We start from the raw sequence: 103,694 nt of genomic DNA on the forward strand, positions 1-103,694 counted from the left end.
ATGAAAGTAAAAAAACCATTAAAGAGACATTCAACTGAGCGGTGAAAGAAAGCCGTTCTTGTGCAAATTTTATTGTCCTGTTATGTCTTTGCTCTCTACGCCGACTACACGGGTAGGGGTTTATCCCGACATGTGAAATCAAATGAAAGTGACATCAAATAAACTGGTTTTTGATAAGTAAAGATTACTTGTTATAATAGTCCGCTTTGGGTTACCAAAACAAACTTGAAATAAATTTTATTCATGCTTCTTCGCCGCCATGTCTGCGAATTGAATTCATAGGCCAATATAGTTTTTAATACGGAAGTTGCTGGATACATTTGCGATGATAAAAAGAGAAACATCCCGTTGAATACAATTTGTCTGTCGGGTCCAGAGATCGGGTATTTAAGAAAACAGAAATGTGATTATTTTATTATTATCATTTCTTTGTTATTTCTACCTCAATTTGTTGAGCAGGAATATTAAAAATGTAATTGTGAGTTTATACAATCTATCTTTCATTCCGGTGCAGTCTGGAGAGAACGGAAAATTGAAAGCAATTTGCTTTATGGTTTCTCGTTTGCAAAATGTCAAAAAGACAGAGAAAGCCTTTGCTCCCTGACATAGAAAATTAAAATGCTTACAAAGTGGACACTCTCATATCGCAACTGGGAAAACACAAAAACGCGCGAGATTGTAATTGTTGATCTTCTTTTAAGCCAACCAAGCCAACCAATCTCTCTCGTCGCTAACGCTTTGGTCCCTCGCCATATATATCAACTCTCGTTCGATCAGTGTTCAGTTTTATCAATCGGCATCATTGTTTTTGCGAGGAGGTAACAGAACATTTTTGCCGCAAAATAAAAATCAAACAAACAAATATACGGAATAAAAAAACAATAAAAGGGACTGTAAAAAAGAAAGCAGTACGTTAGGAGAGCTCATAAGGCTGTGAACTTAACTTTTATCTTGCTTTTTCAAAGTCCCGCCATATCTCTGATTATGCGGATTAACGCCACAAAAAGTCGTCAGTTGTTAGGTTATCATGATCAGTAAACGTCTGAAGACTAGTTTACTGTGATACGTGCTTAGACATACACCATCATTTTGCAAAGGATATCATCCAGATTAAAAACAATAACGAACGACTGCATGCATGAACAAAACTTTTAATGGACAACGGGAGAAACCAACTTGATCCACGACTAACAGAGGCTAATCGAGGGGAATTAAATACCTTGTAATATAAAAATATTTCAGCAGAGAGTCTATGAAAGGGGAAAAAAATAACTCAATTGAGTGGAATAGTGAAAAAGGGACGTACAACAATTGTTCAACCCACAACAACAAGGACAATAACAACACCAGCAATTATAACAACAAAAAACTATGACAGCAAAAACATTATCTTTCAGTTACCACCAGGTTTGCAGGCATAAATTGTGACTCTCGTGTCTGGCTGTAAATAGACGGGTACCAAGTTGAAAAAAGATGAATGACAGAAACAGGAACATTCTACGCCGCCATTGGTTCACGATTAGGAGGGACCTGGAGCCAATGAAGCTCCTACCTTATTTGGTCAACGCGTTGGACGTCACGAATGAACAGGAAGTAAAAGTGAAAGCTACGAGAGAGAACAGGATTGACAAACTGTTAGAGATCCTACCCAGGAGAGAGCCTGCAACCTTTGATGACTTTCGTGAAGGCATTGCAGGAAGTCCAGCCATTTTTGTCTGCTCCATTGGATTAAGAATCAGGTATATAATGAAACGATCGTTTTTGCATTGCAGTAAAATCCCTTTTTCCAGAAAATTGCTTTTCAGAGCTTTACTGTATTTTCCAGCTATCTTTTTGTTCAAGTAATTCAAATTGATATCAAAACGGACTTGGTTTCAATGCATCGCTTCCAACGTTTTGCCAAGGCCCCTTTCATGCAAAACAAAGAGTTGATTGATTGAGTGATTGATTTATAATCTCGTTGCTGATGCTTTTCAAGTGCAGATTGAGGCTGAGATAATTTTGATGTGGTGCTGCGTTTTCCCTGTGAACGCAATCAAATGTTGCAAGGGTATCAAAATCAAGGCTAACCTGGCCAAATTTTATGAATGTTACGAGCTGGAGTCATTTTCCGACAAAATTACACCCTTTCAGTCTCAGCCGTGTGTTATTAAATTTACCTAAACACCACGTTCGAGCGTTTAAATCCCATTTGCTGATGACTGTCCCAAAAACAATCACTGATTTTTATTGGTCATTTGCTGACCTGAACAGATAGTGCAACGAACGAATTTCTCTAGCATTGTCGTTGTTCATTTAAAAGTTATGTGACAAAATTATCCAGTATAGAAAACAAAAGATATGACAGGCCTGCACGGACTCCCCTCGTGAATTACGGTTTAGTATAGATGCTTTTCCGTAAGCATTATTTTGTTTGTCCTCCGCCATGTGTTCTTCAGTGTCCGTTGGAGGACAGTAACAAGGTGTTTTGGGGGCTGTGTAATCGACATCCTCGTCACCAGATGTACTTAGCAGTAAATCGATGTCTCTTCACTCGGAATTGAGTAAAGAAACGCAAAATCCGTTCTGGATTCGAATACCCGGATTGTGATTTTCGGATTTTGACTAAGAAACGCCCTCTTAGTTCTCAAACTTGCATCTACCTGTGACTTTGTTTGGCCACGCCATAATATTTAACAGTAGCCCTATTTTGTGAACATTTCTCCCTTGCAATACAGTGTAATCCAACGTGGATGTAGGCAATTTCGGGTAGAAACTGCCAAATTGCCAGCAACTTCCTCAAACACATGGTCGATTATATTGTGAATCAAATGAGAAAATTTAACCATCAAATTAAATCTATTCTACAAGTGCACTGGATCCGAGGTAATAATTATTTCACTGCTAATTCAGTACGCCTTCACTATGAATCACTATATTACTATAAATAAACTGGCTAATCTTGGGATTCTATCTAAACGAAGCAACTGTAGAAAAAAGGAAGGAAAATTAATGATGCTGTGATACGACGAGTGAAACGCATGTTTAAAATGAGGAGGCGAGACAGAACTTTCTTTGAAAATATTCCTCACACAACTAAATTTCATCTAAACTCGACTTTTTCTGGAAAAGAAAGAACCTAAAGAAATTGCCAAGCTTTACAAATCAGGTGAAATCAAAAAGAGAGGAGAGGAGAGGTTCGATTGCACGAGCATGTGCGAGTCACTAAAAGCTATTCCTGCGTGCAGCTTTCACTAGCCTTCTGTTAATGTTTTCTAATTCCCTACTGAAGTTATCAATGTGTTGTTCCAGTTTATTTACATGTGCTCCAAAAGGGTCGCACGCTTTAAGTCTTTCGTTCGCCTCCCTTAACTCTGTGATTTCCGTTTCTCTATGCCTTTTCTCGTTTTCCAAGACTTTTATCTTGAGTTCAAGTTGACGGATTTTGTTTTGTGGGTAGAATTCTTCCTCCAACCTATAGCCGCATCGTGAACATGTTTGGTTTCCTGAATCCAAAAAAATAATCAGTTAGTTTTCATAGCACATGCAAATGCTCAAATGTAATGGTTTCTTTGTCTCCAAGAGCCGCTATAAGAGTTCTTATTCGGAATGTCATCTATACAACACGAGCTAGCTATAAACATCTTAGGTCACTATAAACAGGAATGGGGAGGAGAGATTTTGTAACGATTGAATTCCCGTGATTCCTATGAAAAAAAAAAAAAAACTTTTTTAGCTTCTCAACGAAGAAACCGTTTGGGTACCGTGAGTTTAATAACCCTACCCGCCTGATCGTCAAGCAACTGTAAAAACTGTTTAGCTATTGCAGAGGCAAAGGTTTAAACTGAACAAAACGAATACTCGTACATCGTCATACAAGGGTTAAAAAAAAAATCCAGCGAAGAATGGGCAATGGCCACTGTCAATTTCGACTGACCAACTGACTGGCTGACTGACTGACTGAAAGACTGACAGACTGACATACTGACAGACTGACAGACCGACAGACTGACAGACTGACAGACTGACTCACTGACTGACTGACTGACTAACTGACAGACTGACTGACAGTCTGACAGACTGACAGACTGACTGACTGACTAACTGACAGACTGACTGACTGACTGACTGACTGACAGACTGACTGACTGACTGACTGACAGACAGACTGATTGACAGACAAACAGACTGACTGACAGACTGGCTGACTGACTGACTCGCTGACGGACGGACGGACTGATTGACTGCCAGACTGACAGACAAACAGACCGATTGACTGAGTAACTGACTGACTGACTGATTGACTGAGTAACTGAGTAACTGACTAACTGAATGACTGAATGATTGATGGTGATCATGACTGGCTGACTGAGCGACCTATTTACACCCTGCGAACGACCGACACTCCTTTGTTCTTACCATTTAAGTGAAATAATTAATTCAAGATGTAAATGCCGCATCCTAAACCAACTTAACTTGATAAGTTATATTGCCTTTGAAATCCGTTCTGATCAGGTACACAGGTTTCACATCTTCCCATAAGAGAAACTCCTGAGATTTCGTTAAGCCCTATCGGGACACTTCTGTTGGTTTGGTGATCGCAAATGAATCTCCAAGAAATACACCAGTCAACTGCAAACTTACCTTCAAGCTTAAACTCGTTTAGTCCTTCAGGTGATGTCGCTGTGTCGGGAAATCTAAAGTTCTCTGGTCTTTCCAAACTTTTCTCGCGTTCGAGGGCATTCGGGATTCTATCAAGCACAATGAATTCTTCCTGTAGTGAATAACAACGCGTCCTCTCTTCACAAGCGCTTTCGTTCAATACATTGTCACTGCTTTCTGACAGAGTTTTGATAGGTTCTTTGCGCTCTTCTAATATTTTCTTAACGATACGTATGTCTTCCTTCATTTCGTCGCACATTTTGTTCAAACGTGCCGTGTTCTCTACTAGTTCTTTTTTCTGACTTTTTTCAATTGACAGTTCCTCTTCCAGCCGTTTAATTGTGGTCTCCAACATCTGAAACCTCGACTCCGTGATCTCCTTTTGTTGCTGGTCTTTCGTAACGGCATGAGCTCTCTCTTTTAACCTGGAACTGTTCTTTCTACGGCAGTTGAATTCGGTCTTCATTTCCTCCTTTTCTAGAGGGAAAATACAAATGAAGTTCATCTTTTGCTACACTCGTCTGACTGCTACAGATCACGTGATACAATGGCCCATTACTGTATGTTTGAGACTGCCAACTACACCGGTTTATTTCACGCAAAACGATTGGCCTGCACCGTCATCTCTAATAAAGAGTTATATAGACGTAAGAACCCACGATGAGCCTGGTGGTAAGAAAATTATAAGATAATTATAACGCCATAGTAAATTCGTGGGTACTTGCTACATTTGCTGTTCAAGTGTAATGAACGCTGAGCCGTAATCAATCACGAATTTTGCCAGGTCAAAGTCAAGATTTATACTTCGTACCTTGCGGTCGAATTTTACAAACGAGATATGTTCAGCGAGAAAATAACTGCAAAAGGAATTCTTTGGGCCGGGTACTTATGTATAAGTACGGTTAAACCCCGCCCTGGCTTTGCATTTTAATTATTCATTTTATTTGCGTCACACTTGATGAACTGTAAAGAAACACCAATTCTAATATTTCGTCTTCAGTTTTCTCGATCCAGTGAATTTTTGCCAAACTAGCATTGACGCGTTTTCGCAGTCCAAAACAACAGGTTCTTTTAATACCTGAATACTGAAGCAAAGGAGCAGCTAAGAAAGGTTGGATCTCCTGTAGTCCTTTCACAAAGACGTCAAACGCCTTCGGTCCTTTCTTGGGCAGAATGTTTAAAAGTTTGTCGACCATTTTTCGACGTGTAGCCTCCGCCGTTACTTCCTCTTCATCATCTAGGTTCAACACTGAGAACAATTTAGGTAACATCTTCTTTACTTCCAGGTCACGCCGTAAATTGGGCCGCTGGCGACGTAGGATTTCCCGGTGTTTGTCATCCATCTCGTCTAGATTTGCACCAGTCTTTTTTTTTTTCTGGCCAAACAACAGCGTCACAGCTTTTCTCTATGTATCAATACCGTGGCATAAATGGGATTTTACTAATGCCTGAGAATTGGTCCAAATTATAACTTCGGGATTTCTGCAACATTGAACGATAGCTGAAAATTAGGCTGAAATTTTAATTGGTAGCTGGGAAATTAGCGCTGATAGCTGAGACTCTAAAATCTCTATCTAGGCCTTCTATAAAGTGTGTCCCCGCTGCAACGGAACACAATGAAAAATAAATTTATACATGAATCCCTGAAGAGAGACGAACTTGCACGATCCACCTCTAGCTGTCACCTCTATGAGCCTAGCCTGCGAGCAGGCTCACTTCAGAGCACAAGGGCGCGTGATGTAGCTGGGAGTACGAAATCGAGCAGCCAAGCCGCGAGACGAGAAAATTACTTTCTTGGCGCCTCTTCACCAGACTACTTCCCCGCGCCAGATCGCTTTGCTCTTCGCAGCTCGCGCACGACTCAAAGGTGAGCCTGCTTGCAGGCTATTATGAGCCCTGCATCGGTGTATCTGTAGATCTATTGAGTGCTGTACTACGTACAGTTATGAGTCGGTAGTTTGTTCTATCATATTCGCGTGCGTTCAGCCAAGCGGTCAATGGCAACTAATGTTATAATTTACACGACCGTTTACCCAGTGTCAAACGATCTGACACAGTAGCCATAGCAATAACGTCAAAGCAGTAAACATAGTATCAACTGATAGTCATATGACACCAGTGAATTTCATCACAAAGCAAAAGTGCATTGGATCGAGTCAGCATTTTATGTTTCCACTAAACCATTTTAATCAAAAAGAGGTCGATACAGGCAGTTTTGCCTTCTGTTGTATGTTTTACACCTGTTTTATAACCATACCGATGCTTTATTGGGAATGACTATTAACGACCAAGAAATACCTTGTTATATTTTGAACGGGGGTCACACAATGAAACATAGGAATAAGCACTTAATTCATTAACAACAATCACTTTTAAACTCAAGTTATTTAATTCGTTATTCGTTCTTTTTCTTTTGGCTAGCTATCCATCGTGTTTTAATTTGGCTGCTTGTAAGGCAAACTTGCATTCTTAGTTTTTTTTGTGCGACTTTCGTTCGTGCCCTGTAGAAGTAGGGGTTTCTCCCGACATCTTTGAGTGTAATGTCAGGTGTCTTAGACTTGACGTCCTCTTTCTGCATCACGAAGAACAAGATTCTACGCTACTGACACCGTTAACTTTATCATTAAGCGGTACTTGATAGAAGCTGTGACCGCGCTAAAACTGTCCTTCTGCGAACATTTTAGTCCCTTCTTTAATTTACTCCTGGATACGTCGAGACTTAATTGAAGAAATTGAACTTAGTGAAACATGCATGCATGACAACCTCTCGTTGGGATTCGAGAAAGTAGTTTAGGAGAAGTCGAATTGTTCAGATTTCGAGAGTTTGAATTGCGTTTAGGTAAACTGGTAAGGTCTTAAGATAGTTCTGTAAGCTCCTAAGATTCGCTTACCTTGTCGTACTAATGTTTTACTAGGTCTTGTAGTGATCTTGCACAAGCTTTGGTTCTGGTTAGTTGCTCGCTTTGTGGTTAGTGAGGTAGGGAAAGATGCTGTGATCGTGACCTTGACGGAGGTCTGGTAATGAGGAACAGTGTCGTGACATTGCTAAACAAAAACTAAAAAATGTAGATATTCTCAGATGTACTCCATGTGTCAGTGATATCAGTTTACACTGAGTCTTTTTCAAGGGGCAAATTCTCAGAAATATTTGACTTAACGCTTAAAGAGATAGTCTGACTGTTCCAATTCACGTTTTAAATAATTCATTTTTGACCTCTATTCCTTTCAAGCGACAAATGTTGATATCATTTTCTCAGCTTTTTCACTCGCGCTCCAACTCCATCGAAGTATTGGTCTGTGCATATATGTCTCAGTTCAGCAACTTGCGCGCATTACCATGATATCATCTAAATCACACACGAAGTGCATCGATTGTTTTGTAAAAAGACCGCATTACGTAACCCTGTAATTATACACTAGTCTGCGAGCACGCTCCCATTGAAGCACAAACGCGCGCGGCGTAGCCGCGAGCGCGAAATCGACAGACGAGAAAGTGAGTCACCAGACTCCTTCCCGCCGGATCGCTTTGCTCTTCGCCGCTCGCGCGTGTGCGCGTGACTCAAAGGTGAACCTGCTCGCAGGCTAATTATACTCCAGAAGTAAGGTCAGAATGTCTTGAAAATACTTTTCAAAGAATGGTGAATTGTCTTCCAAAACTGCCTTGCTCTGATGTGTTTTAACGCTGTTATTACATCATCTGAAAGCAGTTTCTTTGCAGATAGTTTACCATCCAAAATATAAATTCATTTGCCATTGACGATATTTACACGAATCATTTTGACCAATGGAAGAATTCACTCTGCAATTCTTTCTTGGAGTCTTAAAGTAAGTTGAAAATTGTCCCATCTCATGTATAAATTGTTTGAGGTTTCTTTTAAATCTGTTGTCGAAGTTGACTACCTTGATCCTTTGCATCTGATAGTCAGCCTTGCGTTTGATCATCTGTTTGGCAACAAGCACTTTTCACGGCTACTCAACAACCGCGCTTTTTTTTATTCGGGGCCAATTCACACCACTCAAATATTTAATTACATCACGACGAGTTTTAACAACCTTGTTTACACCTAACAACGTTAGACAATATACAATTACTCTTGTCAGCGGAAAATATCTGACCAATATTCGTAACGGTAAACATTGCATTTTTATGAGCAGCATGCTTCGATTCACATGTAGCGGTAACGCAATTGGCAGGCAGAACGTTATTTTGTATTCATAGGTGTACGAGCTGGGGGGGGGGGGGGCGAGGGGAACTGCAGCCCCCCAGCTACGAAAAATGACGTAATTTCTCGGGGAAAACGGTCATGATTCGGGCAACGACACTTGAGAGAAAACATTACAAAAAATGCTGCTGAGACTGTTGACGTGATTTTCAAAACTCGCTCAAAAAAAGTTTCTACTTTTTATGAAGCTCTGTGTGATTAGACGCCCGACCGGGTGTTTGTAGGCCGTTAAGTGGTTTCTTCAGTGGGTTGGTATCCGAAGCAGCACCGTGTGCGTACCGTATAAAGTCTAGCATTTGTATCTGCTGCTGATCTTAAATATCGTTGGTGCACCAAAAACGCCACGGTAGTCAGTCGGGACAGCGTTTTCGGCCTTTCCTTTTAGATTTTAAGGCTTGTAAGCTACTTTCTCTGACATTTGTCTTACGAAAAAGGACTTGGACTGAAATGTTATGAGGGACCTGAGGTTTTCTCTTAGCTGCAAGTTGGCTAAATGTGTATCGTGGAAATCCTCAATAAGGATATTATTTCCTTTCCCAATTTTCTATCAGCAAAACAAGGACACGAATCAAAGCGAACGAAAACCAAGACTTTTTCTTGTGGTGGCTCTGAAAGGGCCGTTTGAAATGTCTTAACAATGGGGTGTTTTAATTTATTTTTTGAATTTTTCTTTGGAGGTGTTCCTCTAGTAAGTCTTTCTTGTCAACCATCTTATTTACGCGGCTACTGAATTCATAGAAGGCTTGCAGTGTACGCTGCAAGTCTGCTGTGGCCAAGACGACTTCTAGCAATGCCTCATGTTGTTCCTTGAACGTCTCGAGTATGTCGAGACGTTTGTCTGGAATATCACGGATTGCTTCTGTAACACGTCCAAACGGTCCATCTTCAAACACAAATGTCACTGTTGCTGATCAGCCGATCGCTGAGCGAACGCCATGAAAAGAAGCACTTTTCCTTTTAATAATTAAGTTTTAGATTTTACTAGATTTAGACTGTTGATAGAGGTTATTGAGTATGCAAGCACAGGCGACCCAAGCGCGAGATGAGAGGAATTAAATAATTAATGTAAATGGTATGTACGCGAACGTGACTCTTGCCTTCAAGCGGTGTTGTGTTACAAAGATGCGATTTACAAGGGCTTGTAAGGGAACTTTACGGGTTTGCTTTAAATGCCTAAAATTGAATGTTCTGTGAACAAAACTGACTTACCTTCTTTTCTGTCGTATTCTTTGTTGTTTCACGGTCTTTGAGGCCGTTTTAAAACGTTTTCAGCGAGTTTTCAGCGTTTTCAGCGAGTTAGCACTGATGTTGGTGTCCCACTCTTGGTGTCCCACTCTTGGTGGGACACCGCCAGCGGCGCTAACTCGCTGAAAACGCTTCAAAACGGTCTCAAACAGCGTGAAACAACAAAGAATACGACAGAAAAGCAAGGTAAGTCAGTTCTATTCACAGAACATTCAATTTTAGGTATAGATAGGAGTTTAAATAAGAGAAGGATGTCCCCTGCACAAACAATAACAACTGAATGAACGGCAGAGAAATGAGTAGACAAACGAATGCAAAGCAAACAAACACCCAAACACAAGCTAGGCAACCGAACAAACAGATGGTCGAAAGTGCAGGCAGACGCGCGCTACCCAAGTAGCAAAAGCAGTTTAAGCAGCAATTTGAGCGGAAGCCTGGAAACTAGTGTAACGCTGTGTTCGCGCCAGCAATTACAATCTAAACAATATATCAGTCCGTAAATAGATTTCAAAACATACCGTATTGATATTGTTCAATTATAATCGGCGGTCTACAATTTTCACAGCGAAGACGCCGGCGTCTCTTTTCGAATCCTTAATTCCCAAAGAAAGTAATATTAATTGATCATTATTAATCATGAAAATCCGGATTTAAGTTTGCTCTACTGATTCCACTCGGGGAATTGGTTCTTCGAGTTTAAAATCTATTTTCGGAATTAAGTAAAGAAACGCAAAATCCGTTTTGGATTCGAATACCCGGATTGCAATTTTCGGATTTTCCCTAAGAAACTCCCCCTTAGTTCTCAACTTACATCTACCTGTGACTTTGTTTGGCCACGCCATAATACTTATATACTAAACATTTCTCCTTTGCATTACACTGTAATCCAACGTGGATGTGAGGCAATTTCGGGTAGAAACTGCCAAATTGCCAGCAATTTCCTCAAACACATGGTCGATTATATTGTGAATCAAATGAGAAAATTTAACCATAAAATTAAATCTATTCTACAAGTGCACTAGATCCGAGGTAATAATTGATTCACTGCATACTTCAGTATGCCTTCACTATAAATCACTATTACTATAAATAAACTGGATAATCTTAGGATTTCATCTAAACGAAACAACTGTAGAAAAAGGAAGGAAAATTAGTGATAGGGTGATACGACGAATGAAACGCGTGTTTAAGATGAGGAGGCGAGACAGAACTTTCTTTGAAATTATTCCTCACACAACTGAATTTCATCTAAACTCGACTTTTTCTGGAAAAGAAAGAACCTAAAGAAATTGCCAAGCTTTACAAATCAGGTGAAATCAAAAAGAGAGGAGAGGAGAGGTTCGATTGCACGAGCATGTGCGAGTCACTAAAAGCTATTCCTGCGTGCAGCTTTCACTAGCCTTCTGTTAATGTCTTCTAATTCCCTACTGAAGTTATCAATGTGTTGTTCCAGTTTATTTACATGTGCTCCAAAAGGGTTGCACGCTTTAAGTCTTTCGTTCGCCTCCCTTAACTCTGTGATTTCCGTTTCTCTATGCCTTTTCTCGTTTTCCAAGACTTTTATCTTGAGTTCAAGTTGACGGATTTTGTTTTGTGGGTAGAATTCTTCCTTCAACCTATGGCCGCATCGTGAACACGTTTGGTTTCCTGGATCGCAAAAAGTGATCAGTTAGTTTTTCATAGCACATGCAAATGCTCAAATGTAATGGTTTCTTTGTCCCTAAGAGCTGCTATAAGAGTTCTTATATGGAATGTCATCTATACAACACGAGCTACCTATAAACATCTTAGGTCACTCCAAGCAGGAATGGGGAGGAGAGGTTTTGTAACGACTGAATTCCCATGATTCCTAAAAAAAAAAAACCTTTTTAGCTTCTCCACGAAGAAACTGTGTAGGTACTGTGAGTTTAATAACCCTACCCGCCTGATCGTCAAGCAACTGCCAAAACTGTTTAGCTATTACAGAGGCAAAGGTTCAAACTGAACAAAACGAATACTCGTACATCGTCATACAAGAGTTAAAAAAAAATATCCAGCGATGAATGGGCAATGGCCAATGTCAATTTCGACTGGCCGACCGACTGACTGACTGACTGATGACAGACCGACAGACCGACAGACCGACAGACGGACTGACTGACAAACTGACTGACAGACTGAGAGACGGACAGACTGACAAACTGATTGACTGTCTGACTGACTGACTGATGACAGACCGACAGACCGACAGACGGACCGACAAGATGTAAATACCGGCATCCTAAACCAACTTAACTTGAAAAGTTTTATTGCCTTTGAAACCAGTTCTGATCAGGTACACAGTTTTTACATCTTCCCATCTTCCCATCTTCCCATCTTCCCATCTTCCCAGAGCAACCCCCTGAGATTTCGTTAGAGCCTATCGGGACACTTCTGTTGGTTTGGTGATCGCAAATAAAGCTCCAAGATATACATCAACTGCAAACTTACCTTCAAGCTTAAACTCGTTTAGTCCTTCAGGTGATGTCGCTGTGTCGGGAAAACTGAAGTTCTCTGGTCTTTCCAAACTTTTCTCGCGCTCGAGGGCATTCGGGATTCTATCAACCACAGTGAATTCTTCCTGTAGTGAATAGTCACTGCTATCTGACAGAATTTCGACGGGTTCTTTGCGCTCTTCTAATATTTTCTTAACGATACGTATGTCTTCCTTCATTTCGTCGCACATTTTGTTCAAGCGTGCTGTGTTCTCTACCAGTTCTTTTTTGTGACTTTTTTCAATTGACAGTTCCTCTTCCAGCCGTTTAATTGTGGTCTCCAACATCTGAAACCTCGACTCCGTGATTTCCTTTTCTTGCTGGTCTTTCGTAACGGCATGAGCTCTCTCTTTTAACCTGGAACTGTGCTTTCTGCAGCAGTGGAATTCGGTCTTCATTTCCTCCTTTTCTAGAGGAAGAAAAACAAATGAGATTGTTTATTTACTTAGTTAGTTATTTTTTTACACTCATCTTACTGCTACAGATCATGTGATACAATCGCCTATTACTGTATGTTTGAGTCTGCCAATTACACCGATTTATCTCACGCAAAACGATTGGCCTGCACCGTCATCTCTAGTAAAGAGTTATATATACCTAAGAACCCAAGAAGAGCGTGGTGGTAAGAAAATTATAACGCCATAGTAATAAGAATTTATGGTAGATCAACTCGTTGGTACTTGCTACATTTGTTGTTCAAGTGTAATGAACGCTGAACCGTAATCAATCACGAATTTTGCCAGGTCAAAGTCAAGATTTTATACTACCTCGCGGTCGAATTTTACAAACAAAATATGTTCAGTAAGAAAATAACTGCAGAAGGAATTCTTAGGACCGAGTACTTGTGTAGTACCGTTGAACCCCGCCCTGACTTTACATTTGAATTATTCATTTTATTTGCGTCACATTTGATGAACTGTAAAGGAACACCAATTCTAATGTTACGTCCTTTTATTTCTCAATCCAGTAAATTTTGGCCAACACAGCCTTGAAATGTTTTCGCAGTCCAAAACAACATGCTTTTTTAATACCTGAATACCGAAGCAAAGGAGCAGCTAAGCAAGGCTGGTTCTCCTGTAGTCCTTTCACAAAGACGTCAAACGCCTTCGGTCCTTTCTTGGGTAGAATGCTCAAAAGTTTGTCGACCATTTTTCGACGTGTAGCCTCTGCCTTTACTTCCTCTTCATCATCTGAGTCTAACACTGAGAACAATTTAGGTAACAGCTTCATTACTTCCAGGTCACGGCGTAAATTGGGACGCTGGCGACGTAAGATTTCCCGGTGTTTGTCATCCATCTCGCCTAAATTTGTACCAGTCTTTTTTTTCTGGCCAAACAACAGCGTCACAGCTTTTCTCTACAAACATTTTGTTGTTAAAGAAACTATGTATCAGTACCGTGGCATAAATGGGATTTTACTAACGCCTGAGAATTGGTCCAAATTATAACTTCGGGGTTTCTGCAACATTGAACGATAGCTGAAAATTACGCTGAAATTTTAATTGGTAGGTGGGAAATTAGCGCTGATAGCTGAGATCCTCTAATATCTCTATCTAGGCCTTCTATAAAGTGTGTCCCCGCTGCAACGGAACACAATGAAAAATAAATTTATACATGAATCCCTAAAGAGAGACGAACTTGCACGATCCACCTCTAGCTAACCAGTGTTCTACAGCTGGTAGACAAGTGACAAACTACTAGGCCATTTACTACACTCTACTTTGGCAATTAAGTCCTGCATGCTCGCTGCACCAGTTTCAATAGGACACAATTCCTTCATAAAATTACTTTTACGAATTCTCCCCTCAGTGAAATTATGAGCCTAGCCTGCGAGCAGGCTCACGTCGGAGCACAAGGGCATGCAACTTAGCCGCGAACGCGAAATCGAGCGGCAAGCCGGGAGACGAGAAAGTCACTTTCTTGGCGCCTATTCACCAGACTCCTTCCCGCCAGATCGCTTTGCTCTTCGCCGCTCGCGCGCGACTCAAAGGTGAACCTGCTCGCAGGCTATTATGAGCCCTGCATCGGTGTATCTGTAGATCTATTGAGTGCTATACTTAGCTATGAGTCGGTAGTTTGTCCTGTCATATTCGCGTGAGTTCAGCCAAGCCGTCAACTGCAACCGATGTTATAATTTAGACGACCGTTTACCTAGTGTCAAACGATTTGACACAGTAACCATAGCAGTAACGTCAAAACAGTAAAGATAGTATCAATTGATGATCATATGACACCAGTGAAATTCATCACAAGGCAAAAGTGCATTGGATCGAGTCAGCATTTTATGTTTCCACTAAACAATTTGTGGTTAAAAAGAGGTCGATACAGGCAGATTTGCCTGCTGCTGTATGTTTTACACTATTTTATAGCCATTCTGATGTTTTATTGGGAATGACAATTAATATGATTAGTAATCGAGAAATACCTTGTTAAATTTTGAACGAGGGTCAGACAGTAAAGCGTAGGAATATGCACTTCATGAAGAACAGTCGCTTTGAAGTTATTTAATTCGTTATTCGTTCTTTTTGCTATAGCTGACTATTCAACGTCTCTTTATTTGTAAGCTTGGAAACCAAACATCCGTTCTTGATGTTTTTGTCCGTGCCCTGTCGAACTAGGGGTTTATCCCGACATCTTTGAGTGTAATCAAGTGTCTAAGACTTAAATTTCCTCTTTCTACATCACGATCAAGATTCTACGCTACTGATACCGTTAACTTTATCGTTAAGTGGTACCCGCCATGTACCTTGATAGAAGCGGTGACTAAGACTGTCCTTCCACGAACATTTTTTCCCTACTTCGATTTTGTCTTGGAAACGTTCATACTCGAGAAAATAAAAATGACCCGCGCGAGGCACCTCTAGTAAGACATGCATGACAACCCCTCGTCAGGATTCGAGAAAGCAGTTTAGGAGAAGAGCGCATTGCTCAGATTTCGGGAGTCTGAAGTTCGTTTAGATGAAGTGGTAAGGTATTAAGATAGTTCTTCTAGCTGCTAAGATTTGCTTACCTTGTCTAGCTAACTTTTTAGGGTCTTGCAGTGATCTTGCATAAGAGCTCATAAGCTTTTGTTCGGGTCTAATAGGTGCTCGCTCTGTGGTTAGCGAGGTAGGAAAAAATGTTAGGAATGACTAAGAACTTGAAGGAGATCTGGTGATGAGGAACAGTATCGTGTTCAGTATTGAACAAAAAGAAAAATATATATTTCAGATTTCAAGTGCACTTGATGTGTTAGTGGTATCACTTTCCACAACGAATCTTTGTCGAGGGGGCAAATTCTCAGAGGTGTTTGGCTTTGCGCATACGTAAAGAGGTAGTCTGACTGTTCCAATCTCACATACATAATTCACTTTTAAATAATTCATATTTGACTTCTATCTCTTTCAAGGAACAAAGGCTGATATCACTTTATTCCTGTTTTCTTCAAAACGCTTAGGGTGTTTTTTTTTTTTTTTTTTTTTTTTTTTCCCGTTTTTTCACTCAAGCGCCCACTCGATCGACGTATATTATTCGACAATTTGCTCAGGAACCATTATCATGACAACAGCTTAATTACACACGAAAAGCATTTGATTGGCTTGTAAATAGACCGCATTACGTCACCTGGTAATTATACGCTATAGGTAAGGTTATAATGTCTTGAAAACACTTTTCAAAGAATGGTGAATTGTCTTCCAAAACTACATTGCTCTGATGTGTTTTAGCGCTATTATTACATCATCTCAGGGCAGTTTCTTTGCAAATAGTTTACCATCCAAGATATAAATTCATTTGCAGACGTCTGTTGGGAAACAAAGCTGGTTTCAAGGCCCATCTTCGTCCTCGTTTAGAACCGACTGTCCACTTGAGGTCAAGCCGTGGATATTATCACGAATCATTTTCACCAGATGAGGAATCCACTCTTCGATTCTTTGTTGGAGCCTTAAAGTAAGTTGAAATTGTCTCATCTTTTGTATAGATTGTTTGAGGTTTCTTTAAAATCTGTTGTCGAAGTTGACTAGCTTGATCCTTTGCGTCTGGGAGTCAGTCTTGCGTGATCATCCGTTTGGCAACAAGCACTTTTTACGGCTACTCAACAACTGCGCTTTTTTTTATTCGGACCGGGCCAATTCACGCCACTCAAATATTTAATCACATCACGGCGAGTTTTGACAACCTTGTTTGCACCTAACAAAGTTATACAATATGCAATTACTCTTGTCAGCGGGAAATATTTGACCACTATTCGTAATAGTAAACATTGCATTTTTATGAGCAGCACGCTTCATTTCACAGTGGTAACGCACTAGGCAAGCAGTAAACGTTATTGCTAGTAAACAACACTTTAGAAACGACTAAATTTGCAGTTTCTGACCATTTGATTGGTGCCTCTATCGAAGAATAAATACTATTTATCAGTCAGGGCGATGAGAGAGCATAACTCTGTGTAAAATCAAGTTATTTATAACAAGATTAAGTTAACAGAACTTTAAGCGATTTCATAGTTTGGCTTGATCGACTTACAGATGAAGTTAAATTCATCAAAAGTTGCTGAGTCTTCAAATAATCAAAGGCGGGCATTAAAGATTTGAAAAAAGTGTTCATTTCGCTGAGGTTTGCAATCTTTTTCTAAAGACTGAGAATAAAAAAGGCCATTGAACAGACTTTCAGCCGAGCGGTGAAAGAAAACCATTCTTGTGCAAATTTTATTGTCCTGTTTTTAGTATGTCTTTGCTCTCTTCACCGACTGTACGAGAACTTTGTCTAAGTGAAATGATCGAAATAAACTGGTTTTTTATAGGTCAAGATTACTTGTTATGATAATCAAGGGAAAGCCCCTACTGAAAATTTATATGTCTTTGAGTTACCGAAGCACACCTGAAATGAATTTTATTCATGTTTCTTGGCCGCCATGACTGCAAATTGGACACGGAGGTCAATAATATAGTTTTTAATACGGAAGTTGCCGAATACATTTGCGGTGATAAAAAGAGGAAACATTTATGTCATATTACCAGCACAAACATCCGGTTGGAAACAATTTGTCTGTCAGGTCCTGAGATCAGGAATTGAAAAGAACAAGGTGTTATTATTATTTTTTCGTTATTTCTACCTCAATTTGCTGTTCAGGAAAATTAAAAACCTAATTGTGAGTTTGAACAATGTATCTTTCATTCTAGTGCTGTCTGGAGAGAATAGCAAATTAAAAGCGATTTCCTTTTTGGTTTCTCGTTTGCAGAATGTCAAACAATAGAGAGAAGACGTTTACTCTGACATAGAAAATTAAAAGTCTTACAAAGTCGACACTCTTATAACTGGCAAAGCGCACAAGATCGTTGATCTTCTTTTAAGCCAACCGAGCAGGAACTTTGCCTGCTTCAAAAGTATAGAAATAATCTTTCGTGTCGCTCAAGCTTTGGTCCCTCACCATACTAACTCTAGCTCGATCAGTGTTAAGTTTTGTCAGCGTCGTTGTTTTTACGAGGGGGTAACAGAACATTTTTGGTGCAAAATAAACACAAACATGAACAAACAAACAAATTTGCGGAATAAAAAGGATAAAAATTAAAGGATTGCAAAAATAGAAAGAAGTTGAGAAAGCTCGATTAACAAAACACCGGAAACGGACTTTGAGAAAGTCTACGTTGCAGACTAAACTTTCATCCAGCTTTTTCAAAGTCCCGCGGTATGCCTGATTAAACAAATTAAGGCCACAAAATTAAGTTTGAAGACTAGTTCGCGCTTGGACATATACCATTATTATGTTTCTATGTTTCTCCCTACCTGGAGTGTTTACAAGGGAAAAAGGTAACCCGCCTGCCAGGGTAATCCTACCACGCGGATAGGGTAACCCGCCTACCCGGGTATCCCTGGCTGCCTAGTAAACCCGACGAAGAAAAAAAGAGGAAATGTGTGAGTGCTCGGGTAACCTGCTTGCTAAGGTAACCCTCTCTCCTTGTAAACAGGCCCTAAAAGGTCTAATAGAGACTAATCGAGGGGAGTGAAGCGCCGTTTTATGGTGAAAATGTTTAAGTAGAAAACCGGCCTAGCACTGAAAGGTAATGTGGGATGTAATAAAAAAGGAACGTGCAACAATTGTTTAACCGACAGCAACAATAATAACAATAACTACAAAACCATATATATGTTTCAATTATTTGGAGGCTTTGTGACTCTTTTCTTTGGCCGTAAATAGACTGGTACTGAATTGAAACAAGATGAATGACAGGCACAGGGATATCCTTCGCCGCCATTGGTCGACGCTTAGGAGGGACCTGGAACCGATGAAGCTTCTACCTCATTTGGTCAACGTGTTGGACGTCACGGATGAACAGGAAGTAAAGGTGAAAGCTACGAGAGAGGACAGGATTGACAAACTGTTAGACATCCTACCGAGGAGAGGGCCTACAGCCTTTGATGACTTCGTGAAGGCATTGCAGGAGGTTCAGCCATTTTTGGCTGCTCCATTGGTTCAAGAATCAGGTATACAATGGTACAATAGTCTTGGGATAGTAAAATCCGTTTTTCCAGTAAATCGATTTGTAGAGCTCTATAGTTTTTTTCAGCTATCTTCTCGTTAACGTCATTCAACCTGAGATCAACATGGACACGTCACAAACGATTGTTTGAATTGATCTTCTATCGAGAGCGTTGTATACTTTTAACGCATGCTACACGATCTCGCTGCTAATGCGTGTCAAGTACAGAGTGAGGCCGAATTTTGATGCAGTGCTACCTTTTCCCTGTGAAGTGCGATCAAATATTTTGAGGGGCGTCAAAATCAAGGTTAACCCAAAATTGCATCCCTTTCAATGTCAGCCGAGAGTTACTAAATTTGCATAGATTTCAAACAACGTTCGCACGTGCAGGTGATTGGTCAGGGAAAAATTCACTGATTTCTATTGGTCTTTTGCACGTGAACAGATAATACAACGAACGAGTTTCTCTAGCATTGCTGTTGTCCATTTAAAAATCACTTGATGAAATCATCCAGTATAAATTAGATGGCTATGCACGTGAATGGTCTTGACCAATCACGTGACCCAAACTGTTACTCACTAACAAGCTTGTAGCTTGATGTGTCTCGGCCAGAATGAAAATAAAAGCGATGTAAAATTGACAGGTAGATATTAGAAAAAATAATCATCCTCTTTGTAAATCTATAGTGGATAAGCGGTGAAACTTTTTTGATTACTTCTCTTTAAGAAATGGAAGAGATTAAGACGGAACTAAATCGTGCTCGAACACACAGTGCAAGGCTTGGAGAGGAAGTTGATCTTATGAGAACAAGTTTAGAAAAAGAGCAACAGAAACACAAAAAGACGCGTAAAGAACTTGAAGAACTAAAAAGCCTCCATGAAACTCTAATGGCAAAGGGCGAGGAAGACAAGCAAAATATGCAGCTGAGGGTTGAAGAGCTAGAAACCATGATCAACCGACTGGAGGAGGAACTGTCAACCGAACGAAGCGACAAACTTGTCTTCACAGAGGAAACAGCACGGTTGAGAAAAATGTGCGATCAAATGGACGAGAAGTTACGTAGCTTTGAGGAAAGTTACGAAAAGGTCTCTCAAGAGAACAAAGAACTCGTGACAAAGTTGTCAAACTACAGAAACAATGTTTTGAACGAAAGAGTTAACCGTGATGTGGTGGGCTTCATTTCACGACATGGGGAACACGAAATGGTTGAAAAAATCCCGAATGTACTGTCTACTGATATTCCTTTTATCAAGGATGAGGATTTGGAGATAAAACCTCGGATACAAAAGAGCAGTGACTCCTTTTCAGCTGAACTGTTGGATGAAACTAGGAAAGATTTGGCGAGAGTAACGAAAGAACACGAGGAATTGAAAGAAAAGTACGAGCACTTAGAGAGACAGCTCGAGGACACTCTGGCGAGTTTGGAAAGACAACGAAGCGCCAGTTTGCATGATAGAGCGACATCACCAGGAGAACCAATACACTTGGAGTTTGAAGGTAAGCGACAAACGAACATGTGTGTTTAAGGGTGTTGTTGGGAAGTGGGAGTTAGGGAAGGAGATTAACGACTCGAAAGTCAAGTCCTAAAAGAGAGCGCCACATGTTTGGGGGCATAGAACAGTGAAAAACAACAAATTTACATGCATTTTAACGGGAAATGTGAGGCTCCACTTTGCAGCGCTCGAAGTTACCTCGCTTCTAAAACTTTTAGCTGTTTTTTTTTGGACGGCCAGGACCACTCTTCCTCATACTCTATCATCTCATGGGATCTCCGGTTCAGTCAGAGCGCCCCTGTTTTGATGACAAGGAAAAGGACGTGATAGCCCCAAAATTGTTTCAGGCCTTTGTACTTTTTGGTCGGGAGCAAGAAAATTATAGCTTCCTCGTTCCCTTTTGACCGAGTACCTCTAAATCGATCAACCTCTGGCATATGCTGGCGCAGATGCCCTGAGAGTCCATGAGAAATTCAAGTTTTCTGGATTTTACCTAATGATTTGCTTTTTGTTTTTTTTAGAAAATCAAGGGTGTCCGCGATGTGAAGCACTGGAAGAAGAGAATAACTTGTTAACAACGGAGAAAGATTTCTACAAAGGAGAGAAAGAGAAATTCGAGGACGAAGTTTCCAAGTTAAACAAAGAAATAAAAGAGCTCAGATCGGACCAATTAAGAGAGGAAAAAAACCTTCAAAAGGAAATACAAAGTATGCGAGAAGAACACGAAAACTTGTCACGAGATTTTGAAAAGGAGTTGCAAAAGATGTTGCGTGACGTGAATGGACAACGAGAGTCGGAAATGAAAACGTTACACGGGCAAAACGACGAATTGAACGATCAGATTAATAAACTGAAGTCGGAAATCCAAAAGATAATGGCGCAATTAAAGAAAGAAAAATCACAACAGGAGAAAATTCAAGAAGATTTTGCTAAGGTGAAAAAAAATTTAGCACGGGAAAAGAAGAAATTGAAGGAGACGAAGGAGGAACTAGAGACTGAGGTTAAAGCTAAGACAGACGCTTTGAAAGAACTGGATAAGCTAAAGAATGAACTTTGTAGCCAAGAGCACAAAAAATGCGAAGACATGGAGAGACTTCGCAAGGACTTCGCGGAGCGTTGCAAGTGCGACTTGTTGAGAGAAGAAATCCAACGACTGAGGAGCATGACAGGACGTAAGTTTCATACTGTATATGAGTTATTATTGACTGAACAAGAGGTTAACAACATGGCTGGAAATTTAGGGACTGGATGGGGTTGATAGAATCTCAGTTACAAGATGATATTTCAGTCAATTTTTAGTCTCAGATATGTACAAAGCGCGTCGTTTCTCAGCTGACGGTTAAAATCTTGACAAAATTGTCAGTTGTCATTTAGACCACACCTACATCCTTGACATTGGTCTCGACCCCCTTCTTCCAATAGCAGAGTTGCACGTTGTCGTCCTTTGACTACAACTAGCAGAATTCCTTTCGTTTTTTTCTTTATTATTTGAATTTTGAATTCCCAGTAGGATTCAAATAGCAATTGCCTTGATTAGTATAGGAAACAGAAAAAGTGAAGGATTGTGGTAGTTGTAGTCAAATGTCGCCATCATGCAAATCGCGTATTTATGGATCGAGACACAGTCGATATCCTTAAACACAATGAAAGAACGAGGCCAATATACAGCCATCTTGACCGAACAAGCTTTGTCAATAACGCTGTACTATTTGGTACACATACAGAACACCATTGTCTTGATGGATAGATCAGCTAATCCCGAGCGGGCAACAATGCCGTAAAATATCTCTCGAGTAGCCAATCACACCGCAGGATTTAGTTCATCCCGCTCGCTGAGTTCTAATCACGCAAAGAACGAACAAGAAATTGTAAATAATGCACAAGGAGACGGAGAGCACACGGGTCACGCGCGTGGACTCGAAAAGATCAGGAATCACACGCGTGGAAAAACGCTTTTTATTAGGCGATTCAGTAGAAGGTATCACCGCTTGCGTTTTTAAATGATTTGAGAGTTGACAGTCCTTAGAGATTCCTGGGATATTTAACCTCCCTGATAGGCCTTTCCTGAGTTACCTTGCGCCTCTTTTCCAGAACGAGTCTTCGTGCAAAACTTTTCATAAGAAAACCAGTTTGATTTGCATGAAAATGAATCTGTGGGCGGAGTACATCTCCATGTGAATGGCTCGCGCGAAGACTAGTTTTGACGCAGAGGCAAAAGGCAATTCGGAAATGGCCTACTGAAAATAAGTTCAGGAAAGGAAAAGCAAGGGATTTTGACAAAATATGCCCTAGGGTTATTCCGTTTGCGGGGTAAAATTCAAACCATTGAATTGACATGATTTATTTCTTCAATTGACACAGGTGTTTTAAACTACAGAAAGGACTTCGACAGACACGGTGTCATCTATGCCCTGGGAACAAATTTCGGTACCACCCTCTGGGTAAATCCCGGTAGTAACAGTGCCTCTCCGACAAGGATAATTGCCACGCGATCCTCTGACGAGCAAGGCGTGGCCAATGACCTGCTTGACAATCGCAGAGGCGGCACTTTAAGTGGCACAAAGGACGAAGATAGATCGTGGTGGTGTGTAGATTTGAGCGAAAAGTACGCCTTGTTTTTAACCCATTACACTTTACGACATGGACGGGACAACGGCATGTCAATTATTCGTAACTGGCGCCTCGAAGGGTCGCTTGATGGCCGCAGTTGGAAACTTCTGAAAAAGCACGAGAATGATCGCGGGCTTAAAGAACCTTTCCCATATTACACCGCGACCTGGTCAGTCGATGGGGACCTGGGAGCGTTTCGGTATTTTAGGATTTTTCAGACGGGAAAGAATTCATCTGGACGATTCAGTATCTTTCTGTCTGGTATTGAACTTTACGGAGTGCTCATTGAACTAAGCAGTTGACCTGTGTTAGCTTCCCTTTACTCCATTCTCTGTTTCTCTCATAATAAACGAGGTGCTCAGTCACAATAACTTTAGTGATTCTTAAGTGTTAGCTTAAATTATTAACTGCAAACTTAAAAAAGGCCAAAATAGTAATCAATTGTAGGTTAAATCACAGCTACATAGCCAACAAGCATGATTTTGTTGACATTTTGCTATTTTTTTTTACCGTTGGACTGATAGAATAAAAGTTTTCACCTATCTTGCCCAGATTTTGATGGGTCGTTATAACCACTCTTTATCACTTGATGCTACAATCATGATTTCAAAAAACTGCCCAATCGTTGGTGAACACGTTGTTATCATTTTCGTGACACAATAGGTTACCATAGCAACAGTATGACTCGCTAAAAACATCCTTAAATGAAGCTTCAGGGTCTTATAATTCAAAAACGGTTAGGTTAAATTTATTTATATTATCAAATTTTACTAAGCATGATAAGACGCAACTTTTGGCAAAGTTTAAAAAAAAACCCGGACATAGAGTTCATATTACACCACGACCTCGTCAGACGATGGGGACCTGGGAGCGTTTCGGTACCGGTATTTTAGGATTTTTCAGACGGGCAAGAATTCTTCTGGGCGATTCAGTATCTTTGTCTACGGAGTGCTCTTGAGGTAAGCAATTTACTCCGTTTTTCTTTCCAATCAGTCCATTTTTCTTTCTTTTATTATAGACGAGGGGCTCAGTCACAATAGCTTTTATTAATGATTCTAGCGTGCTGCTTAAATTATAAACTGCAAACTTAAAAAGAAAATGAAAATTAGCATTCAATTGAAAATGAAATCACAACTGCATAGCAAACAAAAGTAATTGCAGAAGATTGACCACGCGCGATTTTGTTAAAATTTTGCCAAATTTGTCACTGTTGGTCTGGTAGAATAAAAGTTCTAACAACCATATATCTTATCCTCAGTTTTGATCTCGATCGGCCTAAAGAAATATCCGTTTTGCTGTTCCATGATTTCAGTCCACTATTTATTTGGAGTTGAAGATCAGTTTGCATTTTGAGGATTGTTCAAATATAGCCTAGCCTTTCCTTTTCGTTAACATTGATTCAATTTAGAGTGTTCCATAAAGGCTTTGAGTATCCCTAAATAGATGACTTTTGGCGGGTAGATCAGTTTTTGCTCAAACCTTTAACGCTTGAAGGTCCCAAAATTTCTTATCCCTCCTCACGGTAGCGAAATCAGGACCCACGTGTACCCTCTCCCCACATCCTCCGAAAGAGATAATCCCGTCACCGGGGCGCTGGACTACGAGTAGCCCCTCTTTCGCTTAGTCCGTCGCGCGTGACGCGAAAGTAAACCGCGAGAAAAAAATAGCCGCCCAAACTCCTGGAGGAGAGAAGTACATCTCGCCTCCAGGATTTCACGCGCCCGTTAACGGTCTCGCTCGACGGACTAAGCGAAAGATGGACTACTCGTAGTGTACAGGAACCCATGGCACGGGCTCCTGTCCAGCCATCATTCCCTGACAAGGGTGGGGGAGGGGGGAGGCTATAACTAACGTTCTACAATGTTTAAAATTGAACTTACACTACATTTACCACGCGACGTGGAACGCGTTTTCCGCACCACAAACAGGCTAGCAACAGTCAGCACCCATTCAACAAGGTATCAACCAACACCGTCTCATTGTAAAGCAGGAAAAAACGCGTCTTACTAAAGAGGGGTGGAGTGGTGGGAATAATGAGGTTTTTTTTTTTCTTCTTTTCAAATCTTCATAATAACTTTCAAGGAGGTTTTAGCCCTCGCTTTATTTTAACAATCAGAAAGTACCGCACACAATCGGGAATACATCGATTCAAGCCGTCACACCGACACAGATAACTGAACACTTGTCATTGTTACTGTCGTCTCGACATGGAACATTCACTGCTAAATGTACTTCACTTTGTTTTACAACTTCGCTCGGCTGACATTCCGTGCATTTCAGATAAGCAGGTACCCTGGTTCAAGAGGTTTTCTAAAGAAAGAAAACTTCACGGACCAGGGTATTAAGCGGGCTGAGCTTTTTATTTTTAATTCAGATCATAAATTTGCTGACTGCACTTTTTCAGTGGCATGAGTGCCGTCACAAAATGGCGCTGAGCCGGTCTGTTTACAGCCACACAGGAATATCTCGGAGCTGCTTTGTTCGGCTTCAAATCGGACAGGCTTGATAGTGGTGACCTTGTGGCGTCCATCACAGAATGGCTGGGGAAAACAAATAAAAAGACCGTGCTTAAAGAGTGAAAACAAAAAACAAAAAAAAGAAAACCATCAAGTTCTTTTTCAGGGTCATCTGTCCAGATACAGTGTATCACAAGAATTGAACGTGATTATTTCAATTATCATTATCTATTTACCCTTTTTCAATTGATTATCTAGGTCTTTATTAATTAATCATTTTAGATAGTGCAGGTCCACATCAGGACTTATCGTCTTGCCAATTCCTTAACCCGCTTTTAATTATCAAATAAACCATGAATGTATGTACATGCGTGTATGCGTGTATGTATGTATGTATGCTTGTCTCAGTTTCGTCTTAGTTAAAATAGGTGCTGAATATGAATATCATGCAGGAATTTGAAGTTTTATAGTCAAACTAGGAAACATTTTTCAGAAAAGCATGCCTTTCCCCTCTTGCAGCAAACAATCGCACTCCCCTGGACCTCTGCCTACCTCTCTTTCTATTCAGTATTTGTTTTAAAGCTGCATCATATCGTCATTCTATATAATTCTTAATCAACTACTGACAAAGGCACATTTACATCGAGCGTCTTGAATTTTGGTCACACAAGTGAGACATCTTATGGCTTGGCAGAAAATACTCGTCTGGTGGTGCACAGAGTGTGAATTCAGGTGCAATCAACATTTGTTCTCAATTTTCTAGTCTGGTTAACTAAAACAGACATGGTTGAAGTGCTAGCCAATGTTACTGTATTGTGTTGTAGGGAAGGGTTTTTGATTCTAGCAGTGTCTTTTGTCCACCAAAATGTTACATAATAATAAATGGTAAAGGCAAGGTAAAGTTGAGCATACAAGCCAACTGGCCCATCAAGCCAGCACTTGTAACATGAACATGTATCTCTGGTTTCTCTAGCAGAAGCAACTAGGAGTATTGGATGGGATGCTAGTCCATCGCAGGGTTACCTGCAGCATTTAACTTGTAGGTATCTATTGTACACCTGGGTGGAGAGAGGCACTGTAATAGTAAACTGTCTTGCCCAAGAACGTAAAACAATGTCCCCAGCCAAGGCTTGAACCAGGACACTTGATCAGAGGCAAGTGTACTAGCCATGACGCCATCATGCCTCCACAAAGGAGTTTAAATAGGCACCAACAAATTGATGGTGCAACCAAGCACACAATGTGTGATTCCACAGACTACATGTGGCATCCCATCTAAGGTGTATCAAAGACAAAATATGCATCTCAACCAAACCGAAGACACTGAAAAAGCCAGGGCAGACAGAATTTATCTCCAAGTTCCGGCCACAAATTGCTTGGCAGAGTTAAGGTGTATGTAACTGTAGAAACAGCTGCACTGGGACTACACAACAATTTAACAAACTGAATGTGGTTTAGTGTTGTCTGCACTCTTATCAACAATGATATGCGTCATCACAGTGGTCAAAATGTTGTGGACTCTTATCAACAATGGCAAATTAGCCAATCAGATTGCGAGATTAGTAGCAAGTGTGGTAAAAATATAAAGTGACCAGTTAAACATGGGAAATCTATCGGCCCATTGAGTGAATAATGACTCAGGCAATACCAGTTGTATATAACTTATGGGTGTGAAGATGAAGGTATAAGAGTCTGCAGTTATTTACCTGTTTCTTACTTAGTCCACATTTACACCAATAATATGTCTTTCCCTCAATGAGTTCTACTTGGAAAGGCTGCTTGGCTGCTATCACTGCAACATCACAATAACGAAACACCTAAATGAGCAATGTAGAACAAATCATTAGAACAAACCACAACAATCAACTACTTAATAAATGTATGATACATAATAAGTAACATAATTAACTGTCATGATAGCCATCACGATTTCAATTTCCCTTATCAACCTCCATTTGATAAATTACTTTGTAAACCTAATAAGGGGAAAATGTAACTTCTGCACAACATTTTTTTTTTTGAGAGACTTGTTAGCGTTAATGATTATTGAACATAGTGTGGGACGTACTTCACATGATATTAAAACAACTGGATGCAGGATACTTTATTTGCTGAATGGAACATCTCCCCAGAATTGGCAACAGAAACTAATAGAAATTTTCTGGGAGCTTCTGTGCCAAAATGTGCGTCTACTTCAAGTCAATTGCATGCTAATATTCTAGTTTGCCTTGGGGCACTCTTCTAGGAAGAGGTAATGGAGTGTGGGTAATAGAGAGGGGGTCATCAAAAAAGAATGAAGTTCTAGATAGTGTTTTGCTTGTTCCAGAAAATATCCACAAAGGGTGTTTTTGGGGCTTTGAACCACCCATCCCTCTGGAAATTCCAGGTTTTGTTTATACTGTACTTTCCTTTAGAAATTTTGGGTTTTAAGGCATCCCTCCCCCTAACAATTTCCAACAACCCCCCTTGAGGTGGGTATGAATATTTTCTGGAACCACATATTCTACAGTAATAGGGGGGAGCATTCACATCCAAAATCTTCCTACATTCATAAAATTAAGGCAAAAAAAATCGGGGGGGGGGATCTACTCTAGACATTTTAACAAGCTAGAAATGTTTTAATTTGTGGGCAAACGTAACTGCTAAAAAGTAATTAGATTACATCCCTGCCAAAATGTTTTGTAGTTGTAGTAAGTACATGTACATTTAAATCTTGGTTTTCATGTGATGTAGTCATATTCCAAAATTAAAAATTACCTTTCCTTGGGAGGTTATAGTTTCATCAGATATGACTCTTTGGGAACTACAGATGTATTTTACGATGTTTTAGTTCGACAGGAATTTTCATTTTGTAATAGAACATGTTTGAATTTCCAAGCTTTTGCGTTGCATGACCTTAAATGGCAACCTGATAAGACTGTCACATAGGTCAAAAGATGCTCAGTTATCGCTCAAGTTTCTGCTAACTGAACAATTCTTGCACTAGAAGAAGTATTCATTTCAATATGTTGGAGCTCTAGAGTACAGCAAAACCTGTATTAAGAGGACCCCATATTCAGCCGACACCCTCTATAATTCTATTAAGCTGACACCAGCTTGAGTCCCTAAATTTTCTTCCCACATTTACTGTAAGATACACCTGCATTAAGCGGACACCTCTGTTAAGCGGACTAAGACACCAATATTAAGCCATTTTGTTGTACAAAACCTGCAATAAGCAGACACTTCAAAGGCATTTTATCTCTAAAGGTTAAGCTGACACTCCCTTAACATTGTTCAGCGATGTCGTTTTAAAGCTAAGTGATTATTCCAGATTGACGCAATGACTGACTGGACTTTGTGCTATGAGCATTCTTTGATCTTACACTCTGTTACACTGTGTTACATCAAGGTTGATAACTAACTGTTATTGCACAACACATTAGAACCTGCTTAGAGCAGACACCCTGTATTAAGCTGACACTAATAAGAGTCCCAAGGGTGTCCACTTAATATAGGATTCACTGTACTAACTTTTCATTTCAATAGCAAAACTCAGTGAAGGAGAAAAAAAAAATTAAATTTTGCAATAAAATAAACCAAAAAAAAAACCTCAATGACAGATGTTTCTGTTACTTTACGGCTGCCATATTTGTGGGGCACCAATATGGCATCTCCATACAAAGCTCTATAAATTTGGATGAAACACTTCTTTGAATAACGCAAATGAAAAACTGCAGAAACCTAATTTTTGGTGAGGCTGTTTATATATCAATCATCCCACATCCCAGAATCTTGACTTTATTTACTGAAAGGTTATGATGAAAAGCAACAATAGGATAGCAGAGGTAATAGTTTGGTTACTACATGTAAATTGCCGATCAAACATCACCAAAATCGATGATGCCTAAATTAATCCATTTTTTGAGCTAACTGTTGTCTATCCCAGGCTAGTTCAATCTCCTCATGTAATACCAGGTTCAAATAAAAACATTTCTCGACAAACAAGACTAGCCAACCAGGCTAGAGCTTATCCTGGTTTCTATAGCATGAAGCGACTAGGAGTATTTGAACCACTTCCCCCCTGGATGGGATGCTAGTCCATCACAAGGTCACCTCCCAGGATTAAGTTCCCCGGTACCCATTAAAACACCTGGGCAGAGAAAGGACACAACACAGTGACCCTACTGGCTTGGACCTAAATGATTTACTGTAATCCCAGTCCCCGTCTGGAAATTACTTGGCCATGAGAGTTAATAGGCTACGGTTTGATTGGGTGCTAAATAAGAATAAAATTAAATTACAGACAACTCTTTGTATTCATGAAAAGGCTTCCAGTACCAGGACAGTTGTTAACCAGACATAATAACTGGACAGGAGAACGAGATACAGAATCAGGCTAAACAGAGAACATGTACATGTACATACATTAACTTAACTCCAGATCCGGCCATGGAAGGATGTCATTAAGTGATTAACACCACATGCAGATTTCTTCCCATCATAAGATTTCTTCCCATCATAAGTTTCATATCTTCTTATCTAGTCATTATAAGTTTAATTTTAAACTTCTATTCTTTATAGGGTTGGTAGATCAGGATTCAAAAAGAAATATGGAGGATGCCTAAGGGAACTACTCTGGAAAACTAAGACAAATAACAACAATGACTTAACAAAGGATTATTTTTCACAAATTGTAAGGTACCTAGTAAGCTAGGCGGTTATGCAATACTTTCCTCCATACAGGACATACAGGGGGAGAACCTAATGTTCTTCAAACAGGGGAGAACTTCAGTGACTCTCGATATGTGTCCCTTACCTGCTGCACTTGTAGACAGAGACGCTGGTTATGAAGCAGTCTTGCATTTCTGAAGAATAACGCCATAGCGATAAAAAATAAAGTCTACTTAGCAATCGCTGTTGCTGAAGAAGGTCACTGGTAAAGTCAACTGAGCCGCACGACCTTTTACAAATCTGGTCAGCAGAGTAAGCCATTAGCAGTGACAGATTTCAAGTTTCTTCAAATTTCAACATGGCGGAATAGAGAAGACAAGCAAATGTAGCTCCCGTTAAAAGCTCTCAAAAGAGAAAGTTTGTTGTTAAAATGGAACTGAACAGTGTGGCAACCGAGGGACTTAACCTCTGCGGTGATTCCGCCCGGGTTGGGGATCGCAGCTTTCGGAATTTGGTTCAAATTACGATGGACATTTTACTGAAGAGAAAGAGCGAGGATGGGCTCAAAAGTGAGTAGCTCGATTATTCCAGTTATATTTCAACAGTCGTCATTTGCATGCTTAAATTATTTGATGATTTTGTTCGTCTTTTGGACACTGTGATGAGCAGTGCGTGATCGCCTGGGCAAAATGCCCTCCGTGGTAGCTAAGAGTAGTCCAGTAGAAATTGGGTTGATTGGTCTCTTTCTGTAAGAATTAAGGCTTTTAAAGACGCTCGCGGAAGGAGTAATTATCATTCTGTGTAAGGAAAAATTCAGGGTTGAACGTCCTCTCTTGCGTGTTTGCTAAAGTTCAAAGAATTTCTAGTGTACTCTTGCATTCGCTGTTTTGAACTTGTAATTGTACTGTTTGCATGTAAACAAATGGGCAATCCTGTACACACTCTCCTCTGTCTGGACCAGGTGGATGTACTGTACTACACAATACAAAAGGAATGTTGTAACTGCATTGTTTGTTTTTGTGAGAAAAATTTTGTGTTCCAATCCTACATTTTGTAGTTTTGATTGGCAGAATTAGACAGTTGCAAATATAACAACAACAACAATAACAACAACAAAAGCATTTTGTTCAAAGACTAAACATTGCATTGGACTGACATGCAGATAGCTAAGCTACTCATGGAAATGATTAATTCTAGTTCAGTTCAGTTGCTTGCAATTACTGTGCTTTTCAATAACATGCCAGGACTCTAAAATTCAAAGCTCAACCAACGAATGTGTTTTACGCTACCATCAATCAAATGTTCGGTGGCTCCTCCTAGTGTCCGACTACTGCCAAGCACTGTTTCATTGTCTGAATTGTGCTCAACAATTTGATTACCGTGTGCATTTGGCAGTAGTAATGAAGTGCGAGGTTTGTCTAACAATTTTCAAAAAATAGATACTTTAATTTTTGGTGGAAAGAGGACCAGACAGGGCCAGTTTAGAACTGAGATGGTAATAATATATGTAGACTTCAGACTTCAGACTTCAGACTGCAGACTGCAGACTACAGACAGTAGACCACAGACTGCATTAAACATACTCAGCCATACCAAGTGTTATGGGTTACGGCCCCTTTTAAATCTGGGATAGAAAAAGGTAACTATGTTGGAATTTATTGTAGCACTGAATTCTGGAATTTGCATTAGGTTCCAGTTGTAGGGATGCCACCTGGCATTGGGGGGAGGGGGGGGGGGGGAGGCACTGCCATATATGGGCTATATAGGTACTGTATGTGCCGCTGTGAAGGGTATGGTTTTCAAGCAGTTTACTCTAGGATAGGGTATATAAATCAGAACGTTTGGGTATAGGGTATCATTTTTCACAAAACTGACTCGTTGGTTGAAGATTTTATCTAGACTAAGGAAACCAGGAATTGCCACTCAAAAATATAAAAAAATCAAATTGGCAAGTCTAAATTTAACCAACCTCAACAGTGTCCATAGATGAGGGGATTTGGAAAGTTTGCTCTACTACAGGGTGGCAAAATTCAGCTGAACTAGCTCTGGTACATGCATAGGCTAAGGGTTCCAGGGTCCCAGTGGCACATCCCCACCCAGAAATTCCCAAAGTACCTCCCCGGGGATGCCATAGGAATTTGCATGACTGCAAATAGCAAATAGTAGCCAAAGGGACATCATAATTATCCAAGACCCTTTGGCTTGTAAATTTCCCTGGTTACCCTTACAGAAACTCATCAAGTTTTCTCACTTGTATAATGTCTGCATGAGTGAGACATTATACAAGTGAGAAAACCTTGCGGCGTTCTATGCCTCAATCTGGAGAAGAACTTTTATCGACGTAGTCAGCGCGTTTATCTAAAAAATTTTATTTTATTCAAGAGTTCAACTTGGTAGTTCTCTAGTTGTCTACATGATGAGCAATGCTATCAAATAGATGGTATACATTAAGCATGGGTACATGTAGTGATTGACAACCTGAAAAATTCCAAATCTGGGAGATCATCAATTTTACCTTTTTTTGACCTTAAAAACATGTTGTTCAAAGTACATGTACAGGAGAGCTCTGCCAATTAGACCATAAAAATGCATCAACAATCCAAAATTGTTCTCCCAAAATGGCAACATCAGCCAAAATATGTCTAAAAATGTATTTTATTGACTTTCATTCATTTTGTTTGGGAGATTTTATGGGAGACTGGGAGATTTCGGTCTGTATCCAGGAGACTTGGTATACATGTAAGTGTCTAACTACTGTACACATGGAGTTATGTGGATAAAAGTGTTATATATCCTTACAAAAAGCATGACTCTGAACTAATCGCATAATAATTGTTGAGTTTGTAAAACCATTATTGCACCCAAGATACATAATAGTTCTTATTTACATTATGCAGATGATGAAGATATTGCTAGTGTTGAAGCTGCAACCTTAAAGCAGGCATATGCTGGCTTAGTAACAATGATACTGGAGGCTGTCAAGGTGGATTGCGACTCATCCAGCATAAGGTAAACTCCGCTTAATAACACTGAAAAATGCTTTTGATAAGACCAGGCACCTGCTGGTCAGGAGCTCTGGCAGATATTCTATAAGTTGTACGTGTAAATCCCCAAATATAACATTTATTTAGCAGTTTCAAAAATTGGGCATCTGTAATGCTTTCTGATGGATGCTGTGCCAGGCTCAGTCCACCTACCACAAAGCTTATTGAAAGCACTCTTACTATAATGAAAAAAAACATTTGTCAGAGAGTCAGAGAAGAGTGGAGGTGCAGTGGCCTCATTGTTAGAGTACTTACAAGTCTCGGATCGAGCAGTCTAACTTCAAGCCCTGGTGGGGGACATTGTGCTGTGTTCTTGCAACAGACACTTCACTCTCATAGTGCCTCTCTTCATGCAGGTGTATTATAAATGAATACTGGCAATCACATCCAGGGGGAAGTAGAATTGCTCCTAGTCACTTCATGATACAGAAAACGGAGATGAGTGCCAGCCTGAAGGGCTACTTGGCTTGTATACAGACTTTACCATTTTTGTACCTACCAGAAAACAGTAATTAAAAATAATCTGTTTCTTAATTGATGCACTTAGTTACCATCCTCTAAGAAAAAACGGATGTCTGAGATTTTTGGTGAAAAATTCCATGTAGTTTGTACTGATAGCATTGTGCTGTTCAAGGGAATATCAGTGCGACTTCTCCCCCCCTCCTCCCCCTTATGGAAGGTGTTGTTGTTGTTTTGTTATTTTTGGGGGGGGAGGGAGGGGGAAGTTGGGGGGGAGGCTAACTCCATCCTTTGCAAGATGCAAGTTTACTTCAGTTTCAAGTTTACTTCTGTCCGTAATTCTTTGTTTTGGAGACCAGTCTAAAGCCAATGGCATGTCATAACAGCTTGACTGAACTGTGTGTCATTTCAACTCAACAATCTGATAGAGAATCTAATCTTGAGCAAAACTGTGAATTCCATTATAAATGGAAGGGATGAAAACCTACCAGACTAAAAGTAATCAACTAAAGGCAAGTATTTCTCCACAGTTGTTTTCCTCAGTAATACAGCAGTGTCTTTCATTGCAGTTCTGTGCTTGAAGACTGCAAATGGGGCAGTGACAGAGTAGAGTATTTTACAAAGCATTTTCTGGTATGTACAGTAGTAGTAAGTAGCACAATAACTTTACAAAATTTACTGCCAATCTGGCAAGTAACCTTAACTGAGTTCGCCAAACTTTTTTTCTGACAATAAAATTGAGCAAGTTGTGAAAGATACAATAATTATTTGCTGAATTTTATCTCAAGTACTTAGCAATATATTCTGCACAACTTCTTATTGTACCCTGTATATAGCAATATTACAGGATCTCTTCCCTGATTCAGAACTGCCTGTACTACATGTAGTTACGGATATTACTAAATTACTCCTGGACATTGTGGAGTAAACTTCAGATCAAAGAAAATATGGCATGGCGATCAATAGTCATACAATGTTTTTTCCTTCTTTTGTTGTAGGATTGCAAACCTGATTTGGAAGCACTCCTAGCAAGGTATGCCTGTTTGTTTTATTTTCCCAATATACTACTGTATATAATCCAGTGAGACATCTACTTTGCAGCTCTGCAAAAGGTTTGGCATCATCTTGATGAAACCATCCAGGGAGTTTTAGAAATTATACTCCTTGTACAGAAGCTCCTTGCTTTGGAAACTGGGATAATCTTTCATGGCACCTATTGGACACTTGAGCCTATGTAGACTTTACTTTTGCCTATTGTTTTTGCCACTAACTTGCTTTTCTCAACCTTGTCCAGTGGCAGATCCAGACCTTGAGCTAACTGGGAGCCCAGTTTTCTTTGCTTGCCCTGCCGGCTTTTTTTCCTTCTGTGATTTTCTTTTTTACCCAAAATAAGGGTGGCTCTTGGGCCCCCTGTCATACCTTTTTCATAATATTGTTGGGACAAACTCTGACACTTGTTGTTGAGGCATTTTCCTGTGCTTTGAGTAAGTTATAAAATGTTGGTGGTGAAGAAAAGCATGCATAAAAATGTTGTTGATTAGTTTCACTTTCCTGTTTAAAATAGTTAGCTTGTTTTTCAAACTGTCATTATTTTCAAACAGTCACATCAAAGCCAAAACACTGTGACTACTTGAACCGCTCAAGCCACCTTAAACTTAAACTGAGAACTATGGAATGCTGTTTTTTTTGGTGGATGCGAGTAAGGGGTCACTTCATATGAACATGTGAATACCATAGACTCTTCTGTGTTATGTACACTTGGCAGATTCAGTCCTTGATGGCAAATTTTCATTTAATTATGAATTTCACTCAAAAACTCTAGCCTGAAAAATCAATTTGCAACCACTAAACTGAAACTGTTGAAAAGCATACAAAAATTTATGATTGAAACTAACCTATTGACAAATGGCAAAGTTTCCTGAGAGGTTCGCAACACTTCGCACTTTGTTGGGTTTTCAATTTTGTTATTTGTTCCTATTCTTTAATGTTATTGGTTTATTTAAGAAAAAGATATACATGTAGCTATCCTCTGTTCTCAAGTAATGTTCTGATTGGTTAACTCTTTTCCAAGTGGCTCAGTTCAATTAGTCATAGTGTAAAATTTAGGCATTGATTTGAATACATGTATGCTCTCCATTGCCATTTAATGAGAAGAGGTTTGAAACAAGTTATAAAATCACATAGCAATTCATTACATATTAATGAGTCTGCCAAGTTGTATTGGCAGGGAGGTGTGATTGCTTTTTAACTTTTAATAATATTAAAGAAGATTAGTCCATGAATTATTACCGGGTAACAATTTTTTGCCGAAGGAAAAGTGGACATCGGTGAATATATTCACCACTCAAGATGAAGTCGAAGTGAATATTCACCAATGTTCACTGAGCCTGAGGCGTATAATTAGTATAATTTTCAGAAGTGAATAATCAAGGACTACAAAATAATGGACTACTGTAAAACATAAAAACACAGAAATCTGATGCAATTGTTCTTTTGCATACACGTATGCAGCCATAGTTTTTATAATAAGCTTACATGGACATCAGTTGTGAATCAGTTTACTCATTGGTTTCTGCAGTAAAACAAACAATCTAAACACTACGAAAAATAAATTCATCCAGTACCCTTGTTTTAATGTTGTTAACTTCATTCACAGTTGTTGTCATCTGCTAAAAATGAGTAGCTTTAGTTTGAAGAAACATAAATAATGGTCAGTTGATCTGACCTACTGGCGATCAACCTAACCACTGCGTTTACTATTCTTAAATGCCTTGAATACAAGTTCTTGAAAGGATTTTTGTTCCAAGGATGACAGCAGTCTTTGTGAAAATTGTCCATCCTTTCAAATATCCTGGACTTGGAGTGATTTCTTTTGAATAAATGAAAAATTCATTCAGCAACTGTCCACCATGTTTACTTGCCGAGATGGCAAAGGTGGTGAGCTTAGTAACTAGGCCTCGAAAATGTTATATTCACCGCTTGGCACGGTGAATACAATGTCATATAAGGAATCACTCAACCAATCAGATTGCTGGAAACTCTTTGTTCAGCTCTGAAATTATACTAAATGACAGTAGTATTTGCATTTACCAGACAGTTCTAATTAATGATATTGTACAAGCACTTGTACATGTATATTAAGAAGTTCACTTGTTGTTATTTACATTTGTAGGCTTTCACAGCATGGATAGTGTAGAGTCTGGATCGAAACACATTAAGACAGAATCCACCAGAAATTTGAGTAACAAGTGGACAAAAACCTAGTACCAAGATTATTTACATCGTATTGCAAACTTCTGTAGGACTCTTTCAAATATCTTCTCAAAAAAATCATTTCTAGCAACACCAAATGTCGAAAACAAATGTTGAACTTCGTATGAAAGACCTGAAAGTACTGGTGAAATGAAACTGATGATTAGATTAGCGTGTTTTTACCTGCATTTGCACAATTTCTCTGAACTTTCAAGTTTATTTTCTCTCGTTCCTATGGGAAATTGTTTTCGCTGTTATTTCAGGCAATTATTTATATTTTTAGCTTTAAGAAAATGTAAAAAGGACTGTAAAATACTTAAAATTATTCTGGTACCAGATTTTTGTCCACTTAAAAATGAATATGCTTGATTTTCTGTCAGATTTCATCTTAAGCCTTAACAAGTATTTTCAAGTCCTTAGCCTTTCGTACATTTTTAGGACTGGCAGTTCATTTCCTCATGTTGTTGATGTGGATTGGAGACTGGATTATTATATTAAGGTAAGCAGGGACAAAATATTTAGCCCTTACAGGTAAGCAATGATAAATGAAGTGCAATACCCCTTTTCTGTGTTGCCCTAAGCCCCTCTATCAAAGCAAGGCCTGGTGCACAACCATTCACATGAAAACAAGTTTAATTTGCATCTGAATGAAATCTCATTTTCATATAAAAGGAAGAGCACCAAGACTCGCTTTGAGAAAGAGGATAAAGTTAATTCGGAAATGACCTATTGAAGTGTTGTATTCTTTGGCCTCAGAGCCATATATGAATCACCAGCACTTGGGATAAATAAGTCAAAACACACAAAAACCAAAGCCTGCTGAAAAGAGAGTGTTACAAGGCAAGATGATCTCAGATGACCCTAACAATATTGAAACACTAACCCCACACTCTCAAATCAGCTCTAAACTACACTGTACATTTGAGAACCTAAACTGACTCGAGTGGACCTAACTAAAAACACATGTACTATTCATTTACGTCAGTCCATCAGCCTGGCAGACAATCAGTCAGTCAATCAATTTGTCTGTCTGTCTGTCTGTCTGTCTGTCTGTCTGTCTGTTTGTCTGTCATTTAATTGATCAGTTCATCTACTTATGCTTCATTGTTTATTTTATAGAATAATCAAATGGACAAAGTGAACAAACCTACCTACCTTATCACTCTAAAAACCGAGGTATGTAGTGCTGTAGTTCAGTGTTCGTTAAAAATCAGAATTATAACACTCACTTCTACTCAGCTATGTGTTTTCTAAATTAAAACTAATAAAAGAGTCCTTGTTTTCACCTGAATACGGATGGGGCATTTGAAGGCTGAGGGATTGTGGGAAAGCAATAATTGAAATCATTTCAAAATTTAACGACACAGTATGGCGCAAGAGAAATTCAATCAATTTCCCAAAGGTTAAAATTTTAGCTACATGTATTTTACCCAATTTATTATCCATTTCTCCTAACTAATGGTAGTTCTGGGTTGAAAAGAATTTCCTGTACGCGATGATTTAATGTCTTCTCATCACTTGCCTTCTTGGCAGTGTATTAATGTTGTAGGGAGAAATTATTTGTCAATAACCTTTTGTGCTTATATTTTAATTTAGGAACCTGGAAAGAAACAGGGAAAAGATGTGCAATTTTCTTGCTCGATGGAGCAGTTACAGGTAAAATAAACATTCGTTCTGGATAGTTTTGGCAATTTTCAAAAAAATTCCTGCACAGCAAAAACTGCTGAAAAAAAATCGAGCAAGTGCTTTCTACCATTCAGGTCCTGTGTTTGATTTTTTAAAAAAATGATTGCACAAGCTATTGCCCACCAAGAAAATCATGCACAACTTTAACTATAACAAAAAAAAATTTCATGCCCCAGAAAATTACCCACCCCCCCTGGAGCCCCTCCCTCAAAAAAGTTATGTTCCGTCCCTAAGCTGCTCATATTTTCGTGACAGACAACGAGGAGATTTGCTCCCACGACAGGTAGGGCATGTCCAGTCTCTCTCGTTTGTTTTTGTCTTAACTCTGGTCGAGAATTTTCGCAAAAGAACCATGTGGTCTTTCACGATACTCCTGTACTGGTTATCTACAGAGGCATATAAGGCTAGGCGATCTCTTACTTCTCTGGGTACCCTGAAGAACTAATAAGGGGCTGCTGTCCGAGAAACCAAGGGTTTATCTCCGAGGTTGGGGGCTGGGGGTTAATTGGGAGGGAGCAGTGGTGGGGTGAAAGAACCTAGCTGTCGCTTGAATTACTTGGGTCCACGGTAACACTGAAAGTTGGGTATATTTCTCTTGCAGGATCTGGTTGGAAAGCTGAAGGACGCGTGCAAGAGTATAGAGAAGACTGCTAGTAACTGAAAGTTACAACTGGAATCCAGTGAAAATACAAAACGATGCCAATATATTTTTATAACACTGTAGATTTAGTAGGTTTTTTCTTCAGATTTTAAGAATTATCGTCTGGCAGTTCATAGGGACATTTAACAGCACATTGACGCAACAAAAAATGCGATGCTGCGATGAAAGACTCTTATAACTCAAACAACGCCTTGATTTCATTCCGTTCTTCTCACCAAACCCATTTTATCTGATTTTCGGCCGCAAATTAATTTACACAAGAACCATTAAAAAGAACATCCTTGATACAAACGCTTCCTTGAACGCTACTCTTGAATTTTCCTTTTGTGAGCCTCTGTGACAAGCTTTGCAAAAACTTTCGTCCATTCCCTTCCTGAAACCACTGTTTTACGGAGGCAAACAACCAGCTGTGTAGCTAGACACCTCTAATCTTGTGAAGGTTTTGTTTGTTGAAAGCTCTTGGTTAGTGTCTAAGTGATTCAGTTTTGTACGTTGAGACAGAGGATTTCTGCAGTATAGTGGATTCCCGATTTTTCGGGGAACGGGAAATTGGTTCGATAAATAAGCAGTTTCGAAACATCGAGGGAAAATGTCTTCTGACTTTTTAGGCAAGGAATCAAAACATTGCTTGGGGTAATAAAATCGGCATTCCACTAACCTGCTTATTTAATGATGACTTCATAGATATGTGTCAAGCTATAGGCTTAAAATAATAAGCCGAGATAAATGTTTTGAATTAAGGCCTTTTCCATTTCTACTTAATTGCATGGAGTATAAATAATGCACGAAACGGGTACAAAAATCCTTCTCCGTCTTTACTATTTTCAGGAAACGTTTGTTAATACGGTTAGTTCTTTGTTCGTGGGCGGGAGGGGGGGAGGGGATGGGGGAGAGGCGGTAACGTAAAGCGCGTTTTAAAAGTTTGGTTTTCGGTAAAGAAAAAGTTGGTAAATAAATCTCTCATTATTCAATGGTATCTCTGTAAGATTAACCAGTCATTTGTGTATAACAAGACCGGTTCGCTAAAATACAACTACACGCTTCCTATAATAAGTGCATGGCCGCCCTTTGTCTTCAAGTCGTTCTCATATTCCCAGACACTATCAGGTACAACCTGTTAGCCGTACTCAACCTGTTAACACTGGTTCTTTTTTTATTTAGCCCTTTCCACTTTTTTTTCGGTAGCATGGTTCAGCCCAGGTTGTTTCAAGCACGATAAAGCCAAATCTAACATAATCTATGATCTGCCTATATTTTCTATCCTTATGTTTTGAGGAACTTTCCAGTATATTGCTTAAGTCTGTGTTGTGCTGGTGTCTCATACAGCTGGAGCACACTCATACTGACTACGAGAGGAAAACACTGACTGCCATTGCCCGACTACAAACACTCACAGATTTGACTACTAAAGGGGCTTTTTGGTGCACGCCTTTTTACATTGTACAACACAAATACTGTACCACATGTATTAACTTCCTCCAGTTACAAGAATTTGGAGAGGTAATCATTGCAAATATTTGCACACCATGTGGTTAACTTTATACTTTACATGGTAAATTCTGCGTCAGCCAAATGGCCCTTTCAGCCAGAGCTGATACCGGTTTCCCAGAATGAAGCGACCAGGTTAGTCCATCGCAGGATTATGTGCCCCCCACCTCCCCCCCCCCCCCCCGTCTTAAATCACACTCCTAGGTGGAAAGAGACACTGCGAGTAAAGTGTCTTGCTCAAGAACGCAACGCAAACATACTGGCCAGGGCTTTTACCCATACCACTTCACCCGATCCGAGTGCAGCATCCTGGCCGTTACTTGGCCACTACCACTCCAAGAGTACTAACTAAAATCTCGCAAAAAAAAAAAAAATGTTTCAATCGAAGATTTTTGAATAACCCGGGCCGGAGACCCGGTGACGTGTTGCTGAGCTGCTGTGTTGAAGTATTGTTTTATTGTTGTTGTAGTTGTAATAGTAGTAGTTGTTGTTGTTTTGCCTTGTTTTGTTTTTTTTTTGTTTTTTTTTGTTTTTTTTTTTGTTTTTTGTTTTTTGTTTTTTCTATTTTTTATGTGTTTTTGTTTATTCAACCACGATAGTGAAGCTGAGGACGGCTTTTAAAAATACTGAAATTTTCCAGGATCATCTAGCCTTTTACTTTAATTGTCTTACAGTGTGCCGAGAAACTAATTATAACTTGTGAATTTGTTAGTTCATACATCCAGTTCGTCATGCTAGTCAGAAAACAAGAGCTAAGAAATGTATCATGTTAATAACGCTTTTGAAGAGTTGTAAACTGTAAAATTGCATTGACATTCTTGTCCTGATCAACTTTCTGGTGTTTCCAGTAGCCTATGAACAGATCGGATCTTGGAACAGAAAACAAACAAACAAAGCAGCAAATACAGAACTGCATGCTCAAATTCTCTTTTAATTTCTTTTTTTGTATCTTCATCGAGGAAATGACAGTTAAATCGTGGATTATGTTTGCCGTAAAATGCACCGCACAGCATCGCAGTCACTGATGGAAAATTCAACTTCTTTTAGGAAATAACTGCGGTGGCAATTTGCAATTAGATAACAGTTGCTGTTTGATTCGTTCACGTTTATTTGCCAATTCGCCATGCTTCATACTTGAGTTAACAACATTGAAACATGTCTTTTTAATACAATATGAATTTCAAACACATCGTGTGTTTTCTAAAAAGCTATATCCTACTTTATACTGCGAAGAAGCCTCGCTGAGAAAAGTAATCAAACACTTTCATGGAACATAGTATTCGTTTATATATTTAGTGACAAAGGCCACGAGCCACAGTTCAACACTTGATGCCGGATCGTTTAGCATTTCGCTTTCTTGTTTCGTGTGGGAAAACGTCGTTTAGTCAATTTTATATCAGGGGAACTGACCAACTGATGGTGCACAGTTAACAGAGAGATTTTTCTCTACTAATTCTTTCCTGAAAACGGTGTGTTATTGGTAATGATGCTTTGTAACAACAGGACAATCTAGGCTTATGACGTAGAATCCACACAACAGCAAAAGCAACACTTGTAACCACTTTCGACTAAGCGATGGGCAAACCACTCTGACATTTATTTGACAAAATTTTCTAAAACTAAAAAAAAAATCAAGTTAGAGTATTTAGTATAATAGTGTTGTGGTGTTGTGTCTTCGATAACTGCTATGTCCGATTAATATTTAAATCAATTTTTATTGTTTTAGTTTCCAGTCGCCGAATTTATGGCCGAATTTGCAATAAAAGTTTCGCGGTTACTTGCCTAACGAAGCGACACAAATTTTAAAAGTTATAATTTCAGACGGGAACTTGACTTCTCATCAACAACAAAACAGTGAAAATAATTATGGATACAATTTGAAACAAAGTGATAAAATGTTTTGTTTGGAACATCCTGTTTTGATGTATAGAAATTATGTATCGATTAAATAGAGACATCAACACACCGTTCTTTGAAGGGTGTGTTGGGGGGGGGGGGGTGGGGGTGAATAGGTTTTCGGATCGACGGATTTGGATTTGGCGGATTCGCAGATTTTGAAAACACAGTGGATCGTGGATTACCTGTAAATTATGGCGCGAATTCCGGATTGTGCCTGTCTTGATGTTGGGATCTTGGGTCCTAAACGAAATTTGGATCATAGATCTTTCTTCAGCCTTGGTCGGTATGTTAATGAGTTCATCCAATTTTTTTTTTTTTTTTCGAACGAAGCTTATTTAAACTCAAGTGTGATACTGTTATTGGAATTGTACTTTGTTATAGCCATCAAGTATGCTGCTTTTTTTACTATTTGTGCGAAATTAACAATGGCATTTACATTTACCAGTTTACCTTTGAAATTTTACACTTCTGTTTCCTGATGTGGCTGTGGTTTCGGATTTGAACAAAAATATTGGCGGATCGACCGATTTGGCGGAAAAAAGGCACGGATTGGCGGATTTGCATAGCCCTATTCACCTCCCTCTGAATACGTTGTGGATTAAAAGCAATGCCCTCAAAAGGTTTTTAGGGTTTAAAGCAGTAAATATAAAGTTTCGCTTGGGAAAATTTTGTCAGGTTAAATTTACAGTTTAATAATATCTATACAAAAAATTATCTTCCGCACAATGGAAGCTGACAGTGGGCGTTAGAGGGTTTTTTTTTTTTTTGGTTTCTTTTGCACAATTTATTCTTCCCGTGTATATATATGTCCCGGGGGCTGGGGCATTTGACTGCGTAGTATGAGATACAGATGAGGCAATTTAACATTAACACCATTTTTGGACCGAGGGAAGGAAATTTGACCAGCTGAAAATTCGAAATGTTCTAATGCCCAGGAGGTTGCCCGGGGGTTTTGCTAGGGGGCAGCCCGGGGGGTATTTCTCGGGGCTTGCTCGGGGTTTGTTGCCCGCGGGTTGGGCGGACGAACGGCCCGGAGGGATCAGTGAAGTTTCGAATTGACTGTTTCATTATTTTCAACAGTTTTTCAGTATCCTTTTCAGCTCTGATGATGATATACTGAGAACATTTCTCAGTGTTTTGTTCAGATGGATCTATTCATATATGGTACACGTTTCACCTGAACTAAGCGAAAGTACGGACTCCACGAAAGTACGACCTTCTCTCACGTACTGATGAAGCAGAAAAACCAAGGCCGTTTCATTTCGGTTGCGGTGGACTCCGGAAGCTTTCAGAGGGACATCCATTTTTCCCACTTTTTTTCACTTGTGGCTTACCAGCTCCTACTTACTTACGACTTGGCTGCCTTACTTGCGACTTAGCTACGACCGCCTTTCCTGCTACTTTCTTGCGACTTAGCTGCGACTTAGCTTTCTTGCTATTTTCTTGCAGTGTAGCTGCTTCTCTCTTGCTATTTTCTTGCGGCATAGCTGCGACTTTCTACTTTTTTGTGAGCTAGGCTAGCAGCGACTTATTAGCTGCGATGTTCTTACTTTCTTGCGACTTAGCTTGAAGGTCGTTCTCTGTGAATTCAGTATTCTTTTTTTATTCTTTATTCTTTGCGATATGCATTTATGAATGAATGAATGAATGAACGAATGAATGAATGAATGAATGAAGGAAGGAAGGAATGAATGACTTTATTGAAGTGTCAATGGTATTTAGCTTACAAAAACTAATTGGGGACACTATTTACATATTAAAATATACCTTAGCTACATCAAGTTAAAATTATTTACAATTTAATTCGAAACAAAAACCCTTACAGATGAATAAAATATACCTTAGCTATATAAAGTTAAAATTGTTTTCAATTTAATTCGAAACGAAAACCCTTAAAAGATAATAAATAAAAAAATAAATAGTTAAATAAATAAAATATGTGAACGTAGTGTGATACCGTAAATCCTTGAATTAGCACCACCTCCCCTCGAATAAGCGCCCCATTCGAATATAAGCGCCCCTCTTATTGGCCGAAATTTAAAATAAGCGCCCCCGCCCCCCCCCCCCCCCCCCTCTGGAATAAGCGCCCTCCTCCCCTCCTCCCATTTTGTGGACGAGCAATGAGACGACAAAAGATGTATAGTGTTCGTCATGTAGTATTAGATTTGTACGTTGTTTCAGTTTATGAACACGTTTAGGATCAGCTTTTTATGTCGATAAACACTGGTATGTTGTTATTTACGCGCAGATGACGTGTTAAAAAAATGATCATGTCAGGTCACGATTTGGGAAAAATTAAATAATCCCCCCGCCGCGATTAAGCGCCCCCCTCGAATAAGCTCCCCCGTTTTCTCCTAAATTTGAAATAAGCTCCCCGGACGCTCATTCCAGGATTGACGGTATATATATACATATATATAAAAGCTTAAGAGATATCAAATATATATCAAATGTAAAATTTAAAGCGGCCTAGCAGCATGTATCACAGTTCTTACACTGAATTATCTATTAAGAGTGATAGATCTTCACTCTTAATACCTTAAAGACTCTTAACATTAGGCTTCTCTCTTTCATTCTGGTCAGAATAAACGATCCTCTTCGCGCCTACGTGTCATATAAGGCTGATCATAATGGTCTAGTTTGTTCCAAGGATGTGGCCCAAAATATCGTTGAGAATGTTTTCCATAATGCACTGTGCAAAAACGTGGAATATTAAAATCAACGTTCCTCAGATTATACCGTTTCGGGGTAGTATTTAGTATTTCTGTTCTATAAGTGAGCACAAGTCCGTGTTTTACTTTATACATGAAAATGGCGATGTTTTGTAACCGTTGTTGGTACAGACTTGGTAGACCTGCTCTTGCTAGAAGCTCGCTGTAGGTCTCCGATTTGGATTTTAAGACTGCCCTGAGTGCGCGCTCTTGAATTCTCTCCATTTTCGTCTTATCGGATGATTTGCAGAAGTGTCATTCAACATCACAATATGTTAGGTGGGGCAAAATATTAGACTTGTACAGCTGTAACTTTGCAGACCATGGGATTAAATTACGTAGTCTCAGTAATACCCCAACCTTACAGCTCGTTTTCTTGCAAATATCACAGGTGTGTTCACTAAATGTCAGTTTGTTATCAATGGTTACGCCGAGAATTTTGAGATAATCAGATGATTTGACTTCATGTCCATCGAATTCCATTGTCACTGCATACCCAGCGGTTTTCCTGGAAGGTTGCCGATCAATGGTAAGGATCTGGTATTTCTAAGTGTTGGCTTGCGGTAGGTTCTCCTAGCCATTGTGACACTGCCTCTGTTTGTCTCCTGCCGGAGAGTTTGGGCGGCTTTCTGTATATCATTATCATTGGTGTTTATTTGATGATCATCTACATACATAAATAGATTAGCGAAAGATCATTTTGGAACAAGTTCCAGAGTAGATGCCCGAAGGAGGAGCCTTGCGGACACCCCTTTTTTTGTTCTTTCCGTGCGCTTTGCGCTTCTTGCGGTTTAACTCTGTTTCTATGCTCAAGAAAGGATCGCAAAAGAGTCAGATGTTTCAGGAAAGCCGCATGCTTCAAGTTTCTGAATCATTAGTGCGGGGTGCAGCGAATCAAAAGCTTTGCTCATATCGGTGGGTAGAACTGTCACGTACTCTTTGTTATCCAGTATCACTCTTTATTATTAAATTTTCTAGCAAGTTTGTTAGTTGCACTGTTCCAAAGCAAGTTTTCAGACACAATGCACGGCGTTTCAAACTCAAAATCGTACGGGGCGAATGACTCGAAAACAAATGCGTTACGAAATTCTTACATCACAATACACATTTCACTTTGTACAAGTTATGTCCCTTCCACATTGCGTGACGAACTGCATAAAATATTGCTCGGTCTTGTGTAACATTACTTACTGTTTTTGATCCTATTGACAATTAACCGTTACCTGGGGATTTCGCTGGTATGCGCTGCACGCTGGGGTTGTTTGGATCAACGATTTCCTGCAGAACAGCTCCATGCAAAATAAACAGTAACACGTTGAGGTGTTCTCAATAAAAGAAGACAATTTGCAATGCAATAGGCTTATAACAAATTGACCCACTACAGTCTGTCACTAGAGACGAGGTAATTTGCAGCTTGCTAGCTAGCTAAGCTATAACTACTAAAATTTCAGATAAGTAGTTTTTCCCCTGCTTTCGGATAAAGCCAGTCCCCTTCATCTAAATTAAAACAGTACGGCCGTAAGGACACTGAAACGATCTTTACACAGCTTCCATCGATTCCTGTAATGCCTAGGTTTCATCTGTTTCCTGTGTTTCGCCTGTTTATTCAAGTAAATTTATTCCCCTGTTCAACATTACAGCGGTTTCGTCCGTCCCGGCTTGCAAACTGGAGTCAGGCGGCGACATTTTCAGAAGTCTCCGCAGAAATACCAGACGAGTTTCCAGTATGCACGAAGGCTTCACCCGAAGCGACTGGCTGAGCCACTAGATCACTAAGTGACGTGCAATGTTACAAGGAACAAAAAGACGTTTTGGGTTTTGTGCCGTGGCATTTAAAAGGCGAAATAACTCTAGCTCTAAAAACATCATAAATAATTTTATACATCCTCAATTACTGAGTATCGATAAATATTTCATTTGAGGTCTTGAATCCCAGTGAGCTGTAATATCTTCAGTCAGGCTTCCTTGTTTGGCAGGTAAACGTTTTCCGCACTCGATCAGAATATGGGATGAATTAGGCAAAACAAGGAGCTTTATTTATTCCGTTTTAAATAAAACTAATTTTACATGTAATATGTTTCACTACTTCCTTCCTATTTTAACAGCAAAACGAGATTGCCTCGGTGCAGGAAATTCGGTTGCCGAAAACATCGATATTTTTTTTTTTTCACTAAGGTTAAAAACGGTTACTACTTCTCGACTATTTAAACTCTCTCGGTCGGTAATAAAATGAAAGAAATAAATCATCTTTGTTTAACGAGGGCCGCTGGACACATGTAAGCAGTCTTGTGACTGACAAACTTATGGCCCTCGGACTCCAGATTGAATTATAATTTAGAAATGTTGGGTTTTTATGGACTGAGAAAAACCCAAGCGCTCCGAGATAAAAACCCTCAGAGCAGGGGTGAGGCATTCCAGTCAACCACCACTCAGACCTATGTCTCAGTGAAATTCACAAGTGAAGACCAAAACCTTAGCCTACAAAGCTGCATATCTGTGTTATAAGAATAATGAGAGATTATTAATTAGCAGGGAAAACAAGGTATGATCCTCTCGTGGTAAAAACGGCATTTATTCGCAGCACACTGCGTGTAAAGTTTTCTCGCCTCGACGACTGAGAAGGAACTAACTGAAATGCTATAACTGCGTCCGGCTGTTTGGTCCAGTTTACTTAGCTTTTGGGCATGCTGCGGAGCCAGTTTATAATAATGTTCTTCGAAATAAGTCAAAACATCTCAGTCTGAAATTCAAAGTCAGTCATGGTGTATTGCATATTAAGACCACCGTCTCACATGGCGGAGCCGTTCTTCTTTTAACACTACAGGTCCGAAGACATTCTTATCTAGATAAATATTTAAATTTGTAAACTTCTCCACGATATAGCCATTAGATAGGAAATCATTAAGACATCTAGTATCTAAGCTGGGTTAGAAAGGAATATAAATCACGATAATTACCTCGAATTAACACTTCGAGTTATAAACGCCATGCGTGTTTGATCAAAGTTGTCGTTTCCCGAGCGTTTACAAGTGCTAGCAAGTCAGTGCAATGACGGTTATATTTAATTCTTGCTAGTATTTCCTTATCGAGGCTAAGGTCGAACAGCTAAGCAATGGACACTTTTACGTCTTAAAAAAATAGACAAGTCCATTCGGATCGTTTGCAGAGTCCCAGTTTACAAGCGAACTCTTAGCGAAGTGAACCTTTTGCACACCAGGTTTCTAACGAACTTTATACTAAAGCATTTTGAAAACTTCAGCCACGGTTAGGCAAGCCCCATTAACACCCAGAACCGCCAGTTGTCCTTGGTTCAGCAGACGACAACACGGAATTTTCCTTCAAATTAAACACAATTACGTTTGCCCATATCGACCGTACAGCATTTGGTCGGCCGACAAATGGAGTCTAGTTGTCAAAGTCAGAAAGGACAAAAATAAAGGGTGAAACAATAACAATTGTAGACCTATGCTCACTGACATGTACGAAAACAGGGACTGGATGTAAAGCTTACTTTCATCTTGGGTTAGTCATGTTTATATTACTGCTAACAGCTGGGCTTAGTCTCCGATGATATCCATCATGAAAATTCAATGAATAAGTGTTCAAGTGATGATTCCGCATGGGAAAATCCTTTGATCGAATCTAAGGTCCTATACAGGGCTTTAGGCATCGAAGGATACAACCTTGTGGTGAATAATGGCATAGTTGTGGTTACTTATGGAAAGGAAGACAGAAAACATGCAACGATATCTCCCAGTTGTTTTGCATCAAAACAGATGTTTACGGTAAGCGCGCCTCAGGGGAGACTGGTGCGACGGATCACGTGATTACGCGTATCAACAGCAACGTGTGCTTAGTTGAAATCAACTCGAAGCCAGCAAGAAATTGTCAGGAAAAACACGGTAATTTCTAATCTATTGTTGAAAATCATAGCTTAGAATTCACCAGTACGTTAGAAAAATTATTTAACTTTGTATGTGGGATATTTGTTTGCAGATTTGGAGCGTTTTTCGTCGTAAATTTGTTGTTCAAAATGTGCGTTATTTTCAACTGTCGGACTCAATGTATTCATTTCGTGACTGCCATACAACCAGCAGACCATTACATATCTCATACTTCTACGCCGAACTGGAACATTTGATTCTACAGTTTCCTCTTATCGCTTGCAAGAGTTATTCAACTAAAATGACACAATTTTTAAAATTCCGATTCTTGAACACAACTTCAGTGATGAACACAGAATTTGCTCGTGGTCACTGTCGACCTCAATTTACCTGTCTTGACAGCATAGTAGCGCTGAGAAATATAGCAAATTTTTCAGACATTAGATCTCAATTGTCTTATCGTTTGCTTTTAGATAGCGTCTTCGGTAATCATTTTTGGCTGCTATTAAATCGTTTTTGCCCTGGATAAAACCTCGGCGATCTTTTATTTTGATATGCTTTTGAAACCGAAAGAGAGGAGGTGCATGTATGTACTCGCAGCGGAATAAATTTCGGGCCTGAAAATTATGCGCTTCGTTTGAAAAGAATTTAAGTCGCACAACAATACAAGGAATTTACATCTCGCTGGAACTTAAATGGTCACCTTTAAATTGATTTCTCGAGGTTTTCGCTGGATTTCTTGTCGGTGCTTTCAGATCATACCTCCATATGGTGGTTCTATGGATGACGGCTCTTCGCGAACATATTTAAGTTCTCGGCCAACATTTAGATTCCCTGATATTGGTTACAGTGGCTACTGCCGAGTTTTCCAGCGTAATTTAAGTCTGTTTTTCGCTCGGCTCTATCTCCGTTCAGAGCTTTGTTTCTCGAATGCCTTACTGGGCACTGATTTCGCCGGCCGGTCTTCAAGTTGGCTGAAATTGAAATTTCAATGGAACATTTTGGCCGTGTCAGTCAAGTCGAAATGAAAGCATCTATTTAACGCGCTACCAGAACGAACTGGATGCTTTCATTTCATGTACTTATATAGCTAATGAGAGTTTGATCGGTCTATATTCTTACCTACGTCGGGAGATATTATAAGGCCTCGTGTTTCGCAGGAATTAGCCCGGAGTCTATCGTAAGAAGAGCACACTTGCATTCCATAGTTTGAAGAAACGCTGGGATATCTCAACTTTCCGGCCTTTTGCTCGAAGATGACACGCTTTTGAAAGAGAATCAGGGAAACTGATGGCAAATATAAAAGATGGATTATCGTGTTCTATAACAAAAAAACGAAAGGGCTAAACGTCTAGAAAAGGTCAGAAACGCCAGTGCTTTTGTTGCTGTTTCTCATGGAGGAAATAGTTATAGAAGAAACATCTTTTTGGATTAGTACTCCAGCACATGTAATCCACTCAACACGTTCATTTTAGCTGACCGGCAACGATTTCTGGAGTGCAAAACACACATTCGATAAATTAACGCACAGCCTGTGAACAAAATTTAAACAACACCACAGAAGTCAGAAATAGATCAACTATAAACCGTAAACTATTTTAACGTCCCGAGCAATGGTTTTTCAGTTGGTTTCATGGCCAGCTGTTAAATACAATGTTCACTGGCTACTACACAGTGTTTTAGTGTTCTTAAAAATACAGTCAACTTGTCTTGCAAGGCCGGCACGATTTTTCTCAGACTACTATTGACGGATATAGCTAAAAGATAAATGTAGTTGCAAACAACATATCATATCTTGCCACATTTGTGAATTGTCCACGGGTATCGAGGAAAGTTTAACGGTTCAAAAGCTCTTGTCAACATCATTCTGTTCTTCCAAACTTTGACGCCAGTTACTGATACGTTTTCATAGTCCTGTCTTTTCAAAATACCATTCAGTTCGTCAACAGAGTGTACCTAGTGCAGGGCAGATTCTATCGAATTTACTCAAGCTTTCCCACCTGAAACAGAATCACATACTATTCTGGTCACAGCCGTGCGTTTGAATTTCCAGCTGGGAATTCAAATTTACTCGTGAAGTTTTTAAATTCAGCGTTTTATGTTATGGAGCAGACATTTTCGATCCGAATTTAGCACAGTTGAAACACTGGCAGCAACTACTTGGTAAATTAATAGCCAGAAGTCTTACGCGCTTTTGAAAATGACTCCAGCGTTTTTTAAACATGAGGACTTTACAGATAGTTACAGATAGCTAGGCGAGTTTCAACACCGAAAATTATGAACTTCAGTCCATCGAGTAGTTAGAGCCGGCATGAATTCGTTAGGGTTAATCAACGAAAGAAGAACTTTCAGAGGTGAATGTGCAATGCGCTCGAAAGTTGTAGATAAATTTTGTCAGTTGGATCCGGTTGAAAAGTGTCTTTTTGGTAGTACTTCCTTCCCTTAGTGTGACCTGTTTATTCGTTCTCTTGGACAAAAATCACTCATTCACATCCATCGATTGTGTTTCGTTCATTACGAATGCTGTTTTGTTTCAGTAAGGAATTGAAAGTCATTTGGAATACCGGAAGATGTTACGGTCGATGAAACTTCAAGACCTCAACGCTCACATCATGTGTGTTCTGTGTGGCGGATATTTGGTGGACGCTACCACAATAGTCGAGTGTTTACATTCGTGTAAGTATAACGAAATAAAATTCCGCAGCGTTGTTTAGCCCTAAACCCGGCCTAGTATAGGTTAACTTGATTTTTGAAGGATTTGAAGCCCCCCGGGTTTGAATTATCTTGAGGAATGTAGCCGAAATTTCGCCATTTGTTGTCTTCAGCAATTAAAATTATCCTTGTTTCGTTTTGGTTTATTTTTAACCTTTTTGGTTTGTTGTGAGTTTTCTTTTTTTAGTAGACTATTATCCTGAGGAGTTCTCTACTAGTTTCACAGAAGTTGTATCAATGTTAACTAACACGCCATGTTATAAATTCTAAAACGCGGAAGTTCAGTATAGAGCACGGAACGCACAAGATTGAATCGTCACAGCTACGCTAATTTTAATCGAGCATTTTTTTTTTTTTTTTTTATTACCTGGCAAAGCGATTTTCAGTCCTCTGTTTGGCTGTTCTTTGGTTAGGATTTCTAAGTACGGACCGTTAGCATGGTAACTGTCTATAATAATTCAAATCTGTACGGTAGTCGGACTAAGAGGACATCAACGAGTACACTGCCAAGACATTTATTACGAGTACATCTTCGGATACACCTCGGGAATTTTCGGAGATGTTCATCAGCTCTCGAGCCCAGGTGGGGGTGGTGGCGGGCGGGGGCGGGGGGTAGGGGGTAATCCATTATATGGGCTATATAGGTATATGCGGCCCCAAATTGTATAGCTTTGAGCTGTTTTGGCCGAAAAAGGTACAAAGATAAGAGATTATTTTTATTCCTTTTCATTAGTTTGTCGTAGCTGTATTGTGAAGTATCTTCAAACATCTTATCACTGTCCTGTTTGTGATGTTGAAGTACACAAAACTAAACCTCTGCTGCATATCAGGTGAGAGATGCTGCATGTTTCTAAAGTCAAATCACTTCCCCTTTTATCCACAAGCCACAACTAGATCATGATTTTTCCTTCCTTTTTTCAGACCTGACCGAACTCTTCAAGACATTGTCTTCAAACTTGTACCAGGCCTCTACCAGGGTATGTTTTGTGTTGAATTTTAGTGACGTATTTCCGGAAAAAGAAAGTTGGCAATTTTTAGTTACGTATTTCCGATATGTCGACTAAAAGTATTTGTCTCTGGTCAGAGTTAGCGGGCTGCATAAAGTTTGACAGAATACAAAGTAAAACTGAAAGAATAGAAAGACAATTTGAGAGACTGGAACAGGCTAAGTAATAAGGGCTCCAGACTAGTGGCCTTCGCGCGTGTGCCTTGTGGGTGGAACGCGCGTGGCCTCCACGAGCGAGGCATAAGTTAAGTGAACTCGTTCGGTGGCCAACTACATGAAAACGTATCCAGCAGTTTAGTTTTTGAAGTAGTATTTCAGTTCACAATTGTTGAAATACATTCGAACCTCTCGTTAGCGACAACCCAAAATGTCACTCCTCGCTTACGGGAGGTGGTCGCTTACGAGAGCTTAGACCAGATTGGGTCAAAATATTGCCTCATTAGCATATGGCACTGCGGGGAAGAGACTTCCCCTATGCGTCAATACCCATCTAAACCCAGGAAATAACTGTCATTATTCTCCAACTGCAGCGAATACCGTTCAAATAACAGTACAAAATACAGCGATATAGTACAGTTATTTCTACAGTAGAAAACCTGTTTGCCGGACAGGTCAGCGCGCGTACGCAAAACTGTCACACTCTCCCTCTTTCACTGATAAATTTATTGACTAGCGCCGGCAGGTGGATAATAAATCTCTTATTAGATGTTTTGATGTGTAGTAGCGCTGTATATTTTTTACTCGTTGGGTTTTTTTTGACTCGCCCTACGGGCTCGTTAAAATACGGCACAACTCGTAAAAATATACAGGGATACTACACACCAAAACATCTCATAAGATATATGTAGCGACAAAAATATTTTTAAAGCTTTCCAAAGCATTTATTTAAAGCAACATAGCTCGCTTCTGATAAACTAACTAATAAGGCGAACGGAGCAAGTCTCACGATAGTTACAAATTGATTCTTGAATGTTGTCTAAACGTTAGGAGGAACTGAACATGATCTAATAAGGATTTTATTGACCACACCTCATTATCCAATTTCCGCTCTATGGTCGCTTACGGAAAACAAATTAAAGAAATTTTCAAACTTTTAGTTCTAAAAGTGGTCGCGGTCGCTTAAAAGAGGTCATCGCTTACAAGAGGTTCCAAATATAGCGATCTGACTTAAAAACTTTTGGTATTTTGGAAAACTGGTCGCTGGGGAGAGGTGGTCGCTTACGAGAGGTGGGTGCAACCGGAGTTTCGACTGTAGTCATGGCTACTACCTTACGTAGTGCGGTCTGCATTCTCAAAGTTTCATAAATTATATTGAATTAAAGTCGTACTGTATATTAAAGAGTTTTCTTTTATTTGTTTAGCTGAATTGAAGCTCCGTCATGATTTTGAAGAAAAACAAAGAGAGGAGAACGAGGCGCCAGGTAAACTCCAGAGGAGAAATATGTGGGTGGTCCGATAAGCGCTTTATACTGTAAATACTTACATCTTATTAACCAAGCGCGAGGGCCGCACTGGGAGAATAGGCACCTTAAACAACAGACGTTTTCCTTGACGACGGCGACGTGACGACCGATAAGAAACTGGGGCTAGAACGGCTTCAGGTTGCGGTCGCGACAGCAAGTTACATCCTTAAAGAAGGATTTCTCGGGCTAGCATCACATCTTTTTGTTCTGTCCACTCCATCTACGAGTTGAAGATAAACTATAGTTGGAAAAATAACTCGATGGAATAAAACCTTATACTATTCACGCTTTACCAAGAGATGTAAAATCATTGCGAAAAATAACGAAACAATTTAAGTTTATAAACTTTGCCTGGTTTGAAATGTCAAATGTAAAGAGCAAAAATTATTTTACACGTAAAACGTGTATTGCTAAAGCAATTAATTGCGATTTTTAACCAAAGTTTGTATCACCGCTCATTGAGAAAAAACAGGCGTATTTTTAGACTGCCAAGATAACACACACACCTTGTTGTGCTAAACATAGCTTTTATTGCTAAACATAGATTTTGAACAAAATCTCAGCTCACTGCGTTTTTCATTCGACACATTGATCGGCCGCTCAAATACAGGAGTTTTGCCAGCTCTTTTGATAAAGAATCGTAAACAGCATTCTGCGAAGGATGCAATAATCTTGTATGTACAAGAAATAAAATCCAGGCGAGACAATTTGGTAGCGCGAAGTTTGTCAGCTCTTGTAAACATTAAAAAATACATGTATACTGTTCGAATACAAAACTCATCGAGTCGATTTAAAAGGCCTCTATGTTAAACGAAATACCAAGACGAGGGGGTTGCTAAAATGAAATCAATGTTATTTTAAGCTATAGCAATCTACCGATTATACGCTGAGAAAATCTGAAAAAAACTAATTATACTAAGCGGCATTACGTTGGATGAAAGCAATCTCTTCGCTGAAGGCTAGTTTGACATGCGAAAAACAATTTTTCAATTAAGAAAAAATGAGTCCAGGAATACTTCCAGAACATTGTTTTAAGCATAAAGGCAATCATTATGCAACTTTACCTTGGTTCGGCACCAAAATAGCACAAAGGTAAACTAAAAGGGATCAAAACAAAAGATCAAGTACTCACGCTTTCGTCCCGACGTGAAACCCCACGTTCTCACGTTCTCAATCTCAGGGCAACGTCTGGTCACAATGTGTTGTACATGCGCAGTGACGTCTCGAAAGAAATGTCACGTTTCCGGTTGCCGTCGTCAGGCCGGCGACGTCTGTTGCTTAAGCTGCCTAATATCGCTCCGAGGCCTTGACAGCACGGAACGAACGCAGCGAGGTCTGGGCAAAAAGGACCGAGGGCCGATATTCCCCATGCAATACGGTCCCGCGTAAGTTTGGTTAATAAGAGATTTATTACACGGCTGAAACTACCCAAAAATCTGGTGAGTGATCTTGCGGGATCATTCGGAACTGTGCCCGGTCGAATACTGAATATTGTGCCGGCAATGGAGGAATCTGATTGGTTGATTATAGTTATTAGCCCTCTAAACTTATTTAGTCGTGTACTGGACTTGTTTTAATTTGTTATTTCTTTTAGAGGAGAAGGGATCTGCGAATGAAGTTGAGGCTGATAAAAAGGAGGTTGAGATAGAAGACCCAGTTTGTATAACACTGGAATACTACAGGTAGACCAACGGTCATCACAGCTAAAATAACTAGAATTGACTAGCGATATCTTTAACCTTCAACGCAAATCAAGGAAGGTTCGAGTTATCGGCAGTTTGAACTATCGAGAGACGGAAGCAATTGACCGAAAAAGGGCTTAAGAGTCCCTGTCCATAAAAATGGCAAATAACTTGGCAAGGGTCAAAAATTCGATTTCGCTCATATTTTCATGGTAGATAGGCTAGGGCATGATCAAAACTACTGGAAGTTTTTTTGGCAAAATATCCTTTTATTTCAAAGAAATATGCAAGTTACCAAATTCCGTTTAAATCGTCATTTAACGCACCATTTTATTACACAAGTTTGAGAGCCTCGCATGCAAAATCACATCATTCTTCCGTCTTTAAAACACTCAAATATTTTTGTGCAATGTTTAAATGTGTACTGGGTTGATTTTAGGGAATGTTGCGTTGTCTTTTTGGGTGCAAAATAATTAGATTTCGAAGACATGTATTTCATTCACTTAAAAGTACTTCGTGAATATAATTAATTTTCACTATGTGCGAAACCTTCAAATGGATCAAGCTTCTGGTGGTTGAATCGCAGAAGGATGGTCTACAGATTCCTGTAAAAATTTCTTTGGGCAAATAATTGTGAGCGACGCGAGAGCTTTTCAAAGTACGTCAAAATTGCAAATATTTGACCATCCGTCGTCAAATTTCAATTTACGGGTTAGACGTATATTTTAGCATGCGCCACATGATTTGACCTATGTTAAATTGAAATAGACACAGAGCTGATTATTTCGAAATGTTCTAACCTCATTTGCTGTAAAAGGCAGGTGCAAAACCGATTTGACGTGTTTCTCTCACCATTCGTCGCACATAAAGCAGAAGTTTGCTTTTGTTTACATAACGTCCGATGTACATCGCCAACTGTCAACTTATTTAACGGTCGAATACCATGAATCTGTGACCCTCTTTCGACACATATGATCACCACTGCATCTAAGTCTAAAACGGCTGAGTCATTTGTAGATAGTTGCTTGCTTTGCACTACACCAAAATATTACGTTTGATCATCATGGTTTGATGGCTTGAATCCTTGCTTGCAGCGGTTCCTTGTTCGTCACGCAATGCTGTCATCCCATTTTAGGGGGTAGGGGTAGGACAATTTCTATCCTAATGCGTAAGGCTCCGTAAGGCTTGGAATCACTAGGAGCACACAATCGTGTTGAGTAGGAAGAGATTGAATTAAGAAATGGAAAGAATGAATAGTTTACCATTGCCCCTGTTGTTATCTTTTACTCGACCACCGCTACCTACATGCCCTGCGTAATACTGTAACGCTTAACTCATACCTAGGTCTGTTCGCGCTACGCAATTATTTTTGGTTTACATGTAATACAGTGGGCTACCCTCGGGGAAATGGGTGGTGACCGCTTAATGGGGCTAGCCGCTTAAACAGAGATTGGTGTACCTTGAATATTTAATTTTTCACTGTCGGGCTAAAAATTTCTAGGTGAACATTCAAGACAATCATGATAGACGTGTGTTTGAATTATCACTCGTGATACACCTTCAATTTCAGACTCTTATCTGCCATCGCCCTTTCCAAAACAAAGTTCTTAAATTTTGGGTGGCCGCTTAATAGGGGTAAAGACAATAATGAAACCCTTATCGGAATGACCAAATGGTGGCCGCGGAGGTAACCGGTCAATAGGTGTTTTATTTATAATATTTTACTGACGATAATTTTGGACTGTATGGACAACAACATACCAATGCCTCGCCACTAAGCAAACAAAATACGCCAAATAAAATGGCATGGCCAGGGCTATTTACTCACGTAATTACTAATTAAATTTAGTCTGTTTTTCTCACGAATTAGACACGTTGTGATTTCCTATTTTTATTTCAGCTAGTTCTTGCTTCATTGATCTATAATTTGCTTATGGCGATTTTCTTAAAATTCAAGTGAGTATAGGCACTAGCTGTTGCCTGAAACGTCAGAACGTACAACAAACGTGATGTGGACCGACGCCACGTACACTATAGAACGCGATTATATAAATATACACATATTATTATATATATGAACAAACAGATGAACAATGATTAAATTGTTTCAGTTATCCCGAGAGTACTCTATACAAAATAGATCAAAATGTGCAGCATATGCCGTGACAGCATTGCGTGACGAACAACTAACGGCTGTAAGCTTGTGCTGCGCCGACACGCTTATCAGCAATGGTCAGCAATCGAACAAACGCAATATTTTGGCGAAGCGTAAAGCAAGCAACTATCTACAAATGACTCAGCCGTTTTAGACTTAGATGCAGCGATGTTCATAAGCGCAGAAAGATGGTCACAGATTCATAGTATTCGACCAATAATAGGTTGGCAGTAGGCGATGTACATCGGACGTTAACCTTGTGTAAACAAAAGCGAACTTCTGCTTTATGTGCGACGAATGGTGAGAGATCGACTAGAAACACGTCAAATCGGCTTTGGACCTGCCTTTTACAACAAATAAGGTTAGAACATTTCGAAATAATCAGCTCTGTGTCTATTTCAACTTATTATAGGTCAAGTCGTGTGGCACATGCTAAAATATACGTCTAACCCGGAAATTGAAATTTGACGACGGATGGTCAAATATTTGCATTTTTGACGTACTTTGAAAAGCTCTCGCGTCGCTCACAATCATTTGCCTAAAGAAATTTTTACAGGAATCTGTAGACCATCCTTCTGCGATTCAACCACCAGAAGCTTGATCCATTTGAAGGTTTCGCACATAGTGAAAATTAATTATATTCACGAAGTACTTTTAAGTGAATAAAATACATGTCTTCGAAATTTAATTATTTTGCACCCAAAAAGACAACACAACATTCCCTAAAATCAACCCAGTACACATTTAAACATTGCACAAAAATATTTGAGTGTTTTAAAGACGGAAGAATGATGTGATTTTGCATGCGAGGCTCTCAAACTTGCTTAATAAAATGGCGCGTCAAATGACGATTTTAACGGAATTTGGTAATTTGCATATTTCTTTGAAATAAAAGGATATTTTGCCAAAAAAAACTATCCAGTAGTTTTTGTCATACCCTGGCCTATCTACCATAAGAATATTAGCGAAATCGAATTTTCGACCCTTGCCGCGAAATTAAGAATTTGTCTGATTTTTACATGGAGGCACTCTTAAGTCTCGATAAGGTTTATTAAAGAGAAAGAGTAAAACTGGAAAGATACCTTGCCAGCATAGCAAATCAAAGCAGAGACGAAACAAAGTGAACGGCTCATGAATACTATTTAACAATTAGACCCGTGGCCCTTAAGGGCGAAGGGTCTAATTGTTTTAGTATCACCCAACTAGTCGGACAGAAAAGGTAATAATAAAGTTAGCAAATGCAAGTTGAAGAAATATTTATTTGGGAATAAACGAAAAAAAGCGTCACGCTCGATGGCGCCAATTTCGCTACTCGATGACTATTACTAATAGTCCCCTAGTAGCGTAGCCAATCAAAATGCAGGATTTGCATTAGTCCACTAGTTGGGTGATACTAATGTATATTATAACAGTCTCAAGAGAGGACGAAGGGTGAGGGGTTAATATCCCCATATGGGGCTTATTCTAAAGGTAATCCATCACCATTCATTTTTAGATCACATCCAGTTTGAGAAATCCCAGGAGAGTCTAGACATAGCCAATCCTATGTGGTAGATTTTTCTCACGTTGACATCCTAAGTGGCTTTTGGATTACCTTCAGAATGAGGCCCATATGAGGATGAACTCTCTTCTGTCGCCCTCCACGTAACCCTGCGCCTGGACTCACATCAGTCAGCGGATTTTCCCTACTTCTGAGGCATCTTTGAGCCTCTGCGGTGGAGAGAACTTATACCTTTTATCCTCTGTTGTCTGTCAATAGTCCCTAACGCTTTACAGCCAATCTATTCCTGGCAATGATTCCGGAGTGCTTTGACTTTTTAGTCTTTGACAAATTCGTTTTGAGTTATCGAGGGTACATTCGGCATAGAGAAAATGACGTGAATGGAGAAGAAAATCACTTTGGCTTAGCGAGAGATTCGAAATATCGGGGGTTCGAGCATTACCCATGGTGAAGTTACAGTTAATGTATGAAGGTAATCCAGGGAAAATAAGTTTTGGTTCCAATTAGCGCAAGATTCGAGTTACCGTAGGTAATCAAAAACAGGTGTTCTCTACCTGTTATCGTAAATTGAAATTCACATTACTCTTGTTCACACTGGACTCTTTAAGGTTACTTCAAACCTTCGCGGGTGTCCTCCAGAAAAAAATTCGTACGCGCGCTGTTTTCAAGGAAACCCCCACAAACTATATATCAACAGAAAGGTTATAAAATGTAGAATTCGATAAAATTATGTTTTGTTTTGGATTTTGCTTTCCAAAGGCGGCAGAGGCCGTCAACTCCAAAATGACCGACTGACGTTCCAGCGCATTAATTGGGTATCAAATGCGATTGTTCACCTGATGCAAAATAACTGTGCAATGTTTATCACAAAGCCTCAATGTCCAAAAACGTGTCAGCATTTTCTTTTATTTCTATTGGTTATCTTTTTATAGATCTGTCAACTTCAACTATCGAAAAATTCGCGTAAGCTGTTGCGTTAAAGGCCGCCACGAGGAAAGTATTTAAAATAAAGGAATGAGGCCCATATGAGGACAGGCTTTTGTTCCATATCTATCAGTGAATGTTCTGACCAAATTTCATGGAAAACCGTCAAATCTGCATACCCTATTAATTCATTTAAAGAGAAGGGATTCCCTCGAAAAACGAGTGCGAGTTTTTGCCTTCTAAAAATTTATGAACATATCACGCCTTCACAGAGGAATGTCTCAACTTGAAAAGCCGCGAGCCAATAAAATAACAGAACCCCTAGAGTTCACAGTATGCAAACTTGAGCTTCGCGGACTTTAATTTTCTTGACCAAAAAAAAAATCGACCAATGTAGTCCCGCGAAGGTTTGAAGTAACCTTAAGCTAACCGGCTTAGTTTCGGAGGCAAGTCGATTTCACCTGAAAATGGAAGCCTTAGTTTTCTCCTTTGTTCTTCTTTCTCTTTCTTCTTTTTCACAGACGAAAGAGGAACTGGTTGGAAAATCAGGTATTGTAATCAATGACAAAGTATTTGAGTGAAAAAATCATTTATCACTTTGAATGTACATTCTTTCAGTAAGACCAACATTTGATTTTTCCTCAGATCTTCCCGACCCGTTATCTCAGATGTCCGTCAGCACTGACTGTTAGTGTACTGAAGAAATTTCTTGTAACGAAGTTCGCCATTCCTCATACCCATCAGGTAAAACACGGTTATGCTCCCTGTTGGTTATTGGATTTGCCTACCGAGCGACCGAGCGACCGAGCGACCGAGCGACCGACCGAACGAACGAACGAAAGAACGAAGGAAGGAACAAACGAATGAACTACTTCAAGTTGCGAAGTTCGCCATTCCTTCCACGCATCAGATAATGTAATTACTGGGTTTTCTTACTTTGCAAAAATGGCAAAAAAACAAAAAACAAAAAACAAAAAAAACCCAAGCTAAAAGTGTGCACGAACTTGACTTTTGAGATGGCTTCGTGGGGATCTTACGCACCTTACGTGCTATGTGTGTTAATCGTTTTTTATTCGTTTTAGGTTGAAGTCATCCGCTGCGATGAGATATTAGATGGTCACCTGACCATGAGAGATGTGTCGCGGATATATGGACTGTATGCCAAGGTAACAATGCAAGTGTTTAAGGCAGCATTCACTTTACGCCGGAGGAGTTTGAAAACGCAGCTGTGTTTCTACGGCCGGTTAGACCTATCGTCTACACTAATCCGTCACGAAAACGGAGCTTTCGAAAACGCTCTTCAATGTCTTCAAACCGAAGGAATTCGAAAACGCCGGCTTTTCGTTTTCGTGCGGACGGAAAACATTTTGAAAACGGAGCTTTTCGAAAACGATGGCTTCACGATAATCCTGTGATATCCCTGACAGAGTTTCCCTCAAACACAAATTCGAAAACATCGGTGATAGTTGCGTTATTAATTCTTCCGGCGTAGTGTCGTCGAAAACATTTGATGCATTCTTAGAGTAGGCCTCTCCACAAATATCCGGATATTTTGGGGGATATTTAGAAGTTTCCGAGATATTTAGAAAATGTTAAGATATTTAGAAAATTTAAGGATATTTGGAAAATTACTAATTTTTTTTTGGCTTATGATTATGTTATACTATTTAGTAGATTTATGCTAAAACTCCATATAGAAACGAGCACATACTTATCACAAACTGTTGACAGTAATGACGGCGCGAACAAAGAGAATTACATTTTGATATTTGAAACAGGAGATTAATTTTGCTTTCTTTTTCTTCCATGCAGTGTTTTCCACAACTAATGAAAAAATACTTTCTCCATGTTTCGAGTTACAGAAAGTGTATTTTCAATAGATTTATCGACGAACAGCAAATCTTTTCTATTCCCATGGCGGGTTTTCTCACGATCACTTTTTTCTTTTCACAGTCATTTTTGGATTTGGAATATGCATTCCTGGAAGTAAAACCAGAAGAACCAGCGCGACCTCGTAAAACTGAAAACATTGACATTCTTTCACGGAAAAAGATGAAGATCAAGAAAAAGAAAAAGAGAAAGAAGAAAATGAATGAATTATTAGCTACAGAACTATCAACGAACAATGAAACTGTCACGGAATCGAAAAGTGAACTGCCAAGTTTGCCAGAAAGTCACAGTGAACCCGTTTTACAAAATGACATTTTATCTTCATTTCCAGACACTCCCCCGAGTTTTGATCACGTGCCATGTTCGAAAGAGATCGAGTCTCCGGTTTGACGTCACGTGTAGTGCACGTGATCGATTGATGGTGCTTGCACGAAGTATGCTTATGTAGATAAAGGTTAATTGACGAGGTCGAAGAGGTCAAATGATAAACGAAAATTTGAACGAGTAGATGAGAGTTGGAAAAAGGGTTTTCCATTTCCTATTGGCTGAAATGTGGCTGTGAAAAAACAAAACTTCTAACGACTCTCACGAGTAAATTTAAATAAGCACAAGGCGCGTGGTTCAACAAGCGTCAATGCGGGTGGATGACAGTTCCGTTCTCTGTCTAATGTAAGCGAAAGCCAAAGTTATTTTACTATCATGAATTCTCGGTCTTGTTTGATCTTGGTTTGAAGTGAAGGAGGGGGCTTAAATAATAGAGAAAAGTTCATTTTCCAACAAACAGTTTTCTCCGTTTGGGTCTTTCATTCACTAGTCTGACGAAGCTAACTCATCAGGGGCTTGCTTATAGCTTTTGGTTGATGGGACTTCTTTTACGCGTGTGCTTTGTTAAAGCCGCGCGCGAGGAAAATGGTGTAATTCCCTCGCGGCCTCGCGCCTCACCTTCATGGCTCCGCCACAGAAGGAAAGCACACGCGTGAAATCCCGCTAGGTGGAGACGCACACTGGCTGACATCAAGAGAATTTTTTTTTTCTCTTGCTGACATGGAGAAGGCAGAGATTCTTCGATGTGTTTGAGGAAAAAAGGCGATTAATATTTCTCAGGCTCGGTTGGCCTTATAAGAACTGCATTGATCTCAAAAGCAATTCATTTTGCCTGAAAGCATGGAAATTCTAGTGGTGAAATTCTAGTGTGAAATTCATCGCGAAAATATCTCGCACTCCTTTGTAATGTGCCCGATTTGTAATTCAAGCAGGTAACTGCTTGATTGCAAGATAATAGGAAATCTATTAAGGTGGATTCATACAGTATTTCCCTTTTCTTTTGAAGAAATCTCAATGCTACCATCTTGACGTTTGCCAAAGAAAACAAATTGTTTTGACCCGAGAAAATAATACACGCCCTACGAAAAGCACCGAGAAAATATCTAGAGCTGGGAAACATTGAGAGGATGAAATCTCATATTTTTTTAATAATAATAAAAGAAACAAGAAATAATGATATAGTTCTGCCGTCGCTTCGTTTTTACAACACAAATGATCACGTTCACGTACGTATTGTTGTTAGTTTGAGCTGTTAATTCCCTTAAAAAAAAAACAACACTATAAACATAAAAAATATACTCCCACCGCAAACCTTAGCCTGCAGACAAGCAGATGAAACCTGGAATTTGTGCTAAAAGTGTCAGCCTGTGTAAGAGAAGGTGATCTACCATTCCCCTGCACTAAAAAAAAGATATTTTTCAGCTATGAAATACCCGTTTTTTGCGAAAGGTTCGGCATGTTGCGGGGACAACATGTTGCATGAAATTCACTTGGTTTAAATTAGTAGTAATGATGCAGGGACAAAATAACCTCAATCTCCAGTGTCGCATCGCGTACACTGCTCTGGCAAACTGTTCCCCCTACAACATGGAATCGAAATGAACCAATATCCGCTTCGTGTGCACCATGCCAGTTGTGTTCAGTTCATGGAACATGTCAAACACGCTTTCTACGCGTACACACGAAGTGGCTTGTCCTGGCTTCACATTCCTGCAGTATGTCCCCTAGTATCTGCTGACCTTGATAGTCGTCTGGCGAGAAAACCTAGCTAGAAAACAGAACAACTAAATCTACCTGCTGTGATAGATTTTTTTCAGAGTTAAATAAATTAGTAAGAGCTTGAATGAAAAAAATAAAGAAAATAATCCTTGTCAGCGATTTGAAGATTGACCGCCTTTTGCACTTCTGAATTGTGCAATAAACATTGTTATACCTCCCAACTCAAATGCCTATTCCGACTGAAATAGGTGTCACGTATTATGGGTCAAAACTCGCATGTGACTCACACTCGCGCCTCTTTCGCACTCGACTCGCATGTGATCAGGTCGTGCGCATTTTTGTGTGTTAGCCGGCGTCAAGTTAACAAATTCATGCGTCTGTCCTGTTATTGATCACGAATTTCGTCATAGCATTGTCAAAATAGCTCTGGATTTGACGAAATTCGTGTTTAATAACCGGACAGACACATGGAAAGCTGACATCAATTTGTTTTTTTACAACAAAAAGGCAGAAAGGACAAAATTAAGTGAAAACGCGAGAAATTCATGTGTCTGTTCGCTTAGTGACAATGAATTTGCCATTGAGCGCGCGAAAATTTCTGCAATTATTGTAAAACAAATTTTTTCGCAGTTTGTTTTACTGTTTATTTAGGGGTATAAGAAAACACTTAGGGTTAGGGTTAGGTGAAACAGGGAGTTTTGTTTCCCCTTAATCATCAATGAGGACCTCAGGGAAACAAAACTGACTCATTGTTTCCCTTAGGGCCAGTCATTAAATGCTTATTTTTTGACTCAAATACGTTTTCCGATTGGAGAAGAACGTGTCACGTGTCGTGGGTCAAAACCCACTAACTCCCTAGGGCGAACAAAACTCACTTACTCCCTAAGAAAACATCTTGAACTTTCGACTCGCACGTGATCTGGTCGTGCTCCTTGAAAACTGCGGCAAATTTGTGAGCCAGCCCGCTTCAAGCAAACGATTTCTTCGATTTTTGTTCAGTTTGACTCTTTGATCCTCAAACCGTTGACACGCTATAAATCTGTAATGTTTCGTTCTGTGGGCTAAATCCTCGTTTTTTAGAACCAGGTGAAAATCAGCACTAAACCGAGGGTGAACAGGACAATAAATTAGCACATCAGAATCTAACTTTCAACCCGAACTGAACCGGACGAATGACCGTACCCCTGATTGGTTCAAAAATCGAGATTCCATTGTTATGTGGTTTAAAGATTGGTTCTGTATGTGAGTGCATAGTTTCAGAGATTTCATCACCGAATCGTGCAATAAGTCTGACATGGCTAACCTTTTACTTTTTGCGAGTCGTCAATCATTTCACTTTCAAAACAAAATTCTTCGCCATGATTTTTTTTGTCTCGCGAGTGTGACAAATCACGGCTTTCAAATACCGAACAATGCTTCATTAGGTGAAAGAAAATTTCATTGTGTCGGCGTGTACAGTTTTCCAGCTTTTACTCACGTGCAAGGAATTTTCAAAGAGCACGTGCAGAAGAACGTGCTATGGAGGCAAAATTAGCTCAGAGAAAATCATTATTTCTAAATTTCCGTAGTATTTCTAAATTCCCGTTGTATTTAATGAAATCTCGCTTATACTGCTTTTTTTCCCCTCTGCTGAGGCAATTTCTGGAGAATTCTGCTGTAATAACCCAAATATACTTTACGGTCCGGATGTAAGTTTTCTATTATCTGTCGGCATTCGCTTCCTTTATAAATTACTTTTAGAACTGTCGGTGTTCGTAGCAGATTAAACTTAAGACTTACTGCTAGAGCATCGAATAATTTGGTATCTCGAGTGCGGCGATTTTTTTTTTTCCTTTTCTTCGACGGTTATGTAACATACTGAACAATAGTGTTTAGAATATGCGGCGTTGTTCATCATTGCTTTCAAAACGTCGTGGAGTGCAAAGTGCTGAAAGTGCCGATCTTCGAGACTAGAACAAACATCTTGACATCGCTTGCTACTGGTTTAACTGCACCTCAGTGGAAATGTCTGGAACTCTCACCAACCACTCAAGCTCCGAACATCCTGCCAAAGACGACTTTCACTTGGTTACTTCAACATGGCCTGCAAGCGCTGTAATTATAACAGCCGTACTCCTGATCATCGTCGACGTAGCAACAATTATAGGAAACGCTTTTGTGATCGGGGCACTGGCAAAGATTAATGCACTGAAAACTATGGCCAACAACCAAGCTGTCATTTCATTAGCCGTGGCAGATCTCTTGGTGGGCTTGCTGGTTATGCCATGCGCCATTGACAGTGTCGTAGCAGGAAAATGGCGGTGTGGACATCTTTGGGGAAAGGTGAACGCTTTTGGAAACTTTTCCTTCTGTATTTCGTCCATAACGCACCTAGCTTTATTATCCGTTGACCGCTACATTGCAATATCTTGTCCGCTATATATGATAGTTACCAAGAAAAGGGTTCGAGCAATTTGCCTAATTTTGTGGATATACTCCACTGCATGGGCCCTGCCGCCGTTGTTTGGCGTCACTTCGTACAAGTGCTTTATTCCTTACCTCGGAAAATGTCTCGAGGAAGACTGGCTGTGCAGCGAAGGCGCCGTGTTGTTCACTGCCTCAGTTGTGTCCAGCACATACGGAGTGGCAGTTTTAGTGATGTTCTTCGCCTACGCCAGGATTTACGTCGAGATTTCTAAACAGGCCAAAAGATTGTCTTTCATAGTGAAACAACTGAGAGCGAATAGCAACTCAGGAGTGATTATAAGAACACACGCTTCAGCTAAAAGGGAGCTCTGACAGTATTCATTGTTATTGGGTCGTACGTTGCTTGTTGGTCGCCATTTTGTCTTCTTTTGTTTGCGCAAATGGCCCATGGCAAAACCACAGGTGGACCAACTGCAGATATAATAACCATGTTCATTGGCTTCGCCAACAGTGCCAGTAATCCAATCATATACAGCATTAGATACAGGGTGTTTCGAGAAACTGTAAAACGAATGTTTGTCAGGAAAAGATATCGTATCCAGAGTTCCTTCAGCAAGTAAAAAGATGACATTGGTGTAAATATCCTGTTTTTCTTTTTCAAGTCCTATTTCTTTGCAGCACTATAAACATTTTCAATTATCTTATTACTGTTTGCACGAAACAGCCTATCGGTTATTTTATTCTGTCTTATTTTTTGGCACGTGCATGTTGGTTATTAGATAGAGAGGTTGAATAGTAAGACAGTGACACAACTCAGAACAGGCGTGATTGGTGTTCGATCAGTTAAGTTCGATTGATCCCGATTGAGTTCGATTTGGTTCGATTAGTAACGTCGGGCAAAACTCAAGTTTTCGAAATCCCAGGAAGGTCTGGAAATAAAGCACCGCCCTGCGACGAGAATCCGAGCGGCTTTCGACACGTTTGCATTCTCCACGAGAACATCCACGCAACGCGCGTGGTACCATTATCCGCTAAAGGACTGGGTTCTATATATCCAAAAATAACTTGATTACGTTGGAAGTGCGGCCGGAAGAGGGGATGAACTCTCTTACCTTTTATGATATTTTATACTCTCATGTTATTATCTAATAACTCCTCTGTACAGCCACGACATACGGCCAGCTCATCATGACTACTTGCAGATTAGTCACATGAGAAAATGTTTATATTAACTTAACATAAGCTCACATAAATATCAGTGGTTAAGAACAATGCTTTCTTTTTTTGTTTATAAATATATAAATAGATAATTTTTCATGAGATACGGTACGTCCCCAGTTCCACTTTCCCGTGTCTTTGCCACCTCACATGTACAGCTCACGTTGTTTTTACAACACTCGCTCTAAGATCACGCGATCTGTTCTCGAAGGTTTATGAGCACGAATTTAGAGTTGGTGACAGACTTCTGAGTATGCAAATGGGGGAAAAATCGACTTCTGAACTTCTCAATATGTAATGTTCATGAGGTTGTCTTGACAAGTGAACAATCGGATACGAGGATAATGGGACCGTATTCTTTCATGTTACCGCATCGGAGAGACAATCTCACTCGTTATGTAGCTTTCTTGATGCGCTTGGGAACACCTTTGTTTAGGAATTGGAACACGTCTCGCCTTTTCCCACCTCTTAAGAACACATAGCAGCCAATCTGTTGTTTCACAAAAGCTCCTGTTCGCAGGGATCCAGTTCAAAACTTGGAGGAGTCTCTGGAAATGTGAGAGAAATATCACAGTTTTGAAAGTGCTGTTCGCCGGTTGACGCCACGCACTCTGGCAGCTCGGCTAGTTTTTGTTTCTCTTCCATACCAGATGGTTCAGTTTTTATCACCGTATAACTGTCTTTTCCTTTCGTTTCGCTATGTTCTTTTTCACACGTTTTAAATTTTTTTCGTGGTTCTTCCTTCACACTCTCTGAGCTTCGTTTTGTATCTTCGCGGCATGTGTCCAAGAAAGAGTACTGCAAATCTAGAAAGGACTGCAACAGAGTTGGAAATTATTTCAGTTAACTACCAGGAAAAAAAAAAATGGAGGTTGTGGAGCAGTTTTAGTTGAGCGTCATTAACTAACCTAAAGCAATCGCACTGACCAATCACAGCAAACATAAAGGACGCAACGAACCAATGAGCGCACGAAGCAAATGCAAGCAACCAGCGTCAAACGCGGGAAAAGGCACGTGACCAAAGCGAGGTTGGGTTTGATCTTGTAACTGATGGGTTGAGTGGGAAGGGCGAGTTTTTAACCAAACACAGAGCTTCGTACAGCAGAGCTAAACCAATTACGGATTACTCTCAATAAAATCCGCTCTCTTTTAATATATATGCAAAAACAGGTTGAACCAATCTTACTTTCGAGTACAGTCCGTATATCTGTGAGACTTCTTTCATCGTAAGTGAGTCGTCGAGGAGTTCGTCAGAGCGTACGAGTTCGGCCTGAAAAAATTTCCAAAAATTGATTCATGTTATAAACAAAATACAACACAGCTGAAAAGTGTTTATTTCAATTTGAACTAGAATATCTTCTACTGGCAACAAATAAATACTGGGACCTACGAAATGAAAACAAAAAATCGCAGTACTGAAGAGCTTATTAATCATTCAACTGGCAAATTTCCTCCAAAAATACAGTTTTTCACCGTTAACTCAGTTGTTTTGGCTGCCACGACCCTGAATTGGCCTCCACCAAATTTCGTACCGAGGAGCAAGATATCCCTGAGGATTGGGTATCAAAATCTACAATGTTTTACTTTGGAGCTACGTCAGAATGCCGTTGATATCCAAAACGGACAGCGATGCGGATGGATCTATCCTAGCTCTGTTATCTGCTAATCAACAATATCTATTGACGCCTGAATTGATGACGTCACAAGTGGCACAAAGTGCATGACCCCGCATAGTACGAAAACGTACGATTGGCACTTAAAGTGTTAATCATTAGATATCAATCGGTCTTTCGTTCGTTTGCTCGTCGTTCGTTCGCTCGTCGTTTGGTCGTTCGTTCGGTCGGTCGGTCGGTTCGTCTAGGTCTGTCTGCAAATCGGTTAACCAGTAAGGACGGAATAATTAGCCGTGTTTTACCTGATGTGTATTAGGAATGGCAAACTTCATGACAAGGAATTTCTTCAACACATTAACAGTCACTGCAGACGGACATCTGAGATAACGGGTCGGGAAGATCTGAACAGAAAAAGAGTGTGACACTGATCCAGTCTTTTCGGCTATGCCATCTCAAAACAATTTATTAACCCGAGAGGACCCCTAGGGAAAGAAGTGTATTTACAAAAAATGGAGAAACGGTAGCCTCGATTTCCGAATACGTTTTGTTTTTTGAGAAACACTTTTAATACAGTCGAACTTCTCCGCAACGGACACCTTGGGAACAGAGAAAAGTGGCCGCTGTAGAGAGATGGTCGTTATGGGGAGGCAGGGTACAACATGAAGCTGCTTTTTTTTACAGGGCTGCAACATTTTTATCGTCACAAAATGCTTATTGTAGCATGTATATGCAGACGTAACACCTCCAAAATATGTCAATAAGACAGAAACCAAACAAAAACAGGGAGACCAACGACGCGCGGTATGGATCAAGTCTCGTGACCTTTTACAGCAAAAAATGTGGTTTAGCATACACTCAGGCTGTTCATCAGTCGTTGATTTACTGGCCGCTGTCGAGAGGCTATTTGGCAGTTACCGTTGTGGAGAGGTGGCCGTTGTAGAGGGATTGAAATGAGGATGAAAGTATCGACCATCCGCCGGGACCAAAAAAGGTGGCCGTTATAGAGACGTGGCCGAAATGGAGGTTCGACTGTGGTTCTAGCTAAGTCACTTTTTCACAAAAAAGTCACCTCAGTTACATTTTCAAATGAACTGGTTTGGCAAACCAACCTTAGCATTAAGAATACAAACCTGACGTTCATTCCAGTTTCTTTTCCTCCTAAAATCATACAATGAAACAGTAACTTATAACACAGGAATACACCAGCTGAAGTGCGTTTTGTTAACCAACACCTTTTGTTAGTCGTGACCAGGGAGAAAGGGGAACTCCCACACCCCACGTTCCGAGAGACATTTTGAATATTTCTGCTCCCCCCTGGATCGTGACACTAGCTTCATCGCAGAGTCATACCAGAGCATTAAACTAGCCGGTACACATTTATACACCTGGGTGGAGAGAGGGACTGTGGGAGTGAAGTGTCTTGTGCCCAAGAACACAACACAATGTCCACGGCCAGGGCTCAAACCTGGACCACTTGATCAGGAGTCCAGCGCACTAACCATGAAGCCAAGGCGTCTCAGTCATACAAATTCTTACATACCACACAGATGTCCTCCTGATATGTCAGTTTACTCGGCAAAATCAATAAAATAGTGTCTGAGGAAATGCCGGCTTCAGTTTTACCAGCGTAGACAAAAGGCGAATGGAACTGAAATAAGACAGACTGTGCTGACCTGTAATATTCCAACGTGATAAATATTGGATCTTCCATCTCCACCTCGGCGCTGTCTCTCTTTTGTGTCTCAGCCTTCACTGTTTCAGTTTCATCTGTGAGATTCAAAGCGTGAACAATGTCAAACAATTTCGGTATTTTTGGCGTCTTAACCAAAGAGAACGATTTTTCTTACACGATACGTTCTACAATGTACATGGTTTTACAACCTCCGTGTTGCATGGGCAGTCGGTCGATAACTGACTTATTAACCACTCAGTTAAATTCGGGCTTAGACGTACTTTTGAATTTCAGTTACGAACTCCAAAACATTCTTACCTATGTTTGTAGGGTTTTCTTTTTCTGACGTTTCTTCGAATTCCTTTCGGCGACTGAGTTCGTCTGAAATTGAACAAAGCAGACACTTGTAAATATAGTTACTCTGCCGGCGAGACAGAGGTTCACTTCGCTTTCAAAAGGAAATTTCTGCCCCGCAGGGTATTATATTTAATATGATCATTCACTGGGAATCAATCCGCGTTACGTGTCTTTGTTTAGTTGATCAATACCGAGTAAAGACAAAACGTGTATTTTTGATCGCTACGAAATAATATTATCTTTTTTTTCTCACTGTGTTAAACTCGTATGATATTGTACGTCAACTTCACATCTCATTTGCTAAAAGCAAGTCAAACTGTAGACTGTAGACTAGGCCGGCACATCCACGGAGTGTCAGTACGAGCACTGTTTCCACTCTTTCTTGTCTTCTCCGATGTCTGTCTTCTCACTGGGACAGTTATTGCAGTTTTTTTTCTTGTTATATAACTTACCGTATACTAAACCTGGAACAAGTTTGTTGACGATATCTTGAAGAGGCCGGTCAGGTCTGCAAGGGCGTGTTGAGAGAGAAAAGGGGAATTTTGTATTATGAATCACAAATTGAGAGCAAGTTTAGTCGCACCGTAGATATTCAATTGGTAAATAGACTCAGGCCCCGTCCACACTATACGCCGAAGGAATTTACAAACGCAACAACCACCGGCCATTTTGGATTTGTGTTTGAGGAAAACTCTGTCAGGGAAGTCACGTGATTATCGTGACGCCATCATTTCGAAAAGCTCCGTTTTTGAAATGTTCTTCCTCCACACGAAAACGAAAAGCCGCCGTTTTCAGATTTCTCCGGTTTGAAGAGTGCTTTCGAAAAGTGTTCTCGAGAAGCTCCGTTTTCGTGACGGATTAGTGTGGACGGTAGGTCTAACCGTAGAAATAAAGACGCGAGCTTGGGTACAGTAAGGTGTACGACAGAAGGCTTACTAACGGGAGAAGTTATTTAGGCTTAAATTATGTGGGAAAGTAAATTTCCAGCATGAAATTTATGTGTTAGATTTGGGGGTCTCTCTCAGGGTTGAAGAAGTTTATCATATTTGGAAGTATATTTGGCGGTAAGATATTTACGATTGAGATTTTGGGGCCTCTCGGGGGTGTTGAGGAAGTTTGTTACTGGAAATTGACGACTTTATGTAACTCGTTGTTATTGTTACAAGTATTTCGCGAGAAAACGACCGATAACAAAATTTATTATCCAACTGCAGCGAATACCGTCCAAATAACAGTACAAATATACAGTGATATTGTACAGTAGAAAACCTGTTTGCCGTATTTGTACCGTAGAAAACCTATTTGCAGTACAGGTCGGCGCGCGCACGCATAACTGTCACACTCTCCCTCTTTCAATGATAAATTTATTGACTACAGCAGTTGGATAATAAATCTCTTATTAGATGTTTTTGGTGTGTAGTATCGCTGTATATTTTCACTCGTTGTTTGTATTTTGACGAGCCCGTACGGCACAACTCGTAAAAATATACAGCGATATACTACACACAAAAACATCTAATAAGATATATATATTCACAATTGTTTCAACAATATTTGAATAGACATATGAGCAGTTTCTTTCAAATTTGCATACATTTCTAGTAGTGTTGTATGAAAGAGGAACAAAAGCGACTCTTAAATGAGGAGTTATTTCTTTAGAACACTCACCTAATATGCAGCAGGGGTTTAGTCTTGTGTACTTCAACATCACAAACAGGGCAGTGATAAGATGTTTGAAGATACTTCACAATACAGCTACGACAAACTAAATCGAAAAAGAGAACATGCGATTACGCGCCATTATAAGTGTAAGCAATTGTAAACAAAGTTGCTCCGGCTTTCAAAGATTAAAGAATCCATTTGATCTGTTGAGAGACTTAGACAAGGGAAAAATTACATAACGCTTGATTCTCCGAATCAAAAACTATTTACAACAAATCAAAAACCACCGGAAAGTTTGAGAAATTACGCAACTGTAAATCGCACACAGTCATGTTACCGAAGGATCTGTATTCAGGTTCTACCAATAACCATTTTAAATCCAGTCTGAGTAAGTACAGTGAACAGATATCCAACAGTTGGAATTATATATATCTAACAATGATAATCATAATACCTTATTTATGTCTTTAACGCCGAACTCTGTTTTATCAGCCATTAAAACGGCTTGAATTGCTTGCGGTGAAAACTTACTTTCAAGATAACTTTACGAGAAGCGAAGTCATTGTCTGTTTACACGTTAAACGATTCCTCTTCGTTAATTTCGCTGGCCCGAGACAAGGTGAAGCCAGTTCGAAACCAGTTCGAGAACACAATAAGTCGTCAACGCACAAGCGATTTGAAGTCCATATGCTGTAAATAAAAGTACAACTTCTACTTACAAGAATGTAGGCATTCGATAATCGTCGTAGCGTCTACAAGGTACCCAGCACATAATGCACACATAATGTGAGGATTCAACTCCTCAAGAGGCATCCGGAGAAGTGACATGTTAGCGAGAGCAACGCTGAGTTGCGCGCTCGGCTCCAACGAGGAAATTGACGACTTCCGGGGTTGCTCTCTCTCACGCTATGCTTGAAGCGGAAAGCTGAAAACAGATGCAAATTGTCAGCGAGGACAGTTTTCAAACGTCTTGGAAATTATGCAAATAGTGGATTGGTTTGACTAGCCGATAATGCTATCCGATGAACTTGAAATTTTACTTGCAAAACGCGTTTTCTAGATATCGATTCCACATTACTCTCAGTCACGGATTAAAATTTCTGCGAATGGTTGCAATTTTCCACTTTGCATGAATTCTAATATTTTATTGTCAGAGAACAATTTTAATGATAACTTTTTTTATCTGAGACAAGAAACATCGTCTGGCCTAGGGGAACAAAATCTCGTGAATTCCAACTTAACGCATAGATATAAACATTCACTTTCTACTTTCATGAAACGGTGTCGCTAGTTCAAAAGGTTTCTTTTGTTTTGTTGAAATGTTCGATGCTCTGATATGGTCAGTTCTGGTTACGATTTTGAGCAAGGGTAAAGAACCCGACTGCGAGTGAGTATCACCCAAGCCGATTGGCGAAAATAACCAAAATGAGAAAAAGAGGCAAATGATTTAAGCGTTGAAAAGTACCAGATATAAGTCCGCTAACATTAGAGGTATTTGACAAGTGAAAGCACTGCTGTACTGCTTAAAGCCTACAGTGACACTCGCGAAAGCAGTCAGATTAAAAATTGAATCAAAACTGCCTAAGGAAGAAATTAAGGGTCTTTATGAAGACTTGTCCATTTCTTTCCTGGTTTCACCGTCTTTACGGCTCTGGGTATCAAAGAAGGGGTTCCCCAGCGGACAGTTTGGCCCAGTACGTTGTGGTGTTATCTAGACAACTACGTACATTTACTTACTTTTTCCTTTATAAGCTTCAGGTTTAATTTTTATTCGTGGACGACAAATCTAGAAACACGTGGGCAACGAATATACTAAACATTACCGCAAGCTGTTGTCACACAGACTGTTTGGTTCGATGCTTTGATTCAATCCTTTTCGGACTTTGCACGGCATATGTGAAAAAATAAATTTCCTTTTCTATCTTGACCTCACAAATTTACAAGGACAACATCGGCATTTATTAAACGAAATATTAAAGCAACGTTGGAATTACGACTTGTTTATGTTTGTCGCGCTTGGCGAGATTTTGACAATCCATTGTAACCCGCTGTATAACTCAAAATTACGGCTTGAGGAAACTTTTTGGTATAATACTGAAATAACGATTTTTGACCTTCCTACGGCCAGTGAAAACGTACTCTGAACAAATTGCGATAACAGCTGAAGAATTTTCTAGAGCTACGAAGCAAAGATTTCATTCCTTTCTTCGATAAATACGATATCGGTATTTTACTTAATATATTATAATTTGATGTCCAATTCTTTAGAGATCATGTTTAATTTTGGCACGAGGCGAACCTTCCGTGATTTAAGACTTAAATTTTCTGTTACAACAAGTTATATTCTATTGAACAGTTTGAAGAAAGAGGAAATGTGTAACCCCGTTTGGAAAGATGAATTCGAAAAATGTACTGATAAGTCCAAATACTTGTTATGTAAGTCATGTAGAAATGTTGTGTAACGAAAATTTTGAAATCGGCCGAACGCACACGGCACCGGTTGTTTAATTGTTTCACAAGATCTGTTGACTCTATTTTCACAGAAAATTGATCAGAAAATCAGAAAACCCAGAGAAGATCTGTAAGGTTACCTGAGCCAGACAAACATGTAACACGTCTGCTATGTAAATTTATCACAATAAAACTCTCGGGCGATATGCTTAAATGGTCACGTTTGGCAGTTAATAAGCCTCTGAAAATATGTACGATGTTATCCTAATTCCGCGGAAAATTCAAACGAAACGCTACGACGAAATTCGCCGCAAACTCAGAGCCATCGTTTGTCTGTGACAAAACAAGTTTGTTATCTAACGAATAGCAACAAATCAACGCTAAATAAATCTACGATACGGGCGAATTACCTCATATTCCAGATGACATTCACTCTCTGAAACACATCGTCCGAAGAGATTTTCACGTTGTCTATTATTCAATGTACTGGTCACGTGACTCCAGCCCCAGTTTCCCTCGAGGCCAAAACAAAGGAAAATGACCGCTTAAATATAATGTTTGCTGAAGTTACCTGGCACAAAATTAAAACCCTAAACCAACAACAACAACAACAACAAAAATAAATTAATAGGTTCTAGGGAAAGGATATTAATTGCGTTCCTTTCAAACTCAAATGCCACTCTGCTTTTAGCCTGCGATCACACGATTCTTTCTCGGCGAACTGTTTTTTCCCTCCAACCGTTCGCCGAAACTTCTGATCGCAGTTTACTCTGTTTCATGATAACTTGCCCGTAAATTAATTTACAGGAAACAAATATATTTTTTGGCTTCAAATGAGATAATGATTTATCGATCGGATCATCAGCGTTCATTTGGAACTTTAGAAATGTTTTTCTGCGTGTTTGTTTAATCAAAAGTACATCGCTCAGAGAAGAAGGGAATGTGAATGCACTAGGCCAATATCCAGCCATCTTGACCGAACAAGCTTGGTCAATAAAGTATTTATTCAGTACGGAAAAAAGAGCACTATTTTAATGCGAGACACAGCGAGTAGTCCCGAGCGGGCAAGATGGCGCCTCTTGGGCAGCCAATCTCACTGCAGGATTCGGTTCATCCTGCCCGCTCACGGAGCTAGCCATGTAATAAATGTATGTAATACGACGGAGAAAACATGAAGAAAGAACCGGGGGGGGGGGGAGGGGAAATTCCCATATTGAGGTTCCCTATATATGGCTGCGCCCAAGAGAGGTCCTTTGACTTCTCAGGGCTTAAGATTGGTTTTCAATTGCGACGCAAGCACAAGCGCAAGCAAAAACGCAAGTAATAGGGATGACCCGAGTGGAAACGAAATTGGACGCAGACACAAGCACAAGCAAAATCATCCGAACCGCCATTTTGGAAAACTGTTTAGGCGCGAGGTATTCTGGATCCAGTGTTTTCATTGACCAAACATAACCACGCGTGGTAAATATCCTTTGGCTTGTGTTATGCCTGAGCGCTATTTCGTTTTCACTTGTTGCAGCGCAAACGCAAGCATAAGCGCCAGCACAAGAAAGAGGAAACATTTTGAACCCTGTGCTTGCGCTTGTGCTTATCCCTGCGTCAAGGTCGTTTTCACGGTGAAATATGAATTATTGTGCCTCAGTTTGTCCTTGTGTTGCGCTTGTGCTTGCGTCGCTAGTGAAAACCAGGCTATAGGGCCTGATTACATGGCGAATTTAAGCCCGGGCTGAAATTTCAGCCCGGCTTCTGAAACAAATTCTCATGAAATCAAATTGGCGATTACATGGAAAAGGATTCAGCCCAGGCCGCAATTCAGCCCAGGCAAACGGGCGAAAAAGTCTGAAAAAATCCCATGTAATCGAAACGGAATTTGAGCCCGGGCTGAAAAGCAGGAAGTAAGATGGCTGCCGCTACTAAATAGAAGCGATCTCAGTGGAACAAAGGCGATAAAATAGAGAATCTCTCTAATTTTAAAGCTTAGATGGAATATAAAAACATCGAGACAAGGTTAAACAGCACGAGGCTGTCAAGGAAGCCATGAACTCGGCAAGCTTGATGAGGACATATTTTCTTTTTATGCAAATACGTCTTTCTGGCTAAGAGACAGGTTTCGTTTCAGTTCCATCATCATTGTAGGGTGTTACTATCCCAAAAGTTAAAAATTGAGCGCCAACAAAAGGTCAAACTAGGAGAGAAGCAATGCGCCTATTTTCACGATTCGTGTTCTCGGCGCCATTTTGATTTTCTGGAGACTTTTCGCACACAATTTCATACTTGGCGCCAAGGCTAATATTTCAGCCTGGGCTGAAATTCGTTATGTAATCACAACAAAATATCAGCTCCCCTAGCCGGGCTGAAATTTCAGCCCGGGCTGAAATTCGCCATGTAATCAGGCCCTTAGTGACAGACCGGAAACTTTGATGTATAAATTCACCAATACTGTTGTTCCCGGCATTCTCTCTTTCCACTCAGTAATGCTGTTTATCGTAATTTGCAGACGGAACACGCGGTAGGTTGCGTCTGTGATCTAGGCTATTAATTGTGAGCAAATACGTGAAACTAAAACAGTCCAAAACAGAGCGCCTCAGTCGTAGCCTCATCACCTGTTAATCCCTGAAAAATGTTTTTTTCCGCGTCACTGGACTGACCCAGCTAGATTTTGTTTCAATGAGTTAGCATGTTCATATGTAACCGCAAGTGACTCTGACCTGCCTAAATCAGTCTCAAACGCGAGAGAAATTTGAAAACGCACCAGTCATCCATCATTTTGAATTTGTGTTTTAGGAAAACTAGGTCAGGAAAATCATTATCCCGACCTCGTCATTTTTGAAAAGCTCCCTTTTCAAAATGTTTCCCATCCGCAATAAAACGCAAAGCCGGCGTTTTCAAACTCTTCCGGTTTGAAGAGCGTTTTCGAAAAGCTCCGTTAGCGTGACGGATTGGTGTGGACGGTAGGCTTAGCCATAGAAATAAAGCTGCGTTTTTCAGTTTCTCAGGCGTAGTCAGTGTGGACGTAAAACATTTAATGCGTTTCCAGAGTGAAACCTCCGATTTCAAATTCCTCCAACGAAAAGTGGACAGGGCCTTGTATGTCAGCCCGTTTTAATCCAGAGCTCTACTCAGCATGGAATTCCGCCGTTGGTAAACACAAAAATCTTCCCCTTAAAATCCATTTCGTTTCGGGTTTCTGCAAAAATTTCTTTTGGAAAATTAAATAAATTACACAATATCAAGGTGGGCTTTGTAGAGCGGTTTTCATTTGATTGTCGAATCAACAAACTGACATCAGTTTTTCATGCGTCTGTCCTGTTATTGATCATGAATTTCGTCATAACATTGCCAAAGTAGTCCGACTGACGCATCGCATAAATTATAAATTCATGTGTCTGTCCGGTTATTGACAATGAAAGTTAGCCAATGAGCCCGTGAGGATTTCGGCAGTTATCGTAAAGAAAGTAATTGGTTTTGCGCTAATACGCTACACGATTGGCTTAAAAATTCGCGCCGCTTTTTGATCCAATCAGAAGTAAAACCAAAACCAATCGTGACTCGTTCGCACTGGTTTTCCCGCGCTTTTCGTGAGCTACATGTAGTCACTTCGAGATTTGACTGGCTCATTGGATTGTCTGTGTCCTTTGTGATTGGCTAGAGCGATAACTTTGGTTTTGGTTTTACGGCACTCAATTGAAAACCTCTCTATCAAAGGAAATCTACAAAAACAAAACAATATAAAAAGATAAAAACGAAACTGACATCCAGACCTTTATTACAAATCACGAAGGTCAAGTAGCAAACGTTATATTAATAATATAGCACATAAAGTAGTTAAGACGTATAAATTTCCTATGCGAGGTCTGACACGTTGAAAGATTCCAAAGGTTACACACTTGTTTTAATAACGCTAACACGAACGAGAGTCTGTAAGAAATGACGAATGAAGAAATAATCTTCCACCCTAAATTCTAACTAAAAGAGGTACAACCTTCAACCTTAAAGCTGGGTTGTTCTTTTCTTTCTTATTGACTGTCAGAGAGCTTACTATTTCAGATCCGATTTCGTAAGCCCAAAAGAGGGTATTCAACGTAAAAGTTAAGACTAGTTGACATTTTTTTTTCCCAACAAGAATTTGAAAAGCAATTGATCTCTACTGCTGTTGTGATGTAACCTCATTTCGCTGCTAATTTCACGGACAAATTCCCGCGCTTTCCGCGGTCTGCACTGAAACAAGACAACTGACTAGTACAACTGTAGTCACACACCAAGAGCAGAAAAAAGTTGCGTATGATTTAATCAAATGCCTCTAAGATCTAAAACATAGCAAGCACTCTGACGATATGAAGAGTTCGATAAATTAATTATCTCGTCGAGTGATTACCATTGCCAGAGTAATTCACCAAAAACTCGCACTGGATAAAAGCGAATCGGCATCATATCAACAAATCAGTTTTGTTTGAAGCGAATACGATAAATTTGATATTACAAGGTAAAAATATGTTCATCTCCCTTCCTACATGTATCGTTAAACTCATCTTCCATAAATCCTGGCGTGTCAAAAATACCCCTACGATGCAATTGAACTGTCGTCTCCAACGTGAAACGATTTTAACTGGAATAAGCTAACGAAACGAATTATCGAAAACGATACATTGGCATTTCTTGGTAATGAGTGAAAATACCTACTTATTGCAAAGGTCGTTGAAAGAGAAAGTTCACAATAAACGTCTCCGAAGTTAAATACCTCGCAAGCAATTCTTTCGTTCGTTCCCTGAAGTTTGTATTTTGAGTTATGCAATAACGAGTTTACAGTAACACCTCAATATACGCGGTTGGTGGTCGACTCGATAGCTGTTATTTGAATACCCACACCCAAGGATATCGCCCACTAATATAAAGCTAGAACAAACTTGTACAGCATAATAAACAGTACCACATGGAAGAACTGATCAATAGCATTCATTTGAATGGTCGCACACTGGGGTTTCATCCACAGACGTAAAAGTTAGCACCACCTTGCACAACGTAATGAACAGTACCAAAGGGAAGTGCTGCTCAATAGCTTTCATTTGAATCGTTACACACTATAGGTTTGAGTAAGGGTTTGAGTGCTGGAGTGTGCAGATTCAGTCATGAAGAGTTAAATCGATATCTCAACATATAACTAACAAGCCGAACACAGGTCAACGCCAGATCAGCTGAGAATCAATTTAGATCTTCAGCAGGATCACTGTTTTCGTCCTTTGGCTTTTGCAGAAGAGCTTTGGGGGCTTTTACCAGGGACAACTTTATCAGGCACAAAGGTCACTTGTGGTGAGGACCTCGCAGAGGTTCTTGTGGGTGCTTTGCGGCGTTTACGGGGGGGAGATCCTTCATCGACGTCCGAGTCTTCTTTAGAGCCACCTAAACAGAAAGAAAAGAACAAAATGGTCACAGCAGCACCGCAACGAAAAAAAAAGTGTCGATGCAGTTGCCAACATTATCCTGACATGTAGCAATCCTACAACACAGTTTGTAGACGCAAATTGAAGTGCTGCTCTTCTTTTGTACTTGACGATCCTGAACAAGAGTTTGGCTCTGGCCTGTGTTATCACTTTCATTTGCAACTTGACATGCAATGTAAAACCTTATTTTTCATTTATATGGCTAGCCCCACAAGCGGGTATGAGAACACAAATCCTGCACTGTGATTGGCTATCCGAGCAGGCAAGATGGGGTTATCTTTCCCGCTCGGGATTGCCTGCTGTATCACGCAACTGAAATAGTGGTGCGCGTACGCCATAAGGTAAATACTTTATTGACCAAGATGGCTGGATATTAGACTCGATCTTCTTACCAAGGCCAGTATCTTAACCTCAGGGTTGTACCAGGCTTGTCATATGTAGCTGTCACAGGGCAGTTAATAACACAGTACATGTACAAAGCCTTGGGAATTGGCTTTCTTACTAATACGTTATTATTGTAAATTGTTACAGATAAGTTACAAAGATACCTGACTTACTGGGAGATGAAGTTTTCCTTAAGCCATATTCGTAGTCGGGGACATCTGGTGTTGACCTCCCTGATGGTGGCTTTGAAGACGCTGGTGTTCTCCTTGGTGACTGTCTCCTGGACTGAGCGTAGCTATGTTCATCCTGGAGAGATGATCTTCCCGGTATACTGCTTGCCATCTGGATGTCATTACGTCCCTCTGAGGAACCACCCACGGTACTTGTATCACCTCCAGTGTCCAAGAGCGATGAATCTCCTGCAGTGCTATTGTCAGATTCAACAGGCAAGTCCTCGAAACTTCTGATTATTTCTGAAACATCAAGGGGTGGCATTTCATTTGCTTTGTCACCTGAGCCATCCTCTTCAATGTCTTTCAGCAAACTGTCTAAAGTAAAATCACTCGGCAGCATGGATGATCCTAACAGATCAAGCTCAGTGTTACTGGAGGTGGATTGGTTACCGACGAGATCACCACCAGAGGCTGCAGCAGATGTCGACGCTTCAGAAGCAGCTGGGGCAGAGTCGCCATCTTCAATACTTTCTTTATTGCTGGCGGATTCTTTGTCGGTGGATGACTCTTTGAGAGAATCACTTGCTCCGTCAGAACTGGGCACCTCACCAGATTCTTTTGACCCTGCAGCACCCTGCGAGTCAGCGTTATCTCCAGCAGTCAGTCCAGTTCCAGATCCTGACTGTTTACTGGAAGCAGAGCTATCTTTAGCGGACAAGTTAAGAGCTGAGGTATTATTGACGACTGAAGCTAAACTCCTTGCACTGCGGTCCACTGACGCGCTGGAGCCCGATCCTGTAGTTGGTTTGCTGCGGTTGCTTTTGCCTTTTGTTGCAGCTGTGTTAGCTTTGCCTTCTTGTGTACTCATTATGGGTCCCTTTACTGATTGGACTGCTGAAGTAGGCTCACCTGACTGGCCAGCGGGGCCTTGAATGAACAAACAAATGAACAACTTAACATCTAAAATCTCGTGTAACTGTGGGTCATATGATTACCTCCTTTTAGTCACAGCGGGAGGAAAACGGGGGGGGGGGGGTACTCCTTTGGTACACCTTTTATTGAAGGTACCCCCTTCACGTACCTTGTACTAAAGAACGCTGCATCTCTTTTCTAAACCCCTGTAATGAAGTTAAAGAACAATATTGTGGGGGAATATCAAGCATTATTAAAGACGTGATCATTGGATAATGCAATTCGAAAGTTTTCATTGGCCTAGACATCATGGGTTATGAGCCATTATACCATGTTCTATTCCACTCATGCTTGTTGGACGTCGTGGAATAATTGTTAACTACCAGATACAGACATGAAGTGGACTTGTGTAGAACTGCACGTACATAAATTATCAAGCTAGAACCTTTAAGGTCAGCACACACGAGGTGACAAATCCCCAAAACTAGTCCATGCAACAAGTTTATAAAAGAGTCTACATGAGGGGAATGGTTGCAGAGACTACACCCTTTTATCCCCCCCCCCCCCCCCCCTGAGGGGAGAGCTACTCTACAAAGTTCTGTACAAGGAGGCTCTGTTCCTAGGTCCCCCTTCCCTATTTTGACAGAAAAGGTACCCCTTACAGTTTGGTATGGTTGGTGCCTTGTCCCCTGGTGTGTGCTGACCTTCAGGCTTCTAGCTTGATTATGTACATGCAGTTCTACACATCTCCACTTCGTGGTATACCTTTAATTGAAAACAAGGTACCCATTTCACATACTCATATAACTAGCTCATATTATGAATAAATTGCCAAATAAGGAAGTCTTCTTGTCATTTTAATGTAGTGCCTAATAAATTAAATGATACAGCCATAAGGTGCATCTGTTCAAAATATTTTTTTTACAGGCCCTTCAAAATAACTAAATGACAGATTTCCCTACCTTTTCAAATACCTCAATTTGTGGAATCCCTACCCTATTATAAATCTTAAGCCTGAAAAAGGTACCCCGCTCCCCACATAGGCCATTATAGGGAGTAGCCCCCCCCCCCCCCATGACTGTTTACATGCAGAGACTAATAATTAGTATGTGCAACTATTGCACAAGAACATAGAAAAAGCTAGGGGCAAAAGGTATTAATTCTTTCCCTCTGCAGCTTTTCCAAAGGGAACCCAAAATATTTATATAGTTAATAATACACATGAAAAAATTACTCGATGCTGATTGGCTAAGAGCAGTGCAGTTCAAGTGTAACACCAGTGCAAAAAATGTAACATCAGTGCAAAAAGTGTAACACCAGTGCAAATTACACATCGAAATTCTGGATTATGATTGACTGTAAGAAAATAGCAACTTTTCTAAGAAAATGATATCATGTAAAATGATGATGAAAATTTTGTGCTGAAACTTTGAAAAAAGTTTTCTCAAATGAGAAAAAATGGCTTCGAGAAAGATCTTCCGGCACTTCCTCCGCGCGAATTTTTTCATGTTTACATTATTAATAAGTAATCATACGGTTTTTCTCGTTCAATTTGGAGTTAATTTGCACTTATGAGTTTTTCAAAAAGCTGAAATTGCACTCGCCGAAGCGGCTCGTGCAATTTCAGCTTTTTGAAAAACTCACTCGTGCAAATTAATTCCAAATTGAACTCGAAACCGTATGATTACCTATACTAACTTCACAATGTAGCATTGGAATAAATCAAGTGAATAAAACTGCAGATAGTTCAGCTACATTATTTTATGTTTGTTCCCCCCTCCTCTCTCTCTCTCTTCTGATTTTCCAGATAACATCTAGTTGTTACTTTTTGTCAGTAGTACTTCTACTCCCCTTGGATGGGACACTTGTCCATCACAAGGTTGGCCCCCAGCATAAAGTTTGCCGGCACCCATTTACACACATGGGTGGAGAGAGGAACTGTGAGAGTACAGTGTCTTGCCCAAGAACACAACCCAATGTCCATGGCCAGGACATGAACCTGAACTGCTAGATCAGGATTAGAGCGCACTAACCATGAGGCCACCACATCTACACAAAGGTGCAAAGGTAAATGTGTAAAAAAATCAAGCCACAAACCTGATGATGATGTACTTGTGGCTGAGACATTCTGCATTGATGATGCCTTTGCTTTTGTCCCCGTCACAGCTCCACTTGAGGGCGCAACCATAGTGATCACCATCTTCCTGCGGACAGTCTGTGACTGACTGGCAATAGACTTGGGCACTTTATCAGCTGGAAGCAGTAGTAGCGGTTTCTTACCTCCAGTGCTCTCAAGCTGTTCAGCTGATGTCAACGTTTGGATAGTGGGACTGCCGTTTGGGTTGGATGATGGAATGAGAACAAGGACCTGTGAACCTTGCTTTGGCTTTTTAGCCTTTTTCTTGTCACTGCTCCTGGTTTTCATGCCATCCCCTTTCCCTTGCTGGATATACTGCTCTACAAGTTTAGGGGAAATCCTCTCCACAGGAACCAAGAACAATGGAGAACCTTTCGTTGTTGGGAGGGGAACTGAAGAAACTCCTTTTTTGCCTGCACCACTGGTGTAGATTGTTGCCTTTGCGGGGATTATAGATGAAGCACAGGTTTTGGATGATGGGTCTTCCACACTAGTTGATGGCTTGCTTGTTGAGCAGGAAGATGTTGGGGTTGCCTTGGCAGAGGTGGTACTACATGGAGATTTTTCAACAGCAACAGAAGATGTTGTACCCGCTAAAATACAACAAATGATAATAATTATTCTGCCGATAATGCCAAAGAACTTAACACTAATATATTTTCTTTACAACTTTCTTGTATCAGGGTGTAAACTCCCCCTCTAGATACATGTACCACTCATCTCAGAAAAGGACTTTTCCACTTCCCAAAGAACTCATCTAACTGGACGAGATAAATATACCTCATAAGTGATCATATTCTTGATGCATCTACACAATACATGCACTTGCCTTAAAGAACACATACATGTATATGACTCTTAGCTTTGTTCACCAAGGTGCAAAAAGTGGCTTTGAACATGTAAGTAGTGCTTCTTTCCTTCACATATCAAACTTTAACTTCAACAAACTTTGCACTGTTCATGTAACACATCACATTCAACACCTCATTTTTCAGCTTAGTAATGAAAATAGCCACAGGTCACATTATTTTTTTATCTCATTGTTTTCTTGTGTTATATTGTGTTAAAAGGCACCTACAAAATCAAAACATAATTTTGTCATTCTTGAGTTAACTCTTTAATTTGTCTGTTGGATACAAAAATGTATTAGCAATAGACCATTACAATAACTGCAGAAATTCATGCACGCTCATTAGGCTAATTTTCATTGTCAATAAGCAGACAGACACATGAATATATAATTTGTGTGATTTGCCAACGTGCGAGAGCAGAAAATTTGACAATTTTTTACTGTAAGAAAGAAATTGATGTTAGTTTTTCATGCATCTGTCCTGTTATTGACGATGAATTTTGACATAACATTGTCAAAGTAGTCTGCAGATCCACTCGGTTATCACATTGTGGATCCACAGCTACCGTACTTTGATAATGTTATGATGAAATTCATGATCAATAACACAAGCCTGCGAATAACAGTCAGTCATTGGACAATAAATTGTCCAGTAAATTTGAGGTTTTGACAGGTAAAAGCTTAGCCTGGTAGGACACTCTGACCAGGCATTTCTGCTGCAATGAAAAATATTTTAACTGGAAATTTGTGGCCGAATATGGAACATGTTATTGTATTATACCGGTACTAGCTGTCAGACAATATTACACAAAAAAGCTTTGTCATCAGTTTCGTTTTTTATTTCATTTCTGAGAAATTATTTTATCATGTGCAATGCATTGTCTCAAATGTCACGTCAAGTTGCATTCTTGTCCCCAGAGGCCACGCCTCTGGGGATGAGAAAATAATAGAAAAGCCATCATTGGGACTTTGATTACTGGCCGCCTAATAGGGGTGACCATTTATAGGTGTCTGCCTACAAGTAATAGGGGTTTGACTGCAGTTAGCATGATAACAGAATAATTTACATTTGAAAAGTAGTTAACAAGGTTTGTATCATGACAAAGTCAACTCTAACCTTGCTTCTTTTCACAGACCTGACCACTAAACAAGGGACTGTAAAATGGCTTTCAGCCCGTGTCTTATTTGATTCAGATATCAGTAGCCTCCTCTGCTTCCGCCCCATATAGCACACACAAAAAGTCTCGCATTGTAAAAAATACCCAAGGTTAGTAAAGAATCCAGTCGGACAAAAAAGACAGCACTTACATGTATCTAGTATGCACATCATCCAGAAAAATAACAAAGCATGGAAATTTTTTTTCTTTCTGTGTGGACTTTTGACAATCATCATTTCTAAAAACTATTGTAACTTAAGGCCCAAGCATTGCTATTTTTGTCATTTGTACATGTATGTATTTATGGGATAGACGCATTAGAAACCACTGCAGTTACTAACAGCCTTTTCAATAACAGCTTCGTTTTCTTTTGTAAAGATAAACAAATTTGAGCAATAACTGTACGATGGATTAGTGAGATGAAAACAGTTTTACACCCGGACAACATTAACGTAAGTGCAGCTGAGTAGAAACCTTTTTAATTAGAAGCGAAACCCTGATACATGTATTTTACAAACAAAGTCTTTGAATTGATTCTCTGGTAGAATGAAGAATTTTCTTCAGTCTAACCAAATTTAGAGTAAAATGTATGGATTTAAGCCAGAGCTGGAAAAAAAAATATTACACACATGTGGCATAACATGAGTTCTTTCAAATCCCTGTTTTGGCCAGACATATTTATTTACCAATAATAATTGGTCCATCATTAATTAGTACATATTAATTTGCACACACAAATAGTCTGATGACTAAATTATTGATAGAAACCAAACCACAAGATAACAAGGATTTTGAAAGTTTCCCAAGAATTTATTTATAATAAACAGGGGTTTTACAGTGTAACCAACAGTGAACCACCATTATAATATTATATTTATAATAAACACATTTTTGCAGTCTCTTGGCTTTTTATTATACTGTGGCTCCACCATATGAATCTCCTGTTGTGTTATGAAATGTTGTGGTTAAATTTTGCCATTGGTACAATTTGGTATTCTAATGGCCAATTCCCCCTTTGAGCCATGCCTGCAAGGATTTTTCATAGCAGCTGTATCCATCATCTCAGACTGGATATTTGTTTTAATGAATACAGCCACCATGACTCCCTGCAGACACATGTCATAGAGGGAATTGGCCATTTGTTCTGGTGTAAGGTAATATATTATAAGGTGTATCAAAAAATAAAACAGAAATACAAATTTGTACCAAGGGTTATATTGAACCACAACATACGCACAAGATGACTTCTAAATTGTAGACTTGCACTGCCCAAGTTGCATCAAACTATGTTACATTGCAGTCTAATACAGAGTCATTCATGTTACAAGTACAATTTTATACACATCAACTCTGCACGCACACTATGAATGTCATACACAGTGACTAAGAGCTGTTGATACATACCTTTAGTGGCCACATCTGAAGATTTAGGATCTTGTTCCTGGTCCACACTCATGAGTACAACACTGTCTGTATCAGGTCCTACAAGTTACAAAAAGGTTCAGTCAAAAAGGAGTAGACTGATCTCATCTCATCATGGCTTAGTCCTGTGAAATGTGAGTCATGTCACAACTGTGATGTTGATAACTTGCTAAGGTGGCTTCATTTAGGTGACAATTATCCTGGAAAAGCTCAACCGTGCTTTGAACATCACAGACCTACCCTGTAGGTGTATAGATTTATGGGTATCATCATGAATTTGTCAAAAGTGTTGAAGGTAACTTGTAATGGATCACAGGGACACCATGCATGCTGTATCAATTTATGGGTATCATGAAGGCGAATTTGTCAAGATCCCCTGAAAATGTGTTAGAAGGTAACTGTTGATTGATCACAGGGAGACCATGCAGAATTCCACCCCAAGGAAGTAGTAATATATTACTCTTCAAGTAGCCAACAAGTTATCACAGAAACCACAGTTGAGTTCAGAGAAAAAGAAAAAAAACAACAAACTATTTGTAGCTTAACTTACCATCTGTCTCATCCACAACAGGTTGCGGAGTAGTCTCTTTCTCGGGTACACTCGTTGAACTTGTGGCTCTGTTTTTCTCTTTTTCAGTTTCTACGTTGACAACTAAGGAGTAAAAAAACCTGAATTATAGATTTCTAATATTGCACATTTACTGGCAACAAGTAAAGAATGCTCAAAAATTTTAACGCAGAGTTTTATTTCGCCGTGCATACAGTGGATTAACATGTTGCTGCTTTCATGTGTATGATCTCCTGGAAGAAAGATGATCACGTCATGTTGATGTGGAAGTAAGATTATAAAAGTCAAATTATTCTCACATTTGATTGGTTCTCAGAGCTGCTAATAAGGGCCATAACCCGGCCCGTAGCCAGCTGTAATGCCTGAGCATATGCAATAGCCTCGTCTCCTACTGGAGGCCAGACACATGGAGGAAAACAGTGGAAATGGAGATTAAGGAGAAAGGATTAAAATTTTGCGCAGAGGCAGCATCAGCTGTAGTGAATAGGATAGCCTGGAAGCAGAGAGGCAGCAGCCCAGTTCTTCACTAGGAGAACAGAACAATGATGATAATGAAGATCAAGACCAATGGTAAATCCAAACTTAATGACAGCCCTGGTTCTACTTATAATCTACTGGAGGACAGACATATAGATGACATCATTAAAACATATGTTTTTCTTTCTTCATTATATAAAACAGATAGATTCCATGTTGCCATGCGTCTGTTCAGTAATAGCTTACAGAAGATGTCAAAATGTGGTAAGAACTTTAGTCACACACTTGCCTAGCAGCTTGTGTGCCACCTTTTTGTTCTTGCCACGTGTTGACGTCATCTGTGCTCTATTATCTAAACAGAAACATGACAACATGGCATCACGGCATCTATTAATGGTCAGGAAAACTTTCTGCGATTGGGAGAACAATGTTCATGATCAAGGCTGTATGTGTAAGTGTACATTGTACATGTCTACAGAGTAGATAACCTCTTGCCAGGAGATACCTCTTGCAATGGGATCATGCCCTTGGGACCAAAAATTGTCTTCTTCCACAGGTGTCCATGAATTGCAACTTAAGAATGTACTCTGTTGGTGTGTGGCAGGGAGTGTGACTTAGTGTTTGTTAAGGGAGCTGTCCGTTAGTAAAGGTTCAACTGTATCATTGTAATATACACTCAGAAATTTACAAAAATGTAGTTCAAATTGTCAGATCTTGAAAGCAACTGCATTAATTAAAAACTTTACTTGCCAGCACTTTTTTTTTCAACAAACCCTGCTTTGTGTACATACAAGTATATATTTGTAAGCTCAATATAACCCTTGGTACAATTTGTCATTTTTTTTTTGTTCCTATACAATTATAATGTACTGCCATATGCCAGAACAAAGAAATAAACAGTAATTAAAATTGTACCAATGGTAAAATTGAACCACAGGATATACATATAATTAGATTTGGCAATCCAGAGTGAAGAAAAAACATGCATGTATGTACATGTACAAGTATACATGAAAACTATTAGGGATGAAAAGGTCAGAAGAGTTGACTTGGACTAGAGAAATACATGTATATTACATGATACACTGTTTACATAGCCTGCAAACACCAGGAAAAGTTTGGGAGAATTCCAAAGTTGATATATAAATTCAACTCCTAGGGCTAAGGGTTTACAAAAGCTTATAAATTTGCATCACAACACACATCACAGTCTATCAGACTAGCTTCTTCTTGCATCTTGAACCCTTTAATTTCCAAGTGTTAGTTATGAAAAATTGTGGCTTCTTAAATATAATTTGAAACACTGTTAAGTAGAGAGGTGACGAGAATTTCTTCTCAAATCATTGCTTGGAAATATTTTCAGCCTTGATGTCCCACCAAATTGCCAGAACCAACATCAGTATAGCAATCATTATGAGTGTACAATTAAGGATTAACACTACAAGTGATATTTGAAATTCTCTCAAAATTGCACGAGCCTTCAAGCAAGACAGTGTTATTTGAGGGAATTTCAAAATATCTGCAGTCCTTTTTAATTGCTTGCACTTGCTTACAGTTACTCTGACTATTTATTGCATGGCTGAGAAAATGGCAAATTCACATGTGTTAATTAGGTTACTTTGCACTGCAGTGCATATTAAAAACTGATGATAAATTGGCCAGCTCTCAGCCAAACTCAATAAAGTAATCTTGTCAGTCATATAATAAATGGAGATACAACTTTCTTACATGAAATCCACTAAAAAGAATTGCTCTTTACACTATACACTGTACCTGGTGTCGCTGTTTTATCAGATGTTTGTGCCAAGTTTGATTTTCCTGTTTGGTTCTTATTCCTTTCTTCGGCCTGGATTATATTACCTTGTGTGTCCTTTATTGAGCCGCCTGCTTCAGCAGATTTCCTTGCTTTATTTGCTCCATTTGGCTGACTTCCATCTCTCTGAGAACTCTTTTCAGAGTTTTCTGTCTGTCCTTTGTTACTTTCTTTAGTCTGGCTTGCACCTTTCTGGGAATCTATTCAGGATTAATGAAAAAAAACAAACAAACAAAAAAAAAAAAACAGTGTGAATGGTAAAATGATGGAGCTGTTAAATATCTCCTTGTAGCGAGTACACTACATCATACAGTCTGCATTAGTGTATTGTTGGCCATTTACCCTGGCAGTTGAACACAAAAATATTTCAATGTTCATTGGTTTTTTGAACAGTTAGCATATAAAGGAATTTACATGTTCATGTAGGACTTTTGAAGACTACCTGAACCTTTCAAGAACTAGCAACAAATCAAATTACACATCAAGATAAAAGGGAAATACATCCTTCAGGATATTAGTAATATGCAGTTACATGTACCAGAGAAAATTAAGCAAAACAATTGTTAGCAATTGACCTGGAAACGACATGTATGCCTGACAATCACTTGTTATAAAAAAGTTGCTCAAGACATAATATCACCATTTTGTCAGTGAGCTTGTTTTTTATAGCTTTTAAATGAGGCTAAATGTAATTTAGGCTAAGTTAAACATGAAACGAGATTGCTGGCAAGCAGTCTTCCACAGAGTGAGTTCAGGGTGGCTGGGGGATTTGTGCAGGGGTGCAGGGATTTTGCAGCTCAGCTTCTGATGTCAAATCATTCTGCATGCTTTTCGCTGCTGGACAGTGCTTTTAATGCTGTAGTGCAAAGCACGTGATGCCTATGTCAGAACCTGACAACGCAGTGTATGAAGAGAACAATGCTTATGGAAACAAGAACACAGCAAAATATTGTGTGCTGACTTATTTGCAGAGGTCTTTCGATAAATCTAGCCTACGAACTCACACATATTTCTGGCTGTAGCTTATCTCCGCCGAAAATAACGTCTGCGAACCTGAGCCAGAAAACAATTTCTGTGACGTAATGACTTTTGTTTCTCCTTGGCCAATCAGATTCCATAATAGAATGCAACTCGAGTGCTCCTCACAGCGAATACCTCGTGCAGTAGTTCTGGGGCTACTTGAGCTAAACTGTGATTGGCTTAAGTAAAATTCCTACATCACAGAAATCGTTTCCTGGCTCAGGTTCGCAGACGTTATTTTCGGCGGAGACAAGTGACAGCTGGAAATATATCTGCGTTCGCAGGCTAGATAAATCAAAAGAGAGGAAAATAATTTCATGATATCAACATTTTTATCACTGTGCAGCCCCCTGACCAATTTTACCACAAAAGCACCAGAAGTTACCACAATCACTTAAATTCTCCACATACTGTTAACCTACAAACAAGCATACAGGAGAGGAGAATTTTGCAAATGATCAGCACATAATTTCTCTTCAGAATATATTTACATCATCAACAATTACCAGGTGGTTATGAGAATTTCACAACTGATCAAAAAGAAAATTTGATAAACATATTAAATAAATCATCACCCAAAAGGATATATAAATTATAAGGAGCATTTAATAATTTTAATGACACAAAGAAAACAAACATTCTCTGGCTCAACAATGAATACAGCAGCCTAATCACAATTTATGCTTTAAATTTGCTTCACTTTGTCTTTTAAAGACCAAAGTTATGGTACTTTTGACCAAGAGATGGCCATATTAATCAATAACACTCATTATAAAAATTTGGGAAAAGCCTTCACATGAGTTTTATGGTGATTTCATGACATTCACAAGAAATTAAGAACTTCTTCAGGGCAGTCAGTAAGGGCCGTAATCTGTAGCACCTACATGTAATATGGCTAAGTATGCTAGATGGAACCTTGATGTTACCGGTGAACATGACTGTAGTCCATACAATTCACTCATAAAGTAACAAGTTTGTTGTGGGGGCTACAGGTGAATCAAAACGTAATGACAGCCCTGTTCTCTAACAAAATCTTATATTCCCTGTCTTTTTCCTGGCAATTATTAGTGATTATTTCCTAACTTTTGGCAATCCTGATTGATCAGATCAGTGCATGAGAAACCTGAAAACTATAATTAAATGTCTAGATTACCTGTGTTATCCACTCGCTGTCTCTTGTTTTTATCATTCTCCATACTGTCAGCTGGACCTGGCCTCTTATAAGAATCTTTTGTTTTGACAGCAGCATTTTGTGAGTTATTTGTTGGTCCAGCTGCCTTTCCTGTAGGCACTGCAGGTTCGTCATCAGGAACTTCAATGTCATCTGCTGCATCGATAGCAATCACCGTTTTTGAGGAAGATGAGCGTGAAGTTGTCCCCAATGGATTCTTTATGCTCATCCAAGTGTCCTGTATCCTTTTGAATGTTGGAAAGATGTTTATTCCAAGTATCTTGGCTAGTTCTGGACCGATACCATTTCGAAGGATTTGAACATATCTTTGCCTTGGAAGGACAAGTCTACTCAGCACTTTCTTACCAAACAGGCCAAAATCATCAATGTGCTTGTCCAACAATGCTGGCATGACATAGGCACGGAAGAAGCTTGGATGGGCATGACAATCAGCAATGATAACGGCATTGGCGGCATCCTTGGGTTTATTGTAAATAAATTGTTTCATATCTTGCTCTGAGTAGTTTTCCTTCCTTGCAATTTTCTTGGCCTCTACTGACCTCACTTTTTTGACAATTCGACCCCATTTGACTGCAAATGGAAGACTGAAATCCAACATGTTAGTTTCGTCAATCCCATCTTCATCATTATCATCATCATCACCAAGGTCTAGATCTTCCAGGGTGATAAACTTCCTTTTCTTCTTAACTGCATCACTTCCTGTTTGTGGCGTGGAGTTTGAGCTCCCAGCTGAGGTGGCATCAGAGTTGCCAAAAGTATTACCTGAAGATGAAGCTACCTCAGAGGAACTTGCTTTTCCAGTTTCTTTGACTTTACTGTCCGCATCTGTGCAACATTCGGCATTGGTTCCCTCACCCTTTTTGCTTGACCTTGCCACCTCTTTGACCTGATTGCTGTCCTTTTCTAAGGATGTTTTCTCCTTGTTTGCATCTTGATGTTTGCTACCACCACTCCCTGGTTTATCTGTTACCATGGGAACATCAAGTGTGTCCTTACTAGTGCTAGCAGTTCTTGTACCACTACCACTGTCAACATCTATAGTTTCTACTTCTCTTCCTTCACATGCGCCATCTGCTTTGTTTTTTGTAGTCTCTTGTTGCTGGCCCTCCTTCACCTGGTTTTCAGGATCCATTTTAGATTTTTCAGTTTGGTCACTGTCTCTGACAGTCCCTTTTTCATCATTGATTAACTTTGCACTATCCACTTTGTTTCCAACTTCATCTCTTTTCTCAACAGTGGCTTCCTTAACTTGGCCTTTCTCACTGCCAGTCTTGGAATTGTTTCCGTCTTCTTCAACATCCATTGCAGCAATTTCTTTTCCTACATCAGAAGGTTTCTCAGTAATTTTATCCTCCTGTGTTGCATTGGCAGATTCCTTGACACTTCTCCCAGCGACCTCGCAATTTTTTTCAGCATTTGCATCAACTGTTGCATTGTCTTCTTTGCTGACAAGATCAATTATTGGTTTTTCACCTTCTCCTGCCTGCTCTCCTTTCCTTGATTTTAGCTCTTTGACATTGCTGCAAGAGTTGGTTTCACTCTGGTCATCCACCATTATCACATCAGATGACTGCAATTTTGAAGCTTTGCTGCTATCATCAATCTCCATTGGCACTGATGTCATATCTTTGGGGGTAGATTCATCAGATATGTGTCCCACATTTTCAGTCTGCTTGGGCTGCTCAGACGGTTGATCAGCTCCGGATTTACCATCAGAAGATTTTGCACATTCATTTGCTTCAACAGATTGCGGCTCACCATCTTTCTTTTCACCTTCTTTGCCTTTACCATCTTTTCTTGGAAATGATACTAACGAAGTGGGGGTGACATCACCAGACTCTTTACCTGACTCTGCTGACTTCTCTTCTACTGGAGGGGAATCACTGGCGTTCTTGTCTTCTACTGTTATTGTGTCATTATTAGTAGTTCCAATGCTGGAGTCATTATGATTAGCCAAGCCAGCTCCAGTAACTGAAGTTCTTGTGGCTGATTTTTCGGCATCTGAGTCTAAACAAATGGTGTCCACAGTCTTCTTTGCTGTTGCAGAACTTCCTGCATTTGGATTAGTGTCTGTCTTGGGTTGAGCTGTGGAGCTTTCTGGTTTCTGGTCAGTGTTGGCTGCGTCTGACGGCAGTGAATCTTTACTGCCTTGTTTATCAGCTCCTGGAGTGGTTTCATCACCTTGTGAAGAATTATCTACATCTGACGTTTTTGCATCTGCTGGTTTGCTTCCATCCTTACTGCTACTTTTTGTCCCCTTAGCCTGGTCTTTGCCTTGCGGCAACAAAATCAACTCCAGCAATTTGGCTTCCACCTCCCTTCTAAAGCGTTCAAACTCTGTGAACATTTTAAAAGCGGAAATGCCGCCAGACTGAACACGAAAGGATTTTTGTTCCAGTAACTGAAAAAGTGAGATCATTTTGGCCACTCGAGGCTTGACAAGATCCAGAAATTCGTCATCTGGAAGGCGTCTAAAAAGTTCACGTAACCGCGCCCTCCGGTGCGAATCAGCAATTTCCAAAGGCAAAAAATTGTCGCATGCAATTGATGCCTTCTCCGTGGGAACTAAATACTTGTGAGTAGGATTAAAATAGTAATGTTTTCGAAGAGCTGCTCTGTTTGGGTAAGCCTTCTGGCACGTAGGTAAACCACATACGTTATTATTTTCATGGCACGCCCGACAATATCTGCAGCATCCCCCAGCACAAAAACTGACAGAAGAACTTTTAGCTTTTGTTGCTGTTGGTTTGCTTTCTGGTTTGGCCACAGGTGTGTTGCTTGAGGTAGCAGGTACTAGTGAAACATGTACAAGCTGTGTGGGTGCCATTACTGGAGGCATTTTAGAGGCTGGCAGAGAAGGTGCAGTGGACTGAACAGTTGCATTTGTTTGACTAATTAAATTCACAGTAGTAGTCTGTGGGGCAAATGTTGGTGTCACTGGTGTAGCCGAAGAGGAATTGCCCTGAGAGGCCTGTACCTGCAGTGGCATTCTTATCAAAGCTGTCTGTGTTCCAGAATTAACTGGAGATTGGTTTGGTCTAAGGAACGTCCCTGAACTAAGAACGATTAAAGGGGTTCTTGCAATGCTAGTAACAGTTGTTGTTTGCTCCACAGTTTTCGCAGTACAAGTTGTATCTAATATTGCAGATGTTGGTGCTTGTGATTTATCAGGAACTGTAGAATTTTGTGCTGGTTCTTCTGGCGTTGGCAATACTGGGGAAGGAGGTGGAGAACCTGAGAACGGCTCATCAATAGAATCAGGAACTGTTACAGAAGGTGAAGCTTCGGATGTGGATGATAACGAAGACGAAGACAAAGATGGAGGGCTGTTTAGAACCCTTTTCTCCTGAAGAGCCTTAATGAGGGCATCTCTTGCTGAGTTCAAAGGAGACTGATTAAGAGGTGCAGCTGATGAAGTTACCACACCAGAAGCTGACTGATTACCACCATTCACAACGAGACTATTGGTATTAGTTACAATTTGCGGCCCTGTGGATACTGAAGACACTATTGGTGTTACTGAGGAGACCTGACCTCCTGTTCTTAAATCTGACTGCGAAGGTACACGAGGTGGCATTGGTGCCATAGCTTGAGGCTGCTTTTGTGCAGGATGCAGTACATGCATACTGGGAGCTTGGGTTAAACTCGCAGGAGTCACCTGATGGGTTGGTCTAGCAGCACTCAGCACAGCTAAAGAACTCTGTATGGCTTGTTGAAGCTGATTTGCAGTCAGAGGAACAGATGTCTTGGTGACAGTGGTTAATGCTGCTTGGATTGCTTGTTGTAACAGACTTGCATCTACTCCCTTTGATTGGCTGATTATTGTAGCTAGTGCGGTCTGAAGAACTTGTTGAAATTCACTGGTGTTAAATGGCTCAGTGGCTGGCAAAACAAACCGAATGTTTAGAGGCTTTGGACCTGAAGCACTGGATATTTTTACAGTCGATGCCTGCACTTGAGATACTGGGACTCGTGTTGTGGTTACAGGTAAGTTTGACGCAGCTGTCGTAGGATGACTAGTATTGAGTGTTGTCATCCTAGTATTGGGTGCAGCTCTTAAATGAAGTGGTCTTAGAGTGACCGGCTTTGATGTAGTGGATCTAGTGCTCCTTGCTGCGGCTCCGCTTAAAACTGTTTGCGCACCGGTGGCTAAGGATCGAACATCAACAATCTGCGGACCACTGCTTGCAACACCAGAACCAGGAAAACTGACTGAACTCTGGGCAGTGGGAGCCACAGAAACTATTTGCGAAGGCATTGATATGGGAACTACCGGGTTTTGAAAGCTGGAAGGCTTCTTTGCAAATTTTGGTTGGTTTGTGTCTGTAGATCGAGCTGATTTCAACGAGCTGATGACATTTTCTAAGGTCTGCCTCGATCGTCCCGTCGCAGAACGAGCTGCCTCCAAAGATTTTGACTTAGCGATCGCAAGCGACGTTGGCGATTTCAGCGCCCTTGTCTTCGCTCGAGGCGCCTGCTCGAAATCACACTCTTGGAGAAGGGAGCTGAGGGAATACGAGACTTCACAATCCTCGTCTGACTCGGGTTCTTTCTTCACGGTGATCATTCCCATGTTTCGAACGCGAAGATTCACGGTTTCCGCCTTGTTTGCTTTCGTGTTCGTATTTGCCGCGAGACGCTTCGCGCCAGTTTGATTCGCTGCATGTAAGGCGGTTGCATTCCTGCCCGAGGAAGTCGAGAAACTTTCGCTTTGATAGCGAAACAGTCCCGATCGATCGCTATGGCCGACCACGTCGATCTCTGGAGAAGCGGAACGCTCATCCATTTGGTCGAGAAATACGAATTACCGACCGTTGTTTACAGCGTTGTTTTGAATCGATCGAGCTTCCCCAGCTCTCCGGCCGTTTTCAGTCGCAAATATCTGACCTCAATTTGATAGTTCCACAGCTAATCCAGTTGCATGACGAAGCCTGGATGACACAAATCGATTTTAGCCGTGTATCCCCAGAGTGTCCAACCTACAACAGACATGAACACTGGTGAAATCCCGCTTAATTTAACCCATCGCCATGTTGAATTCGACGCCGAGTCGCTTTCCTAAGAAAGACTTGTGGGTCCTAAACGTGTGTTCATTACGTCACGAGCGCGTGTTAAGGGGGCTCTGTGCACACTTGCACGACAACAAAGTGTAATAAATGTTGCGTAGTAAATGCCTTAGAAATGACAAATTTTTAAGAACCAATCGAACTCGAGAATTTTCGAAGCCTCCGTATTCGACTTATTTTGCCCACGTGGTGAAGATACGTTCGATTTTGTCAAAGTTGTTGAAATGAAGCGATTGGATACGAGCCACGGGTTTTCAGTGTTGACGGTTAGCCGTTCTGAGGGACACGATTTCAAATGGTTTCGCTTTTAAAATATTACTCAATTGCTAAAGTGATGATTGATGAAACTGAACAGGGGACACTTCATAAGACTTGTAAGTCAAACACTTATTAACGTTTATACAAAAACAAGCGATAGCTTTTGATCCAAGTTTTTGATCCAACTATCGCAGTGCGGAGCATTGGTTGCCAGCCACGAGTTTTGTGCAAATATAATTTGCATATGCATAATCGTAGCTATCAAATGACGGTGACCTCACCGTGTAGAACAAGCGCTTAGAGATTACGCTCCTTGAACGTTTAAATAGTTTGCAGCGCCGAAATATTCCGCTGTTGAGTTTCGCATCAGCAGACAAATTCAAAACATGCAAAATTCACACTGAAAATGTGTCAAAGGTCTAAACTCGAGCCAAATCAACGCCATGTGTTTTGAGACAACATTAAGACATAGATTCAGAACAAACACTTTTACAACGTTGCGGGGCAGCTTTTACAAGTCGCCTTACCTATTTACGAAATGAGAGATTTATGGTCTTTAATCGTAAACCTGATACTACAATCCACTTTCGTTAGACCGGCGGTTCGTGATTTTACATCTGAGATAATGCCTGTTGAATCGACGGAGCGAAACGCAAAAACCAATAAACATGGGCTAGGGAACCTCGCCGGCTGCAATGTCGCAATCGTGCGATAAAGGACTTTTGTCGTCGTAAATAAACGCAACCGACAACATTGTGTTCATACCTCTGTCATTCGCTCCAAGCATTCGGAAGAAAACTGAGGAGCTGGCTCGCGTTCATTCATAAAAATTCGACCTACTTTTTAGCTGCGAACTTCAATAAAATGGTTGCACAAAAAGCTGCGAAAGAATAACACTGAAATAGGTAATAATTTTCGTCGCTCTACAACTGAACCAGCTGATAAATTTACATGTCCGAAAACGGTTTCTCTCTTCGCGCTGTCGGGAAAAGCACATCGCTAGATCAGAAAGCTTGTTAAGTAGAAAAACCCGGTTGTATGTCTTGTGCACAAACTTAGCGAATTCTGTTTCTTTACATGCAGTAGTTGTCGGTTACGGAGGTTAATTTCCCTTATTAAAACAGACTTATTACTTGAGTTCGTTGCAATGAGTCGCGTTACGTACCTGGCTTGAATTCTCGCCTAAGCGAGGCTTGATGAATTCAACCCGAACATATTGACACTGAATTTCTAACGACAACAGTGAAAGCACGCCGTTATTGGCGGAGTATGTTGCTCAGTGCGAACTTGTCCGAGCAAAGAAGTAATTCGTGAGAGGACAGTGGCAGTTACGAACAGATATAAAGCTGCTCCAGAACGAGGCTGATAATTATCTTCAAACCTGCTCCTCGCAAGCGTGCGTTGATTTTGCTCGAACACTTTTGAGCAACTTTATGACGGGCGGCCACAAGCAGATTCTTCTTTTCGAAACGAACAGGCCGGTTTCGGCCAAGAGCTAATCGGAGGGGCACGCACTGAACACATCTTCGGAGATTTCCGGAAGTCCTCGGAATATTTTCGGAAGTTTTAATTTTCGAAGGACTTCCGTGTCGGTTCAGCGTTCAACGATTGAAATTAGTAAGCTTTGGATAAGCAGGCAAATTCAAAACGTGACTTCTACGATCAGTTCAAAATTTCGATGTATCAAAATTTGGGTTTTCGGGAACATAACAAAAAAAATAAATTGTTTACTTGCCGATGATGCGTTTTGTTTTACTTTCCGAAGTCAGTGATGGCGTGGGTCAAATGTATACACGCAGGCGGTTATGGGTAATTAGTTGGCCATAGACAAATTGACTGGACAGAAATTAACGCTGAGAGGAAAAAAAGTGATTTCCAAGTTCCTTATAGTAAGTGGAGAAAGCATAATGAATTGCATAATTGAATCTTTTGTTTTGTAACATAATCAATTGGAAAGAAACAATTTCATTCATAATAATAAAGTGGAGAGAGCATAATGAATTGGAGAAAACAACCATGATCGACAAGTAGAATTAAAGCTGGGAGCAGACCTTTGTAGCTCGCTCAGCCTTCATGCGCTCTGCTTAGTGCGTTTTGCACTTGAAAAGGTTGCAGAAGGTTTCATCAGAAAGTAGCCGTTGGATACTGCAGAAAATTGTTGCAAGATTTTAAAAAGATTTTCGTGAAATCCTGCTTCGTCGATGTGATTCTGTTCTCTCTCTTGGAAACTGTTGCAACTTGTAACAGAAACTTCCTAAAAGGAGAGCATATTTTTTTACGTGCATTGGCTGGCCAGAGGGTAGACTACGAGTGATCCCTCTGTCGCTTAGTCCGTCGAGCGACACCGTAAATAAACCGCGAGGAAAAAATTGCCCCGTGAAATCCTGGCGGAAGGTGGGGGAGGGGGGGGGGGGGGCGGTGAGAGACGCGTCCATCTCGGCCCCAGGAGTTTCGGGCGGCCATTTTTTTCTCGCGGTTTTCTCTCGTTTCACGCACGACGGACTAAGCGAAAGAGGGGCTACTCCGTCGTGGTCTAGAACTGGCCCACAGCAAGACAGCCCAGTCCCCAGTGGCTTTCAACTTCTTTTCCAGTGTATCTCTTCTCCCCCCACCCTCCCCCCTCCACGCCTTGGCTGAGCTTAGAACGCCAATTGCCTCGCTTTCTCCCCTACTTTTCGACCGGCTTAGCTTTTCCTCTTGCCGGTTTAATTTCAAGTTTTTCGCGTCGACTACCTAATAATCGTGCCTGGGGCTCATTTCTCGAAAGCCCCGGAAACTTTTCGGGCCCGTAAAGCCATAACAAAATCTCGAACCTTACGATTACAGAGCTGTTTTATTCATTATATTCTTAATATGAAGAGAAGTTCCCTTCATACAAGAAGTTTCAGGCGTATACACTTCTCCGTTTTTAGATACAGATGGACTAAAAATGGTTTTACGGGCCCGAAAAGGTTTCCGGGGCTTTCGAGAAACGGGCCCCTGGTTCGGTAAGAATTCCCTTAACATGAGTCGCCCGTGAAGTGAACGGCTTCAGATTAATATGGCGAAGCGCTGGCTACCTCGTTCCCAGGGCCGCTCTTTGCTACTTCTGATCTCTAAGGGGAAAGCCCTGGGAACAAGGTTGAGTGCGAAAGAATGGGTGAGAGATTCCATTGCACGTCGGATAGTCCACCAGCAGGATGGTATTGTAATAAAATTTAATTTTTATATAGGCCAAATTTCTTAAAGGAAGAAACATCAACTGCGCTTCACATGGATCAAAGACAAAAGACTGAAAGTAAAGTATCCATGAAATCCTACATTTTTTTGAATATCCTTCATTTTGTAGTTTCTGAGGAAGATGGTCACATTCGTCAATCATGATCAGTGTCTCCTGTTACGAGTCATCCTCTCTCAAGAATATGCACGTAGAGCAGGACGGAGGCCGAGCGCAGTGATTAGCTGAATAATCTATGAATAATGACATTAAATGACAGTAAAATTCGCTGGCAGAATGTTCTGACTTTCGTCACTCGTTCTGAAGGAAACAAAAGTCTACAGTAACTAAAATTGTTGCTGTCATTAACTCACATCGATTTTGCGGCACCGTACGCGTTTCTAATAGTCTCGTACGCGTTTTCCCGGCCGATCCTATTACTTCGACGCGTACAGCCCTTATACAGGACTGTTTTTCTTATGAGTCTAACACACTTACTATCAACCACCAGTCCCCCAGGGAGAGGGAAGAGCCTTTGCGACAAAAACTGAGTCACTGACTTAATGCTGAACCTGTATTAAACGTCCTAAGGGCCAGAAACTATCATCATTTGAAACCAATTATTTGTTAATATTAGACGGCGGTATGTAGCCCTATGTGGTGTCCTTACAGTTAGTGCCGATTCGGGATAAAGTGGTCCAGGTTCGAGCCCTGGCCGGGAACATTGTGTCGTGTGCTTTGGGCAAGACACTTGACTCTCACAGTGCCTCTCTCCACCCAGGTGTACAAATGGGTACGTACAGGCGAATTTAATTCTTGTGGTAACCCTGCGATGGATGCAATAGCATCCCATCCAGGGGGGAGTAGCCTGCCGGCAGACACCGATGGAGGTAAGCGCCGGCCTCTTGGCTCATATGCAGACTTTACCTTTAGTACTATGCAGTCCTATAACTAGAATTAATTAACACTCATATATCGCGCTTTAAGACAGCTCTCTGTCATGTCAGGTCACGGCCTCTTAGGAGTATTCAGTTAAGCCGAAGTTTGTTAGACCTACGAACTTAATTTTTTGTTATACATCAGAAACCAGTCTTTTTCCAGTGTATAGTATGTAATAAAGTTGAGGATGGAAGGAACCCAAATTTTACTTAAAGGACGTTAGAAGAAATATGGAACCTTAATTTCTATCTCCAATGCTCAATTATGTAATGAATACTGTGTACATGATAAAACTTACAGACTTAAGCTTTAACATACCTGACTGGCAAGCCCAGTTTAGGCTAGCTTTCTGTCAGTGATGAGTGAAGAAAAGTTTAGCAGCTTCAGGCCCCATCCACACTACGCCGGAGAAATTTGACTAAACGGTGTTTTCCTTCTGAAAACGCATGAAATGTTTTCCGTCCACACTACGCCGGAGAAATTTGAAAACGTAACGATCACCGGCCATTTTGAAGTTGTGTTTGAGGAAAACTCGGGAAGGGAAATTACACGATTATC

General features: G+C 40.1%; 8 protein-coding genes and 1 pseudogene across 11 annotated transcripts; 4 read left to right on the forward strand and 5 right to left on the reverse strand.

Moving 5' to 3' along the window:
• Positions 1 to 2,774: 2,774 nt before the first annotated feature.
• On the reverse strand, positions 2,775 to 16,247 carry LOC110058596 (uncharacterized). The gene is made up of 5 exons (XM_089285929.1): positions 15,632 to 16,247; positions 13,654 to 13,978; positions 12,579 to 13,031; positions 4,624 to 5,118; positions 2,775 to 3,485 (listed from the first exon to the last, which is right to left on the reverse strand). Exons 2-5 carry the CDS (start codon positions 13,916 to 13,918, stop codon positions 3,205 to 3,207), a joined length of 1,494 nt encoding a protein of 497 aa, XP_089142055.1. The 5' UTR covers positions 13,919 to 13,978; positions 15,632 to 16,247; the 3' UTR covers positions 2,775 to 3,204.
• Positions 5,162 to 7,662, reverse strand: LOC149115695 (caspase-2-like). The gene is made up of 3 exons (XM_089285926.1): positions 7,533 to 7,662; positions 5,720 to 6,123; positions 5,162 to 5,307 (listed from the first exon to the last, which is right to left on the reverse strand). The coding sequence occupies exons 2-3, from the start codon at positions 5,982 to 5,984 to the stop codon at positions 5,279 to 5,281; spliced, it is 294 nt and encodes a 97-aa protein (XP_089142052.1). The 5' UTR covers positions 5,985 to 6,123; positions 7,533 to 7,662; the 3' UTR covers positions 5,162 to 5,278.
• Positions 16,248 to 16,267: 20 nt separating the features above from the next.
• LOC110058586 (uncharacterized) lies at positions 16,268 to 23,734 on the forward strand. The gene is made up of 5 exons (XM_020765238.2): positions 16,268 to 16,548; positions 18,797 to 19,083; positions 19,807 to 20,577; positions 21,095 to 21,745; positions 22,935 to 23,734. Exons 2-5 carry the CDS (start codon positions 18,819 to 18,821, stop codon positions 23,483 to 23,485), a joined length of 2,238 nt encoding a protein of 745 aa, XP_020620897.2. The 5' UTR covers positions 16,268 to 16,548; positions 18,797 to 18,818; the 3' UTR covers positions 23,486 to 23,734.
• A 1,531-nt stretch (positions 23,735 to 25,265) lies between these two features.
• LOC110058588 (uncharacterized) lies at positions 25,266 to 30,587 on the reverse strand. Its single transcript, XM_020765241.2, has 3 exons — positions 30,438 to 30,587; positions 27,346 to 27,456; positions 25,266 to 25,723 (listed from the first exon to the last, which is right to left on the reverse strand). The coding sequence occupies exons 1-3, from the start codon at positions 30,501 to 30,503 to the stop codon at positions 25,559 to 25,561; spliced, it is 342 nt and encodes a 113-aa protein (XP_020620900.2). The 5' UTR covers positions 30,504 to 30,587; the 3' UTR covers positions 25,266 to 25,558.
• Positions 30,588 to 30,619: 32 nt separating this feature from the next.
• On the forward strand, positions 30,620 to 40,370 carry LOC110058587 (COMM domain-containing protein 3-like). Its single transcript, XM_020765240.2, has 8 exons — positions 30,620 to 30,861; positions 33,190 to 33,301; positions 34,365 to 34,428; positions 34,794 to 34,828; positions 37,486 to 37,546; positions 38,167 to 38,223; positions 38,644 to 38,703; positions 39,335 to 40,370. The coding sequence occupies exons 1-8, from the start codon at positions 30,723 to 30,725 to the stop codon at positions 39,392 to 39,394; spliced, it is 588 nt and encodes a 195-aa protein (XP_020620899.2). The 5' UTR covers positions 30,620 to 30,722; the 3' UTR covers positions 39,395 to 40,370.
• An 8,949-nt stretch (positions 40,371 to 49,319) lies between these two features.
• Positions 49,320 to 64,212, forward strand: LOC110058697 (polycomb complex protein BMI-1-B-like). 2 transcript variants are annotated; one of them, XM_089285904.1, is made up of 10 exons: positions 49,320 to 49,394; positions 51,914 to 52,052; positions 52,822 to 52,918; positions 53,010 to 53,065; positions 54,456 to 54,515; positions 56,152 to 56,239; positions 61,341 to 61,368; positions 61,465 to 61,563; positions 61,902 to 61,985; positions 62,773 to 64,212. In XM_089285904.1, the coding sequence occupies exons 2-10, from the start codon at positions 51,947 to 51,949 to the stop codon at positions 63,097 to 63,099; spliced, it is 945 nt and encodes a 314-aa protein (XP_089142030.1). In that variant the 5' UTR covers positions 49,320 to 49,394; positions 51,914 to 51,946; the 3' UTR covers positions 63,100 to 64,212. The 2 variants fall into 2 exon arrangements, with proteins under 2 accessions (XP_089142030.1, XP_089142031.1); XM_089285905.1 differs by having other exon boundaries at positions 49,332 to 49,394; positions 51,918 to 52,052.
• Positions 64,213 to 65,137: 925 nt separating this feature from the next.
• On the forward strand, positions 65,138 to 67,977 carry LOC110058692 (beta-3 adrenergic receptor-like; annotated as a pseudogene).
• Positions 67,978 to 68,239: 262 nt separating this feature from the next.
• Positions 68,240 to 76,609, reverse strand: LOC110058693 (polycomb complex protein BMI-1-like). Its single transcript, XM_020765350.2, has 10 exons — positions 76,542 to 76,609; positions 74,400 to 74,605; positions 73,687 to 73,783; positions 72,471 to 72,526; positions 71,980 to 72,042; positions 71,663 to 71,756; positions 71,120 to 71,147; positions 70,292 to 70,390; positions 69,563 to 69,646; positions 68,240 to 69,192 (listed from the first exon to the last, which is right to left on the reverse strand). The coding sequence occupies exons 2-10, from the start codon at positions 74,506 to 74,508 to the stop codon at positions 68,875 to 68,877; spliced, it is 948 nt and encodes a 315-aa protein (XP_020621009.2). The 5' UTR covers positions 74,509 to 74,605; positions 76,542 to 76,609; the 3' UTR covers positions 68,240 to 68,874.
• A 3,274-nt stretch (positions 76,610 to 79,883) lies between these two features.
• LOC110058688 (uncharacterized) lies at positions 79,884 to 100,489 on the reverse strand. 3 transcript variants are annotated; one of them, XM_020765341.2, is made up of 8 exons: positions 100,167 to 100,489; positions 93,639 to 98,656; positions 91,426 to 91,665; positions 89,158 to 89,259; positions 88,590 to 88,667; positions 85,139 to 85,771; positions 82,121 to 83,056; positions 79,884 to 81,531 (listed from the first exon to the last, which is right to left on the reverse strand). In XM_020765341.2, the coding sequence occupies exons 2-8, from the start codon at positions 98,461 to 98,463 to the stop codon at positions 81,356 to 81,358; spliced, it is 6,990 nt and encodes a 2,329-aa protein (XP_020621000.2). In that variant the 5' UTR covers positions 98,464 to 98,656; positions 100,167 to 100,489; the 3' UTR covers positions 79,884 to 81,355. The 3 variants fall into 3 exon arrangements, with proteins under 3 accessions (XP_020621000.2, XP_020620999.2, XP_020621001.2); XM_020765340.2 differs by lacking the exon at positions 100,167 to 100,489 and having other exon boundaries at positions 93,639 to 98,817; XM_020765342.2 differs by lacking the exon at positions 100,167 to 100,489 and having other exon boundaries at positions 82,130 to 83,056; positions 93,639 to 98,814.
• Between the last annotated feature and the right edge of the window lie 3,205 nt (positions 100,490 to 103,694).

This window comes from Orbicella faveolata, unplaced genomic scaffold (assembly GCF_042242905.1).
Source record: "Orbicella faveolata isolate gen_17 unplaced genomic scaffold, um_ofav_v1 contig_13, whole genome shotgun sequence".
Classification (NCBI taxonomy): domain Eukaryota; kingdom Metazoa; phylum Cnidaria; class Anthozoa; order Scleractinia; family Merulinidae; genus Orbicella; species Orbicella faveolata.

What these genes read in the sequence shown, in the direction of transcription:
- LOC110058697 (XM_089285904.1), top strand. Translation starts at nt 51,947, where the DNA reads ATGTTACGGTCGATGAAACTTCAAGACCTCAACGCTCACATCATGTGT. An exon ending in CCATTCCTCATACCCATCAG is followed by an intron (nt 61,564 to 61,901) that starts GTAAAACACGGT and finishes TATTCGTTTTAG; the next exon opens with GTTGAAGTCATCCGCTGCGA. An exon ending in TATATGGACTGTATGCCAAG is followed by an intron (nt 61,986 to 62,772) that starts GTAACAATGCAA and finishes TTCTTTTCACAG; the next exon opens with TCATTTTTGGATTTGGAATA.
- LOC149115695 (XM_089285926.1), bottom strand. Translation starts at nt 5,984, where the DNA reads ATGGATGACAAACACCGGGAAATCCTACGTCGCCAGCGGCCCAATTTA. An exon ending in TCCTTTGCTTCAGTATTCAG is followed by an intron (nt 5,308 to 5,719) that starts GTATTAAAAGAA and finishes TCTTACCACCAG; the next exon opens with GCTCATCGTGGGTTCTTACG.
- LOC110058693 (XM_020765350.2), bottom strand. Translation starts at nt 74,508, where the DNA reads ATGTCACTTCTCCGGATGCCTCTTGAGGAGTTGAATCCTCACATTATG. An exon ending in ATCACGTTGGAATATTACAG is followed by an intron (nt 71,148 to 71,662) that starts GTCAGCACAGTC and finishes GTATGATTTTAG; the next exon opens with GAGGAAAAGAAACTGGAATG. An exon ending in CCATTCCTAATACACATCAG is followed by an intron (nt 69,647 to 70,291) that starts GTAAAACACGGC and finishes AAATTTTTTCAG; the next exon opens with GCCGAACTCGTACGCTCTGA.
- LOC110058588 (XM_020765241.2), bottom strand. Translation starts at nt 30,503, where the DNA reads ATGGCGTTATTCTTCAGAAATGCAAGACTGCTTCATAACCAGCGTCTC. An exon ending in TCTGTCTACAAGTGCAGCAG is followed by an intron (nt 27,457 to 30,437) that starts GTAAGGGACACA and finishes TTGCTCATTTAG; the next exon opens with GTGTTTCGTTATTGTGATGT. An exon ending in GTGGACTAAGTAAGAAACAG is followed by an intron (nt 25,724 to 27,345) that starts GTAAATAACTGC and finishes TGTTTTCCCCAG; the next exon opens with CCATTCTGTGATGGACGCCA.
- LOC110058688 (XM_020765341.2), bottom strand. Translation starts at nt 98,463, where the DNA reads ATGGATGAGCGTTCCGCTTCTCCAGAGATCGACGTGGTCGGCCATAGC. An exon ending in TGATAAAACAGCGACACCAG is followed by an intron (nt 89,260 to 91,425) that starts GTACAGTGTATA and finishes TTTACTCCTTAG; the next exon opens with TTGTCAACGTAGAAACTGAA. An exon ending in CACAAGTACATCATCATCAG is followed by an intron (nt 83,057 to 85,138) that starts GTTTGTGGCTTG and finishes TGTTCATTCAAG; the next exon opens with GCCCCGCTGGCCAGTCAGGT.
- LOC110058596 (XM_089285929.1), bottom strand. Translation starts at nt 13,918, where the DNA reads ATGGATGACAAACACCGGGAAATCTTACGTCGCCAGCGTCCCAATTTA. An exon ending in TCCTTTGCTTCGGTATTCAG is followed by an intron (nt 13,032 to 13,653) that starts GTATTAAAAAAG and finishes TTCTTCCTCTAG; the next exon opens with AAAAGGAGGAAATGAAGACC. An exon ending in AAACGAGTTTAAGCTTGAAG is followed by an intron (nt 5,119 to 12,578) that starts GTAAGTTTGCAG and finishes TTTTCCCTCTAG; the next exon opens with AAAAGGAGGAAATGAAGACC.
- LOC110058587 (XM_020765240.2), top strand. Translation starts at nt 30,723, where the DNA reads ATGGAACTGAACAGTGTGGCAACCGAGGGACTTAACCTCTGCGGTGAT. An exon ending in TTGGAAGCACTCCTAGCAAG is followed by an intron (nt 34,829 to 37,485) that starts GTATGCCTGTTT and finishes GTACATTTTTAG; the next exon opens with GACTGGCAGTTCATTTCCTC. An exon ending in GACTGGATTATTATATTAAG is followed by an intron (nt 37,547 to 38,166) that starts GTAAGCAGGGAC and finishes TTTATTTTATAG; the next exon opens with AATAATCAAATGGACAAAGT.
- LOC110058586 (XM_020765238.2), top strand. Translation starts at nt 18,819, where the DNA reads ATGAATGACAGGCACAGGGATATCCTTCGCCGCCATTGGTCGACGCTT. An exon ending in AATACACTTGGAGTTTGAAG is followed by an intron (nt 20,578 to 21,094) that starts GTAAGCGACAAA and finishes TGTTTTTTTTAG; the next exon opens with AAAATCAAGGGTGTCCGCGA. An exon ending in ACTGAGGAGCATGACAGGAC is followed by an intron (nt 21,746 to 22,934) that starts GTAAGTTTCATA and finishes CAATTGACACAG; the next exon opens with GTGTTTTAAACTACAGAAAG.